At 38.4% G+C, this 101,775-nt stretch overlaps 6 protein-coding genes across 9 annotated transcripts; 3 read left to right on the top strand and 3 right to left on the bottom strand.

Annotated features, from left to right (window-relative positions):
- The first annotated feature begins 275 nt into the window (after positions 1-275).
- On the top strand, positions 276-12,655 carry LOC130907567 (protein yippee-like 5). Of its 2 annotated transcripts, none has more exons than XM_057822818.1 (3): positions 276-705; positions 931-1,082; positions 7,638-12,655. In XM_057822818.1, exons 2-3 carry the CDS (start codon positions 942-944, stop codon positions 7,857-7,859), a joined length of 363 nt encoding a protein of 120 aa, XP_057678801.1. In that variant the 5' UTR covers positions 276-705; positions 931-941; the 3' UTR covers positions 7,860-12,655. The 2 variants fall into 2 exon arrangements, with proteins under 2 accessions (XP_057678801.1, XP_057678800.1); XM_057822817.1 differs by having other exon boundaries at positions 557-705; positions 927-1,082.
- A 724-nt stretch (positions 12,656-13,379) lies between these two features.
- slc35a1 (solute carrier family 35 member A1) lies at positions 13,380-20,570 on the top strand. The gene is made up of 8 exons (XM_057822816.1): positions 13,380-13,546; positions 13,713-13,893; positions 16,629-16,788; positions 16,915-17,067; positions 17,179-17,245; positions 17,319-17,495; positions 17,567-17,701; positions 19,619-20,570. The coding sequence occupies exons 1-8, from the start codon at positions 13,537-13,539 to the stop codon at positions 19,732-19,734; spliced, it is 999 nt and encodes a 332-aa protein (XP_057678799.1). The 5' UTR covers positions 13,380-13,536; the 3' UTR covers positions 19,735-20,570.
- Positions 19,851-39,978, bottom strand: rars2 (arginyl-tRNA synthetase 2, mitochondrial). 2 transcript variants are annotated; one of them, XM_057822815.1, is made up of 20 exons: positions 39,821-39,978; positions 39,603-39,676; positions 39,414-39,516; positions 34,624-34,707; positions 34,439-34,539; positions 34,310-34,365; positions 34,153-34,236; positions 33,970-34,046; positions 31,899-32,057; positions 31,726-31,832; positions 31,473-31,565; positions 29,490-29,550; positions 28,974-29,020; positions 27,513-27,637; positions 25,005-25,072; positions 24,819-24,928; positions 23,102-23,197; positions 22,943-23,017; positions 22,802-22,865; positions 19,851-22,706 (listed from the first exon to the last, which is right to left on the bottom strand). In XM_057822815.1, the coding sequence occupies exons 1-20, from the start codon at positions 39,854-39,856 to the stop codon at positions 22,620-22,622; spliced, it is 1,707 nt and encodes a 568-aa protein (XP_057678798.1). In that variant the 5' UTR covers positions 39,857-39,978; the 3' UTR covers positions 19,851-22,619. The 2 variants fall into 2 exon arrangements, with proteins under 2 accessions (XP_057678798.1, XP_057678797.1); XM_057822814.1 differs by having other exon boundaries at positions 19,854-22,706; positions 28,974-29,050.
- Positions 39,979-42,251: 2,273 nt separating this feature from the next.
- Positions 42,252-50,418, bottom strand: akirin2 (akirin 2). The gene is made up of 5 exons (XM_057823456.1): positions 49,898-50,418; positions 49,592-49,723; positions 43,288-43,437; positions 43,127-43,198; positions 42,252-42,973 (listed from the first exon to the last, which is right to left on the bottom strand). Exons 1-5 carry the CDS (start codon positions 50,067-50,069, stop codon positions 42,963-42,965), a joined length of 537 nt encoding a protein of 178 aa, XP_057679439.1. The 5' UTR covers positions 50,070-50,418; the 3' UTR covers positions 42,252-42,962.
- A 4,542-nt stretch (positions 50,419-54,960) lies between these two features.
- Positions 54,961-62,622, bottom strand: cnr1 (cannabinoid receptor 1). 2 transcript variants are annotated; one of them, XM_057823455.1, is made up of 2 exons: positions 62,380-62,622; positions 54,961-59,610 (listed from the first exon to the last, which is right to left on the bottom strand). In XM_057823455.1, exon 2 carries the CDS (start codon positions 59,568-59,570, stop codon positions 58,167-58,169), a length of 1,404 nt encoding a protein of 467 aa, XP_057679438.1. In that variant the 5' UTR covers positions 59,571-59,610; positions 62,380-62,622; the 3' UTR covers positions 54,961-58,166. The 2 variants fall into 2 exon arrangements, with proteins under 2 accessions (XP_057679438.1, XP_057679437.1); XM_057823454.1 differs by having other exon boundaries at positions 62,375-62,621.
- A 15,330-nt stretch (positions 62,623-77,952) lies between these two features.
- On the top strand, positions 77,953-79,380 carry LOC130907865 (tigger transposable element-derived protein 1-like). The gene is made up of 3 exons (XM_057823357.1): positions 77,953-78,772; positions 78,870-78,954; positions 79,032-79,380. The coding sequence occupies exons 1-2, from the start codon at positions 78,168-78,170 to the stop codon at positions 78,946-78,948; spliced, it is 684 nt and encodes a 227-aa protein (XP_057679340.1). The 5' UTR covers positions 77,953-78,167; the 3' UTR covers positions 78,949-78,954; positions 79,032-79,380.
- Positions 79,381-101,775: the final 22,395 nt, after the last annotated feature.

The raw sequence follows: 101,775 nt of genomic DNA, 5'->3' as shown, positions 1-101,775 counted from the left end.
TTTCGGCCACCGGGGGGGGCTGGCCCCCCTGCCCCCCCTTAAACTCCGCTTACGCTCAGATTCCTATTCTCCGTGTCTAAGCAGCTGAACTGGACAGGTTAAAAGTTAAATAAATAAAAAAAATAAATAAGAATGTAGACATGAAATTTAATTTTCCAAAGTGAAAATTAACTGCAAAAATTTTTTTTGTAGTAAATTTGATAAGTGAATAAATTTCAATGGGAATTTGCTTGCTAGCTTAGCTATATCGGTTTTGAATTTGAACAAAAGGCTTCATCATTAAATTCCGAAAGGTTCGGTGAATACACATGCAAACTCATGGGGTTCTGGTCTAATTAAGAGTTGCATCAATGGTTCATGGCATGCACTGTATGTACCCGATGGAGTTCAAAATAAAAGCTCGCGCGTTCTAAATAACAATATGTTTGGATGTCTAAAAGTCTGTCTTCCTTGGAATCGATTTTTTATCGTGTTAACCACCCTTTAATGAATAATAAGTGCGATTTAACCGGTGTGAAACCAAGCTAAACGACACTTGATCCCCCTGTTCATTTCCTTTGAAAGGACCGGAAGTGTTGAAGACTTGGTTTTCTCGTTGTCAACAAACGCCCTTCGTGACTGCTCTTCCCGTTGACGTCGGCTGTGTTGACATCAACCACCAAACGCTGGGTCACGATTAAAAGAGATTTTTAAGATTACGCAAAGGTATATATTCTATAACACTCATTCCTTACCTTGCATCGGCACAAGGTCAGAAATGTTCATTCATGTACCAGTTTGTCGTTGTTTGTACGCTTAACTGTATGTGCAGTCATTGACATTCATGCATTTCAAATCAGCAAAGGAAAACAAAAAACGGCATGTTTATTGCGTCATTCATGTATCGGCGTATTTTACATAATGTTATACTTGTTTTGTTACATTAGGCAGCTTTTAGCACAATGGGACGTATCTTCTTGGACCACATTGGTGGCACTCGCCTGTTCTCCTGTGCCAATTGTGACACCATTCTGACCAACAGAGCAGAGCTGATCTCCACTCGCTTCACTGGAGCTACTGGCAGGGCCTTTTTGTTCAACAAGGTACCAGTATGTACATGTCACATCTCTCGTAGACTCAAGACATGAGGAACCCCATAGGCATGGTTGTCAGATGCCAGTCATAAATCCCAACAAGTTCAATAAAAAACAGCCTAAATTACACATTTTTCCATTATAGAAGTCAATCTATATTTTGATCAAGGACGTAGGTTCATTCTCAACATTGGTACATTGCAACATAACAGGCATATACGCTTTTTGCTGGGAACGGGATATTTATAAGACCAAACAGATTATTAAGGCAAGGCAAATTTACATTTATAAAGCACAATTCAACCCAAGGCAATTCAAAGTGCTTTACATTACATGAAGATCATAAAAATCACATTAAATCAACAGAAAAAACAAAGACAATTGAAACAGGAAATAAAATTATACATAAACATCGCATTTGATCACAAATAGAATAAAAAAAAAATAATAATAATAATAATAATGATAATAATTGAAATCATCAATGGAGATAAAGCACAAGAGGAATAGAGAGCAAATAGATGGACATGCTGTGCTAAACAAGAGCGTTTTTAGCCCGGGGGTCTGGTCCACATTTCTCACGAATATGAACCTAATTAAATAATAAGCGAAATGATCAAAGCAAAATAAACCTGTAATTATTTATACTAGCTTTTATGTGTATTGGTTCACATGATACAACGTTTGATTCAAACCTTTGTTTTCAAAAACTACTAAAGAAACTAGGATTGCAGCTATCGATTATTTTAGTAATCGATTAATCGATGAATATTTAGTTTGAATAATCAAGTAATCGGATAAGAAACATAAAAATTAAAATACCTGAAACGGTATTTAAAAAAATAATAATAAAGGAGGATCTATATACAGCAAAAAAAACAATTGGTTAATTACATAGTAGAAGTCCGCTAGCTTAAATTCTATAAAAATCTTTTTTTTTTTTTTTTTACATTGGTCTTAACAAATGATTCAGACACATATTCCCCCCAAAAAAGGCTAAATATACCTATAAACTGAAATATGAATACGTTAAAAAAAAAAAAAAAAAACTTTAGCGCAAACAAAAACTTAGGTTGGTCTTAACAGGAGCACCTGTATTCAGCCATGTGAAATGAGGCAGACTAGAGGGCAGTGGATCCACCCAAATCAATACAGCTAAATGCAAACACTTTCAAAACAATGCATTACAAGGCCACTTAGATTAAACAAATACTCGAAGCAGAAAATTTTTTATTCAAATCTTGTTTTCTAATCGAATACTCGAGTTAATCGATTAATCGTTGCAGGACTAAAGTCCAAAGTGCAAGTCCCTTTATTCCAAAAAAAGGGAGCTATCCAAGAATGGTTCCACTTCTGGGGGACACTGGAGCTCCCCTAGACTCAAACTAAAGTATTGTAATATAAAAGTGATTTGGGAAAAATTCATGCAAAAAAGGGATATCCAAGGATCGATCTACATCTGAGGCATCCTTGACTACCCCAAGACTCGAACCAAAGTACTCTCATGAAATTCTGATGTGTGGTTTCATTTCACAGATTTTTTTTCATGTCAGTGTCCCCCCGAAGTGGATCCATTCTTGGGACTTGCACTCTGAAGCCACCGCGTTGCATTACCGTAATGCGCATAATGCAAACAATGATCCAAATGAGGGACTGCTAGCTTGACTTCGCGGTCCCTTGTGGAGACTGGCCTGACCACAGTAGTTTTGCAGGTTAACAAGTTCACACAGATTAATGCTGTGCTAACTCTGATGCAGGTCGGCCTTTTAGTAGCAACATTAGTGGTGTTTTCCTCACCTCCACAACATTGACATCTTTTTACATTACTTACAGTGGCTTGTGCTGCCCCCCCAAAAAAACTTCGAATATCCCTCCCCTTCGAAAGGGGTGGAGGACGCGGCATGTTGTGTGAGTGTGCATCTGAGTGGCGGGAGGAGGGGGTGGGAGAGGTCAAGTCATCAGCCAATCAAATGTGCGTTTGAGCGTGGGACCGGCACATTCAGCAAGTGAGAAGGGATAAATGTAAGTCTGAACGTAATGAAAATAATTCACCTAATAATGGTAGGGTCTATTCTATTTTTACAACATATGGGAAGACCATCTAAATGACCCATATAACTGAACGTGTTGTGTAATGCAAGTAAGGTGGTTGTTGTTGGGGACAATTTGAGCATCCTGAAAAGTTGGTAGTGTTTTGTCCCTACCGTCCCTATGCAAACCTAGGCCCTTGATTTTGATATTATAACTAGAAAAACAATCAACAGTAGGGGACATATTGTAGAGCACAGGTGTCAAACCGATTCCAGAAAGGGCCTAGTGGGTGCTGGATTTTGTTCCAACCGATAACGGGCAGAGAGTTTAACCAATGAACTTCCTGCTGAAACAAGCAGCACCTGACAAAGTTGAACTGATTACACATGTTAAAGATCTAATTGGTGAAAAGGTGTCCTCTTCATTGGTTGGAAAGCAAACCTGCACCCACTAGGCCCTTTCTGGAATCGGTTTGACAGCTGTGTTGTAGAGTAGTCATTGCTGTTTTGCCGATAAGCATCATGGAAGATGTAGTTCTTCATAGAAATTGTTAAAACTTGTATTTTAATTTCAATAAACAAAATAATTTATTGTTAACAATATAATGATTAATTATTCAACGTAAAAAAAACATGTCAATAGAGATCCCTCTCAAAGGTGTCAGACAATATTTTCCAGAGCAGAATCGTAGTGCATTCTGTGTAAAATATTTCTATTGAGAATGGTGTCAAAAGCAGAAGTATCTCCACTTGTCACGAGGAAACAAACACACCACAATACACAACAATACAAAACGACAGTGTATGTAATGCATTTTAATGGTTTGTCATTTTTAGAATTATTTTTGCTGAATATGACTGTGTACTTACAAATCAGAAATGGAATGCAGTTCACAGCTCCATAATTGTATATAATTAGAAGGTGTACCATCAATGAACTGGTTTATTTTCATAGAAAAGGCACACTTGATTATAAGGTGCATTTCTGCATTTTCCATTTATTCTTCATCTTTTAACATTGTAATTATTGTATTATTACCGTAATTTTCGCACTATAAGGCGCACCTGACTATGAGCCACAGCCTTCAAATTTGGCAAGAAAATGGCATTTGTTCATAGATAAGCCGCACTGGACTATAAACCGCAGCTATCCTCACTGTATATTAGGATATTTACACCAAAAGATATTAACCGGTAACACTTTATTTGACAGAGGTATCATACAACTGTCATAGGACCAAATGAACCACCATGAAGCTTCAAGAAGCTTCATTTGGCCATCACTGCTCCCTTTGAGGAGACAGTCAACCTCTGCTGCCAACACTGTTGTCGTCAACATGCCTCCTAGCATGCAGTGCAGCGCTACATATGTAAATACCAATCAAAATCCATGTTCTGTGCTAATTAATTCTTCAGTTACTGTTCCAATTGTTTCATTAATTGCTAGTTATGGTATTTGGTAACACTTTGACAGTGGTGCCATAAGATTGCCATTAGACAATCTTAATTATGACATGACACTGTCATGAGCACTAATGAATGCTTATAACAGATGTCATTCATTGTTATCCAGCAAATTATCTCACTTTTAAATAGATGCAAAATATCCAAGCTGGACATAAATGGAAGCGCTGCACTGCATGCTAGGAGGCATGTTGGACGACAACAGTGTTGGCAGCAGAGGTTGACTGTCTCCCCAAAGGGAGCAGTAATGGCTAAATGAAGCTTCTTGAAGCTTCATGGTGGTTCATTTGGTCTTATGACAGGCGTATGATACCTCTGTCAAATAAAGTGCAACCTATTAACACAAATAAATCAACAAATAAGCCGCACTGGACTATAAGCCACAGGATTCAAATTGAAGGAAAAAAGTAGCTTCTTATAGTCCGAAAATTACGGTAATCCATTTGCGTATTGTTTTATTCATGGGTTTGATTAATGTTGAATGTGTGTCTTAAGCTCTCAACCGGAGCAGTATCGTAAAGTTATTCTCCCAACAAAATATGTTCAAGGTCATTAAAGACAGCCAGAATTTGTACATAAGGCACACTGTCAATTATGGGGGAAAATAAAGGATTTTAGGTGTGCCCTATAACATGAAAAATATTGTACTCTGTTAACAACTAAAGAACTAATGCTAACAAAACAGGACATCTGAAATGCAAATGTAAAAAAAAAAAATGCAAATACTCTTCAATTCTGTTTTTTTATAGGGAGTTTTGGAGGGTGCGACAAAGAGAAAGGCCAAAAGGTTTGAATCAGTTATAATGACATGAATCCGCCAAAAGATGGCAGTGACGGACTGTTTTAGATATGTATTTAAACTGTTTTGTGATTGCATATAACAGGGGTCAACGGACACTGTGGGAATGTGGGTGCAGATTTGGTTTGTCGATTGTTGGAATTTAGAATGAAAATCTGCACTTAATCTGGTCCTTTGTCGAATAGCTTGGACACCCTTGGCATATCAGATTAGACGTAGACAAAGTGGCATCACTCTCTCACAGGCTCAAAATTGAGGTAATTTAAACACATACAGTGGGGCAAATAAGTATTTAGTCAACCACCAATTGTGCAAGTTCTCCTACTTGAAAAGATTAGAGAGGCCTGTAATTGTCAACATGGGTAAACCTCAACCATGAAACACAGAATGTGTGTGTGGGGGGGGGGGGGGGGGGGACAGAAAATCACATTGTTTGATTTTTAAAGAATTTATCTCCAAATTACAGTGGAAAATAAGTATTTGGTCACCTACAAACAAGCAAGATTTCTGGCTGTCAAAGAGGTCTAACTCCACTATGGCCAAGACCAAAGAGCTGTCGAAGGACACCAGAGACAAAATTGTAGACCTGCACCAGGCTGGGAAGACTGAATCTGCAATAGGTAAAACGCTTGGTGTAAAGACATCAACTGTGGGAGCAATTATTAGAAAATGGAAGACATACAAGACCACTGATAATCTCCCTCGATCTGGGGCTCCATGCAAGATCTTACCCCGTGGCGTCAAAATGATAACAAGAACGCTGAGCAGAAATCCCAGAACCACACGGGGGGACCTAGTGAATGACCTACAGAGAGCTGGGACCACAGTAACAAAGGCTACTATCAGTAACACAATGCGCCGCCAGGGACTCAAATCCTGCACTGCCTGCGGAAGAAAGTACACGTCCAGGCCATCTGCGGTTCACTAAAGAGCATTTGGATGATCCAGAAGAGGACTGGGAGAATGTGTTATGGTCAGATGAAACCAAAATAGAACTTTTTGGTAGAAACATAGGTTCACATGTTTGGAGGAGAAAGAATACTGAATTGCATCCGAAGAACACCATACCCACTGTGAAGCATGGGGGTGGAAACATCATGCTTTGGGGCTGTTTTTCTGCAAAGGGACCAGGACAACTGATCTGTGCAAAGGAAAGAATGAATGGGGCCATGTATCGAGAGATTTTGAGTGAAAATCTCCTTCCATCAGCAAGGGCATTGAAGATGAGACGTGGCTGGGTCTTTCAGCATGACAATGATTCCAAACACACAGCCAGGGCAACAAAGGAGTGGCTTCATAAGAAGCATTTTAAGGTCCTGGAGTGGCCTAGCCAGTCTCCAGATCTCAACCCCATAGAAAATCTGTTGAGGGAGTTGAAAGTCCTTGTTGCCCAACGACAGCCCCAAAATATCACTGCTCTAGAGGGGATATGCATGGAGGAATGGGCCAAAATACCAGCAACAGTGTGTGAAAAGCTTGTGAAGAGTTACAGAAAACGTTTGGCCTCCATTATTGCCAACAAAGGGTACATAACAAAGTATTGAGATGAACTTTTGGTATTGACCAAATACTTATTTTCCACCATGATTTGCAAATAAATTCTTTAAAAATCAAACAATGGGATTTTCTGGGGGGTTTTCCCACATTCTGTCTCTCATGGTTGAGGTTTACCCATGTTGACAATTACTGGCCTCTCTAATATTTTCAAGTGGGAGAACTTGCACAATTAGTGGTTGACTAAATACTTATTTGCCCCACTGTAACTACAGTATCTGGTGAGTTATGCCAGTCAAGGTGTGAGTATATTTCAAGTTCAATAATATTTCAAAAGCCACTGCTAAGAGCTGTTTTATAGAACCATGCCACTGTTTCGATGCCACAAAAGAACAAATATCACCATCAATCATTGTTGTGCTCGATGTTTAATATCACAAATGGCTCGTTTTAATTTTTTTAAAGACACCCCTAAACTTGGTAGAGCTCTGCTATGTATTTTTAAAGGCCGGAATGTGAAAAGAATACATTTTTTGTCCAGATCAAAGAAGAGGAGAGTCCATTCTTTTATTTGATGCATTTGGTGTAGTACACATAATAACACGACAATATACAAAATGCTCAAAAACAGTGAACAATTACTGGGGTTGGCTGAACTAGATATGACTGGCAGTGAATGATTTTTAACATTTTTATATTCTGTTGCTCACATATTTTTAGTCATACAAAAAATATGCAGGAACAAATTAAATTCAATATTTTCTGCTCTCTCCAAAGGTTGTTAATCTACAGCACAGTGAGGTTCAAGACAGGGTTATGCTGACGGGACGACACATGGTGCGTGACGTCAGCTGTAAAAACTGTAATAGTAAACTGGGTTGGATGTATGAGTTCGCCACGGAGGAAAGCCAGCGCTACAAGGAGGGCCGAGTCATCCTGGAAAGAGCGCTGGTGAGGGAGAGCGAGGGTTTTGAGCACGTTCCCGCAGACAACTCCTGAACGAGCTCAGGGTGGTTTCTGTACAGCTAAGTCAGCTCTGCTCTAACAGCAAAGCACTGACCTGCATGCCGAGAGTGTCACAACAACCGCAACGTAGTAACAGTTTGAAGCAACAGAGGAATTCGAACTTAAAGAGGCAGACATGAAAGTGTGACAACAGCATCGCTTCCAATTTGCTTTCTGGTTCAACAGACTGATGTTCAACCTGTTTTGACATTATTAAAGAAACTGGTTCAGAAGAAACTAGTTTTAAACAGTGATGTCCACTGGTGTTTTAGAGCCTACTTGTATGCTTTAGCCAGTACAAATGTGTATTTTTGCTGTTTAATATTAATGATCTATGGAGCAATGAGTACGTCTCGGCAGAGCAGGGTCAAAGTCTCTTGGATTTTCTCAGATACAACAATTTCCTCCTTAGTACAAAGGGAGGGGATGAGCAAATAACTCGTTTGCCAAATAAGTTTTTTTTTTTTTTTTTGTGAGTGCGTTTCAGTTCTTGGCATGAAAGTGTTTTGCAGTTTCGAGAGAAAGTCGACTTTGCGAAGTAATTTTCCATCAGTTTATTTCCACCTTATGATTAATCATGTTACTCTTCAAATTGATGCCTTGTATTAAACGTTATTTGAATATTGTACATAGACTATTGAGAATAAAGACTGCTGAAATAATGTGATTTTGTTGTATGTTGTACAGTACTGTACCTGTTTCTGTGGCATGTGATCATTCCATTATCGGACTAAGTAGCGGTTTTGAACAGTAATGTAATTTTTTTTTTTTTTTTTTAATCAGCAGTGTTTTTGCTTGAGTACATTTTACTTGTACCTTTGGCGGAAAATACATAGAATGCGTTTATCTACATATCAACTATTTAAAGCAGCACTTGGTAACTTTTCAGTTCTGATTGATTTTAGCAATGCTGGTTTTGCTTTAATGAGGAATGCGTTTCCCATGAGGAGCAGCCCACACCCGCACAGTGTCGTAAAGTCAATCAAAAATCAATCTCCAGGTCGCCTGCAGATGGATTAAACAGCACTTGTTTCCCGCAGCTGTGTGACAGATTAATAGTAATAAGGTAATGAATCTGGTTGTGCCTAAACAATAGCATGTGACGGTTAGCAACCGTCCAGTTTAATGTGGTTAACTCCACCCCCGGCGTCATGCCAGTAGATAGTTGCCGAACAGAACAAGTCACGGTTTCAAAACCGCAAAAATTTTCCGTTATGCCATCCCTACAGTATTAGCTATTTTTTTATGTCCCAAAAATGCAGGGAGGAAAAAAGGGCCAACCGACATGTAAAACGTTTGCGTAGAGTGGCTGCTGAGAAGGCAATACCTCCAATATGATTTCGCATTTATACAAAATTGAAGGTCAGTAAACACTATCATGAATATTTCCCATCAGCTACAAGATTTAATTCCAGCGTGTTTAATGTGTCTAGCGGTGTTAACACGTTTTTTTTTTCTCTGTGAAATGGAAAATGAATGAATGAACTGTGTTGAGAAAGAGAGTGTGTCTATAATGTAAACATGATACGAGTCATACACTTTTTATGGAAAATAATTCAATTACCGGTACTTTTATTCTAATGGTAATAATGTTGAGCTGTGACTGTGGGTTTACACTCACTTTAAGGACTGCATTTGTTTTAATCATATTTAGAATATTTCAGTTACCGTAATTTTTGGACTATAAGCCGCTACTTTTTTCTCTTATTTTGAACCCTGCAGCTTATAGTCCAGCGCGGCTTATGTGTTGACTTACTGGATTAAGAGGTAAAACTTTATTATGACATGATGAACCGAAAAGAAAATAAGAATATATCATCATGGGCATTAATGAATGCTTATGACAGAGGTCATTAAATGTCATCCGGCAAATTATGTCATCGACTCCATTTACGTCTGGCATCTTTTAGATCCATTCAAAAGTGAGATATTTTGCCGGATGACACAAAATGACATCTGTCATAAGTATTCATTAATGCTCATGGCAGTGTCATGTCATAATTATGATGGTCTAATGACCTGTCAATTAAAATGTAAAGTAATTAAAGAAATAATTGGCACGGAACATGATTTTTAGATGTTATTTACATCTGTAGTGGTGCAGTGCATCCTAGGAGGCATGTTGGAAAACAACTGTTGAAAGCAGGTGGCAGCAGAGGTTGACTTTCTCCTTCAAGGGAGCAGTGATGGCCAAATGAAGCTTCTTGAAGCACTGAAGCTTTGCAGCCAATTAGTTCAAAGCTTCATGGTGGTTCATTTGGTCTTATGACAGTCTTATGATGCCGCTGTCAAATAAAGTGTAAGCGGTTAAAATCTTTTAGTGTAAATATACCATAAAACAGTGAGGATAGCTGCGGCTTGTTTTATTTTATGTTCCAATTTGCTACAACTGTGTTTTGCAAAAATAGAAATCCTGTTCAATAGAAAAAAGTTAAAAAAATAAAATAAAATTTAAACCCAGAAATCGCTAAGTAACACATTTTAAAACTAATTGCAATACCGTGATACCGTGAAATTTTTGCTTAAGGTTATCATACCGTCAGAATGTCATACCAGCATATGCCTACATGCCAGCGAGTGAAAGCCGGGCAAATGTTTGTGAAATGAACTTTCATTCATTCGCTGCCACCCTCCCACTTCAAACGGATTGAACGTCTATGGCCGTCAGTGGCAGCCATTGCCAGGCAATGAGCTAATTTTGGGCTATTTAAGGTCATTTATCTGTTGATTTTCAGTTACTTCCTGTTGATTTTGGGGTATTTTGACAGGTCACTTCCTGTTTATCTTGAGTTACAGAACAGGAAGTGACCTGGGAATCACCCAAATGCAGTGACTCAAACTCAACAGGAATTGACCCATAAATGCCCTGAAAATCGGACAGAATGACTGTGAATGCTCTGGTTTCGAATGAACAAACGTTCCCAGTCTAAATGGATTGGGCGTAGTGCACCGTCAATGCAGCCTTAGAGTTAACTGAGACATTATTATGGTGGAAGATTTTAGTTGCAACTTGTTGGTTCCTTTTTATTTTTTTAGACATTGACACCTTTTTAAAACGAGATCTCGATTCTTGTCAGGAGCATATTAATAACCTTTTCTGATACAAAGTATCACGATATAGTAAGGGTGTAACGGTACATGTATTTGTATTGAACCGGTACGGGGTGCTCGGTTCGGAACGGAGGGTACCGAACGAGTTTCTGACGTAATGTAACCCTTACTTTTAGAGGCTGTGAGTCGATCGGGTTACAGTTTCTTTGTGTAGATTATATTTACTCCGTCTTCTCTGCTATAATGAAGACCAACACGGAAGGACAGTATAACCCAGAAACGTCAAAGGCGCGACAACGTGGCCGCCGCCAGAACGCAGTGAAACGCAGGCCTTAAAAGTCAATCAGCCAACGCACACCAGTCGCAGTGCAGCCTTGTGTTAGACGCGTCCCAGAAGCGGCTCAACGCGACGCACGCGAAAAGAACGGCAGAGTTTATTTTATTTGACACGAGACGTGGCCCTTCTGCGTCAATCCTACTAGCTAGGATCGGGCAGACCGGAAGTCACTTGTGTAAAAATACGGTGGATCCGGTCGATTTTCAAACTAATATGCAATCGTAACCCACTTTTTGAGTCCATCAGATCTCTTGAGTGGTAGATCGGGCAGTTGACTTGTCTTTGTTGATTTACTGCTGTCTTCTCTGCTATAATAATAACCAACACGGCCCCGTGTTCAATACAAAACCCTCCTACCACAACAAAACAAGTAGGAACTAATATTTACATAGGAACTAAAGTTATACAACATAAAATATACAATATAAATGAATACTACATCACATTTGTAAAATATAAACACATAATAAAATAAATAATAGCCCATTTAAATAAATTGAAATGAGCTAAAACACCTGTAATTAAATAATAATACACAGATCCTGCTTACATAATTGAATTTATTAATTTCTGTGTGGCGCTTTCACTTGAGAAAATCCACCAATAAAGCTCTTGAAAACCGTTCATAAGAAAAAAAAAGATTCATTGAGGCATTTCATTTGTAAAATACATGTTAAAATTAGGGCTGTCAAAATTATCGCGTTAACGCGCGGTAATTATTTTTTTTAATTAATCACGTTAAAATATTTGACGCAATTAACGCACATGTCCCGCTCAGAAAGTATTCTGCCTTTTGGTAAGTTTTACAGCAAGACTTTTTGTGCTGTCCAACAGCGAACTCTTGTGGTCGCTTTGCGACATGGTTTATTGTTTTCTTTCCAGTTCATTATGGCTGCACGACGTCTCGGGCTGATAATGTTGTGCTTATATGATCCTTGGACAAGATTTGTCCATAAGTATGGTTGTTGTAAAGAATGTACATATTATGTTAGTAAGCGAAATGTTGTATTTTTTGTATGAGACGCTTTTTGTTTATGTTTAGTGAACCTGTATAGCGTGCTAAGCTAACGTTGTTGCTAATGCAATGCTTGTGTACTTTTTTTTTTTGTAGTTTTACGACGGTCTAAAGAGGACAATGGTTTGAGGCCATTTTATTAATAAATCAGATGAAAAAGGAAGAAGTCTAATTATTAAGGTGCCGTTCACTAGCTGTCTAGCTTTGGAAAAAGTAGACGCTTCGGAGTGAGGACAGCATAGACAGATTTAAATGACAGTAGAGTGAAATGCCCACTACAGTCCTTTTGTACCGTATGTTGAATGTATATATCCATCTTGTGTCTTATCTTTCCATTCCAACAATTTATTTTACAGAATATATATATAATTTACAGAAAAATATGGCATATTTTATAGATGGTTTGAATTGCGATTAATTGCGATTAATTACGATTAATTAATTTTTAAGCTGTAATTAACTCGATTAAAAATTTTAATCGTTTGACAGCCCTAGTTAAAATCTTTGTCATTGGGACTGCTTTTCACTTTAGCACAGGACTTCTTTTTTCTTTCTTTCTTTCAGAAAGAAAGCTCAAAGCTTACCAATACGCGGGGTCTGAAAGGCAAATTGTTGTTGGGTTATTATCTTTAAATACCCGCTACTTTTTGAGCAGAATTCTAGCTTTGTATAGGCTAATGTTCCTATTCTTAAAAGCACAACAGTGTGTAATAAACAACTAGCACATTTATATTTTACATTTTGTTTTCTTACTGTACCGAAAATGAACTGAACCGTGACCTCAAAACCGAGGTACATACCAAACCGAGATTTTTGTGCACCGTTACACCCCTACAATATAGCACCATTTCGATATTTTGTCACACCCCTACTCCCCTGGCCCCTACGCGTATGCCCCCCAAGATATAAAAGAGGCGTCATTCAACTAGTTGTAAATCGACATATTATCACAAATGTTATGAAAATATTTTATAAAGGTTAAAAAGTTACTTTGTGTTGCTATAAAGCCACCATGAGTTGACAGGAAAGATAAATAATTCTTTTTGAGTGAAAAAAAAAAAAAAAAGTTTAAGAGCATTGAAGTCCCCTTGTTTTAGACGTGAGGGTGAGGTGATGACATCATATGTGAGGAGGAAGTGCTTGGACGGCTTGCCCCTGGTCAGGCACAGCCACAAACGTTGTGCATTCCCTTCTCTGGCGTTTTGCTTTTTGACGGCTGGAAAATGATTTAATTCGGTTACCCGGGTGAACACCACACCATAGCAACAATGAGCAGCGGTAAGTACCTTTCCTTAGTTAGCCGGCTAATGCTAGCTGTCGTCGACGTGGTGTATTACTATTAAGGGGAATTTCAACAAGGCTTCAGTCGCTAATTGCACTTTATAAACTATGTTTTCAACTAATGAGCGCAATAACGATGTTTCAACTTATACTCTATCTTTAGAGAGGGTGAGCCTGCCGTTCAAGCTCTATTGCCTGACGGTGATGACCCTGGTAGCGGCCACTTATAATGTGGTTGTACGCTACACGAGGATCGCTTCGGCCGAAATAATGTACTTCTCCACCACCGCCGTGTGCATGACCGAAGTCATCAAACTCATACTAAGCATTGGCATGCTGGCAAGGTAAGTCTGTACTGCACACATGTTGTTCAGTCACGTAAAATGGCACATTTGAACATAAACATGATGAATACAGTGATCCCTCGTTTTTCGCGGTTGATGGGGACCAGAACCCGCCTTGATAAGTGAAAAACCGCGAATTAGCCCCCCCCCCCCACCCCCATTCATTTATGTGTGTGTGTTCAATGTATTTGTTCAGATTTACCATTGGAAAAAGATACAGTGGTACCTCTACTAGAGGAGTTCCAAAAAATCGATTATTACCATACCTGTCAAGTTGTACGGTTTTGGCATAATTTGTACAAGATTTAGCATTGGAAAGAGATACAGTGGTACTTCTACTAGAGGAGTTCTAAAAAATCGATTATTACCACACCTTTCAAGTTGTACGGTTTTAGCGTAATTTGTACAAGTGAGCACTGATTTTTAAATGTGTACATTCAAAATCGTTATGTTTTTCATGCATTACGTTTTTTTCTCCGTTCGGATTTTTTCACCGTTTCGGCAACGAGACAATGTGCGTTACTATGTGTTACTACATTAGTGGAAAGACACGAGAAAAGTCAGAGACACTGAGAGAGGAGTGTTTGTTGTGACGCTGTAGCAAACGCGATGCTAGGCTTGGTGGGTCTTATATTTCCTGACTGTAGCCGACAGCCTACAATCTACGCCTAGATATCACAAGCATATAGAACTACGAAAGACACTCGGCGGCGTTAGTAAACAGCCGCCATTTTAAAGCAGTAGACTTCTCAGAAATGCTCTGTTGTAGTGAGCCTTCCTAGCGAACCTATGTAACTTTTTATCCAAAACACTCCTAAATCGGCAAAATCTTGACTTGAATCTATCTTTAAATGATGAAAAAGTTTTAAAACTTTCAAATGTCGAAAGTAGAAGGGAACTAATGCAAAAACGTGAGCAATTTTAACAACCTTAACAGTTAATTCACATTAAATGTCTTCCAAACATAGCAGAGGTTACTATGGTTTTTTTTGGGGAGGGGGGGGGGGACGTGAAAGGTAACACCAGTTACTTTGTCTGTAACTAATTACTCTTACATTCAGGTAACTGAGTTACTAACTCAATTACTTTTTGGAGAGGTAATTTGTAACTGTAATTCATTACTTTTTAATAGTAAGATTAACAACACTGGTCATAAAGATGAAGTCTGCAGAATGAAAAGTGACGAAAGCGGAGATTTTATTCTGCCAATTTGTTGCCGAACACAATTTGCCTGCAACTATTGCTGATCCCTTCTCAGAATTAGCAGGAAATAGTCCCTGACTCAAAGATTGCACCGGTTAGTTAATTTTATCAATTGACCTTTTTAATTTATAATTGGACACACTAACAAACTACCTTCAAGTCAAACTGAATTGCGAGCTGAAGTGCAGCCATCAAAAGACAGAGTTTTATTTTTCTTTCATATTGCACTCTATATACAATGCTGTAAGATTAGTCACCGATTTGTAAGGGCATACGTCACTATTTGTAAGATTTCCAACGGCCTCTGGTTGACAGGTATGCGTGTATTGCATGCATCGCGATTCAGTTACGATTCATAAAGGTTTCCCACATAACTTTATGACAGCCGCTCGTAGCGGAACGAAATTCAAGACACGTCTGCCGGCCGGACACCTTTAACAGACACGCACAACGTTATAATGGATGCTGCATGTAAGTGAGTGAGACATTTACTCCTTTTCAAAAGACTGGAAAATAAATTTGTGTATGAGACTGGCAAGAAAAGAAGCACGACCCAGTGGTCGCGCTTCTGTGCGACCGCATTTTTTTTTTTAGAGCGAGAGGGGAAGAGAGATGGTTCGTTGCTCATGGTCTTTCAGATGTCCAGCTGTAGTTTCAAGTCATGTCAATTGAAAGATGTCCTGAGTGTGTTGCTAAGACCCATGTGTGTCCGTAAAAGGGGAGTACACGACCCTCTTGTACTGTTTGGCCTTTGTTATTTTTGAGATGTTAATAGTTAGCGCTAAGCTAATTCGCTAACGTGTATTTCATATGCAGAACGCGTAAAACCATGATTAGGTACAGCGGTAACACTACAAACATGTGAAATAGTACAGAAATCTGTGGTAACAAAGTATATTGGTTAAAAGAATTCTTATTTCTAAGGACATTTTGTTTCCAGAAAATGTGGAATTCATTCCACCTGTGTAAATTTTATTGTATTGTTAAAGAAATAACTACTCCCTTTAAAATGGTTAATGTTTTTGCACTTTCTTGTAAAAATAAATAAATTAAACAGCAGCTTAACGGCAGCTTTTTGTTGTATGGGCATGTTTCCATCGTTCATGTTGAATCATTAGGATATTTTAAATAAATAATGGACTCAAATTTGTTCGTCTACTTTTTTAATTAGTGATGTACGATACGTCAATAATCGTGATAACTGTGATCATGGTCAATGGTCAGCTATTTTCAAACAGCCAAAAATGGCAAAGAGGGCGTGCCAAACCTCATGATTTGATTTCGATGGGTAAAGTTTCATCCAAACATCGCCCAGAAGTTGCAATAGCAACTAAATTCAGTGTCTTTATTGGTTTAGAGACACGAAGGCGTCATGTCCTTCAGCAGCATGCTTGGGTCTGAAATTGTTAAGTTACAATAAATTAGCTTACGAACAGAGGTTCCTACATGGATACAATCCTGCAACGCACGCTAATCAGTTATGTTGTCATATGCTGTTGTTATACCCAATCCTTGTTCTATGTGTTCTTAAGAGAATCGGGAACGCCGTCAAAGCTGCTGGCTGACATAAAAGAGCAGGTGTTGTGCAACCCTGGAGGGTTGCTGAAGCTTAGTGTACCCTCTGTGGTTTATGCCGTGCAGAACAACATGGCGTTTGTTGCACTGAGCAACCTTGATGCTGCAGTTTATCAGGTAAGTTCAAGCTTCTGGTGATTCAGTCCAACCTAATGTAGACTTTGGTTTAGTAATTTACCACCTGCCCAAAAAAATACACACTTTGAAATAATAATAGATCTGATGCGGTGTTTTTGTGTGCAGGTGATCTATCAGCTGAAGATCCCATGCACGGCGTTGTGCATGGTCATTATGCTAAACCGGTCCCTCGGCAAGAAACAGTGGTTCTCCATCTGCACGCTCTGCGTGGGAGTCATCCTAGTACAGTTTAAGCCCGTCGAGGCCACCAAAGTCAAAGTAGGTCTCCAACGTGATTCTTCACACTTTGGGTGCCCTAAACTAAACACGCACTGTATAGTGGTAATGAGTGATTTTGAACATAGGTTGTAACAACTTTTTTGTTTCCAGGTTGAGCAAAACCCTTTTCTTGGGTTCATGGCCATCGTTGTCGCTGTGTTCTGCTCTGGGTTCGCAGGTAGCCAACGTGTACCTACTTGGCTTTTTTAGTCTGCATATCAGTTTTAAGCGCGTGCCTAAATTTGCTTTAGGTGTGTACTTCGAGAAGGTGCTGAAGAGTTCCGACACGTCCCTGTGGGTGAGAAACATCCAGATGTATTTGTCGGGTATCGCCTGCACTCTGATGGGCGTGCTGTTGAACGATGGAGATAAGGTCATCGAGCATGGCTTCTTTTACGGTTACACTCCTTGGGTGTGGTTCGTTGTATGTAAGTAAAATAACAGCAGAAGCTGCGGTCGCATTCTCAGCCCCGTCTGACGTCACCTCTTTCTGTGTCAGTCATGGGCAGCGTGGGAGGCCTGTACACATCCATTGTGGTCAAGTACACGGACAACATCATGAAGGGTTTTTCCGCAGCGGCAGCCATTGTTCTCTCCACCGTGGCTTCGTTCTTCTTGTTTGGATTGCATATAAGTAAGATAATGTGATTGCTTTGTGATAAGAAGTTTGCGTGATCCAACAGGCTGTTCAGTATTGGCAAACACTTTTGGTCGTAAGACATGCAGGTGTGTTACATTGACCGTGTCTCTGTGAGAGATTACCAACATTTTAGTGTCCTCACTCCTCATGCAGTATTAGAATGTTATACAAAAACACAGATTTTTCCAGCTATTCAACTCAAAAAAGTATAACTTCTCATTTGTGTATTTCCTTAAATGCATAGATTTAAGAAATCAAATATTTGTAAATCACATTATGTAACAAAAAAAAGCAACACATTTGCCTGTCAGTACAGTGGTATGAAAAAGTATCTGAACCTTTCTGCATATAATCACCATCAAATGTGATCTGATTTTTGTCAAAATCACACAGATGTGAAAATAGTGTCTGTTTGAACTAAAACCACCCAACATTTATAGGTTTTCATATTTTATTGAGAATAGCATGCAAACAATGACAGAAGGGGGGGGGGAAATAAGTGAGTAAACCCTCTGCCTAAGGAGACTTAAAGAGCAAATGAAACCAATTTTTACCAAACAATTTAAGTCAAGTGTGTGCCCAGTCACTGATGAGTGGTTTAAAGCAGCCTTGCACACTACCATCAAGGATTGTTTATTTGTATGAAGCTGGGAAAGGATACAAAACCATCTCTAAAAGTATGGATGTTCATCAATCGACAGTCAGAGAAGTTGTCTACAAATGGAGATAGTTTGGCACTTTCTTTTCTCCCAAGGAGTGGCCATCCACCAAAGATGACGCCAAGAGTTCAGCGCAGAATACTCAGAGGGGTAAAAAGAACCCTAGAGTGTCTGTTAAACACGTACAGAAATCACTGGCACAGTCCAATATTTCTGTGCACACATTAACTATATGTAAAACTATGGCCAAGAGTAGTGTTCATGGGAGGACTAAACAGAGGAAGCCACTGCTGTCTAAAGAAACATTGCTCATTTAATGTTCGCAAAAAGGCTCTTGGACACTCCACAGAGGTTTCGGCTAAATATTTTGTGGACTGATGAACCCAAAGTTGAATTGTTTGGGAGTAACACACAACGTCATTTGTGACGGAAAAATGGAAAAGCTCACCAACATCAACACCTTATCCCCACCATAAAGCATGGTGGAGGGAGCGTCATGATTTGGGGCTGTTTTTCTGCCTCAGGGCCTTGACAACTTGCAATCATTAAAAGAAGAATAAATCCAAAAGTTTATCAGGATGTTTTGCAGGAAAACCTACAGAAAACCTTCTGTCAGAGAAGTTGAAGCTAAAAAGAGGATGGATGCTGCAACAATATAATAATAAAAACACAAAAGTAAATCAACTTCAGAATGGTTTCAAGAGAACAAAATACACGTTCTGGAGTGGCCAAGTCAAAGTCCAGACTTGAACCCCATTGAGATGCTGTGGTATGACCTAAAGACAGCGATTCATGCCAGATATCCCAGGAATCTAACTAAACTACAGCAGTTTTGTAGAGAAGAATGGTCCAAGATTAGTCCTGATTGATGTGCCAGACTGATCTGCAGCTACAGGAAGCATCTGGTTGAAGTTATTACTGCCAAATTGGGGGCCACAAAATATTAAATGTGATGGTTCACATACTTGTTTTTCCCCCTTCTGTCATTGTTTGCTTACTATCATTAAAATATGAAAACCTATAAATGTTTCGGTGGTTTTAGTTAAAGCAGCATTTTTTTTCATCTGTGTGATTTTGAAAAAGAGATCACATTTGTTGATTTTATGCAGACATGTGAAAAAATTTCAAAAGGTTCAGATACTTTTTCATACAACTGTATATAACAAGTTAGCATGAATTAAATACATGATCTAAATTAGTTCCATTATAGCACTTGAAGATCTTTTATACTAGCTTTTACTTTCTCCCGCAGCGTCCACATTCTTGTGCGGAGCCATCCTGGTCTGCGCATCCATCTACCTGTATGGCCTTCCAGTCAGCAAGGAATGTGCAGACACGGAGTCCAAACAGAAACCAATCACGGTGTGAGTCTAGTGACTCCGATTCCAGATACCAGAGGTCTCTGGTCCCCCCAAAACTTGGACTAAGGGGGAGGAAGGCTACCCCACCCTTAATCACGGACTTTTTAATTCAATTATGTGGGTTCTGTCTGCACCAAGTGTAAATAAAACACTGCAGCCCCACTTATCTAATCAAAGGGGGGCAGGGGGGTCATTGTAAAGACTGAACAAAACCTGTGAAGATTTTGTTGAAGTGGAGACGCTGTTCAGTTAAAACCTCAACGGTTGCACTGCTTAAAACACGTTCAGGACCAATATCTGCATTTGTCATTGATTTATTTACTAAAGGGTCAAATACTGTATTCATTGAGCAATGGTGATGAGTGTTGTTTTTCTTTGATGGACAAAATGGCTTCACAGCCCAAGTTAAATACATCAATTGTGAATGTATTAGAATTCTTTTCATACTTGAAATGACATGACGTTGTACATAGCTACAAATGTCACTTTTTATTTACAAGTCATTTTGTGTTAACTGAAGATTCAAATGTACACATTTGGAATTGTACTTGTCAAGCAGCGCTTATGTCCCTGCTGCTGTCATTACAAATGAATCAAAACTTAATTTAAATGATTTTTTAAAATAATAAACTCTTAAAAGTAGGGATATCATTTTTTTTTTCCGTCCGTTTTGAAGATCTGACAATCTGTGTGTATCCCAGCGTACTCTTACATATGTGAGTGTATTAACTGTTTTGTTTTACATTTTTCACAACTTTTATTGTTATTGTTCAATAATATAATAGTAACGTGTATTACATGTTTTGATGCATTTTTATGCTTTATAAAAGATTTATGTCTGAATTGTGGGGGACTTGGAATGGATTAAGGCGTTTACATGGAAAACGTGTCTCTACTAATGGAATTTTCAGTTTACGAAACTACTTCCAGAACTAATTTTGTAAGTAGAGGTAACACCGTATTTACCTAAAAAAAATACTAAATAATAGTAAATATAACTACTTTTTTACTCGACGTGGTCAGTTCTAATTACCAGCGATAAGTAAGGGATCACTGTACATGAGCATAGTGTAGCACCAGTGTTGTTTTTGGCAGCCCTTTTAATTTTCGTCGTCGTCAGTCTTTTGGACGAAAATACATATTAGTCTTATTTTAGTCATTTCAAAATGTGTCTTCATCTAGTTTTCATCAACGTTTACTCGCTATTTTCGTCTGTACAATTCAACGGTTTCACTACAAATATACGTAAATGAAAACTCGAATGAACATTGACAGATGGGCACATATTGTATCATCTACATGCATCCACAAATCTATCATGGGTAATAAACCCTCAGAAGGAAAACTACATTATTTTCAATTATAACCACCTGGACGCCACGAACTGTATGCAAAAAAACTTGTCCGAGAGTTTAAGAGGATGTTCGCCATTAATAATAGCCTAAAGCTAACGCGAATGTGAATGCTATGCTAACGCTACAAGTTACCAGACACTTGCTACGATCCAGGCTAACCACCCATCAAATATGATACACTGTGAATATGTGACGGAAACTATGGTACATTTTCGTCTCGTCAGACGAAAACTGGCATTCGTATTGTTGCTTTAGTCTCCCAAGACACGTTTTTAGCTCGTCATCGTCATGAAAAATTGTTCGTCGACGAAATATTTTCATTATAGTCATCGTTGAACAAAAACAACATTGTATACACACACACACATTGTATATTTGGTTTGTTTACATTTCTAGTCAAACAGTTAAATTATTGTATTGTTGCGAGTGGGAATTATCTTTGGCATGATGAATAATTTTTCCGAATATCAAGAAAAATAGCTTTGAAAACATTTCATAATATGAATTTTCCATGTATCCAATCTTTCGAATCTCCTGGTACTACTGTAATTTTTATAAGCCTTTTAAAAAAAGTACCTGGTAGACTTGAATCGCATGGATTGATATATACCTGAGAGGTCAATTTTCTGATCCAAAAACTTGTCAATGAACTAAAAGCAGGGGTGCCCAAGTCCGTTCCTCGAGAGCCCCTATCCCACTTGTTTTCCATGTCTCCCTCTTGAACACACCTGAATCAAATGATCAGCTCATCAGCAAGCTCTGCAGGAGCCTGATAATGATCCTGATTATTTGAGTCAGGTGTGTTGGAGGAGGAAGAAATGGAAAACAAGCTGGATAGGGGCTCTCGAGGACTGGACTTGGGCAGCCCTGAACTAAAGGGACCTTGAAGTAAAAGACGGTTGCTCAAAGTATTTAGGTATGCAAATGGACAATTTCCCTAGACTTAGAGAAAATGTTAAAGAAATTTCTGAGTGAAGCCATTTTGTTACATCAGTTATACTGACGCACATTCACACCGATAGACTGGGTATGATTGGTATGATAATAGGTATTAATGTCACAAGAAGAGGCAGGCATTTTGGGATAGTCGCATTTGATTAGCTTAAATAGTACCAGCATTGATTAAGTGTCAGGTGGCCACTTGCTGGAAATACTGGCAATTTTGTTTTTCTTGACTATTTCACATCAGAAAATTTCTTTTTTTCCTCCATTTTATTAATATACTTTCTACTGGGACGTACATGACATAGGTGTCTGTCCTTTAAGGACATCCAAATGTAAAATGGTTCCATACTGCAGACATGATCACTCTTGGATGACGCTATCTTCCCGTTTGCTTCAAGTGACAGTTACTACAACTAATTTTCTTTTGGCAATCTCCTCGTAGAACATGATGTTTTTTTTGTTTTGTTTTTTTAAGCTTTGGAGCCATTAAAAATGTAAAACAAATAGATCTCTAAAAAGCCCATCCTTTTTCAACTGACTACGATCCTCTGAAAAGATCTGATTTCAGGGCCATCCCTTGTTAAAATGACATTCACATTTTGTCAACAGGGATAATGCCAAGAATTTTCATCCCACTGGCCAGAACTGAGCAGGTCCCGCTGAAAAGTCTCATCCTTGCCTGTGAGCATTTAGAAAATCCCCCCAAAATGACTTTTGTTAAGGGCACAATATTTTAAAATAAATCAACTTTGAATTTACTTTAGTATCTTTTACCTGAGCTACTTGCTGTGGACTCCCTTTAACAGGCAGCTCTCTGTGCGCCGAGGCAGTCAGGTGGCTGCAAGACACAGCCCATTTGATAATCCGCTTATTAAATATCCTGCTCGCTCACACCCAAACATCCTTGTTCCTCACCACAATTTCAACAGGAAGTTCAGCAGGTGTTTAGGTTGCAGATCCTGGGCCGACTGGTACAACACTTCGTCGTACCTGCCGGGAGACAAAAGGTGATGTTTTGATTGGAAAACGCAGAGTAAGACACCAGGAACGAGAGGGCTTATATGTTGAATTTACCGGAGGAGGTGCTGAAGAATGGAGATGCCTGACTGCTCGGTTAGAAAGGACGGATCGAATGTGGCTGCGTCTATGTCGTCGTTTTTCCGTATTAAACTGCAAAGATTAGTCAATTTATTCCAGATACATTTGCTGCCATTGTCAGCGCTAGACATCCAATCCAATTTGACTAGGGAGCTCCCAGCCAAGATGGATTGGACGTTTAGTGCCGTCAATGGCAGTGAAACATGATCACACATTGCCAAATTGAGATTTTGTTTTTACAAAGTGTCTGCACGGCTTTCCATTTCATCTTCTTATCTTTTACAGACATTCTCTAGTTTGAAAATGTTTGCACACTGGCGTCTACTTTTAAGGGCTTATGACAGCAAAAAGCATGTTTATTTCGTATTTCATGTGGTATTTTATGCTCCTGAATGAAATTGACCGCTTGAATGTGTGTGGAAGCGATCAATTTATACAATCAATTTTTTGAAACCCGCGCCATGAAAATGAGTGAATTCCAGGATTGAGGAGGAATGCGAATGTAACATCACCCAGGTCAGCATCTCACAATCCAGCACTGCTTTATAGCATGCAGATGGACTGCAGCTTCAGCTGATTTTGCGGATTAATTTGTCTATTTTTTGCATCACACCAGCCAAATGTGCGGCAGAGTTTTGTTGCTGCACCAGGGAGAGGAGTGTGAGCCTTTTTGAGATTCAAAAAGTTCCCGTTCACCGCGGAGAATGGCCAAAACAAGTCCGACAACTGTGGGACCATTGGACTTACGAGGAAGTGAGTAAACATCGTGTTTTGTATTATGTCAAATACTGGGATCATGGCACACGTTTTAATAAGGAGGTGGCTTGCATTTTGTGGGTGACAATGCTTCTTGTCCACCAAGAAGGCCACTCGTTCGACGACCAGCGGCTTGTCGCACACCCCTCTCGGTCCTCTTCGCGTGCCCGCCTGGAGAGCGCTATACTGGGCTTATGCTCGTGCAGTTCTCCGTATCGTCCAGACTTCCAGCCCCCTCTGCCCTCTTCTTGTACCCGGCAATAGACCACTATCCTCGGGTTGGGCTCGGGCAGCTACGCGCTCCTCTGACGTCGGCCTGTTTGTCCGGCGGTCATTCTACAGCTGCTTCCCCGGCAAATGTGCTCTCCTGCCTACAGCAGGGGAATGACGAGCTGTAACTTGCTTGCCGCCGGAGGGGTGCCAATCGGTGAAGACAATCGACAACCTTCCCGCGGTGTGATATGATCCGGGGTAGTTTTGCGTGATTTTTTGCTTCGAAAAGCGAGTATAAGACTTTGAAACGCCGCTCGGTTCGGGTTAGCATGTTGGCTAGGTGACAAGCCTCCTGGTTTGTTTACGCTCTCCGAAGCGGGGGCTGCTGTGTGAAATGATCCGGGCTAGTTTTGTGTGATTTTTTTGCTTCGAAGACTTTGAAACAACACTCGGTTCGGGTTAGCATGTCGGCTAGCTCAAAATATGATTGTAATTCACATAATAATGCTATTTAAGATTTTTTTAAAGCTGTCACAGGCACTTTAAACATGTGTATGTGTATTCATACTGAGGTCAACCAGGCGCAGAAATCAACACAACATAAATACAGTATAATAATTCAGAAAGATGGTCTTCACATCCCATGAAATCATCTTTAGTGACGCAAAATTTCTAATTGCTTAATATATTTTCCTCTCCACTTCTCAATCCCATAAAAACCCACCTGCAGAGGCGTGCGTGAGTGTACTGGAGGAAAACGCCTGTGTCTCCCTGAGCCTGCAGCACCTTGTCCCAGGCAAACTTATAGTCCCCCTGCAGCGGACCTTTAAAATCCTAAAATACATTTTGAAAAAAATAAAGCTCACCCACCAGTATAAAGGTTCAAAACGTGGGTTATTGTGTTGCCCACCTGGACTATTAACGCACTGATTCCCACTTTCTGTGCTGTGTCCTCTGCGTTGTCCATTTCTTTTGTCACTGCAAAACGTCAACATGAGAGCATTAAAGTCTCGATTTAAATTTAAATAAAGGATTATTTTAGCGCTGCAACGATTAACTCAACTAATTCGATTAGGAAAAACGCTCCAAATCAAATTTTGCTGCTTCGAGGATTTTTTGAACAGAGTGGCGTTGTAATGGTTTGTTTTGCAAGTGTTTGCATTTAGTTGTATTGATTTGGGTGGATGCACTGCCCTCTAGTGGCAACAGGGAATATGGTATAACTCATTTAACATGGTTAAATCCAGCTGCACCCTGTTAAGACTAACATAAGGTAAGTTTTTGTTTGAGCTCATGTATTTTATATGCATTGGTAATTTAGTTTATAGGTATAATTAGCAGTTGTTTGTTGGAATATGTGTTTGAACGATTTGTTAAGAGCATTTTTAAAACCATTTTAAAATTTTATAGCATTTAAGCTAGCGGACTTTTGCTATGCAAGTTAGCCACTTGTTCTTTTGTTGTACTTAGATCCTCATTTATCATTATTTCTTATACAGTTTGAGGCTAAGCTCAGGTATTTTTAAGGCAATTCTGCATAGTTTGAAGAAACACTCGAGAATTTTATTTTGTGCTCGCATTTAATCCTCTTTTGAAAGTGGAATCTTAGCAAGCCATTGTTGTACATCTCCTAAAAGTTATTCTGCAACACATTAAATGTTCCTAATCTGATTACTCGATTATTCGAACTAACTAGTTGATGATAGATTAATCGATTACTAAAATAATCGATAGCTTCAGCCCTAGAAATAGTTTTTCAGGTCACAAGTAAGTCTCAAGTCTGCCCTCAAGACCCGAGTCAAGTCCCAAGTCATGGTTAACAAGTCTCAAGCCAATTCGCAAATCCCACACTTTGAGTTTAGAGTTATTTCAAGTAATTTTAACTAAGTAGAAATACTATAATAAATTTACACAGAAATGCATGCTTTTATCATCTGAAGAGTGTGATCAAAACAGCACAAAAGGTCATTGGCTGCCCCCTTCCTCCCTTGTCCACCATTTACAACTCTCGGTGCCTAGGAAAGGCAAGAAGCATCATAAAAGACTATACACACCTCAGCTTCCACCTCTAAACTTGTTGCCATCCGGCAGGCACTACAGAACTATAACAGCCAAAACAAACAGTAATAACTAAGAAATGACATGTCACTGTCTTTGCACTGCTAATGCCACAACATTGTCACAAGCATGTCACTAAGTTCTATGTTCTCAGACATCTGTCTCAATCTGGGTGCTGCATAATCTGGTTACTGCATATATTTGCAGTTACATTATAGCATTTTTCTACTGCTACATCAATATCGTTGCACAAAATATATCAAGTCAGCTATCTGCCTCCAAGTCTGAGTACTGTAAATTGCCATATATGCACTGTATATTACCACTACATCAGAACTTCATGTGAGTCACTTATTCGCTTTACTCCCAACTGTGTACCCTGTAATCTGTGGTGTGTGTTTTTTTATTAGTCTTATTTTACTTTTGTTCGATGCGGTGCATGTTAAGGTTTGAATCTCGTACTCTGTTCAATGACGATAAAGGCTTTCTATACTATTCTATTGATCATTCAATTGATAAAAACAAGTGCCACTGAACAACAAAACGAGTGCCAACATTGCACTTATACTGTACTTTTAAACAGTACAGTTTAACTCTTATTCTGCAAGAATATTCTTCAGTTTACCTATTTCTTCTAATCTAACCAAAATTACAGTAATAGAATCAAATGTACCAAAACCCGTGCCTTCATGCAAAAGACGGTGACCATCAAAGGAGGAGTCAGAAAGTGAACCCGCAATGGATGCAACAGAATGAAATAGCTGAAGTTAGAAGTTTTTGATTCTTCGTCTATGATCTTCAACCCGCATGTTTTCCACACTGCAATTAGTTTTTCTATGATCTCATATTTTTTTTACGCATACGACACTACTACTACGCTTAGGGTTCTGTAATTTGATTGGATGCCGTCTTATCAGAACAACGTGGATCTAATGGATCTAGATTGGTCGGTGCTGTGACAGCTCACACACAGACATTCATGGAAACATTTTAATCTTTGTGTTTTGGCGGGAAAAGCAAGTCTTTTCAAATCAAAGGGCTCAAGTCCAAGTGAAGTCACGAGTTATTGTTGTAAGGTCCAAGTCGAGTTTTAACAGTTTCTCAAGTCAGTTCTAAAGGCTTCAAATTCATGACTCGAGTCCGAGTCATACAACTCGAGTCCACACCTCTGCCAGCTATAATGTCAATGTGTAAATTAACATATTATAAGAAAAAAATTTAAATGACAAAATTTAAAGTGTCCATCACTTGACAATCATCAGCAGAGGCTACTATGGAGATACAGTGTATTGTTATTCACACTACAGTACGGGAACACGCGCTCAGGTCATACAATATTACGAATAAAGGAGGGTTGTACTTTTTGATTGCTTCATGTTGTGCAGCATCCTTGCTCGGGCCTCGTTCAGAATGTCCTCTAAGAAGACCACCTCGCCACTCCTAGTCTTCATGCCCCGCACCAGGCCGAAGGGCACATGATGACACCTGCGCAACCACTTTACATTAGACTTAATTTACGTTGGAATGTCCTTTATTTAATCAACTAAGACGGCAAGTCCCAGTAAGATTTTTCATGGGTAGTTTATATTTACTTTTGCTATTTACTATATTTACATTTGTAGTCCCTGGGACATAATAGCGTTGGGATTTTGCTTGAGTCATGTTATTTATCTTAGCAGCATATCAATTGTGGTCACTCATTGAAATCAATCGTTGTAATTTCTCATACAAATACGTTTACTGTAGTGTGGAGTTGTCATGTTATTGTTTTTTTTGTGAGACACTTCAATGTCTTCTTTTAGTCGAAAACCGAGGAGACAGTTCATATACCGTAATTTTCGGACTATAAGCTGCTATTTTTTCCCCTCATTTTGAATCCTGCAGCTAATCATCCAGTACGGCTTATTTGTTGATTTATTTGGGTTAATAGGTAACACTTTATTTGCCAGCGGCGTCATAAGACTGCCATAAGACAGTCATAATTATGACAAGACACTATCATGGGCATTAATGAACGCATATGACAGATCTCATCAAGTGTCATCCGGCAAATTATGTCACCAACTCTATTTATGTCCTGCTTGGATCTTTTACATCCATTCAAAAGTGAAACAATTTCCGGGATGACCCAAAATGAGATCTGTCATAAGCATTGATTAATGCTCTTGGTAGTGTCATGTCATAATTAGGATGGTCCAATGACAGTCGTATAGCGCCACTGTCAAATAAAGTGTTACCAGATACCATAACTAGCAATTAATGAAACAACTGGAACAGTAACTGAAGAAATAATTATCACAGAACGTGAATTTAGATTGTTATTTACATATTTAGCGCTGCAATGTATGCTAGGAGGCATGTTGGACGAAAACAGCGTTGACAGCCGGTGGCAACAGAGGTTGACCGTCTCCCCAAGTGGAGCAGTGATGGCCCAACGAAGCTTCTTGAAGCAATGAAGCTTTGTAGTCAATTGGTTCAAAGCTTCATGGTTATTCATTTGGTCCTATGCCAGTTTCATGATGGCGCTGTCAAATTAAGGGTTACCGATTAATCTCTTTTGGTGTAACTATCCCATAATAGAGTGAGGGCAGCTGCGGCTTATAGTCTGATGCGGTTTATCTACGAAAAAATGCCATTTTCGTGTCAAATTTGGTGGGTAGCGGCTTATAATCAGGTACGCCTAATAGTCCGAAAATTATGGTCATCCAAAAGACTTTTGTGGGTACTGTAACTCTGCACTCTATTGATAATAGTAACAGTTCACAGACCACATGTAGCTTGTCATGTGTGTGTGTTTAGTTCAGATTGTAGTTGTAGGTACCTGTCAGCCCAGGAATGTCCCATTGCTTGCAGGATCTGGAACAACTGCTGGAAGTGATGTGTTTGACTTTTATCTGTCTTCATAAAAGATTTTTTTTTTTAAAAATACTGTAAGAGGAAATGTAACCTGATAAGAGGTATTTGTTTGGCATTCATAAACATTACAGGCTGCTGTTGCACAAGAGCAATGACTGCTTGTAGGCGGACTAATACACATTCGTTGTGTTTGACAGGCATCAGTAGGCAAACAGAAAGGGCCTCATCCAAGGCTATGAAACAAACAAAATTTTAAGACTGCAGAGGAGGAAGTGTAAATTCCAAAGTCGAACATGTTCTGTTTCATGTTGCCAGCTAACTTCGTAGTTCTTCTAATTGAAATTCGTTTTCCTCAAAGGAAATAATGTCAAGTGAATCCTTTTATTACAGAGCATAAGTATATACAATTTTGAGTAGCTTTACAATCACTGTTTTGTCAGATTGTTTAAGTCTTTAAGAACATGGAACGTTGTGTTCTTACCACATAAATCATCTCATCAAAATGATACTTTTCTCTGCGGTCAATGGCAGCTGCAATGTCCCTGAAACACAAAGCAAACGTTAACTGGCCACGTATTCACTTAAAGCACGAGACATTGTGATACATCTCAATAAATTCCACAGACAACACGATATCTGGAAGCCTGAACATTCATATGATTCCAAGCATTCAACAGTGAGATGTTTCTAATCATGTTTATGGACTGTAGGAAATTGGGGTTTGTTTCTACAATTAGCATACAAAGAGATAGCACCTTAAATCAGAAGTTCAGAATTTTTGACATTAGACTTAGTTTTCAAGTTACCGGGGGTTTAATTAGTCGGTGGAGTTCATTTCAACAAATGCTGTGCAATTTGTAAGTTATTTGTTAGTTTCAGGGCTCCGGAGTGGCTAAGCTAGCGCGAGTCAATGGTGCCTGCTTACCATGCCAATAAAAAATGATACCGATCTACAAACAGATTCAACATAGTCAAATATAAATTCCAAATGCAGATCATTGTTCCAAAACACCCATGCGGCCAAAACAATGTCAAACCAAACTGCCGTAATTCACTTCATTCTGCAGCACTGTATTTTTAGATGCTTAACATGACCACTATAGAGAAGAGTGCTTTGGCCATTCGTGCTCACGATGCATTTGAGGAAGGTAGGAAGTCAGCCCTATTCCAGTCAGATGGTCCCAGTTGAGACCTCAAAGCGTTCTAAGCGAATGTAAACAGCAAATATGGCTGCTGATTGCAACAAGTTGATTTTTATTTTGGCGATCAAAAGACATCATAAGCGATCAAACAGTGGAGGCGTACTAATGATATTTTTCCATTTCAGAGGTTGAAACTTTGACTTCCCACCTTAATCGAATGTAGCATCAGTCTGCAGATGACTGACGGCTGGCAACATGGAAAAATGTGCATTTAGAGGTTGTGGAAACAGACAGAAGAAATGGGCAAAGCAAAGTTTCCACAAATTTCCTATGAAGAACGAGGAAAAATATTGGTTACTTTGTGCTGGCTATGACATAAAAATCAGCAGTAAAAAAACAAAACAATGTGATATCACTATTCTGCTCCTCTGCAGAGCTGCTGGATTACAAATATGGCTGTTCATACTGCAATTATTGACATGCAATGGTAAGTTTTAATAACTTTATCCTGAAACCATAGCCAACACTATTGATTGTATGGATCATCGATAATTTTCATGTGTGCATATGTTGTTTTTTAATTGGCATGCTAAATCAGCCCAATTGACTAACGCTAGCTTAGCCACTCCAGAGCCCTGAAACTAACAAATAACAAACAAACTACATGGAATTCATTGAAATCAACTCTACCGACTAATTAAACCCTCGCTAACTTGAAGATTAAGCCTGATGTAAAAAATTCTGAACTTCCCCTTTAAACACAAGCAGTTCTAGCGGAACATTTTTTTTTTAATTGAAGTGAAAAGGCAAATTTTCTTCTTTTTTTTTTATGTGTATTGAAGGAGAAAAGAAGTAGCCAACATTTCATTGTAGAAGGCAAAATGGTAGTTGTCAGACATTTTTTTAAATGCTAATAATTGTATTATTTAAGCCGATCAAATGTATTTCAGATTAACTGTATTGTGAACGACTATTGTAGAAACAATCTTTAATGAACCCATGAAGTGGGTTTCGTCTGAGTCTCAGACAGAGAAGATAAAGACAGACAGATTGCACGGCTACAAAAAAAATTATAAAGAGTTTATAGCTGTCTGGAGAGTATCCGCATTTATTAGCCGTATGCACATGGAGCGAAAATTAAAATGGCTGCACTTGCAAGTGGTATCATTATATATATTTTTTTTGTTTAAAGCATAATTTTCTCCATTATCAGATGTCTTAGAAATGCGTAATTCGCATATTCAAATATTTTGTGCAAACGTAGTTCACATTAAGATCATTTATACTAGATGTTTTGTATTGCTTTAATGACTTATAGTAACCTGGTGATATAAAGACTTGTCCCATCACTGCGGAGGATAGTACAGATGTTGCTCTGGTCTTCTGCTGAGAGATCCACAACACTTGTCCCCATCCTGGAAAGCACAATTTTTTGACTAACTGTAATGTCTGAACATTCCTACAACTGTTTTTTTTTCCACACTTGGAAGTTCATTGGTGTGTTCAAGACAGAAAACTGGGAATTATTTCAAATTGAGAAAAAAGTATGTTTAATTATCCAACGGTAGCACATACTTAGTAGTCTTCAACAGGCCTTTGTTCTGCAGCTGAGATACCACCTCCTGGACCCCTTCCTGGTGAAAAGACTCCCCTGAGTAGACATCAAAGTGGACCCCTAAGCGCTGAAAGTAAAAAAACATCATTATGAAGTTTGGGTTACACGTAGCAGCACTTCATGCTGGTTTTACCTCGTAAACGTGCCGATACTCGCACACGGTGATGTCCCTAAACTGTTGCCATAGTGACATAGCCTGACTGTCATGCTGCTCCAGCTTCCGAAAGAAGTCCCTGGCTGCCAGCATCGTGTCCTCATTGCATTCCGCTTCCTTGTTTACCTTCACGTACACCTGCAGAACATGTATAAACCATTTAATATATAAGTGTGAGAGGTAAAAGTGATTAATTATGCATCAAAAATTACATCAATGAAAAGGGAAAAATTAGCTGTCATATAATAACTATTTTGTAGCACAAATTTATAGTATACTGTACTTGTGAATTATTTTTATTAATGTAAAATGCCGGTGTTGTTGATAAAACATTTCTATGTAGTTGTGCAATATTTCTATCAGGAAGACGTTCTGATTTTCACATTTACAGTGCTGGCCAAAAGTATTGGCACCCCTGCAATTCTGTCAGATAATGCTTAATTTCTTCCAGAAAATGATTGTAATTACAAATGCTTTGGTAGTAATATCTTCATTTATTTTGCTTGCAATGAAAAAACACATAAGAGAATGAAAGAAAAAAAAAATCATTATCATTTTACACAAAACTCCAAAAATGGGCCGAACAAAAGTATTGGCACCCTTAGCCTAATACTTGTTAGCAAACCTTTTAGACAAAATAATTGCGAACAACCGCTTCCGGTATCCATCAATGAGTTTCTTACAATGCTCTGGTGGAATTTTAGACGATTCTTCTTTGGCCAACTGCTCCAGGTCTCTGAGATTTGAAGGGTGCCTTCTCCAAACTGCCATTTTCAGATCTCTCCACGGGTGTTCCATGGGATTCAGGCCTCGACTCATTGCTGGCCACTTAAGAAGTCTTCAGTGCTTTCTCTCAAACCATTTTCTAGTGCTTTTTGAAGTGTGTTTTGGGTCATTGTCCTGCTGGAAGACCCATGACCTCTGGGGGAGACCCAGCTTTCTCACACTGGGTCCTACAATATGCTGCAAAATTTGTTGGTAGTCTTCAGACTTCATAATGCCATGCACACCAAGCAGTCCAGTGCCAGAGGCAGCAAAGCAACCACAAAACATCAGGGAACCTCCTCCATGTTTGACTGTGGGGACCGTGTTTTCTTTGAAGGCCTCTTTTTTTCCCTGTAAACTCTATGTTGATGCCTTTTCCCAAAACGCTCTACTTTTGTCTCATCTGATCAGAGAACATTCTTCCAAAATGTTTTTGGCTTTCTTATGTAAGATTTGGCTAACTCCAGCCTGTTTTTTTTTATGTCACTGGGTCAGAAGTGGGGTCTTCCTGGGTATTCTACCATAGAATCCCTTTTCATTAAGACGCCGACGGATAGTACGGGTTGACACTGTTGTACCCTCGGACTGCAGGACAGCTTGAACTTGTTTGGATGTTAGTCGAGGTTCTTTATCCACCATCCGCACAATCTTTCGTTGAAATCTCTCATCAGTTTTTCTTTTCTTTTCTATCCAAATCTAGGGAGGTTATCCACAGTGCCATGTGCTTTACACTTATTGATGACGCTGCACACGGTAGACACAGGAACATTCAGGTCTTTGGAGATGGAGTTGTAGCCTCGAGATTGCCCATGCTTCCTCACAATTTTTAATTCTCAAGTCCTCAGACAGTTCTTTGGTCTTCTTTCTTTTCTCCATGCTCAATGTGGTACACACAAGGACGCAGGACAGAGGTTGAGTCAACTTCAATCCATTTTAACTGGCTTCACGTGTGATTTAGTTATTGCCACCACGTTATGTGTTTTTTCAGGGGGTGCCAATGCTTTTGTCCGTCACATTTTTGGAGTTTTGTGTAAAATGATAGTGATTTTTTTTCCCCCATTCTCTTTTGTGTTTTTTCATTGCAAGCAAAATAAATGAAGATATTACTACCAAAGCATTTGTAATTGCAGTCATTTTCTGTGAGAAATTGAACATTATCTGACAGAATTGCAGGGGTGCCAATACTTTTGGCCAGCACTGTACCAGTACAAAAGTAGGCAGCAATGAATTTTTACACTACGAAAACACAAAATGCTGCTTGCAAGTCATGCAAATGCAGATTCACCTCAAACAAATGCTGTAAAGGATTTTCTTTCAACTGCTCCTGGCTGCCAAACTGGCTGAAACCAGCTCCTAGCAAACCTGTCAAAGTGACAGACCATGTAAAGTGAATACACAGATTTGTTTCACTCAAGCACTTCAAGGATGTTATCAAACCAAAAAATGTGTTCAACACCTAATCACTCACCAAACTGCATTCCCCAGTCACCAAGATAGTTCATTCTAATAACTTTATTCCCAAGAGACTCCTTCAAGTTGGCGATGAAGTTACCTGCAGAAAATTCTATGTTTACCTCCTCTGGTGTTTTATATTATAAGGTTTAACATCACTACTAAAACCTCACCTATAATTGTAGATCTTAAGTGTCCTGCATGAAACTTTTTCGCAATATTTGGAGAGCTACAACATATAAACGTATCAATGCTTGTTGAAAAGCTAAAAGACATGGTAGGTTTCTCATTGGAAAACATACCTGTACTCAACTAACGTTGTTCCAGTCTTAAGGGAATTAAAAAGTTCACTATTAAGCTCGATTTTGCCATGGTGCCCCGTTCCAAACGGTTCCAGGATTTTCTAGAACAGAAAAGAACAGATGTGGTAGAGAAGAAACAGCAGATGACAACCTAGTCAATAATATTGCTGAATAATATTACAAACCTTGGCAAGGAGTTTACGATCGATTTTAAAGTTGATGACAGCACTTCCTGCTGAAATGTCTTCCACCACGCTGTCCCGCTTCAGCTGAAAATATACTTTACATATTAAGTGCACAGGAAACGCTGATCAGACGTGCATTTCACTTAACTTATTGAAACTACCATATTGGCCCGAAGATAAGACGGTGTTTTTTTGCATTGAAATAAGACTGAAAAAGATAGGGTCGTCTTATATTCGCGGTCTAGACGTTATACCCATTCACAACGCTAGATGGCGCCAGATATCATTGAAGCGATGTTCTGTCATGAGAGATCTCAGCTACTCTCAAGTTTAACTAGTTTGCATAATTTTATTGCAATGTTTTTCCTTATTCAGATTTGTTTCAAGACTGCAGCTACAGTTAGACTTCATTTTGATGGTTAATGCAGTTATTGCAATTTTGTTGTTTTATCACAATAGATTGGTTTATTTAAATTTCAAAAACCAGAAGCCATTCATTTACGAATGTGATTGCACTTTAGTTTACATATTTAAAGGTTCAGATATCAAGAATTGAATGAGGCAAAATAACATGCTTCTTCTCTCAAATATGTTGTTATAATAATTTGTTCCAGATGTACTGTAATTATTTTCTGTATAAAAATTTGGTGTTCAAAAAGTCTTTTTTCAAACTTCTAACGTCTTCTAATCAGGACCGTCTTATATTCGGGCCAATACGGTAATAAGTTTATGCATTTACGCTCTTCATTTCATTCCATTTTTTCTCATTAGGGAACTTTGAATATTCACTATTTATTATCTAAAGAGGTGGGTAGTTTAACCAAAGATTGTACTCAAGTAAGAGTAGTGTTACTTCAAAATAATATTACTCAAGTAAAAGCAGTCATCCAAAAAATGTACTCAAATACAAGTAAAAAAGTATTTGTTTAAAAGAATACTCAAGTAATGAGTAACATTGTGAGTAACTGCTTCCAAATTTGTTTGATTTTTTTTCCCCAGCACAAAGTTATCTATATGAACTGTTGTTACAATGATACCGTACAATAACCGCATTAAAGCGGAAGTTCTGGATTTTTGACATTAGGTTTAATTTTCAAGTTAGCAGGGGTTTAGTTAATTGGTGGAGTTGATTTTAACAAATTGTGTTTCGTTTGCAAGTTATTTGTTAGTTTTAGGGCTCCGGAGTGGCTAAGCTAGCGCGAAGAAATGGCACCATTATAGCATGCAAATAAAAAAATGATACAGATCTACGAACAGATCCAAAATAGTCAAATAAATTCAAAACACCCATGCGGCCAAAACAATGTCACAGCAAACTGCCATAATTTCTTTCTTTCTGCAGGACTATTGTTTTTAGATGTGTAATACGACCACAATAAAGAGGAGTGCTTCGGCCACTCGTGCTCACGATGCATTCGAGGAAGGTCGGAAGTCAGCCCTATTCCGCTCAGATGGTACCAGTTACCTCATCAAAGCATTCCAAGCGAATGTAAACAGAAAAGATGGCTGATCGCCTCAAGTTGTTTTTTATTTTGACCTTCAAAAGACATTTTGACCTTCAGCAAACCCGACTTCTCATAAGCGATCAAATAGTGGAGGCGTACTAATGATATTTTTCCATATCAGAGGTTGGAAACTCTGACTTCCCACCTTCCTTGAATGCAGCATCAGTCTGCTGAGTTAACTGATGGCCGGGAACATGGCGAAATGTGCATTTAGAGGCTGTGGAAAAATACAGAAGAAACGGGCAGAGGAAAGTTTCCACAAATTCCCTATAAAAAAATGATGAAAAATATAAAATGGTCACTTGCTGCTGGCTACGACATAAGGAATCAGTGGTGGAAAAAAAAAAAAAAAGTGTTATCACTCCGCCCTGCTCCTCTGCAGAGCTTCTGGATTATAAATGTTGCTGTTCATACCGCAATCATTGACATGCAATGGTAAGTTTTAACAACTTTATCCTGAAAACATAGCCCAAACTATTGATTGCATGGGTAATCGATGATTTTCATGTGTGCATAGTAGAGGTGTGCAAAATTTCCGATTCTTAGATTATTCGCGATTCGGCCGTGGAAGATTCGAGAACGATTCACAAACATCCAAATTCCGATTATTGAAATATGCCAAGTAAAGCGGAAGTACAACACACTCAGCGCGCCGCACGGTCTTCGAGGCGCAACAAGGAAGAACGCAGCGAGAGTAGCTGAACATCATGCTTCTCATTACCCGGCCCCTCGGGTAATGCCAATGCTCAACTCACGGCTCTAGCTCAACTCATGCCACGAGATAAAAAAAAACACAACAACATACCTGACTGCTGCCGAAAAGCTGCTACAAAGTACGTCATCCACATAATGTAATGGTAGATATCATTTATATAGGACTAGATGCACCATTGATTCGGTAGCGTGAGCAGCACATCTACAAAAAGCTAGATGCAGCCGTTAGTAAATGGCCGCCATCTTAAAGCAGTACACTTCCCTGCAAGGCTGTTGTAGCGAACCTTCCAAGCAAACCTAATTAACTTTTTATCTAAAATACTCCTAAATCGGTAAAATATTGACTTGAATCTATCTTTAAAATAGTTTTAAAACTTTCACATGTCGAAAGTAGACAAAAGGGAAATTATGGAATAACGGGAGCAATTTTAACAACTTTAACAGTTGATTCACAACATTAAATTAATTGAATGTAGTTTAAAGCTGCTGTTACAGAATAGGGACTGGAGTTTTTTTATTTACTGTTATTTTTGTATATTTGTTTACTGCTATATGTTAACTTGATACTGAAATAGTAGTTTGGTTTAGCCTGAGAGGATTTTTGAACTAATGTACAAAACCTTTAATTTAAAAAAAAAAAAAAAAAAAAAAAGGAGGGGGGGGTGCATCAATAATCGTTTTATAATCGAATCGGAGCCTCTGAATCGTAATCGTAACCGAATCGTTAGGTGCCCAAAGATTCCCAGCTCTAGTGCATAGGGTATGTTGTTTTTTTATTGGCACGCTATAATGGTGCCATTAGCCACGTTTACATGGAGCCAAATATTCCAATTGCAATCGGTTTAGATGTTCAAACCGAATAAATGTGTTCCATATAAACACCTCATTCGGAATGAACAGGCCCAAACCGAATGGAATTTCATTCCGTTTCACAGGGGTGGAATATTCCTTTTCCCAAACCGATTAGAAGTAAAATTATATCATGTAAACAGGGAAGCCGAATGGTGTCTGGTTGCGTTCTTTCTGCACATGCTCCGTACTGACGTGATGACGTCACTTGGTGACGTAAGTAACGTCACTTGCAACATGGCTTCCAAGCACACGCACAGCGCACCTAATTGGAGTCCGGCGGAAAGTTTATATCCATGAATCCCTCCTCCAGCCCACACAACTTTTTAAATGAACGGCGTGTCATTCTGAAGTGTTGTTTCCACTCGAAAAGTTAAAACAGCAGCTGATCTGACGATCGATCTCCATGTTTTGCAACGTGACGCTTTGTTTTGATTAATCTGCGCATGTCAGACGGCAGTTGTCAAACGTCCTTTCGGAATAAAGGCAGACACATGTAAACGCTGGATCGGAATAGATGAAGTCACATGTAAACAGCTGATCTGAAATTTCCATTCGGAATTATTTGAATCGGTATGAATAAAAGTCAGCATGTAAACGTGGCTAGTGACTCGCGCGTCAACGAAACAGAATTTATTGAAATCAGCTCCACCAACTAACTAAATGCATGCTAACTCGAAGATTAGGCCTAATGTACAAAAATCCTGAACTTCCGCTTTAAACCAAAGAAATAAAAAAAATAAATATCGGCCATGCCTTTTTTTAATATATATACTGTATATTTTTTAATTAAATCGTTTTCTAATTGTATTTAACGTTACATACATAATATGTTACACTCATCCAGAGTCTTTAATTTAGGCTTAAGGTAGGATTATCAAATTTATCCCGATAATGGCGGTATTAGTTTTTTAAAAAATGTATCACGTTAAAATATTTAACGCAATTCATGCATGCGTTGCACGACCCACTCACGCATTGTCGCGCTCAATCTATAATGGGGCCGTCTTACCTATAAAGAGAGATTAAAGACAGCGTAAAATGAGTAGAAAGAATTTTACCAGCCTTTGGAACCTTTTTTTAATTGGCTAAAGCCTTACAATCCCTTTCCCTACGATTAGTAATATCATGGGAAGCAATTTGGGGAAGCAAGGTATCACTTGATCTTTTTCTTAACACCTTAAGTTATATCCCAACGCAGAGAAGATATATGAATTGGTAGCACTACGCACAGTCATGGTTCCACTTCCCATTATGCATTTGGGCAGGGCTACAGTATCATTTACTGAAAGCTCAACAAATACACTAGATGGCAATATTTAGTCACAATATACAAAGTCACAAGTCTTTCTATCCGTGGATCCCTCTCACAGAAAGAATGTTAATAATGTAAATGCCATCTTGAGGATTTATTGAAATAACAAACAACAACATACAGTACTTATGTATATATTATATTATATTATATTATATATGAATGTATATATTCGTCCGAGTTTTATTCATTTTTTTCTTAATGCATTGCCAAAATGTATATGATCGGGAAAAATTATCGGGAATGATTGGAATTGAATCGGGAGCAAAAAAAAGCAATCGGATCGGGAAATATCGGGATCGGCAGATACTCAAACTAAAACGATCGTGATCAGATCGGGAGCAAAAAAACATGATCGGAACAACCCTAATAATAATAGCTAAATTTCAATCTCTGTACAAGCTTACCTGATTGGCCAAGTGTTCTGTCTGTGCCTGGATTTCTCCACTCACTGGTAAAACACCATTAGTTCTTAAAACACTAATAGAGAGCCTCAAATCAGCAGTCTCTCTGGGGGAAAAAAATTCACAAATTTTGGATGTAAAAGGTCAAACTTTACCTGTGACACAATGACTGTCGATGGGGGAAAAACTTACTGTTTATTAAATACTGGGACAGCTGACAAAGCAGGCATGAAGACGTCATCAGACTGCTGCAACGTCTTACCCAACTACACAGAAGGAATATTGAAGAAATAAAATTATGTATTTAGGAATCAGGCATTCACTTAAGGACTCTAATGCTTTAAATTTAGCTCAATACAGTGTGTGTGTTTTTTTTTTTTTTTTTTTTTTTTTTTTTTTAACTCCATTACCTTAGCCGCAATTCTTCGTCTAAAGAAACAAGCCATAATCCTAGTACGTGATGTATGCTAGGGTTAAACATATTTTATATACAACATTCATAATACTAATGTGCACATGATGCCCCACGTCTGTCATTGGCGCTTCTGAATGGTCGAGGAAACTTCCTGTTTAGCTAAAATGTTTCCGGTATTTTGTCCAATCACAGGCAGCGCTTCTGTGACATCATTAACGGCAAATAGCTAGTTTGATTGTTTAACAGTCTCCTCCCGATGGAGTCTTGTTTGGTTTAGTTACAGATGTCACATTTATCTTTATATGGCTAGATGTCTAAAGGCGGAGTCGGAAGCGTGAGTACCTAGCGTCCATCTTGCGTCGGGGTGGGCTTAACTGCAGCAGACTTTTTTTTCCTCATCTAAAAATAAACTTAATTCGCTGGAATATTGGCGGCGTTACAAGTTCATTCATTCATTCATTTTCCATGCCGCTTTTTCTCACGAGGGTCGCGAAAGTGCTGGAGCCAATTTGTTTGGTTTATAACGAACCGAATCAACGTAGCTAAGATATGCTTCAGGCTTGCTTGTGAGAAAATGTTATATGTTCAACAAAGCAGGAATTTTACTGCATTTCTCACGACTGCCCAAACTGTTTAAACTTTGGTCGCAAATTGAACAATGTAGTTATTTCAAAGTACACACTCCACTGACCATGTGTATCGAATGTCACCGACGCAAAATGGCCAACGAGGGACAACACCAGCCCCATTGGATCACAGTGCGCAACAGACATCTAGCTTTATATAGATGTTTTAGCTACGAGTTGACGCAATTAACTAGACACTGCCATTGATGAATATACACTTATTTTATATATGGCGGGGCGGAAAACACTCAGGTGACTTTAAGTTCCACTCTGAGACCCCCAATTTGGCCAACTTTCAAAATTGTCCGATATGCATGTGTGATACATCATTGGAATCAATTTTCTGGGGGAAGAAAAATTTTGAACAGGAGGGCATTTAAAAAAAAAAGAAAAAAATTAAACAGTAAAACCCTAACTGGAGGCAAGAGAATGCGAGAGCAGAATTAAAGACGCCACAATTTTAACGTGTGAATATTATCGCGTAATTACCTTGTTTCGATCCAAAAACTCCATGTAGCATGTATAACCGAGTGTGAAGACACAGCTGTGAATGGCCACAGCCGGATTTTTGGGGGATTTTATGGATGAAACACGGTGATATAACAAGGGTCGCGAGGCAGAAATCGCAGACAACAAGGAGTGGTCGAGATGTTCTTTTTCATATATTTACCCTTTTAAATGTTATTTTTCAATTTTTCTTTGTTTGGATCGAATATTTATTATCTAAAATATTGGGGAAAATACAATTAAGCGATGGTTATGAGGTAGATATCCATGACTTTTTTTACAGACGCCAATTTTTTCATTGTTACGTAATTTGTTTAAAAGTTTAAAATATGCGAGTGAATAATTTTTTAAAGTTTTTTTTTTTTTTTTTAAACTAAATATTAGACATCAATTAATGATTCTAAGCTAAAAATGACAGACATTTCGAATAATAAATACGATTACTTACGGTCTTTACCGGCTAGGTCTTCAAAAAAAATGTATTCACTTGCATATTTTAAACTTTTAAACAAATTACGTCACATTGAAAAAAATGGCATCTGTAAAAAAAGTCACGGATATCTACCTCATATCTATCGCTTAATTGTATTTTTTTTTTTTTGTTACTGTCGCACTTTCTCTGATATGTTAGATGAATAATCGATCCAAAGAAAAATTGGGGGAAAAAAACAAGTTTAAAAGGGTATATATACATATGAAAAAGAACATCTCAACCACTCCTTGTTGTCTGCGATTTCTGCATCACGACCCTTGTTATATTACCATGTTTCACCCATAAAATCCTCCAAAAATTCCATCTGTGGCCATTCACAGCTGTGTCTTGACACTCTGTGATACATGCTACATTGGAGTTTTTGGATCGGAACAAGGTAAGTAGGCGACAATATCTCTGTAAAGTCACGGCGTCTGTAATTATGCTCTTGCGTGCTCTCACCTCCAGATAGGGTTTTGCTGTTTAAATTTTTTTTTTTTTTTAAATGCCCTCCTGTTCAAAAATTTTTATTCCCCCATAAAATTGAGATTTTAAGCTTTCCAATGATGTATCACACATGCATATCGGACAATTTTGAAATTTGGCAAAATTGGGGGTCTCTGAGCGGAACTTCAAGTCACTTGAGTGTTTTCGGCCATTATATATAAATATATAAGATTTGTTTTTCATTAATGTTAAAATGTGAATTGGGTAAATACTGTCCACATCTCACAAGAAACAAAACAAGAAATAGCAGACATGTTTTACTTTGCTACGTGACAAAATAATATGTACTCTTGATTTATGAGGAAAAATGCCATTTTATTTTTTCCAACAGGACAAAGGTGAAGACCAAATAAATGCGTTTGTCTTTCTGTGTGCACAAGGTGGGCCTTAAAATGGCATTGTAGTCAAACAAATCCATACATTTCAAAGGTGTGTTACAACCAGGTAATCAACGCAAAGTGAAAAAAAATTAGCAGTGGAAACATGTTTATTAGTTTTCCCAAGTTTAAACCCCTTTTTACTACAACAAGCGAAACATGTTTTTGTAATAGGAATAAAATTCAAACTTAAAAATGTATAAAATAAAAATACAGTGTATACAAATGTATAGAAGCAATAAATGCCAAAACGGTGCAAAACAAAATCAGTTTTCCCTTCAAGTCTGGTCTGAAAACTACTTTGAACAGCTTTGAATCCCTTTTCCAAAATTTACAAACAAAACTTACGTAAAAGAAGGACAATTGAATTGAAAAGGCCAGAGTTTGAGGCAGTCAACCTCGTCTATCTGAAGGCATCCAGAGAAGAAAGCCAAGTAAATGTTGCGAGGCCACAGGTGAAAGTTACAGAGGGTCTGAGGAATTGTCAACAGCAGAGAATGCTTCCCAAACTGCTGGAGCAAGCAGCAAAAAATGTGAAAGTTGCAGACTAGTCCATCTAGTCCACTGGGAGGTGATATTGGCACAGGTAGGATATAGTCCAAGCAGACCACTGAGGTTCCAGTAGATTGGATTATTTTCCGCATCCACTCAAGAAACATCTGCAAGGGGGAAGAGTATGTTTCAACCTAAATTATCCAATATGTAACTGGTGTCTATTACTTTTCCATGGGTTTTTAAAGCATAAAGGCAATGTGCTATAAATGCAAATGCAATTTCATACAGGCATAATTGTTTGGAAGAATTACACTCACAGCTAGCAGGCTGCTCTCCAAACCTCCGCATCAGCTGATCATGTGTGAACTTTACAAAGGCATCGTATTGCTCTGTTTGGGGTGAAAAAAATAGGCAATTTTGAGTATGTGTACATGGAAATTAGATAACTCACTGTGATGAAACAATCTGGTCCTCGTACCTGCTAATTTTTTGGTCAGGATCTCGTCGTACTCCTCCCGGATTTTGTCCTCGTTGTCCTTAAGTAGTCTTTCACAGATCATCCCCACCTGTCGAAGGGAAAATAGGGGCTGCTCTTTTCTAGTGGGAGATGAAGAGCCTGAGCATGAACCTGTTGGGGGAAGAAATCAGACCATTAATGCAGGAATAAAAGACTCCACTCAAACACATGCAGATACATGGTGAGAGATGTCTAAGGAAAATGGGTGTGCAGTGTGCACAATAGGGCTGCCACACTTAATTGACAACTGTTTGACTATTAAGTTAGTCGACATCTATTTTGATTGTCAATCGCTGAGGCATTTTTGACCTTATATATACAGTGGGGCAAATAAGTATTTAGTCAACCACTAATTGTGCAAGTTCTCCCACTTGAAAATATTAGAGAGGCCTGTAATTGTCAACATGGGTAAACCTCAACCATGAAAGAAGGAATGTGAAAAAAATAACAGAAAATCACATCATTTGATTTTTTAAGAATTTATTTGAAAATCATGGTGGAAAATAAGTATTTGGTCCATACCAAAAGTTCATCTCAATACTTTGTTATGTACCCTTTGTTGGCAATAACGGAGGCCAAACGTTTTCTGTAACTCTTCACCAGCTTTTCACACACTGTTGTTTGTATTTTGGCCCATTCCTCCATGCAGATCTCCTCTAGTGCAGTGAGGTTTTGGGGCTGTCGTTGGGCAACACTGACTTTCAACTCCCTCCACAGATTTTCTATGGGGTCTGGAGACTGGCTAGGTTACTCCAGGACCTTGAAATGCTTCTTACGAAGCCACTCCTTTGTTGCCCTGGCTGTGTGTTTGGGATCATTGTCATGCTGAAAGACCCAGCCACGTCTCATCTTCAATGCTCTTGCTGATGGAAGGAGATTTTCACTCACAATCTCTAGATACATGGCCCCATTCATTCTTTCCTTTACACAGATCAGTCGTCCTGGTCCCTTTGCAGAAAAACAGCCCCAAAGCATGATGTTTCCACCCCCATGCTTCACAGTAGGTATGGTGTTCTTCGGATGCAATTCAGTATTCTTTCTCCTCCAAACACGAGAACCTGTGTTTCTACCAAAAAGTTGTAATTTGGTTTCATCTGACCATAACACATTCTCCCAGTCCTCTTCTGGATCATCCAAATGCTCTCTAGCGAACCAGAGACGGGCCTGGACGTGTACTGGCTTCAGCAGGGGGACACATCTGGCAGTGCAGGATTTGAGTCCCTGGCGGCGCATTGTGTTACTGATAGTAGCCTTTGTTACTGTAGTCCCAGCTCTCTGTAGGTCATTCACTAGGTCCCCCCATGTGGTTCTGGGATTTTTGCTCACCGTTCTTGTTATCATTTTGACGCCACGGGATGAGATCTTGCATGAAGCCCCAGATCGAGGGACATTATCAGTGGTCTTGTATGTCTTCCATTTTCTAACAATTGCTCCCACAGTTGATTTCTTTACACCAAGCGTTTTACCTATTGCAGATTCAGTCTTCCCAGCCCGGTGTAGGTGTACAATTTTGTCTCTGGTGTCCTCCGACAGCTCTTTGGTCTTGGCAATAGTGGAGTTTGGAGTGTGACTGACTGAAGTTGTGGACAGGTGTCTTTTATACCGATGAGTTAAAACAGGTGCCATTAACAGGTAACGAGTGGAGCCTCGTTAGACCTCGTTAGAAGAAGTTAGACCTCTTTGACGGCCAGAAATCTTGCTTGTTTGTAGGTGACCAAATACTTATTTTCCACTCTAATTTGGAAATAGATTCTTTAAAAATCAAACAATGTGATTTTCAGTTTTTTTTCCCACATTCTGTCTCTCATGGTTGAGATTTACTCATGTTGACAATTACAGGCCTCTCTAATCTTCTCAAGTAGGAGAACTTGCACAATTGGTGGTTGACTAAATACTTCTTTGCCCCACTGTAAATATATATATTTTTAAATTTCTGTACAGTGTGTTTTGTGTGGTGATTTATCACATCATTTGATTTGAGACAAGTGGCTGTTTTGTGTGTTTTGTGTCACTGATCAGCATTATATCATTTCTATCACTGTATTTAGGCCTCTCACGATAACAAATTTTAATAAGCGATACATCGTTTCAAATGATTGCTGGGGTTCGTGCTTTTTTCCCATTTGCAAACCCTCTGCAAATGAAAGCACGAATCCACGCTGGCACAACCTGACTCCCACTTGCCAAAGCACGACTGCAAATTGGCAAAAGCACAAACCCTAATTGTCACAACATGAATGCAAATGGCTCACAAGGCGAATGCAAGAAAGCACAACACGACTGCAAGAGACGACCCGGAAGTTTAAAAAAAAAAAAAAAAGGGACGACACTGTATATTGCTATGTGCGCTTTGTGACCATCTCTACAGACCTCAATGAACTCGAAAGTCTTTATATAAAAATGATGTCAATCGTTTGTGCTGTGAAAAAAAAAAAAGTTGTCCATGCTGCCTTTGAGTGAAGACGTCATAACTCCGTGGCTGACTGAGCGTATCAACTCTCTCAATAACATGGGGGTGTCAACAACTACCACAAACGAATTTGGGTCCATTTTGCAGTAAATACATTTCAATTTCTAGTGATGACATCACTCACAGCCCCTCATTTATTGCAAAATGGACCCGAAGTGGTCCCATTTGTTTCTAATACGTTCGTGCTAGTTGTTTGGACACCCCTGTTATTGAGAGTTGCTATGATACGTCAGCCACGGGAGTTATGACATCCTTACTCGAAATGAATATATCATTATCTATAAAATGACACTAACGACAATTTTTTACAGCACAAACAATTGACACAATTTTTAATAAAAAAAGGGAGGCTGATTGACTTCAGACTAGGGCTGTCCCAAACGACTAATTTCCTCCCGATCAGTCAACCGACTATTTTTACAATTAATCGACTAATCTATTTTATTTTATTATTATTTTTTTTTTACTAATAATGAAATTTTTGTTGAAGCTTATTCATTCACAAAAACATTTTGTAACACCTAAATTCTTTATTAACGTATAAATAAATAACAAATATCAATAATAAATCACAAACAATGAGGTCAAATGCTTCTGGCATTAACTAGTGCAAAAAAAAAAATGTAATCAGAAACACTGTGGCGTCACCTTTTTAACAGGAGTCAAAATAATTCTACTCTTTTTGTGGTATGTCTATATTGTTCTAAATGTTAAAATGAATTGCAATGGGCCTCATGTCCTGGACAATCATTTTCAGAATGTTTTGTGTGAGTTCAGATGCTCTTTCTAGTGTGCATTCCGCATTTTTTTGGGAAGGGGAAAAACTGTTCAACTTTTGTTTGTTTTAACCTGAAAATAGATAAAGCAGAGGGCACACTGAAATATTACCAAAATTATTTTGAATGAAAGGCACACATAGAGTAACAAAAATGAAATATATAGTTTAAATTTTATAGTATACTACAATATGTATATACACAATAATACTTCATAATATGAAGTAACTAACATTAGTGCAGTCATGGATTAGAGTAAGCAGGCCAGTGATGTGTTTCCATATATATATATTATGTATATACAGGATATATATATATTTTTTTTTCCCCAAGTAGGAGCTTCCATGATCCTAATAAATACAATCTGCATGCCGTGCACAGAGATGTCGAGATTTACAGCTTTCGGGAGCAGCAGCAGAGTAGATTAAAAACGTGAAGTACGTGGCGGAAAAACAATGATGCACGTTGATACAACGCACATAAATGCAACTGTAAATGCAATAATAAATGCAAAACTTCAATTAAAAAAAATTGTTTGAAAGTTGTATTGACTTACAATCCGTTAGCTTGTTGTTTCTTGTTTTCCAAAATTACACCTTGGTGAAGGCGCTTCAAGTTAGGGCTGGGCGATATGGCCTTAAGTACGTATCACGATAAATTGAGCAGATTTACCTCGGTAATGATAAATGACGATAAATTTGCCCAAGCGGACTGTTATATAATTTGAACATTTGAATCAATGCATGGAATACAAATTAACCGTTTCTCGTTAAATTTATTTACCAGGTTTCAATTTAACAATTGCACATGCAGTCTAAACATTAAGTATTAAAAAAAATCTTGTAAACAATAAGAATTCTAGTGTGAACATTTATAACAGCTTGTATGACTTGAAAAATTTACAACATTATAAAAATCAATATGATGACTGTGCAAACAAGTAATTCTAACACAAATGACTTGCAGCTTTAACAGTACACTTCAGACAACTTATTGGTAATGGCTGCTGTGACATAATTATTCAACGCAAGTGTTTACGTCAAGGTTTCAGTTTATTTTTTCTCCAGAACATTTTTTAATACATGCACCCCCCACACAGACACAACCAGATTAAAGCTGTATTGCTCTGATGCCAATGAAACATTTAAGATTTTATGATAGCAGAATAAAGCAAACACATACAGAAAAATAGCTGTGGCCATTAAACTGTCATATTATATATAGGCTTCACTGTTGTATTATATTTTATGCTGAGTGCTTTACCATCATGAAAGCTTTCAGAGAAATCACACAGAGATACCAAATAACGCGACATAATGATTGCTACGTGAAGTCCGTGCCCAGTCCACTCATTAATTTCAGCCGTTTTGACAAGGTTAGAGCCGCTATCCGACTCCATCACGTTCATTTGTACCGTTAGCCGCAAGCGTTAGCCTGCGGCTTGGCTACCAGAAAAAAAGCACTGAAAGCATCCTCTCCTGAAATCGTGAGAACCAGGGAGGACAGCGGGTGAAAGCCCGTCTGGAAGCCGCCAAGAGTTTACTTAATGTTGAGTGAAAGTTTGGCGAAGCTAAATTAAGCCCGACTCCATCCCGTTTACTTGTAGTGTTAGCCGCTAGCGTTAGCCTACCGGCCTTCTGTTTGTTTGGCTTCCTGAAAACCACATGACTCCATACGTAAGCACACTGTCTGCTTTCTTAAAGGGTAATGAATACAGCCGAACAACACAGAGTCAAAGCGGGAAGAAAGACTATTTTCTTGTTTTTTTAAATTACCGAATTCACCGACATGGTCAAAATTACGTTGGTCATCATGAAGAATTTCGGTAACGGTAAATTTTCGGTTTACCGTCCTGCTCTACTTCAAGTGTTGGGTGCTACCGTGGTATGCGACCTCAGCTTGGCAAAGAGTACACACAGTGGCACCCTCCATATTTTCCTTGAAATAATTCCAGGCTCTGGCCATTTTGGTCCGCTTTTTTGGCTTTATGCCGCTTTCACCGCTTGCAACGCGAGCGCCCGCCATTCTAAACTTTATCCGCATGTAATTTTTTTCTAACCCGTCATTACCCGTCGACGGTATGTTTTAATGTCGACGCATTCACATAATCGATGACATCGACGACGTCAACTAGTCAGGACAGCTCTACTTCAGATTAACCTATTAAAGAGTTGTAATAAATATCTCAGACGATAGCAGGACAAAAAAATCTTTTTATAGCACAAACCATTGACATCATTTTTATATAAATTTGCATCTGACAGGGTGGCCAACTTCACAGAGGTCTGTAGAAATGGTCACAAAGCACATATAGCAATATACAAAGTGTCATCCTTTTGTTCTTTTTCTAACTTCCGGGTCGTCCTTTTGCAATCGTACTGTAGCTTCTTGCAGCTGTGCTGTGGCTACTTGTATTCGTCTTGACTTTACAAGTGATGTTTCTGAGTCTAGGAATTTCAGGCACTTCTGGAGCTATTATTTTCTATTAGTGTGATTCAGTAAACATGTTTTAGGCATTTCAATGAAGTTCAGAGTTTGCATTTTACCCGTCAATTTTGACACTTCTACCGCAACTGAACATCGGCTCTGAAAAACTGTTATCGGCGCCTCTAACTACTAATAATCGGTATCGGTCCTGAATAACCCATATCGGTCAGTCTCTAGCACGTCACCATCTCTCTCACAGCACTAGTATCAAATATGTGCCAATGCGATTGTGGCATTCCCTCACTGTTTCACTTGTTTACCCCGTCCAAAAGATCTGCTTTTTTATTTAATTTCCGCTGTGCTGCTTGCCCAATGACAAGAAATGAATTCAATGCGAGATTGAAATGATCAAAACATGCACGCCAGTGTTACACCCAAACAACACAAATGCCTTAGAAATCCCTGCTGTAAATCTACACAACTGTGAAAGCAGAGAATTATATGAGGTCTACAAAAAAAAAAAACATCAGTATGTACTGTGACAAATTGTAATTGGTGCACTTGCCAGGAAGTGATCAAAATAAAATGTTACCTGAACTAGAGGATCCACTAGGGATGTTGTGCATGTCCAGAGGAGAGAAGCTATCTACTTGCTGGAAAGTACTGTCCAAGTTTCGTCGTTTCAGCCGCTTGTACTCCTGCTTGATGTTTTGAAGGATTTGTTCTGCAAATAGTAGTTAATTTACAATCAATTCACAACAAATAAAGGTTTCAACATGCCAAAATGTGGGTTAATCGTCACAAGCATTGCACAGGATGTATTCACGGCCTGTATCTTCTTGAAGATTCAAATAAAAACCTTCTAAGGTAGAACAATATAAATATGTAAGGGAGCAACCTGTGGTGAGTCTGGACGACACTTGTCCGAACGGGGAAGGCTCCAGACGGAGGTACTTCTGCGGTGAAGTGACGGGAGACCGGATCGGGGTGCACCTCCTCCTCTTGGGAGAAGCTTGGGTCATTAATGGATCAAAATCCAGAGTCCTTTTCAAAGTAGCTCCACACGCCATCACGCAAGTTCCAAAATCTCGACAAGAGAGAAGTAGCTATGATGTTCCCGTTATCTGGAGATCTGGGTGTGAAACACGACGGCTAGCTTTCGTTCTCCGGCTAGAGTTCTGGAGCGATTCCGGCCAATGAGAAAATGGGACTTTCTCGACTTTCGCTTCTTTCCGTCGACCGATGTCACGCAGTTGTGGTCGACAAACGTGTTGTGAACCAAAGCGGCCACGACAACACGTCTTAGCTGTGGCGTATCGTCAGATGAACGCAGATTTTTCGACGCTCTACAAGCCAAAGACAACGGTTAAGCGTTGGCCGACTTTGATTCGTTAAGTTTCAGTGTGTGCGCATGTGTATTAAAATACCACACTTGCCGGGAATTGTAGTTTTTATGACAATTGAGCCATCGTGTTGAAGTCACTTGAAAACTACATTTCCCGAAAACTCAACCATTTTTCAAACTCCGTTTGTCAAGAAACAATCCTCGACGAAAGGTTACCGAACGATTTCAATGTGTTTAAATTAAACAATAAATATGATTAAATAAAAACAATACAAACAAATAATACAAATATAATATCTTCTTAAAAATATGTCAAATAATAATTCTAATTATGGTGATAATTATGGTGATGAAGTTTGACGAATGTTTTTTTTTTTGTTTTTTTTTTAATTAAGCGTAACTTTTATCTTCTTTTTTTTTTTTTTTCCCCAAATTATTATTAATTAAATTATCAATTAAAAACTACGTTTACTGCTACAGTTCGTCGCAAGTAGCTATATGAAGTTTTGTCTTTGAAAGAGCTATGCAGAGGTGGGTAGTTAGCCATAAATTGTACTCAAGTAACAGTAGCGTTACTTCAAAATAATATTACTCAACTACAAGTAAAAGTAGTCATCCAAACATTCATTCATTCATTCATTTTCCATGCCGCTTCTTCCTCACGAGGGTCGCGGAGGTGCTGGAGCCTATCCCAGCGAACTATGGGCAGTAGGCAGGGGACACCCTGAACTGGTTGCCAGCCAATCACAAACAATTTACTCAAATACAAGTAAAAAAGTATTCGATGAAAATAACTGCTCAAGTACTGAGTAATGAACAATTGCATATTTTTTCTCAGCTACATGGTCATTTATATGAACTATTATTATTATACGTTAATCCAGGGGTCCCCAAACTACGGCCCGCCTCCATATTTGGTCTGGCCCCCTGAATAATAAGCGGAGACCAATAGTGTATTTATTTCCTGGCTTTTTTCTGTGAAGAACCCAGAGAGGGTTATTTGGTTATTATCTATTTAATTAATAGTGTTATTATTATATTATATTATATTATATTATATTATATTATATTATATTATATTATATTATATTATTTACTTTTGTTCCGTGAAGAATCCAGAAAGGATTATTTGATTGTGGCTTTCTGAAAAACAATACATTTTTACATTTAGGCACTCCTGGAATCATCACACCTTTTCTGTTACAAACTGACCCCGGCCCCTCATCAGAGAAGGAAAAAGTTATGTGGCTCTCATAGGAAAAAGTTTGGGGACCCCTGCTTTAATCTGTTAGATGTCCATATTAGTCCAAAAATATATCAGAATCATTGAACTCTGACTAAAAATAGAAATGATAATCACGTCGTGACTGTCCTCTAATGGGTAAACACATTTTCCTCCATGAAACTAGTACTATGGGTTCCAAATAAAAACTAGGGGAGAGTTCGAAAACTGCAATTTTGATTATTTTTTTCTACCTGAAATGCTTTGTTTTTGTCGGCGCTTTAAAGACGCCAGTTTGAAGTTAGAACACTGGTGTGATCATAGGACTTGAATGCAAGCGTGTGTGTGGTGCAAATGGTATAGACAACTTTCCTGAGCGAAATATGGCGGCGCCATCTTGGAAAATGTCTGCTCCGAACTTCCGGTTTAGAAAGAACAACATGAATTGCGGTTGAAGTAAGCAGTGTGTTGACAAAATTAAAGCTGCAAAAGCAAAGCAGAGGAACCCGGGGAATCAACAAAAATTGATTCAGCATGACATAGATGACACTCTTAGACTTTCTGCACTGTGTGTGATCTCCTGGAAGCGCCTGTATATATGGTTGGAGGTGCAATGTTTTCATCAGCAACCAGCTAGTAGCTACAATGCGACGGTGTGGCTCTACCTCGCCATGCGCCTTAAATCGAAACCAGCTGCAGACAAGAAGTTAAGAATATGATTTAAACCTAAGGATATTCCTAAAAGATTGTATGATTGATACGCCGGCCACATGAGTGACCAAAATAGGTGAAATTACAAGTAATATTACATTTGCCGAATGCAGGAGGGCTAACACGGATTTTGTTATTACAAGGAAATATTACAAGGGGTGTACATATAAACAAAATAGTATGTCATTCTTTTTTATTTCAGATATTGATCGCAATAAAACATTCGGACAACATGATTCTATATCTTGTTTGATTTAAAATGATTGGTGCATGTGCAAAACAGGTCAATAAATCACAATATATAAAATTATTAGAAAAATGTTAATGAAGGTGGAGCATAAATCAAGCCTTCCATCATCAAAGAAGAACGCATGTAGTCTCGATAAATGTCCATCAATGTACAATAAGTGTTGAAGTAAGGCACATAAACTTGTCGTCCCTTGCCTAACAGCGTTTTCCACCTGTAAAAAAACGAACAAAAAACTTATGCGTTGACATAATTGAGCCATCTACACGTACTGATTAGCATCATGCTAGCAGCCACAGCAGTGCAGTAGTTTTAGTAAGTAATATGAAAGATCATTATAATTACAATCACCATCGTAATAACAATATCAAAAGCAACAAGTCATTTCATGAGCAAGATTTTAGCTTTAGTATTTTTTGAGCACCGGTCACATGAAAATGCAGGAATAGGAAGTGCATACCTTTCATAACACAGCGGCAACATGGCTACAAAAACACCCGGTCTTTGTGGTGGCATGAGCTTGGTTTTACATCTGCCTTGATGAACATGTTGTCTTCCCCTGTGGTAATGAAGACAGTTGGATACAATATTTCCCAATGGTCTTTTTTAAGGGATTTTGATGAGTAATGTTACTCCAGCTCCACTGTTGTTTTGGATGGAGAAATTCTAAAATAGAAGTTGCGAGCGGATATAAGGAAGCAAAGCGGAAGTACTTTGGAAACTTGTCTATAAAGGAGTCATATGATCATTCTTGCCGCGTCTGATTGAGGAGACTGGGTGGTGCTAGAAAAAGTAAAGTCAAGAGAGAAAAAAAAGGTAGCGACTCTTGTGCAGCCCAAAGTAGCAGAGTAAAAGTAGCGTTCCTTCGTCACAAATCTATTCAAGTGAAAGTAAAAAGTTACTGTTTTGTAAAACTACTCTTAGAGGTACATTTTTCTCCAAAAGTTACTCAGGTAAATGTAACTCTTACTACCCACCTCACGAGCTAGGGGACGGGTTTGAGTGCCCCTGCTGACAAAAAATGCGAGATGTTACTGCTTACTGCCGAGGTGCTCTTGAGCAAGTTATTGTTCCCTCCTGACTTACACTGGTGCGCTAATTACTCAAATACATATAAATTCATACAGTTTTCATTAGTTAGTCAATTAGTATTAAGGCTGCAGCGATCAATTATTTTAGTAGTCGATTAATCTATCAATTTCTTAGTTCGAATAATCGACTAATCGGATTAGGATTTATTGCGTTGCAGAATAAATTTTAGGAGATGTAAAACAAAGGCTTGCTAAAATTGCACTTTCAAATGGGCATTAAATTCAAATTTAAAATACCTGATCTTAGCCGCTAGCTTAAGTGGCATGAAATGTTAGGTTTTTTTTTCTAATTTTTAATAAAAATTTTTTTTTTTTTTTTTACAAAGCTCTTAACAAATTGTTAAAACACATATTGCCACAAAAAACGACTAAATACACCTATAAACTAAATTATGAATGCATTAAAAAAAAAAACATTGGCTCAAACAAAAACATACCTCATGTTGGTCGTAACAGGGAGCAGCTGGATTCAGCCATGTTACATGAGATATGTCATATTCACTGTTGCCACTAGAGGGCGGTGTATCCAACCAAATAAAAAAAAACCTAAATGCAAACACTGTCAAAACAAACCATTACAAAGCCACTCTAATTAAACGAATACTCGAAGCTGCAAAATTTTATTTGAAGCTTTTTTCTAATTGAATTACTCGAGTTAATCGATTAATCGTTGCAGCACTAATTAGTATAACAGTAATAACTAGATAACAATTGCATTAAAGGCTGAAACACTTTATTAACAAACTGTCAATACATTATATGGAAATTCAAACAGGACAATCCATCAAATTGAACAAGGGTAAGAAAAACTGTGTGAATGTAAAAAATGTTGCGGTCACAAACACACAAGAGTGCTTTCGAACTGTTCAAATGTTTCATATAGGTCCAAGTTCAAGGGTACAAATCTTGGCTTTGTTATTCTACTGTGTGTTTCTTTTTCCTTTTCCCCCAAGTCATTTGGCAGGTATTAAACCATGAAATGAAAAATTGACTTTTCGCAGGTTGGAATATTTAGTTTATACCCGATAATCCTTTTGACATCTGTGCAGACAGATGTTCAAATTTTCCCAAGTCTTCTAAGTTAAGAAATGAACAGAGGAGAACAGATGCTGCTGTCATGTGACGTCTATCGTGTAATTTGTCCCTGTGGGGATTATGAGAAAAAGAACTGACGCTATCCAATGTGATAATTATTTTCTTGAAGACGGCTGGTGATAGAAACTCCTAAATTTCCATTAGGGGGCGCTAAAACATAATATATTGGATGATAGGAAACTGATTTGAGAAAAATTGGGGAAGTAGTCAACCATCCATTTTTTATGGCTTATCTCTTTCAGGGTGTTGGAATATGAATAATTATTCACACAAAACATGACAATCATCTGCGACTTTATTGAAACAGTAATACTAAAAACACTTGACTGGTTGTGACTTTTTTTTTTTTTTTTTTTTCCATTTTAAGGAGTCTTTATTTTGTCCCGACTGTACAGAAAGTCACTTGACAGATTTTTTTTTTTTTTTTTTTTTTTTTAAATATATATAGCTTCACCATTCAAGAATACAAGACGCAGCAGAAGCATTCACTGGTACACAGCTCTCATGGATAGCGTCACACCAATTTAAAAAAAAAAAGAAGAATGTTTGTGCTGTAAAATTCTTAGTTGAAAAAGCACGACTATTTATTTGGGGGAAATGTTCTGAAATTCTTCTGTATGTGCGTACATTTCCTTCATCCATTTCTTTATTTGTACACGTAAAATGAATAGCAGACGATATTTCAATTACGTTAAGAGTACTTCACTACAGGCCTGTGCATGGGAGGCTCCTATGCCTAAAAAAAATTAAATTAAACAACCTAACTGCAAAAGAACCTACACCCTGCTTCAACAGTAGTACTAAATACAACTCACTGTAATGATTCATTAAAGGCTTTGGGTTGGAACTATATCACCAAGTCACAAGGCATCACAGACATACATTCTAGTAAAAGCAGACACAAAATGACCGCAGCTTGCACAGTTGTGACCCGCACACTGTGTCCTTTTGTTGTTCAAACCTTCTGCCTCAAGCTTTGCAGCTTAGTGTTTAGATTTGAACTAGAGATGGGTATTATATAATAATTTGATTGATCATTGATTGTGCAGAAGTGATCGTTGATTGACAGCAATTGAGATTACTGTGTACACAACGCACCGCTTGGCAACAGCCAGTAGAGGTGCTGTTGATTCATTCTTAATTAGTTTGAGGTCCAATTGGTCAGATCCCATAAAAGTACATGTTAAATTATCTTCATTTTTCTTCATAGTCAAATGCCCATCCCTAATTGCAACACTATTTTAGCATTATACACTGTACAGTTGATGAATGTGATATTCTACACTCTCTAACGGCTAGCAAGTAAACAAATGGTTACATTTATAGGATGGTGATGATCACCATTTGTTTAGTTTTTTAAGTACTTAATCAAAAAAGCTGCGTTGACATGTTTCTCGAGTTAGAAGTGCTTTTAGTTTTCACACTGAACGAATTGTTACGTTTCACTTGCTACTTGCACACTTGCCACTCACTCACTGAGTGTTGTCAGAAGATCTATAAAAAAAAGTGACTCGTTCTACTAATAAGAGAAAATGTCTGTACATGAAAGCCTGTGAGATTGTAAAGGCCGTTTCAGACTAGCGGCAGCCTAGTGTGAAGGGTTCAACGGCAACCCATTCATTGTGTATGTGGGAGGGGACTTCTCGGCACCGGCGGTCATTTTGGATGGAGTGGAAAGTCTTGAGTGAATTTATAAAGAAATAGAGACTTTTTCGCATCCAATAGCGGAGATGCAGGCATACTTATATTTGCCTGGCACGGCCAGACTGTTCTCCCTGTGTTTTTCAAACACTGAGAGAATAGTCTGGGACTCAGCCCATTAACGGCCTCTTGAGCAAGTACAAAATCAATCGACAAATCAGATTCGTTTATTTGCGTGACGTGTTCTTAACGAGCAACGTCACTCTTCCGCGTCGGAAGTCGTCTCCACAACAACACAGATGGCGAACAGGCGAGCCGAGAATATGTTCCAATCCACGGTAAAATCAGTTTTAAATGACCAAAAACACATCGACACAAGTCATAGACAACAGTCTGTCTCGCGCTAGCCATGTTGAACAAACTCCGCTCTCCTCGTATGTTTACTTCCGCGCGCAAGTCCCTCGTCCCGCCCGTCGCTGATTGGTCCACTCCACTGTCTGTTTGCTGTGGCTTGCTCCGCCCTGGAAATTTTATCTGCTTAATAGTGGCCAGACTCAATAGCTGGAACAGCGGTGAGTCTGGAGTACCAGGCTATACTATATATCTGTGCTATCAGGCTGTTTCGGCGGACGGATACAGGCAAATCAAGGCAGACGAAACCTTGATAAGATTTTGCGAGGTCTGGGACGCTCAAAAAATGACTCTCATACTTTTCCTTGATAAGCTAAATGGTACGTCAAAGTGCATTTGTGTGGAAATGTAGTTCACGAACAACCCAAAAAAACTATTCACCTTCTCACCGGCTATACTAGAACTCCTAACATGGCTATTATAATGCCCCCTACTCCATGAATAGGAAAAGTCACGGTTTTCTTGTGCAACAATGAAAAATAAATGCATTGGTGCTTGGGACAATAGTAAATATGCTTTCCGCTTTTCACTTCCTGACAGCTTCTACGTCAGGCAACGTAGCTTCTCCCGTTTTGCGCTTGCCGTGCTGCTCTTCACACTGGGCTGACGCTAGTGTGAAAACGCCTTAAAGGCGAGACAGAGCCAGACAGAAGGAGAGAGGTTTCGTATATTCATGGTGCAAATGGCACACAGTCAGATGTGTGGAATTCAAAATGTCAGTAGCCCCTTGTTCCCAACATGAAGATACATTATTTTCAAAACCTGAAGTCACAGTACAAAAATATAAAATGCATTCATTAATTGGACTCTCATGAAAGTCAGTAGCAGAATTCCTTCCCATCTAATGGACCTTGTAATACCATTTGGCACTTGGGCACACTTTGTGCTCACACAATAATAATGGTGCAGCTCAATGTGATATTTGGCCACTCTGTCGATGTTACGAGCATGAAATGTTGGTAACAAAAACGGGCTACTTTGGTTCAAACATCATGTAATTAATCTAGTTTAGGTTCAAACGTCATGGTATTAACCCATATTTATGTATGTTGTCGCAGTTATACAGTAAAACTGGTTTCCGGGTTTGGTCACGTCACATTCGTCTCTCTGCGCAAGAGCTGTTGTGATGTTATTTTTATTCAACAGCAAAAGCAGTGTTGGACAAAGTGGTGGCCGCCTGAGGCGCATGAAAATTGAACTTTTTTTTTTTTCATTAAGTCGACCCCGCAATGAGTATTTCTGCCAAATTTCATGCTCGTGTCATCAAAGGAAAGACAGTTTGGCTTCTCTGTTCCACTTTAATGTAAGCTAACTAAAATGTCTTTTCCTCCAAATCAGTTTTTTTTTTATGTTGAATGGCAGAAACATAACATTTACCCACTTTCCTCCACTTCTGACAGCCAATTAGACAGCTTCCGCAGAAGTCTCTGTGGACACGGACATTGTTACTTTGGCTATTTTCACAGTGGTCTTCACGCAGCTCTCAGCAGCCCTGTTGGCTGAGATGTTGGCGTTGCGGTTCTGGCAGTCCGACTCCAGGCTGTTGTCCAGTTGCTGACCGCTGCCCCTGCAGGCGTGGCACGAGCTGAGGAAGGCGTGTCTTAGGTCCTTGCTCCTCAGGGCGTAGATAATGGGGTTGACGGTGGAGTTGAGCAGGCAGAGCATGCTACAGAACGCGAACACCGTCTTGATGTCGTCGTCCATCCTCCAGAAGAGGTCATAGACCATGATGGCCAGCACAGGACCCCAGCAGATGACCAGCACAGCCAGGATGAGCACCAGGGTCTTGGCCAGGCGGATGTCCATGCGGGCCTGCTCAGGGCGCGTGGTCTGCACCTTGGTGCCGTCTGCAGAGTACACCACCAGGCTCTTCTGCGAAGTGCGGCTCAGCATGCGCACGGCGTGGTGGTGTGCTTTCCACAGGATGTAGATGTAGGCGTAGATGATGAAAAGAACCAGCACGCTGGTCACCCCGATCCAGAAGAGCAGGTAGTTCTCGTCGATCAGGGGAAATATGTCGGAACACACGGACTTGAGGCGTTTGCAGTTCCAGCCCAGCAGAGGTAGCACGGCAATGACGATGGAGATGGTCCACATCATGCAAAAGGCGATGACCGCCTTGGTCCGGGTCACGATGCGCCTATAGGCCAAAGGTCGGTGGATGGAGATGTATCGGTCGATGGCGGTGAGGAAGAGGCTGCCCACTGAGGCGGTGAACGACGCTGTGACGCCGCCCAGCTTGAAGAGGAACACGTTGGGGCTGTCCTTCCGGTGGAATACATGGAAGTCCAAGAAGCTGTAGACAAAAATGACGCTTCCCAGTAAGTCGGCCACGGCCAGGCTGCCAATGAAGTGGTAGGAGGGCCTGCAGCGGAGGGTGCGCGACTGCAAGATCACGCAAAGCACCACCAGGTTCTCCAAGACTGTGAAGGTACCCAGGGTGAGTGACATGACAGCCACGGCCAGCTGTTGGCTGGGCGTCAGGATCATGAAGCACTCCATGTCCATGAAGTTCTCCCCACATTGAATGTTGTTGCCCTCATCCCGGAACGTGCTCCGGTTGGATAAGAGCTCCGTGGCGTTGGTCGGGTAGAAGCCCCTGAGGATCAGCTCCTCGTCTGGGGGGATCTTGTCGGGGAAGGCATTGCTGCGGAAGGAGGACAGGGGCTTCTGGACGGAGAAGACACCCTTGAAATCCACATCGCTGACAGGCTCGTCGTAGTTGGCGTCATTGGAGCCGAGGTATTGTAAACCAGAGGTGATAGTCCGGAAGGTGGTGTCGGCCACAGCGTCCAACACGGACTTCATGTTGCTGTGTGAGACGAGAGGACTGCGAGCCTACACCGACCTGCAAAAGGACGACACACGTCTGAGGCATGGTCGGAATGAAACAATGGCACAATATTCTATGGACCAGCACTATATGTAGCCTAACATCGCTTGGGAATCTTGAGACTATATGAAGCAAACCCTTAGGCTAGGTTCATACCGCAGGTCTTAATGCACAAATCCGATTTTTTCGTGTTTTTCCAACTCCAGTGAGACATTAATTTGACGGTCTGAACAGGATAGATCGCATAAAAAGTGGACCATTTCAAAAACGGTCTGGGTCACTTTTGTATGTGATTAAAATCCGATCTGGGCCAGAGTTTTCCAAAATGTGGCTGCGGTTTGAACTGTTAAGTCTCCCAAATTCACGCGGCAATTACGTCAGCAAAGAGCGAGAGGCACGGAGGACGGCAGCGATGTAGCTGTACATTAGCGTTAGCGCCTAGCTTGAACTTGGCTTTTTGGGAAGAGGCGAAGGGGTGGGTTCAAGCCTGAGAATGCTCGTTTTTCTTTCTGTATGGTATATGAGCAGTACTGTATTTCAATATTGCTTACATGGCCGAGAGTCTGCGCAAACTGACCATGTGTGTGTGCATGCAAGCACGACTCACGCACATACGGTGCATGCGTTCTATCAATCCATATAAACTTTGAATATAAGACTAAACAAGGATTATTTATGTCTGTTATATGTGTTCTCTTTTTGGAAATCAAAATATGATCACCCTAGAATGATGCAGAGCCAGCATGTGTAGTCATTTGTTTTTATGTTTTGATGCTTCTGCGCATGCGGGTCAGTTTGCTCAGTGCGTGTCAGACTGCGAGTTAGTTCGCATGCGTAATACTTGAACGTGTTTAATGGACAAAAGCAGGCTAAAAGGGAATGCCAAAAAAAACATGACAAAAAGTTGTAATTGTGCATTAAGACCTACGGTATGAACCTAGCCTTAGACACAAAGTCTACAAATAATGCACTGCAAAAACTAAACAACCACAGAGACCAATTTATTGGCCGCCATTGATGGGGGTAGACATCTAATACATTTTAACTGAGTGGACTAGCAATGAATAATGCAAATATCCAAAATCAAGGTCTTCACCAAGATTCTTATCAGGTCGTTTTTGTATTTGAACATCACTTTCTTCGACCTTTGCCCTGTCTTTAAAATATGAACTACTGTTTATGAGTAATATTGGTTTAAAATGCACTCTAAAAAGATTTTGGTTGAACCTCAATATGTGTTAAAGGAGACGAACTACCACTTGTCATAATTTGAAGGGTGGGAAAAGGGTTTATTCAACTTTTTGCGACATCCCAAGTGGTATTTGATCACTTTTTGACACTATTAAAACTCAACTATTAAATGTACACACTTTGGTTATTTTATCAGATCAGTAAAGGACTGACAACCACTTTCATAATTTTGCCTAAAAAAATCTTTGAATGACACAATTTTTGTGGTAAAATTCAATCCAAGTGGAACTTGGTGGCTTTTAAAGGCAAATTGAGTGTTTTTCCTTTTTTAAAATAACTTGGATTAAATAATCTTTCCGTTATATCATTAAATTCCTGTTTGTTTCTCAAGCTCGATTTTAACGATGAGCATCACAGCACCACAGAACCTCTCCCTAAATAAACTACACCCACAAAAAATACATCATTAGAATGATACATCTCTGACTTTTATGCAGGTTTATGAGCAGATGGCTAATGTTTTGCCCGGTAGGTGTAGTTCAGCAGAGCTTTTTAGACCCAAGGAACCACCTTACATTAATACTAAAGATGAGCTTAATATTTAAAGATATACTAGTACTTGATGTTACTTGACATTGTATAGATTCACATATTTAACTATACAAAATATTAAACACACCTTGCAATATGAATACTCCACCCACAATTAACATATTGCTCAATTAATACCTCACGAATGTCTCCTTTGAAGCATATAGTGTACCTAATATTTTGCCTGATGTGTTTACAACAGGTAGGATGCAGCAGGGGAAGAATAATATTTAACTTATTTGAATTAAAATTTAATCTATTTAAATTAATTGATATGATTGATGAACTGATTTTTTTCCCCAATGTTGACGCTCATCATCATCATGTCGCTCCATGTGTTCTGGCTCAATTGCCTTTTACGAACGGGCATAAAACTTGCATACATACACGATTTTTATGCAGATGTACCTAATATTTTGACAGGATGTGAATATACAATAAGGAATCTGCAGCAATGCTTTTGACAACCAAGAAACAACACTAATTGGTTTTAATACAATTATTCAGTTGTCATGTTTGGAAAAAAAAACATTTGGGTGCCCCTGTGTTCATGGATGCTCCTCTTCATATTTTAATCCTGTTGGAGAAATTTAAGGAATTCATATTTTTTCACTTTTATTTGCAAGTTTCATTACAGAAACGTATTTGATTGATGATGATCATCTTTTTTGATGATGATGCTCCTCATCAAGCCCGTACTACAGTATATATTTTCCTATTTCTGTATCCGTGTTTAGAGGACATAACAGTGCATTAAACAAAAAAGTTTAAAACAAAAACAGACATGTCTATACATCTAGTAAATTTGCATAAATTATCCATGCAAAAATAGGAACAAAATTAATCACCATAGCACTAATTTTTCATGTAATTATAGTTATGAAATGGTGAAATCACAATGTATTTTAACATGGAAAAACACTAATCCGTCAAAATGAACGAAACTAGTGTAAAAGATGTGAATAAGAAGCTCTTCAAAAATACAAATGATGGTTACCTTACATAATTCCCACCAGTGCGCAGATCCGCCCTTTATCTTTGTGCGTTAATCCAAGCCAGAAGCGCAACATCCAACCTCCCCTCAATTTACGTAAAACAGCAAAACAAAGTGTGATTTATTAAAAATCAACCATCATTTAGTGGAAATTCTGCAGACAAGTGCTAGTTTTTGCGTGCGCGCCAAAGTGTTTGATCTGTAGGAGGATGCGAGCGTGGCTCCTCCAGACGCTCTGTGCTCTCCACACTCCTCACACTTTTTATAAGGCGTCGCTCCCTCAAAGCCACGTCACGTGCTTTCATCCACTTTTACAGCTGGCCGGCTCCACGATGCACAGTCAGCCTGCGCGCGCGCACACACGCACCGAAATCTTGTTTGAATTCCCAATGCTCCCTTCCTTCTCTGCAGACCACCGAGCTCAAAGAAGCATGAAGAACAGTAAAATCAGATTATGAAGCCTGTCTTGAACGAAATTTGGGATATTTTTTTAGGAACAATGCAAAATATTTGACCCAAACTAGCTATTAAAGACCCCAAATTGATTAATTTCCCTAGTGGGCTAATTACAGGAATACATTAGTCAATGAAAACGAGAAACATATGGCGGAAAACACTAAGGTGACTTGAAGTTCCGCTCTGAGACCCCCAATTTGGCCAAATTTCAAAATTGTCCGATATGCATGTGTGATACATCATTGGAAAGCTTAAAACCTGTATTTTCTGGAGGAAGAAAAAATTTGAACAGGAGGGTATTTTTGAAAAAAAAAAAAAAAAAATGTAAACAGCAAAACCCTAACTGAGGCGAGAGCACGCGATAGCAGAATTAAAGATGCCACGATTTTAACGAGATATTATCGCGTACTTACTTTGTTTCGACCCAAAAACTCTATGTAGCATGTATCACCGAGTGTCAAGACACAGCTGTGAATGGCCACAGTCGGATTTTTATTTTATTTTATGGGTGAAACATGGTGATATAACAAAGGTCGCGATGCAGAAATCGCAGACAACAAGAAGTGGTTGAGATTTTCTTTTTCATATAGTTACCCTTTTAAACGTTATTTTTCATTTTTTCTTTGTTTGGATCGATTATTTATCATCTAACATATCGGGGAAAATGCGACAGTAACGAAAAAAATACAATTAAGCGATAGTTATGAGGTAGATATCTGTGACTTTTTTACAGACACCAAATTTTTCAGTGTGACGTAATTTGTTTAAAATATGAGAGTGAATAATTTTTTTAAGTCGTTTTTTTTTTTTTTTTTTTTTTTTTACTAAATATGAGAAATCAATTAATGATTCTAAGCTAAAAATGACAGACATTTTGAAAAATAAATATAATTACTTACCTTCTTTTATGGCTAGGTTGAAACAAACGCGTTTGCGCGATGTCTGTAAACAGGGGTTTTCAGGGTAAAACGGGTCAATTCAAAATCGTTTGGAGGCTTAGTGCGCCATGAATCTGCTATGGCAGCATATAGACATATTGTTCTATCAAACACAAAAGTTATTTTGGCTTAAAATACAGGAGTTTATTTTAAAGAGGGGTGCAAGAGCAGAAACTGCTTTTTCAGTCTTGTCTGTGTTTTCCGCCAAATCCATTTAACAAATTTAGATTCATCTGACTCAACCATAAAAGGCACACATTTAAACAGGAGCCATATGAATTGGTACCTCTACATACAAAGGTAATTCGTTCCAGGACTTTGTAAATTGAAATGGTCGTATGTCGAGCAGGATTTTCCCATAAGAATACATTATAATTACAGTAATTCGTTCCACAGCCTGAAAACCTACACTAAATCCTTAACAAATACTGCTGGTACGATTACAAATGACAATTACACATAGCAAAACAAATAAATTATAACTCTTTAATGCCTGCAATATGAAGCAATTGTCAGAGAATCACAAAGTTTGAAAAAAAAAAAAAAAGGTCCTAATGAAACCTTTTTCTCAAATTTGTAAAAAAGAAAAAAAAATTAATATGTGGAATAAGCGCTCTAATATCTATAACCCTTGCTAAATCCTGTTTTTTTTCTCATGGAACCTGCAGATGCATTAGTTGACTTGCATTCCATTTTTTTTTTTTTTTTGAGGAAAGATATTTCAAAATTCTGAATTAGTCTCAAAAGCATGAAATAAGTGTATCAAATGTGATACATTTGGCAAGAAAGGGATAAATATAAATTATAAAAACATGATTTAAAAAAACCCAAAACTTTAATATTGTAACGAATCAGGTTCTAATGTGGGGGATGTGTTTGAGTGTTGTACCTGAACGCACCGCCTGGCAAACGTGATAGTGAGATAGGTGCAGTAGACATTTTACTTTCAATGTTACAGTGGTACGAAGAAGTATTTGAACCTTTTGGAGTTTCTCACATTTCTGCAAAAAATCTCCATCAAATGTGATCTGATCTTTGTCAAAATCACACAAATGAAAAAACAGAGTCTGCTTTAACTAAAACGACCCAAACATTTATACGTTTTCATATTTTAATAGGGATAGTATACAAACAATGACAGAAGGGGGAAAAAGTGAACCATCACATTTACGATTTTGTGGCCCCCACCTTTTGCCAGCAATAACTTCAACCAGACGCTTCCTGTAGCTGCAGATCAGTCTTGCACATTGATCAGGACTATTCTTGGCCCATTCTTCTCGACAGAACTGCTGTAGTTCAGTGAGATTCCTGGGATGTCTGGCATGAATCGCTGTCTTTAGGTCATGCCACAGCATCTCAATGGGGTTCAAGTGTGGAATTTGACTTGGCCACTCAAGAACATGAATTTTGTTCTTCTGAAACCATTCTGAAGTTGATTTACTTTTGTGTTTTGGAACATTGTCTTGTTGCAGCATCCATCCTCTTTTAAGCTTCAATTGTCTGACAGATGGCCTCAGGTTTTCAGGCCTTAGGTCATAACATTATCAGGATGTTTTGCAAAACATCCTGATAAACCTTTGAGTGCATTGTTCCATTAAGGATTGCAAGTTGTCTAGGCTCTGAGGTAGCAAAACAGCCCAAATCATGATGCTCCCTCCACCATGCTTCACGGTGGGGATGAGATGTTGATGTTGGTGAGCGGTTTCATTTTTCCTCCACACATGATGTTGTGTGTTACTCCCAAACAATTTAAATTTGGTTCCATCAGTCCACAAAATATTTTGCCAAAACTTCAAAACAAGTTCCTTTATGCAAACATTAAACGACCAACAATGTTTTTTAGACAGCAGTGACTTCCTCCGTGGAGTCCACTCATGAACACCATTCTTGGCCATAGTTTTACATATAGATATTGGAATGTGCCAGTGATTTCTGTAAGTCTTTAGCACACAGTCTTGGGTTCTTTTTTACCTCTCTGAGTATTCTGTGCTGAACTCTTGGCGTCATCTTTGGTGGACAGCCACTCTTTGGGAGAGAAGCAAAAGTGCCAAACTCTCTCCGTTTGTAGACAACTTCTATGACTGTCGATTGATGAACCTGCGCTTTTAGAGATGGTTTTGTATCCTTTCCCAGCGTTATACAAATCAACAATCCTTGATCACAGGTCTTCAGACAGCTCTTTTGACCGAGCCATGATGCACATCAGACAATGCTTCTCATCAAGACAATTCTTACCAGGTGTGTGATTTATAGTGGGCAGGGAAGCTTTAAACCACCAAGTGATTGGGCACACACCTGACAAAAAAAGGGCAATGCAACATAAAATGGATCAAATCTTTAAGAGCAACGAAAGAGTTGAGGAGGCTTACTTATCATATTTAGTTTTATTTGCTCTGATGGGGAGGTTCAGAACATCTTTGCTGTCAATGTGCATTTTGGACTTATATTTGTTCATTTATGTTAGGCTACTTATTCATTTCCTTACGATTTAAAAAAGCCAATGTTTGCGCGATCTTCAAAATATATTCTATTTGACTCTGCATAGTATAAGTCATTTGTACTTATTTTTCTGAATGTATGTTACTTATATCTTTATTATTTTAAAAAAAAATTGTTTACATTAACTTCAATTTTAATGTACATCCAATGTTAATAAGTAGTTAAAATTGAGATTTGGCATTTAGTATGTGAGGAAATGAGGGGAAATAAAAATTAGGAGGTGGAGGTTTGGGTTATTGCTGTTTTTGTTAACTTTTATTTTGCAAATCATTGAAAACATACAATTTTTAATGAAAATCAGTTTTTGTATGTGTTATAGAAATAACTGTGCTAAAACAGTTTTCTCTGCATTTCAGTAGTTGAAGAGGTTTGACCCCCCCACCCCCAAAAATGAAAGAAAAATAAATAAATAAAAGAATAAAATTTCTGGCTCCGTGGCGACCTTCACGTCGGGGAGTTCCGGCAAGAAATTCTTGCCGCTTTCACCCCTGGTTATAATTCGATTAATTTATTCCACAGCCCAAAAACCTACGCTAAATTCTTAATAGATACTGCTGGTACAATTACAAATAGAAATTACACATAGCAAAACAAATAAATTATAAATACAAATAATAATATTGTAACGAATCAGATTCTAATATGGTGGTTGTGTTTTGCATGCTGTTCCTGAATGCACCGTGTGACTGACAAGAGAGAGAGAGAAGTACGGTAGAGTGGGAAGCTTTTACTTTTGTCATGTTGTTATTGGCGTCGGCTCCGGCGAACAGTATCCGTGTTGTGTTGCACAAGTTCTGACATAAATGATTAAACTCCTGACGAAGCTGGTGACTTTTTTGCCGATGCTACAATAAAAATAATTGTCACCTCAACTTATAAAGACTGGCGGACAGAGGTCGACGACCGTCGAGATGGTAGACATATTCCGGCTGTATTGTCAAGTCAGTTCACTGACACGCATGACATGCACATATTTTTCTGTAATTTCATTCTTGATTTCAAAGGTAAGCACCTTTTTTCACCAACTGTGCTAAAAACAAATCTTCCGTGCGTCCGTCTTGTGGAAAACAATGAAATTGTGACGCTGTCATAAGTCGTAATATTTCGAGAATGTTGTCATATGTCGAGAAAAATGTCGAGAAAAATGAGAGTCAAAAATTAGAAATCATATTATGGATTTCCTTATTGTTCCTTTGATGAGCTTCCCAAACGGCAAAAAATATTTTATATTTGAAAAGCGGCATGGAAAATGAATGAAATGAATGAATGAATATAATAGGCTAAGTACCCTCATTTCCCCCTCGTTTTTTCTTCAAGCGAAAGCCCCTAAAGGCGCTCCAATGTTGTACACCTACTTGACAGTCAAGGTGTGTGTCTGTTGTTCCTTGAATAATTAACTAAATCTCCACCAACAAACATTCATCAACTCAGATGCTGTTAAGCTGGAACCCGTCAAATCGATGTCTTTTTTTTTTTTGTAATTACAACTTTGACTTACCTGCTGAGTTTGCATAATTAAGAGAAAAGTTTCATCAATGTCACGATGAGTTTGAATAGTTTGGAGCAGGGTGAGTGTGTCTGCATTGTGTAAATTGACCAATTAACCACAAAGTGGCATTGTGCATCTCAAATTATATATTCTCCTGTATATCTGGCAAACATCACAAAGACATTTAACCTTTTTTGGGGGGTCAGAAAGCTTGATTAGCTATTTGTGAAGCAGGGAAGTAAGGCCTTTGCTGTACTTCATGAAAAAAAGACGTACATGTACATTCAGGTATGCACAAGTGTTCACAGAATTTCATCTGATTTATTTTTAATGAGTGCAATATGCCAAAAAATGCACATATGCAGGTAAATATGCCATATACGCAATGGTGAAAGTGGGCCGGAACGGTCCGGAACGCTGTTATGGTAAAAGATTCAGGGCCGAAACGGAGCGGAATGGTGCTTTGATCCCGAAAATATGACTGTCAAAACCCTATGTTAAAGACTTAAAGACTAGAGGCACATCGACATATTTACGTAAAATAAATGCTAACTGCCCGGTTCTTTGCTCTTTTAACCATGAATAGAGACTGTTTTACGTCCATATCTACAAAGAATTCAGGGATATAAGCCTTTATCCACAATAATTATCAACATAAAAAGCTCTTTGTGGTGATAAGGCAGCGCCACAGTAGGCAAGGCAAATTTATTTATATAGCACAATTCAACACAAGGCAATTCAAAGTGCTTTACATCACATGAAGATCATAAAAATCACATTTAAATCAACACAACGTAGAAACGAAGACAAAAGATCGCATTTAATCACAGAATAAAAATAAATAAATAAAATAAAAATAAAACAAAAACTACTACTACTAATAATAATTGAAATCAGCAATGGAGATAAAAACAAGAGGAATAGAAAGCAGGTAGATTGAAATATATAGACAGTTATAGATATGCAGTGCTAAACAAAAGCGTTTTTAGCCCTGATTTAAAAGAGCTAACAGTTTGAGCATACTTCAGACGTTCGGGTAACTTGTTCCAGAGGTGAGGAGCATAATAACTAAATGCTGCCTCACCCTGCTTGGTTCTTGTTCTTGGAACATGCAGAAGACCGGTTCCAGACGACCTTAGGGTCTAGATGTCTCATAGGACTCTAACAAGTCAAGCATGTATTTTGGTCCAAGGCCATTAAGTGTTTTGTAGACGAGCAGTAGTATTTTATAGTCTATCCTTTGACTTACTGGAAGCCAGTGTAGCGATTTCAAAACTGGTGTAATGTGGTCCAGCTTCCTTGTATTTGTGAGGACTCTGGCTGCAGCATTCTGTACCAGCTGCAACTTCCTGACTGATTTTTTATCAAGACCTGTAAATATACCGTTGCAATAGTCCAATCTGCTGAAAATGAATGCATGCATAAGTTTTTCCATGTCTTGTTGAGTCAGAAGCCCCTTAATTCTGGTTATATTTTTTAGGTGGTAATAAGCGGATTTAGTGACGGACTTTAAATGGCTATCAAATTTTAGGTCTGAGTCAACAATTACGTCAAGGTTTCTGACTTGATTTGTAGCTGTAAGTGACATTGTGCTATGTTGGCTGCTTATCTTTGACCTTTCCTTTTTTGGCCCAAAAATGATCACCTCTGTCTTCTGCACATTTAACTGGAGAAAATTCTGGCACATCCATTCATTGATTTGATGAATGCATTTACTCAGGGAGACTAAGGGACTATAATCATGTGGGGACACAGAAATGTACAGTTGTGTGTCATCTGCATAGGCGTGATAGGAGATGTCATACTTTTCCATTATCTGAGCTAACGGAAGCATATAGATGTTAAATAAGAGTGGTCCAAGAATTGACCCTTGAGGGACTCCACACGTGAATTTGGTTCGTTCTGACTGATGGTTTCCGATTGACACAAAGAAATCCCTATCATGTAAATAGGATGTGAACCACTGAAGAATAGTGTCAGTAAGCCCTACCCACTGTTCCAATCTGCTGAGTAGTATGTTGTGATCAACCGTGTCAAATGCGGCGCTGAGATCCAATAGTAGCAGTAGCTTAAAGACTAGCAGCACATTCGACATATCTACGTAAAATAAATGCTAACTGCCCGGTTTTTTCTTCGTTTTAACCAAGAATCGAGACTGTCTTACATCCACATCTACAAAGAATTCAGGGATTTACGCATTTATTCACAAGAATTTTCAAGTAAAAAGCTCTTCGTGTTGATAAGGCGGCACCATAGTGGCTTAAGGACTAGGAGCGCATTCGACATATTTACGTAAATTCTAACTGCACGTTTTTTTTTTTTTTTTTTGCTTTTAACCAAGAATCGAGACTGTTTTAGGTCCATATCTACAAAGAATTCAGGAATTGAAGCATTTATTCACAAGAATTTTCAATGTAAAAAGCTCTTTGTCTGTGTTTCCACTCGGCCAGCTTTGACGGAGATAGGCCCCCTATCAATCGGCCCCACACCCCGTGTCCCGTCAATATGTTATGAAGTCTATGATCAGCAATTCTTTTCCAGAGATAAAGAAAAACAAGATCCGACATTGATATGTGAATATTTCTTAATAAAGAACTGAATATTTAATGGGGTTTCCTAATTTATTTTACACGACTGTACATAAACTGTCAATTTAGGTCTATAGAAATTTACAGCATGATGTGCAACATAGAACAGTGTCAGAACTTGATGTTTGAGTGAAAAGTGTCGATATTTTTTTAGTTTACTAATCTAAAATGTGGTCATTCCCTGTCTCCTCTAAACTTTGCGTTTTTTGTGCGTGTTGTTGTTCTTCTGTCAACTTAATTGCCAAGGTGAAACATAGTATTGCACTTGAGGTTTAAATGCTGTTACAAGAAATGCTTCACCTACCAATAGTATCGCAACCATTTTTTCCAGGACTTGTAAATGTCATTTGAACATGAAAAAAAATCAAGTTAAAGCACACGTTAAATATGTCCCCCCCAAAAAAACCATGAAGCTGATGTTCAGACTGCTCCAGAAAGAAAATGCAGTCACAATGAAATTAGTGGGAATTGTGCACTTGTTGTCGTCAAGGAGCCCCAATGCTTTTCTATTAATGACGGCTGGAAATGTGATGCTAGCAACAAGAATAATTGGTAATATCCAAACGGTGAACTAAAATAATGTACGAGCTGGTATCTTAAACAAAATGCTACTTCTTATGTTTCAGATGAGTGAAAAGGGCTTTCACCACTATGAATCAGTCGCACATGGGAATAAGAGCCAGGACGTCTTTAGACTTTCAAATTGTGGATCTTTCTGACTCACTCTTTTTCTCACATCTAATGTGTAAGTGAAGCACACACGCGTCAACATTCTCATCCATTTGATTGACAACCCCAGTCCCAGTGAGAACAATTTCTCCAGCACCTTTGTTAACGGTGATGCCTTTTGTCATTTATGAGCACCGGAGCATACATAGAAGCATCCCACCCTAATTAATGTAATTGTCATTTCTGTGATGGAGGGTCATGGTTGCTAATATCGATGATAATAACTATAATGACGTGCTCCGGGGTTGAACTGTTAACATCAACAAAAAGAAATGATCATGGGGTTTGTATTCATGTTTGTCTGACCGCATCCTGGAGCAGGAAAGATGAAGTATGTTGACAGGACCAGAGTGGTTTTGGCCAGAGGGAATACTTTTTCCTTGTTCTATAAGTGAAAAATATCATGGTGTACCATATGTTTGATTGTTTCTTTTTTTATCCTTGGTCGGTTAGAATTTATGGACAGGAATTTATCAATTTTCCCGTAGGGCAAGGGGAGGGTCTTCTACTGTATCTGTGCCACACTTTCAACAAGTTATATGGATAATATCAGTGTAGTTTTTTTTGCAAGTGGTGTTGAAAATGATCAGAAATAAAAAAAAAAAACAATGTTACATTAGAGCATTGATATTATGCTATTATTCTTCTAAAATTAAATTTAAATCCCTTTTTGTCCATTCTTTGTTTGCCACCAACAGAGTACACGACAAGTAAACAGAAGCCAAAAGAACCAAGCAGTGAGGTGAAATAAGCAACATAGGCAGATTTTGTTGCCTTTGTAGCGAAGCTGCAGTATTAAACCTTTTTTATAGAAATTGTGTTTTTTATGTCTGAATTTAAAACTTGTTGGAACTCTAAAGATGTTGAGAGTGATTTGTGAACTCCAGCTGCAACATTAAACCCCTTCACATAATGCCTTGTCCTTAACATTAGGTTATTTTATCAGCTTTCTGTCTTAATTAAGAAAGATTAAAGTCTTATATGAAAGGTAAGAATGTCATAAAGCTAAATGTGTGAAGCGCATCTACAGCAAGAATACAGTAATTTACGCCTCTGTCATTAAAATAGTACATTTTCTATTGTTTTTATGTGTGTGTTTAGCAGTATACTAGCAGTATGGCCCGGCGTTGCTCGGGCTTGTGTAACATGAACGCAATACAACCAAATGGCAGATGAATCACACTTTCTTTAGAGAAGCAGTCTACTAATAGTAAAAGACACGATAAAGGAGTTAATGTGAAATCACTTCTCCATCACTGTGTACAGCATTGTGGCAGGCAATGTGGAGAAGAATGATAGACAGTTTTAACGTTTCACATTTGCTGTTCTTGTACCCCATACATACCACGATAGCACGACTCCAAGGTACAGCGCCTCTTATTGATCAGAAAACACCAGGACATAAAAACAGCAACCACTACTCTCAGTCATGGTTGCCACATCTAACCATTAACCATTGCGGGCGTAACATACAATAAAGTTGCTACAGTATGCATATCCGGCCGAAATGAATCCCTTAGTAATATTTCGTAAAATTGTACATTTTTTTAAATCTAGCGTCTTGTTGTGGAGTACACAGAACCACAACGTATCATTACAGCACATTTAAATTTGTACATGAAAGCCAACTCTGACATTGTAATCACAAGAAATGCGTCTTTTGCCCAAAAGACAGCGCTGTTGCCTCCACGAGGAGGTTTTCAATGCTAATATTTAGAGCTTCGAATTAATTTTCCGCAGTAAATTGAGGCTGACAGAGATCAAAGACATCTAAAAACACTCCCAGAAACATAAAGTACAACTATTAAAATTTTGTCAAAATCCGCCAGCTGTTTCGGAGTCCATAGGGAACGAACACACACACAGAAAAAGTTTCATTTATAGATAAATCTAGATTAGATTAGATTAGATTAGATTAAGTGGCCGTTTACATGGTGATGCTCCAAGAATACGATAAATTTGATTTCTGAATTTACATGGTTCCATCTTGGTTCCGTTTCCATTCGAACGATGTCGTAATTCTGCACAAAAACCATGTAGTATTCATGCCAGGCCGTAGGGGGCAGTACAGTTTGATGATGCACTTCCTTGACAACAACCTCCACAGCCCGGAAGACAAGATACACATCCACTTGAAGCAATGGCATCCACGTTTTTTTCTTTTGCTTCAAAGGGCAAAAAAAATGCAAAGATAAAATATAACTGAATTAAAAAATATTATAAAAACAGTAAAGTAAAGCCACCACGTTTACTGATTTGAATGTTTACTAGCAGCGACTGCGCATCCCCACATTAATGTGTGCGAGTGCTGACATCATCAGAGCTTGAATGTTCCTTTCATATGGTTGCGAAGCAATCCCTGCAATTGAATCGTTCCGCTTTGGAGGCCAGAATAAAAAAAATTGCATCTTCGCCTTCCGTTTCCGCCGTCACTATGTAAAAGTGAGGCCATTTTGCAACACAATCGTTGCGTCTTGGTGTCGCAGCGTCATCATGTAAACTGCCCATGAGATTAGATGTTGGACTTCCACTCAGCAAAACCAATGAAATAGCATGCTGACTGGTCTGTGTAAAAATATTTTAATTGAATATATACTAGTATATAATAATATATTGACTTTGAATATCTAAAGGATTTTAGAGCATTGGACAATGACAGAGTTGACACATTGGCAACATCCAACTAATCTAGTATATTCCATATACAGGTAGTCCCCGGGTTACGACCAACCCGATGACGTGATTCCGACTTTACGACGCCTGCGTCTAGTCTTTTTTTTTTTTTTTAATGTTGACTTTTGTTTTTTGATGCATGCGCTTATTTTGGCGTAGGAAGCGTAGAACAGGAAGCGAATGCATGTACAGACGTGCCCACCCACGCTCACACAGAGCAGCCGAGTGACAGAGGAGACAGACTGTGCGCACGTTTGTTGCTTGAGAAGCGACGGCTATATATAACCCCTTTTGTACTGTTTATTGTGCGTTTTCAGTTGTGGTCGAATACTTGGGGCGAGTTTATGTGATTGTTTTGATGATGTGTGGACGCTAAATGATACATGCTAATCGTTTGTTATTGCTGTAACAGTAGCTACTTGTAAAAGCACATTTGAATTGCTGTTATTGAAGACGAGACTGATTTAATTTCATTTTATTTTAGTTTCACTCTGCAAGATGTCATTCAAGGCCATCCACAACCTTGCCCCATCCTACCTGTCCGACCTCCTCCATACTACAATCCCTCCCTTGCCCTTAGGTCCTCCACCTCTATACACTTGTCTGTCCCCCCCGGTCGCTTCAGCACCATGGGGAGCAGAGCATTCAGCTGCTCTGCTCCCCGGCTTTGGAATTCACTACCACCCGACCTCAGGAACACAGACTCACTCCCCCTTTTTCAATCGAAACTCAAAACTCACCTGTTCAGACTCGCATACCCATAATAATCCCTGATTTCTTTGTGTTTTATTGTTCTGCTAATTATTTTCATTGATTAGTATTTTATTGTTTTGAACGTTTTATACTTAATTATTTTTACTGTTTTTAGTATTTAATTTGTCTAATTGTTTAAAATGATTGCACGGCGACCTTGAGTGCCAGAAAGGCGCCTTCAAATAAAATGTATTATTATTATTATTATTATTATTATGAGCAGCTGAATAAAGTCAGCAAACCACATAGACTTCTGACATCATCATTTCGTAGTTTAGCTAACTGTCTAGCTAGGACTTAGCTCCAACGTCTTGGTGAGGACAGTACAATGACATATAATAAATGTTTTTGGATAGTTTTTTTTTTAGCTTTAGAGGGTGTTTTGAGGTATTTAAAGGGTTAATTCCGATTTACATGGAAATCCGGGTTACATTGCCAGCGCAGGAACAGAACTCGTTCGTAAACCGGGGACTACACGAAGGACCACAATTGAGAATACACAATAAACAGTACAAAAGAGGTTATATACAGCCATCGCCTCTGGATGCTCTACAAGTAACAAATGTGCACGCAGGCTGTCACCTCTGTCACTTGGCTGATCTTTGTGCGTGTGTGGGGTCTGTACATGCACTCGCTTCCTGTTCTACGCTTCCTGCGCCAAAATAAAAGCATGAAAAAACAACAAGACTCAGTCAAAATCGCGTAAGTCGGGTCCGTCGTAACCCGTGGACTACCTGTATTCTATATCCACTACTATAACTCTTAATTAGGGCTGTCAAACGATTAAAACTTTTTAATAGAGTTAATTACAGCTTAAAAATTAATTAATCGTAATTAATCGCAATTCAGACCATCTATGAAATATGCCATATTTTTCTGTAAATTATTCTTGGAATGGAAAGATAAGACACAAGACAGATATATAACATTCAACATACGGTACATAAGTGCTGTATTTGTTTATTATAACAATAAATCAACAAGATGGCATTAACATTATTAACATTATGTTAAAGTGATCCATGGATAGAAAGACTTGTAGTTCTTAAAAGATAAATGTTAGTACAAGTTATAGAAATTTTATATTAAAACCCCTCTTAATGTTTTCGTTTTGATAAAATTTGTAAAATTTTCAATCATAAAATACACTACTAGCTCGCCATTGTTGATGTCAATAATTACACAATGCTCATGTGGTGCTGAAATAGCCTGGTACACCAGCCTCACCGCTGTTCCAGCTATTGAGTCTGGCCACCATTCAGCAGATACAATTTCCAGGGCGGAGCAAGCCACAGCAAACAGACAGCGGAGTGGACCAATCAGCGATGGGCGGACGTGATGTTAGTAAAGCGACGAGGGCAGGACGAGGGACTTGCGCGCGGAAGTAAACATACGAGGAGAGCGGAGTTTATTCAGCATGGCTAGCGCGAGACAGACTGTTGTCATGGACTTGTGTCGATGTGTTTTTGGTCATTTAAAACTGATTTTACCATAGATTGGAACATCTTCTCGGCTCTCCTGTTCGCCATCTGTGTTGTTGTGGAGACGACTTCCAACGCAGAAGAGTGACATTGCTCGTTAAGAACGCGTCACGCAAATAAACGAATCTGATTGGACGGTTGATTTTGTTCGGGCTCGAGAGGCCGTTAATGGGCTGGGTTCCAGACTATTCTTGCAGTGTTTGAAAAATACAGGGAGAACAGTCTGGCCGTGCCAGGCAAGTGCTGAAACCCATAAAATCAGTCGCACCCAAGCGCCAACAGAGGGCGAAAAAACACCAAAAAACACAAGAAACAAGTGGACATTACACTGTGCTGTCATTTTAATCTGTTTGAGCGGGGCATGTGCGTTAAATGCGTCAAATATTTTAACGTGATTAATTTAAAAAATTAATTACCGCCCGTTAATGCGATAATTTTGACAGCCCTACTATTAATTTTGAAAATTACACAATTACACAATTGTAAACAGTAATTCTGCAGTGATCAATGTTTCTTGCAGAATGACAAAATGCTGGAACTAAAAACATCAGAGCGATTCAGAAGTACTTGCAGTTAAAAATCTGTATAAAATGAAGAACACACATTGTAAGAGTCTTATCATTTTACTGGTATAAGTGCAAAAATTTGGCCGCTTTAAATAAAATGATATTGCTACATCTTCATGGTGACTGAGTGATTCCGATGAGGACAATGTAATATATAGCCCACATGTGTGACAAACGAGAATGTCACAATATAAGATGTGTGAGGCGCTTCTGCAACATGAATCACAATTGTGTTCTGCATTGGGCATTGTTGAGCTTGCATTTGATTGTTTTTATGTCTGAATTAAATGTGGTCATCCTCTTGTGTAAGACAATTAAGAGTGATTACAAAAAAATCCCAGTGTACCGGAATGGACTGCGTGCCATTATATATGCAAGAATACCACCTGCTACTGAACACTGTCGACATAAAAAGTTACATTTAATAGAAGATTTGGATCCATTTGGCCACACGCTGCATTTTGCGTTACCCCGAATGTGGTGACAGTTTCCACTGATTCCTTTGGCATGCTAACCTGTTAGTGAGCAATGAGCGGTGGCTCAGGCAAAAGCTTCTGGCCATCTGGCTTTCAGCTGTGCTACATAACATTTTGTCCTCCTCTGAGTCACTCTGGATACATTTATCAGAGGATGGAGAGAATAAAAGGGAAAAAAAGAACAATGCTGCCAATTTCTGATGATATGAATACACAAAACTTGCCTGGTTTTGAGGAATGGAGGAAGTTTAGGGCACTAATTAATGGAATCTAACCAAGAGGCGCAGTAGGTTGATGCATGACGTGGTAAGTGCTTCCTTCCTTGCCTCTGGCCTCACATTAACGTGATGCTGAATGAGGCACGCGCTTGTGCAGTTTTCCATATTTCCTTCAGGTTGGCTAAGCCTTTTTGTAGTCACAGAGAGCACTGAGACGCCTGGAGAGAAATACAATCAACACAGGCAGCCGTAGATTGCGTTAATCTTTAATCCTATTGGTATTTCTCTGATCAAAAGATTAGTATATGTTTTTTTGTAAATAGGCTAAACTAGTGATTAAGGCTTTTACCTTATGCACATGTCAAATTTCTCTGGGAATAGGACAAATATACTTCTGGTAGAAGCAGCTTTTAAGCATCTTACGGAGTCATAATTGCGTGCTTATTTCTAACGAAGACGGTGCTAAAACATGCATTTCTAAGAACAGCGTGACTTAAATTCGTAACGCGTGCGTGTCCACATTGCAACAGCTGCCCCGTAAATTCTTACTCCGCCTTGATGAACTGCTATTAGGATACTTGATAGAGAGATTAAATTAGAGGGGCTTCTGCATAAATACCATCAGAACGAGAATTTGCCATTGCACAGGGGCAAAACAAGATTGAAAGCTATAACATTAAAATGCAACTATTAAAGGGCAACTGAAGACCTTTCCGGATTTTGGTGTAATTTTACAAATACAGTGGTACCTCTACATACGATCACTTCGACACACGATCTTTTCGACATCCGACGTAAAATTTGAGCCGCCATTTGTTTCTACATCCGACGAGTTGCTCGAAATACGACGATTTACGGCAGCGTCGTGATTGAATTGGTTTCGCTGAATACCGCAGCACGGCGGGTTTTCTTTAAAAAAAAAAAATCAACATGGGTCCCAAGGTCGTTGGTAAAAGTGAGGGGAAAAGGAAAAAGGAGATGCTTACAATTGAAATTAAGAAAGAGATGATTGAAAAATATGAGCAGGGTGCACGCGTTAGCGAGTTGGCTCGACAATATGGCCGGAATATGTCAACAATTTCGACGGTCATCAAGCAGGCGGAAGCTATAAAGAAGGTAAACGCCTCCAAAGGGACTACTATCCTGTCGAAACGTCGTGGCGTTATTTTGGAGGAGATGGAACGCCTTTTACTCATTTGGATTAAGGATAAAGAGATCGCTGGTGATTCAGTCACTGAAGCAATAATCTGTCAGAAAGCGTGCGCTGTTTATAATGACTTAAAGACCGCACCTGAAGGGAACGCGGAAGTGGAGAGCCATCTCGCCGCCGAGGAAGAATTCAAGGCTTCTCACGGTTGGTTCGAAAAGTTCAAGAAACGGACCGGTATTCATTCTGTTGTTCGTCACGGGGAGGCTGCAAGTTGTGACGCCGAGACTGGCAAGGAATTTGTTCAGCATTTTGAAAACATCGTGGAGGAAGGAGGCTACGTGGAGCTGTCTCGGCCGCCTCCGTTCGCCATGCACCCTAAGTTAAGGTGACAATAAAAGAAACCTTTTTTTTTTTTTTTTTTTTTTAAATGTTTTTTAAACTAATTTTCGTTTTACATGTGTCTAATGTGTTTGTTAAAGTAGAACGTGGCTCGCCGCATCCTCCCTCGGCTCGCCGTATTCCCTCCTCCTGCAACACCCGCTGTCTCGTTCACCACTCTAAATCAAGGTGAAAAAAAAAGGCTAATTTTTTTTTTAAACGAATTTTCGTTTTACATGTGTCTAATTTAATGTGTTAAATTACAGCACGGGCTCGCCGTGTCCTCCTGCAACATGCGCTGTCTGCTTCGTCTCCATTCACCGCTTTTACGTTAAGGTGACAATAAAAATGCTTTTTTCAAACCACTGATTGTTGTTATTATTATTATTATTACGACTTTTATTCATAATTTATTTGTTTTGCTTTGTTTAATTGCTATTTGTAATAGTACCAGCAGTATTTATAATGGATTAGGTTGGGTTTTTGGGCTGTGGAACGAATTAATTGAATTACAATGTATTCCTATGGGAAAAGCCTGCTCGACATACGACCATTTCGACTTACAATCAAGGTCCTGGAACGGATTAACTTCGTATGTAGAGGTACCACTGTATAAACTTTGGACGAGTTCGTCAAAACAACCATGACATTATCAACACGTAATTGCAAGGATAATTTGCGTTTTTTTTTTTTTTTAAAGTTTTTTTTGCACTCCGTTAATGGTCCCTTCGCAAACCCGGAAGTGTGACATAGCAAACAGAAGACTACCCACAGCTAGCATAGCAGCAACAACAATGTCAGTGATATTTCCACCAAAGGTAACCATTCAGGATCGCTCTTTCGTGACGCTACCGATGGCAAAGGCTCCCAGGAAAGATGAACTACAATTAATCCCTACATGTTTTAACCTGAGGCGTCAGATGACGGCGATTTACTTGACACAGCAAATGGCGTCATGACGCCAATTGACAGCTCGACACTTCACGAACGAGAGAGTGAGTGGTAAGCCTAAATCCAGCATCGTGATTTTTTTATTAGAGAGAATGCGATTACATGGTTGTATATTTTTCCACGCTCTCCACATAGCTAAAACTGGATATTAGGTAATGGGACAGCTCCTACTGATCTAAATATGGTAAAGCTAGCCCAAATGTGGCTAAATGAATGATATGCTATTGATTTCTCAAATAAATGACAAAACGATTTTATTTTCCAGGTGTTGCTGTAAACCGTCAAGTAATTACCCTTCCAAGAGTATGCCTATGTCGTCAGGAGATCCCAGACGTGAGAGCCAAAAATCTGAAAAAAAAAAATATATATATATATATATATATATACAATATGTACAGTGGTACCTCGACATACGATCCTTTCGACATTCGATGCAAAATTTGACTAGTCATTTGTCTCGACATACTGTACGTCGCAATTTTCATTGTTTTGTCTCAAGACGGCAGCACGGCGAATTTTCTTTCAAGAGAAATCCACGTGGGTCCCAAGAAGGTTTGTGCAGGTGGTGAAAAAAGGAAAAAGGTGACGCTTACCATTTAAATTAAGATGGAAATGATTGTCCTCCTCAGACCTCCGTTCGCCAGTTTTTATACATTAGTATGAAAAAGTATCTGAACCTTTTGGAATTTCTCACATTACTGCATAAAATTACCATCCAATGTCATCTGATCTTTGTCAAAATCACACGGATGTAAAAACAGTGTCTGCTTTAACTAAAACCACAACAACATTTATAGGTTTCCATATTTTAATGAGGATAGCATGCAAACAATGACAGAAGGGGAAAAAATGAGTACCGTAAGTGAACCCTCTGCCAAGGAGACTTAAAGAGCAATTGAAACCAATTTGTGCTAAACAATTTAAGTCAGTTGTGTGCCCAATCAATCATGATTGCGTTAAAGCTGCCCTGCCCACTATAAAACACACAACTGGTAAGAATTGTCTTGATGAGAAGCATTGTCAGATGTCCATCATGGCTCGGTCAAAAGAGCTGTCTGAAGACCTGCGATCAGGGATTGTTGAATTGTATAAAGCTGGGAAAGGATACAAAACCATCTCTAAAAGTCTGGATGTTCATCAATCAACAGTCAGAAAAGTTGTCTACAAATGGAGAGAGTTTGGCACTGTTGCTTCTCTCCAAAGGAGTGGCCGACCACTAAAGTTGATGCCAAGAGTTCAGCGCAGAATGTTAAGAGAGGTAAAAAAAGAACCATAGAATGTCTGCAAAAGACTTACAGAAATCACTGGCACAGTCCAATATCTCTGTGCAAAAATCAGCTATATGTAAAACTATGACCAAGAATGGTGTTCATGGGAGGACTCCACAGAGGAAGCCACTGCTGTCAAAAAAAACATTGTTACCCGTTTAATGTTCGCAAAAAGGCACTTGGACACTCCACAGAAGTTTTGGCAAAATATTTTGTGGACTGAGTTGAATTGTTTGGGAGTACCACACAACATAATGTGTGGAGGAAAAATGGAACATCTCACCAACATCAACACCTCATCCCCACCATGAAGCATGGTGGAAGGAGCATCATGATTTGGGGCTGTTTTGCTACTTCAGGGCCTGGACAACTTGCAATCATTAATCGAAGAATGAATTCAAATGTTTATCTGGATGTTTTGCAGGAAAACCTGAGGCAGCCTGTCAGAGAGTTTAAGCTAAAAAGAGGATGAATGCTGCATCAAGACAATGATCCAAAACACAGAAGTAAGTCAATTTCAGAATGGTTTCAGAAGAACAAATTACAGGTTCGGAAGTGGCTAAGTCAAAGTCTAGACTTAAACCCCATTGAGATGATGTGGCATGACCTAAAGACAGCGATTCATGCCAGACATCCCAGGAATCTGACTGAACTACAACAGTTTTGTAGAGAAGAATGGGCCAAGATTAGTCCTGATCGATGTGCCAGACTGATCTGCAGCTACAGGAAGCGTCTGGTTGAAGTTATTGCTGCCAAAGGGGGGGTCACAAAATGTTAAATGTAATGGTTTACTTACTTATTTTCCCCTTCTGTCATTGTTTGCATACTATCCTCATTAAAATATGAAAACCTATAAATGTTTGTGTGGTTTTAATTAAAGCAGACACTGCTTTTACATCTGTGTGATTTCGATAAAGATCAGATCACATGAGAAATTCCAAAAAGTTGGTACTTTTTCATACCACTGTAAGTTAAGGTGACGATAATTATTATTATTGTGACATCGGCAAGGAAGTCGCCATGTCCTTCAGGTTTTTAATGATTTATTTTACAACTTGTGCAACACAAAACCCCTACTGTCTAGCATAGCCGACGCCAACAACAACAGAATATGAAAAGTGAAAGTAAAAACTAACACACCTCTCTCACTCTCCTGTCAGTCTGTTCAGGAACAGCATGCAAAACACAACCCCCACAGAAGAACCCAATTCGTTAGATTATTATTATTATTGTTATTGCTGTTGTTGTTATTACGATTTGTATTTATAATTTATTTATTTTGGTATTTGTAATTGCTATTTGTAATTGTACTTGCAGTATTTATGGAGGATTTAGCGTAGGTTTTTGGACTGCGGAACAACATAATCGAATTATAATGTATTGTTATGGGGAAATCCCGCTTGACATATGACCATTTCGACTTACAACCCAGGTCTTGGAACAAATTAAATTCGTATGTAGCGGTACCACTGTGTAGTGTTTGTTGTGTGCATATTCCCGAGTATACATTTTAAAAATGCATCAGTCTAAGTGCAGTAATGGCTAGCAAAGTGTCAGTTCATATTTGCATGCAAAATGTTAGTCATTCCACTGAAACCAGACACTTGGGTCAAAAATGGAAAAATTAGATTCTCAACTGCCTAAATTGTGTTTTTAGCAAGCTTGAAATCCAATTAGAATTGGTGATGAAATCACATTTTGCTCCTTCAGAAGTGAAGACAAAAAAAAAAAAAAAAAAAAATAACATGACAAATCTGCTGAATGTCTGCCATTAAAAAGACCTTAACGAACATCCTTCATTCAAATAGACTTCTGACCCTAATTTTGTAATCATTTATGGAAAATTGGCACCACTGCACTTCCCCCTGTGGGTATTACCTTTAGCATTTTATATCTGTAATATGGGAAATGCTTCTCAAAAACAAGCAACTGAGGTGTTTTATCACCCCCCCCCCCACACACACACACTCTTATGATGTGCTTACTGCTTAAAATCACAAATGTGCACTGATCAAAACTTCAGAATGTAAAACTTTTTCTGATGTGAGAGTCATAGACTCCACCATCAGTTGACAAGACAGCTCTCACAGACATTGCGCCACGCCTTCCAGTGGGTGGTCGACCCAGGCAACGTTGAGTGATGAACACACGCTGTGTTCTAACACAGATTTAGGTGGAAAAAGGACGAAGATTTTACTGCATATAAGCAGGCAGGAGTGTCCCAAGAGTGATTCGGTTGAGGATTCAAGGTGATTATTATATTAAATAGTACCATCCATGCACTTTGAAACGTGGTGAAAAAAAATCAATGAAAAGAAATCAATGGATAAAATTAGTGTAGCTTTGGTTTGAAATATTTACGTAAAATGAACGATAACTGCCCGTTTTTTTGGGGGTTTTTTTTGCTTTTAACCAAGAATCTAGACTGTTTTACGTTCGTATCTATAGGAATTGCACGATTTAAGCATTTATTTACAAGAATTTTCAATTTAAAATGCTCTTTGTTTTGTGACGGCCTCCATGTTGGATTTTGTAAAAGAATTTAAATTGCTATATCTGGCAAAAACCTATATGATATGTTAAATATTGCTATCTATCCTGAAAATATAGGTGATTATCTCTGCGTTTGGTAATTTTTGTGCATCTAGCATAAAATCTGAGAATTTTATAGCAATTATAAGCTATGTTTTACTTATATAAATAATTAATCAGGATTTTCTTATGGAACGACTTTGAAATTTTTTATGCCGCTGCTCATGGAGACTCATATATGCATAAGGGAGGTGCCTGTTTTGGTTTTAGGTTGCTTGTGGCTTTGGTTTTTAAAATATTTGATTTTTAAGTTTTCTAAAATAGGCCTGCTACGGACCGGCCCTGAGCCTATGGTGAGAGTATACTCATTTAAAAATGATATATTTTTAAAATGTGTATATGGTTTTGATAAATTACACCTACTGGTTTCGGTGAAACAGCTCACAAATGGAAATAGTTTCCGAATAAAAGTTGTTTCTAGTCTATTTTTCTTCGTCTTGATGCTCTCCCAGCGACATCTTGTTTGTAAAGTATTTGTTCCAAGGTGACATAATCCTACTACATTTACATGTACAGTAGATGTATAAAGAAAGATGAACATCATTTGTTTCAGTTAGCTGGATAAGAGATTGCAATCCACACAAGAAAGTCTGTCCTGACTTTCAATGTGAAAAATACAAGTCTGCAATTGCAATAGAAACAGAATAAATGTGTCTGCTTCTGGGAATTGACATGTTGAACACTATCTTTTACGTGATAACTATTTGTTTCTCTATTTACTGCATTATTTTCACTTAAAAAATATCCCTCCATCGGAGATTGAGGTTTCTACAAGCATTTTCAAGATGAATAATGTGAGTTTCCATTTGTACGTGATTTCCTGTCATCCATCTTGTCCAATATGAGCTCAGCTAAACAGCCCGAGTTTAAGAATTGCCAACAGACCAGCCCATAACACATTACTCCATCTCCCAACACCTTCATCGGTCACTAAATACCCCAAGTGGCAGCAGACGGCAATCAATTCCATTGATCTTTTGGCGGGCAATCAGATACAAATAAGCTTGGATTGACTTTCCTGTTGAGGCTGCATGAATCACTTCATCAGTCCACTAGTTCATGTGGTCGTCACACTCCATGTAATCTTTTGGTGATTAACTCACCAACTGAACACCAATTGTCAGCAGAGGTGAGTAGTAACCCGTTACATTTACTCCGTTACATTTACTTGAGTAACATTTAGAGAAAAAATTACTTCTAAAAGTAGTTTTACTAAGCCATACTTTTTACTTTTACTTGAGTAAATTTGTGAAGAAAAACGCTACTCTTAATCAGGCACTTTGGGCTACACAAGAGTTATTACATTTTTCCTTATTTTTTGCCAGCGATACCAAGAGTTGCTCTACGAATTTCACCAAGGAGACGTTGCAAAAATAATCACATGACTCCATTATACCAATCAGACGCAAGCTTGCCGTTCTATGATCACACCAGCCTGTTCAATCACGTGGCGTCTTTAAAGCATCGTGGAAAATGATGGGTTGCCCTCAACATGACTCGAAAGCGCGGATTTAAACCTCTCTCCCAGTTTTTATTTGGCGCCGACTGACCACGGAGATATACTTTTAATTTCATAATAGCAACTACAGTATAAAAATGGCCTCAGTCCATCGCGGATTTTTTGTCAATTAAAAATCAATTAAAAAATATATATATATATATATATATATATGTATATAGAAATGAGCTGTACCGAGCCGATAGCTTAGTCTCACTCGCTCCCTCCCTCCCTGCTCTTTGTTCGCAAGGCAGGCAGCGCGAGTGCCTGCACTGGAGTTGCTTATTAACGATGATGACAGATGTTTGTGTTTGATCTTGCCAGAGTCATTGGCTTCAAAAGTGCCGCATGCGTCAATCATCGTTAAACTTGTTAAACAGTTGCTGTGGAAATAGGCTCTGTGTGCGCATTGCCCAGGCGGGGGATAAGGAAGCGCGCGGTGGAATGAATGTGTGTGTGTTTGTGTGTGGCGACGTTCAAGGCAGCGGGACGTGTTGTGTTCGCGGCAATAAATGCCACATGTTAAAAGTGATCCTGAGCAGTTTGTATTTTCCACATGTCACTCCAAGAGTCACAGCCAAGGAATGTAACAGAAGCATTTAATAAAGCCAAGCATTTTTCTATTACAGTACTTTATTCTTGTTTATAAATATTTCGGTGGGACAGTAACTTGTTTGAAACTTATAATTATTACATTTGAAGTTCTTAAAAAACATTTATAATTTGTATAAATTTGTATTTAAATATTTATTTTATTTATATATTCATTATATTTATTAATTATTATCTTTATTCCATATTTCTTTTAATCATACTTTGGGAAAAAAAGTTAAAAAAAAAACATGTCATATGTATCTCTTTCCAATACTAAATCTGAATAAATACATTGAACACAGAACATTTTTTTGGGGTTGCACTATTTAGGTGCGGTGGGTTCTAGTACTCATTAACTGCGAAAAGTGAGGGGTCACTGTATTTTATCCACTAGAGGGCACTCATGCTTTTTGGACAGATAAAGTTTCATTTCTGTCTTTTTTTCCTTTCTCAGCGAAATTCAATGATTTTTTGTTTTGTTTTGTATTTCTTTAGCTTAATGTGGTTATGTAATGGGTTGTTGTATAGTATCATAATAATAACAGTTCATTCACCTTTGTGTTGAGAAAAAAAATACCATTGTCTAAAAAGAAAATCAAATAAAAATGTAAGCAGTTACTCATAATGTTACTCATTACTTGAGTATTGGTTTTACCAAATACTTTTTAACTTGAATATATTTTTTGGATGACTACTTTTACTTGGGTAATATTATTTTAAAGTAACACTTACTTGAGTAAAATTGTTGGCTACTCTACCCACCTCTGACTGTCAGTCATCCCAGACAGAATTGTGCGACTGATGTGCAAACCACTTGGCTACATACCATCTTATTCGATTTTAAAAACTGCACTGTTGGCCAACCACAAGCCCATCATTACCAGGTAAGTTCATCCTTAATAAGAAGACATCGTGAATTTTCAGCTCCCACAAATCACAATGTAGGATCTGTTTTAGTTTTCAGTGAATGCGTTCCTGCAACCAATTTAAATCTGGCCCATCAAATGAACTTCTGGGTCACCGTACGTCTTCTTGAACCCACAGGAAAGCAGGTCATTTCGTCTCCGAGAGGAACGTCATATGCTGTCTCTGAGCGCATGTTATTTCTCTGCTTTTTTTGTTTTTTGCTTGTTTTTCTTCTTCTGTGTTCACAGAGGAGAAGACATCCATTTCTATTTTCAATACGCACCATGTCCTCTGAGAGGAAGTCCTCTCCTCAGTCTACGGTAACATTGTGTTCTCCTTGCAAACAAGCTGAAATGCTTCAGCACTCTTGCTTCAAGGTCTTATTTTGCATTAAAGCAATCCTGGCCATTCATGTGAAACTTGCATTAACGGCTGGTTTGTAGCAACAAATGGGTAAATAGTCCATCTCGCAAGACTGATATGACTGATAAGTATAGTGGCATTTTGAGAGACATTTTGGGAAACAATTCAATTTTAAAGTGAAGTTTACTTGCTCCGAGCAAACAAAATGTTTACACTGCACGATTAATGTTAAAGCAGGATGTTGACACTCAAGGTGCCTATCTGATTTTAGGACAGAGGCAGGAACACACTGCACTTGTTGCTGGGAAATTACGGCGGACATATATTACATCCATTCACACTTAGATTTACCACCAATAGTTAAGTCGTCAATGTATCTTAAAGGGACAGACAAGGTTTTGATCAACTGATTTCCAGTAGAAAATAGAATACATAGAACGTACTTTTTTAGATGTAAATTAGTGGAGAAAAACGAAAAATAATAGCCGTTAGTGGAAGTAGGCAAAATAGCCATTGTCAGACATTTTTAAAGGCCAGTACTATTTTAATTGGATAGAATGGATGGATGGATATAGACAAATTTCCTGAGCGAAACATGGGCGATGCCATCTTTGATCATTTCTGCTCCGAACTTCCGGGTTAGACAGAGCAACATGAAGTGCTGTTGAAGTAAGCAGTGTGTTGACAAAGTTAAAACTGCAAAATCACACCACAGGAACCTACGGAATCTCCAAAATGGATTCAGCACGAAGTAGATGAGACTGAGACTTTCTGTGCTGTGTGTGAACTCCTAGAGGCACCAATATATATGGTTGGAAGCGGAATGTTTTGATCTGCGACCAGCTAGTAGCTACAATGCCACAGTGTCAATCGAAACCAGCTGCAGACAATAAGTTAAAGGTGTGCTTTATACCTAAAGATCTTCCTAAAAGATTGTATGTTTGTTCTTATCACTTTGTTGATCATTCGTTGACAAAATTATAACAAAGTGTGAAGCCTGTGTTAACATGAGGTGTAGATTGATACGCCGGCCACTTGAGTGACCAAAATCAGCTCCAGCTTCACTGTTGTTTTGGATGGAGAAAGCGTATAACGGAAGTCGTGAGCAGAAATGCGAAAGTAAAGCGGTATTTCCTCAGAAACTTGTCTATATAGCACTTTTCTGGACACTCAGAGAGACTTTACATTGCATTATTCTTTCACTACTCGCACTCGATAGTGGTCAGCCACCATTGTAGCCACAGCTGCCCTGGGACAGTCTGACAGAAGCGAGGCAGCTAACTTGCACCATCGGACCGTCTGACCAGCATGAACCACTTGTTCTCACATTATTTTCACACAAGCAAGTAGGGTGAGGCATAAGCGGATGTTAAGGGGGGGGCAGGCGGGCCAGGCCCCCTCCGCTGGCCGAAAAGTGTCATTGCATGTAATCGACTTTCCTATATACAGTATGTAAAAGTTGTAAAGCAATAAAAATGCAACAAAAATGAATGTAATGAACAAAAAAAAATATTTTTGTAATGGGTCAAAATTATTTTTCGAGCACCTTAGACTGTCATTTGCGTTGCATATAATTTTTTTAAAAATTGAAAAAAAAAAATTTTTTTTTTTTTTCTTTGATTGAAAATATATATATGTTTTGATTGAAGCTACTTTTTTTGGATTGAATGATTTAGATACAAATGTCCTAATCATGATATGGCCCAAACAAAAAAATCATTGCTTCAATCAAAGAAAACTTTTTCAATGAAAAATTAAGTGTTCAAATGCAAAATTTTCCATCTCAAATATTTTTTCACATTCAAAAACTTTTTCTATGATTGAATTTTTTTGAATGAAGTGGTTTTCTTTTCGAAAAACTATATTTTTTTGAAGCAACTTATTTTTAGATTGAATAATAAAGACAAAAATGTCCAAGCCAAAATGTGGCCCAAACACAAATCAACATTACTTCAATCAAAAAAGTTGCTTCAATCAAAATAAATAAATAAATAAATAAATAACTTTTTGGTTGAAAATATATATTTTGATTGAAGCAACTTTTTTATTGAAGCAACGTTTTTTTTTTATATTTCTCCATAATTGTCAACTTATTATCATATATATTCTTGAAAGTTAATTTTATTGCTGACACTGCGTTTTGGGGTCATCAACATGTTGTGCCCCCCCTGCCCCAAAAGTCAAACTCCGCCTATGGGGTGAGGTATCATGCCCAAGAATACAATGTCAATGGGCACAGGTGGGAGCTGGAATCGATCCTCAATCATGCTCAAACAACCAGTCAACCACCTATTTTATGGTATCGGATCATGACAACACTTGTTTTGGTGTTTATGTGGGTGTGAGAGAGAGTTTGTTGTCTATGAGTTATGGCTGATTGTGAGTGAGGTAAATGTTTTTTTTTGCTTTTATGGCGCTTTTTAATTTCAGGTGGGTTCAAGCTTTTGATTAAATATGTATGACTTTTGTTTGACGAAACAATTTTAACACCAGCACATGTCGTTTCTTCTCCACTTTGGATGAAAACCAACACCTCAGAGTTTAAAATCACTCAGGGGGCAGAGGGCACCCCCCTGTTCGGAGGGGCGCAGATGGTGAGGCTGTCCTGCTGTCGGACATCTCCTGTGAGGTGCTAGACCAGGATGGCCGACCTTGCAACGAGGCCCGGATGTGCAAAAGGGCTCGCTGTTCCATCTGGGCTTGACTTCATTAAGTCACATATCTCACAATAGCAACAAGGGAGACACAATGTTATTGTCGACAGTTATAGGATGCTATAAAACTGTATAGTCAGCTGCCATTTTATTTGAAAAACAAGCCCTTGGGTAAGAGACAAACCAGGAAAAGTACTGTACTTTTTTTTGATTGTGTCCAATGTGCTTCTTATGCACTTTTTTTTGTAATTTATCTTCAGACAATAACGTTATGCATTGCAAAAAAACGTAAATCATTTCTGATGCATTACATTTAACGGCATTGAACATTGTAGTAGCAATGTAAAATTCCAAATGGATCGTTTGTTTGTTCCTGGCACGTCTGCTTGGTGAACCTCTGAAATAATTTGCATAGATATGCCATCTGACAAAAGGGGCACTCGAAGGGTACGTACAAAGTCACTGTAAGGGATCAGAGGCCCCTTGAAAAAAAGATCGCTTTCCTGCCACTTCAATGCCACAGATTAAAAAACAATTTTCTAGTGCCCTTAAATTTGATCATCAAATTTATCACCCTTACCTTTCCCTGGAAAGAGAACTACTTGTGAGTTGTATTAAAGCTATTGTCTTGTTTGCAACCAGTGTTGTCACAGATTACTTGAAAAAGTAATTTAATTACTGATTACGCCAAAAAAAGTAATGTAGCTACTTTACTGATCAACTTTATCATCAAAGTAACTGAGTTACTTTAAAAGTAATTGATCAGTTACTTTTTACCAATTTTTCTCCCTTTGCCGCGTCAACATAAGAATGACAACAGAAAAATGTGATCGCATGTAATTGACTTTCCGATAGGGTTGTTCCGATCATGTTTTTTTGCTCCCGATCTGATCCCGATCGTTTTAGTTTGAGTATCTGCCGATCCCGATATTTCCCGATCTGATTGCTTTTTTTTTTTTTTTGCTCCCGATTCAATTCCAATCATTCCCGATAATTTTTCCCGATCATATACATTTTGGCAATGCATTAAGAAAAAAATGAATAAAACTCGGATGAATATATACATTCAACATACTGTACATAAGTACTGTATTTGTTTATTATGACAATAAATCCTCAAGATGGCATTTACATTATTAACATTCTTTCTGTGAGAGGGATCCACAGATAGAAAGACTTGTAATTCTTAAAGGATAAATGTGACTTTGTATATTGTGACCAAATATTGCCATCTAGTGTATTTGTTGAGCTTTCAGTAAATGATACTGTAGCCATTTAACTGTTCTGCCCAAATGCATGATGGGGAGTGCAACCATGACTGTGCGTAGTGGAACCAATTGATATATCTTCTCTGCGTTGGGAAATAACATAGGGTGTTAAGAAAAAGATCAATTACTACCTTTCATCCTCACATTGCTTCCCACGATATTTCTAATCGTAGGGAGAGGGATTGTAAGGCTTTAGCCAATTAAAAAGACGCTCCAAAGGCTGCCAAAATTCACTCTACTCATTTTACGCTGCCTTTTAGCTCTATATATAGGTAAAACGGCGCCATTACAGATTGAACGTGACAATGCGTGAGTGGGTCGTGCTGCGCATGCGTTAATTGCGTTAAATATTTTAACGTGATAAATTTAAAAAAAAAAATATATATATATATATACAGTATATAATTACTGCCGTTAACGGGATAAATTTGATAACCCTACCTTAAGCCTAAACTAAAGACTCTGGATGAGTGTAACATATTATGTCTGTAACATTAAATACAATTAGAAAACGATTTAATTAAAAAATATATATATATATTAAAAAAAGGCATGTCCGATATTTTTTTTCCAATTCCGATACTTTGAAAATGACGTGATCGGACCCGATTGATCGGGACATTTTCCGATAAATGAATTTTTTAAATTTTGTATTTATTTAATCTTTATTTTATCAGGCAGTCTCATCAATTTAAAGGGGAAGATCAGAATTTTTCACATAATACTTAACCTTCGAGTTAGCGGGGGTTTAATTCGTTGATGGAGTTGATTTCAACCATTGACTTGCGCTAGCTTAGCCACTCCCGAGCCCTGAAACTAACAAATAACTGACAAACTGCATGGAATTAGTTGAAATCAACTCTATCGACCAATTAAACCCCCGCTAACTCGAAGATTTAGGTTTAGGGTTTAGGAGTTAACAGCATATCAGTGCCAATGTAAAACAAAGCAAATTGACTAAATAAACACAAATGTGGGGGCAGGCGTAGATGCATGTGCACAACCCGGAAGTATGCCGTACACACCTATCTTCAATCTGACCAAAAAAAGCGGCGGGAACTAAGCACTTTACACTCAATTGGACTTGCTGTTACGATCCGCGAAGGCGAAATACAAGATTGGACCCAAGAACAGACAACAACTGAGAGGATGCGTACAAGGGTTTATTGATACAACCAAAACAAAACACGCGATTGCGGAAAAAGGGGGAATAACAAAAGGGGTCTGCGACAAGAGGTTGGCGAGGATCAAATAACACGAAACTAGGCAGTGGGCAGCGAGCCAATAAGACAACAAAAATAACCACACTCAATACAAGGTAGAGGAATCAACAAACGAAAAAACAGCTGACAAACAAGCTGGCGAATCCAAGGAGCCTCGAAAGCACAAGTGTCGAATGGCGTATACTAATGTTGATTAGCTTGAATTAGCTGCAGGGGCGATGTCCACATGGAACACGTCACCGTGCATAAATGTGCAACACAAATATGATGTGAATAGGGGTGTCAAAATTATCGCGTTAACGAGCGGTAATTAATTTTTTTAATGAATCCCGTTAAAATATTTGACGCAATTAATGCACAAATGCCCCGCTCAAACAGAAAGGACAGCAAAAAGGACTGCAAAGTGAAAGGTGTACTTGTTGTGTTTTTCGGAGTTTTGCCGCCCTCTGCTGGCGCTTGTGTGCGACTGATTTTATAGACTTCAGCACCCAATGAGCATTGTGTAAGTAATTATTGACATCAACAATGGCGGGCTACTAGTTTATTTTTTGATTGAAAATTTTACAAATTTTATTAAAACGAAAACATTAAGAGGGGTTTTAGTATAAAATGTCTATAACTTGTACTAGTTATTATCTTTTATTTTCTATAAATTTTTATAAATATTTATGTATTTTATTTATTTATATATTTATAGATTTTATTTATTATTTTTTATTTATCTTTTAAAAACTACAAGTCTTTCTATCCATGGATCGCTTTAACAGAATGTTAATAATGGTAATGCCCTCTTGTTGATTTATTGTTATAACAAAGAAATACAGTACTTATGTACCGTATGTTGAATGTATACATCCATCTCGGTCTTATCTTTCCATTCCAACAATAATTTACAGAAAAATATGGCATATTTTATAGATGGTTTGAATTGCGATTAATTGCGATTAATTACGATTAATTAATTTTTGAGCTGTAATTAACTCGATTAAAAATTTTAATCGTTTGACACCCCTAGATGTAAACAATGTTTGCCAAATTGGAGCGATGACTACCCACCTTTGCAACGGCAAAGCTACGAAACGGCCGAGCATGTAGGGGGTCCAACCTATCGCTGGAACCCTCCAGAATGCTGGAAAAATATTCACGTTCATTCATGGCCGTACACAGCTCAACATTCACTCGCACATCTCAATAGAGTGCTCCACTCGTTTCGAATGTGCACCTGCGTTGGCACACGCCTTTCTCAGTCCCAAAACACAGCGCATGTGACTCGAGACCAAAACAGGAAGTAACTGTGAGCGGTTACCATAGAAACGAACACATAGTGGACACCTTTCTAGCATTTTTTTATTCAAAATGCTCTTCGTACATGACTACAATATTCTTCATTCTCATACATTATGAGACAATAACAAAATGGTACCGCACAGACACTAAGGAAAATAACTTTAATCGGATTACTGGTTTGGAAAAATGAATGTGCTAGATTACTTATTCCTACAGAAAGTAATCAGATTACAGTGACACATTACTTAGTAACACGTTAGTGACAACACTGTTTGCTACACTGAGATTTCAGTTTTTTGGCTATTTCTAACTTTACAGAGAGCCGTCATTTTTCATTCAGTCTACTCTCAGCGCCTCTCGAGCAATCCTCTTATGTCAAAGTGGGGAGGATAGATTACCTCCAAAACAGCTAATATGGGTGTTAAGGCAAATTATTTTCTGAATTGCTGCTCTGTATTAATATTAAAATGCAAGGTGAAACAATTGGATACTAAAACCTTCTTACAGGGATATTAACACTTACTGTAGATTGTCATAAATGGTTGCTCTTAATATAAATGTTATTCTTTTAGTAACTACCACAACACATATCCTGTGAATGCTATGCTTCACCTATACCTAGGCTGGCATTGAATGAGTACATGGGAAAATTAATGCAAGTTGACTTTCAATTAATTGTATACAAATAGTATCAGGTGGGCCTGTCCACCCATCAAGCACAAATTTTGAGAATAAAAACTAAATCTGCCTTCATCTACAAATGCGTGATCAATCCATTCTTCTGTATCATCTAAAAGTGTTGCTAATTTAGATAAGAACCACCCACAGGCAGTGGTAGAATGTAACTAAGTAAAAGTACTTCCTTACTGTACTTAAGTACATTTTTGTGTAAATGTACTTTACTAGAGTACCAATATGAAGTGGTACTTTTTACTTTTAATTCACTACATTTTACAGCAGGTATCTGTAATTCGTTTTCATGCCTCCGGTGCAATCGATAAGTCCCATGTAACTAAGTGACGGTATGCACTTGATAGTTGCTTGCAATCAGTCATGAAGCTAAGTTTTGGAGTTTTTGAGCTTTTTAAGATTCTGTTTAAGTGCAGTAAATTTTACGTATATGGCGGAAAACACTCAGGTGACTTGAAGCTCCGCTCTGAGACCCTCATTTTGGCCAAATTTAAAAATTGTCCGATATGCATGTGTGATACATCATTGGAAAGCTCAAAATCTCAACTAAGATTCAAGATCTGCCGTTGTCAAGTACTTCCAGAATACGCCGGAAGAACAATCAAGTCAAACCTCAAAGTTAACAACTAAAAAAATATATAATTTGGCAGCTTGGTAATGAAATGCTGGAATGAAAATACAATCAAATGTTTATGGGTGCTGCTTTATGAGGTGGTGGGGAGATGGAATATTAGTCAGCGGTGGCAAGCACCATTAACTTGCAGCCTGGACGCGGAGGGGTAAACATCTGTCCAAAAAGCAATTAAAGAGTTTCCAATAACATCACAAAAATCTAGTAGTCCTGTTGCACATCGGTTGAAAAAAAGGTCACTCGGTTGAAAAACTTGCCATAGTTGGCACCTCCATAGAAAAAGAAGGAATAGTTTGCATTTTCCAAAGACAATTGCCCACTTAAAGCATAAATCACTTAAACTAAAGTGTGACTTCAATTTGGTGTCATTCTTTTCCCTTTGAGTATTTGGATTGAAAAAATGTCAGAGTCTACTAAAGCCCCTTTCACACAATCCTGAAAACTGTTTAAATCCCGGGATTTAAACGGGTAGCTAGTATGTGTGAAAGCAATTTCCCGTGTCGACTGACACAGAGATTCAGCGGACATTTACCAGGTCGCCTCTTCGTGTAATGTCCGAGACTAACCCGGGATACGTCACAGCGCGAAGGCTGATGACGTAAATACATACAGTAATCAGATTTTAAGGGAGGGCCCCTGGTGGCCGAAACGTGTCATTGCAAGAAACTGACTTTCCTATACATACAGTGGTACCTCTACATACAAAGTTAATTCGTTCCAGGACCTTGTTTGTAAGTCGAAATGGTCGTATGTCGAGCAGGATTTTCCCATAGGAATACATTATAAATCCATTAATTTGTTCCACAGCCCAAAAACCTACACTAAATCCTTAATAAATACTGCTGGTACTATTACAAATGGCAATTAAACATAGCAAAACAAATAAGTTATGAATAAAAATCACAATAATATAATAATAATAATTAATAATGATTCCTGTAAATAATGTAACGAATCGGATTCTAATGTGGCGGACACTTTTTGTTGTACTTGAACGCACCGCGGGGCTGACGTCACAGTGAGATAGGTCAGTGCGGTAGAGATAATACTTTTGTTTTTTTGAGCGCACAGACCCCTGCAGAGGGAAATGGGCATTTTGTGTTGAATAAGTTCTTAAATAAATGCTAAAAACGTGACAAAGCTGGCGATTTCCTTGGTGATGTTACCACAATAATAATTGTCACCTTAACTTATAAAGGCGAACGGTGGTCGGAAGAGGACTGTGGAGCTGTATTGTTGAGCCAGCTCACGGATGCGCACCCCACGCTCATATTTTTCAATAATTTGCATCTTCATTTCAAAGGTAAGCATCACTTTTTTCCTTGTTTCACCAACTGTACCAACTTTTTGGAAACCTGTGTTGATTTCTCATACAAGAAAATCCGCCGTGCGTTCGTTTGCGGTGCTGTCATGTCGTCGTATTTCGAGCATGTCGTCGGATGTAGAAACAAATGGCGAGTCAAATTTTATGTTGGATGTCGAAAAGATCCTGTGTCGAAGCGATCGTACAAACGTATGTCGAGGTACCACTGTGCTATTATATAAAAGTTGTAAAGCAATAAAACTGCAACAAAAACGAATAAAATAAATTTTTAAAAATATTTGTTGTAATGGGTCAGAATTATTTTTCGAACAGTGACTAGCACCTTAGATGGTCATTTGCTTTGCATGTAATTTAAAACAACAACAAAAAAATTAGGGTAGTGCAATTTTATTTTTCAAATGATTTTTTTCTTTGATTTAAAATATATAAATATTTTTTTGATTGATGCAACTTTTTCGGGGATTGAATGATTTAGACACAAATGTCCTACCCATAATATGGCCCAAACACAAAAAGGATTGCTTTAATCAAAGAAAATGTTTTCAATGAAAAATTAAGTGTTCAAATGCAAATTTTTCAAATCTCAAATATTTTTCCACATTCAAAAACTTTTTCTCTGATTGAAATTTTTCTTTTTTTGATTGAAGTGATTTTTGTTTTTGAAAATATATATTTTTTGAAGCAACTTATTTTTTGATTGAATAATAAAGACAAAAACATCCTAGCCAAAATGTGACCCAAACACAAACAAACATTATTTCAATCAAAAAAGTTGCTCCAATCAAAAAAAAAAAAAAAAACAATCAAAGAAAAATAGCTTTCACATGCATATTTTTTAGTTTCAAATATATTTTTGCATTCAAACACATTTTTTTTGATTGCAGCAATTTTTTTTATTGAAAATATATATTTTGATTGAAGCAACTTTTTTGTTGTTGTTGTTGAATAATAAAGACACAAATCTACCTTCATATGGTTCCGCCCAGGGGATAAAAATTTTAACTGGGGTAACTACATTGGCACGACACCGGCGGCCGTACCATATTCAATGGATGACGATCTTGCCGAAAAGTGTTGCCTAGAGTAAAGTAAAGAGTAAAGTATTGCAGCCTGATTTAGAATTCCCTTATAGAATTATGGGAAGCAAAAACGCTCATTGTCAACTTATTATTATAAATATTTTTGTTTATTAAGTTTTATTGCTTACACTGCGTTTCGGAGTCATTCGGGTTATGTAATTGTGCCATCCTACACGTACTGATTAGCAACAGGCTAGCAGCATATAGCATGTGTTGCAGCCACAGTAGTTGTCATAGATAATATTATACATCATCATAATTACAATCATCATCGTAAAAACAATATCAAAGACAACAGGTCGTTTTATGCGCACGATTTTAGCTTTGGTATTTTTTGAGCACTGGACATGTGAAAATGCAGGGAAAGGAAGAACATACAGTACCTCCCATAACACCAGTGGCAACATGGCTACACAACACCCGTTCTTTGTGGTGGCACGGGCTTGGTTCCACATCTGCCTTCATGAGCATGTTCATACCTGTCAAGTTGTACAGTTTCAGCGTAATTTGTACAAGTGAGCAATGATTTTTAAATGTGTACGCCGTACATTCAAAATCTGTACGTTTTTCGTGCATTACGTTTTTTTTCTCCGTTCGGATTTTGTCACCGTTTCCGCAACGAGACAATGTGTTGATTGAATGACGCGAGAAAAGTCAGGGACACAGAGAGAGAAGAGCGGGAGTGGGAAGGAGGGAAGAGTATTGTGACGCTGTTTCAAACGCGATGCTAGGCTAGGTGGTTCCAATATTTCCTGACTTTAGCCGACAGCCTACAATCTACGCCCACTTGATTCTACACTAGATATCACATGCATATAGAACTACATGCAAAATGAAAGAATCTGAGGCGTTGATAAACAGCCGCCATTTTAAAGCAGTAGACTTCTCAGAAAGTCTCTGTTGTAGTGAACCTTCTTATCGAACCTAAGACACTTTTCATCTAAAATACTCCTAAATTGGCAAAATCTTGACTTGACTCTATCTTAAAATGATGAAACGGCTTTAAAACTTTCACAAGTCGAAAGTAGACAGAAGGGAAATTATGGAATAAATGGACCAATTCTAACAACTTTAACGGTTGATTCACAACATTAAATGACTTCCAAACAGCAAAGGTTACTTACTTTTTTTTTTTCTTTTTAAATAGAAAAAAAAACCATGAAAGGTAACACCAGTTACTTTGCCAAGTAACTAATTACTCTTACATTCATGTAACTGAGTTATTAACTCAATTACTTTTTGGGAAAAGTAATTTGTAACTGCAATTAATTATTTTTTTAAAAGTAAAATTAACAACACTGGTCATAAAGATGAAGTCTGCAGAATGAAAAGCGAAGGAAGCTGAGATTTTATCCTGCCAATTTGTTGCCGAACACAATTTGCTTGCAACTATTGCTAATCACTTCTCAGAATTAGCAAAAGAAATGTTAATTTCATCAATTGACCTTTTTAATATACAGTATAATTGGACACACTATCGAACTACCTTCGAGTCAAACTGAATTGTGAGCTGAAGTGCCATGAAGTGCAGCCATCAAAAGACATGATAGAAATTGCCAAAGTGCTACATACATTATAACAAAAGTCACTGTTAAATTTTAGTAATCAGGATGTAGCTGAAGATATTGTTTGTTCTTTGATATCACCAGGTTATATGTGACACTATTACCAATAAATTTATATTATTTTAAAAATTGAGTTTTATTCTTGTTTCATATTGCACGCTATCTAAAACGTTGTAAGATTAGTCACCAGTTTGTAAGGGCATACGTCACTATTTGTAAGATTGGCAACGGCCTCGGTTTGACAGGTATGCATGTTGTCCTCCCATGTTGTGATGATGGCAGATGGATGCGGCATTTCCCAATTGTCTTAGAGGGATTTTGATGAATAATGTTTTTCCAGCTCCACTGTTGTTATGGATGGAGAAAGTGTAAAACGGAAGTCGCAAGCAGAAATGCGGAAGTAAAGCGGAAGTACCTTGCAAACTTCTCTAGAGTTAAAAATGAGCTCAGTCTTGGATTCTACCAAGGGCGTAGGTTCAGTCTCAACATTGGTAGGGACGAAATGGCATAACTTGCATGTACACTTTTTGCTGGGGATGGGACATTCATAATGATGAATGCAAAATAAATCTGTATTGACTTATACTAACTTTTATGTGTATTGGTTCAGCCTACACCGTTCAATTCAAACCTTTGTTTTCAAAAACTACTAAAGAAACATTTTGAAAACTTCCAGATAAAATGTCCGGATTTTATAAGCAAATTTAAACTGCATTGTTTGAACATAACTTAAATTATACTAACATACAAAATGAATACATGCTTGTTAATAATCTCTTGACTATCCAGGAATTGAAAAAAAAAACCATTTTTTTAAAAAATCATAAAACATTGTCTAAATAAAGAAACAAATATAACAGAAAAAACTTCTTTTTCAAATGACTAAAATAATTAAAAATTGAGCTGTCCTCCAGCTAAAACACTACTGCTTTTTTTCCCACAAGCACACCCAAACTCAACAAAAAAATGAAAGTTCCCTTGTAAGCTGGTTTAAGACCACATAAATTTTAAAAAAGTCCAATTGGGAAGAAGGGGGAAAACCTCTGTTCACTACATTCCTAACAGTTAATTTGACGTTAACAGTAGAAAACATATACAGGTGGACACTTCTATCTTCCTACTCGAGTTTCTCAGGTTAGCAAGTTCACACAGTTTAATGTTATGCTAACTCTGATGCAGGTTAGACTTTCAGTAGCAAAATTTGTGGTGTGTTCCCTACTTCCACAACATTGACGTGGCTGCTGCTGGCTGAAAAAAAAACCTAACCCTAATATCTATAACATATAATGTGTGTGTGTGTTTGGAGGTGTGTGTGGGGGGGGGGGGGGGTCAAATCATCAGTCAATCAAATGTGCGTTTCGGAAGGGGGGGCGGTGGACCGCCACATTCAGCAAGTGAAAAGAGGTACGTGTAAGTCTGAACATAATGAAAATAATTCACTTAATAATAGTTGGGTCAATTACAATAATTAAAACATATGGGAAGAGAGTGTAAATGACTTACATAACTGAAGTCATTATATAACGCAAATAAGGTTGCTTAAAAGTTGGTAGGGACCAGAGGTTGCGCTAAACTTTTTCGTTGTCTGTCATTTTGACTGACAGGGTCATAAAAATCCGGTCATAATCTATTTTTACCTGTCACTTAAATTTTTAAAATGTTAATAATGACATATTCAATAGTATTTAGTTTTCATTCATCTTTAATTAATATTCTGTCCGAACAAGCTTAACAGAGAATCCACACCGCGCCATCACACATCAAGCAGCTGTGCGTTATTAGCGCCTAGCTTGCCTTGAACACGGCTTTTTAGGAAGGGTCGGACTTCACAAGTCATTAAAAAAAAAAAAAAAAAAAGGGGGTTGAGGATAAGCCTGAGAATGATCGGTTTTCTCTCTGCTCCATATAAGCAATATTTCAACATTGCTTACACGGCCGAGAGTCGGGGCAAACTGCTCGTATGTGTGTGTGACATGCACGAACAGTGCGTGCATGCTATTGATCCATATACTTTGAATATAAACCTGTACAGGGATTATTTATGCCTGTTATTTGTGTCCTCTTTTTAATAAGCAAAATATGATATCCCTGGAATGACGGGTGACAGCCAGCATGTGTGATTGTATGGTCATTTGTTTTGGTGCTTCTGCGTATGCGGGTCGTCTTGCTCAGCGCATGTCGGACTGTGAATTAGTGCGCAGATATGACAAAAAATCAGATTTGTGCATTAAGACCTGTAGTATGAACGTAGCCATAGGCTTGTTGCTGTTAAAAAGAGGACACAAATAACAGGCATATATAATCCCCGTTTAGGCTTATTTTCAAAGTATATGGATCGATAGCATGCACGCACTGTTCGTGCATGTCTCACACACACATACGGGCAGTTTGCCCTGACTCTCGGCCGTGTAAGCGATGTTGAAATATTGCTTATATGGAGCAGAGAAAAAACCGATCATTCTCAGGCTTATCCTCAAACCTATTTTAATTTTTTTTTATGACTGTTGTCAAGTCCGACCCTTCCTAAAAAGCCGTGTTCAAGGCAAGCTAGGCGCTAATAACGCACTGCTGCATCGCTACCGTAGCTACAGTACCGTCTCTCGCTTTTTGATGACGTAATTGCTGCATTAAATCCGATTTGCGGGACCGGACAGTACAGACCACCGCGACAGTCTGGAAAAATGTGGCCCAGATCGGATTTGAAATGGTCCCGTTCTATGCGACTTGTCACGTTCAGACCGTCAAGTTAATGCCTCACTCGAGTCGGAAAAACACGAAAAAATCGGATTCGTGCATTAAGACCTGTAGTATGAACGTAGCCTTAGTTCGGACGCTCAGTTGCCTTGACATTTTTCCGAGTAAGGTCATGCATCAAGAGAGACAATAGCTAATTAATATGCTCACTCGCCACCCTGTGGTCTGGGGTGTAAATTGCAACCTGTCAAAATGACGGATGGACTTCAGTTTTTTCCGTCACAGTTTTAAAAAAACGGTCAACGACGGAAAATATTCGGTTAACGCGACCCCTGGTAGGGACAATTTGAGCATCCTGAAAAGTTGGTAGTGTTTTGTCCCTACCGTCCCTATGCAAACTTACGCCCTTGGATTCTAGACCCA

The sequence above is a fragment of the Corythoichthys intestinalis genome, chromosome 19 (genome assembly GCF_030265065.1).
Source record: "Corythoichthys intestinalis isolate RoL2023-P3 chromosome 19, ASM3026506v1, whole genome shotgun sequence".
Taxonomy (NCBI): domain Eukaryota; kingdom Metazoa; phylum Chordata; class Actinopteri; order Syngnathiformes; family Syngnathidae; genus Corythoichthys; species Corythoichthys intestinalis.
The sequence above is the reverse complement of the archived record's forward strand: the minus strand, read 5'-3'. Positions and strand labels throughout refer to the sequence as shown.

Excerpts from the sequence above, each read along its gene's own strand:
- akirin2 (XM_057823456.1), bottom strand. The coding sequence starts at position 50,069 with ATGGCGTGTGGAGCTACTTTGAAAAGGACTCTGGATTTTGATCCATTA. Across the intron at positions 49,724-49,897 it reads GTCGTCCAGACTCACCACAG|AACAAATCCTTCAAAACATC; the intron begins GTTGCTCCCTTA and ends TACTATTTGCAG. Across the intron at positions 43,199-43,287 it reads CCTGACCAAAAAATTAGCAG|AGCAATACGATGCCTTTGTA; the intron begins GTACGAGGACCA and ends CACCCCAAACAG.
- rars2 (XM_057822814.1), bottom strand. The coding sequence starts at position 39,856 with ATGGCTTGTTTCTTTAGACGAAGAATTGCGGCTAAG. Across the intron at positions 39,677-39,820 it reads GACGAAGAATTGCGGCTAAG|TTGGGTAAGACGTTGCAGCA; the intron begins GTAATGGAGTTA and ends CCTTCTGTGTAG. Across the intron at positions 29,051-29,489 it reads TTGATGAGATGATTTATGTG|ACAGATAAAAGTCAAACACA; the intron begins GTAAGAACACAA and ends TCTTTTATGAAG.
- LOC130907567 (XM_057822818.1), top strand. The coding sequence starts at position 942 with ATGGGACGTATCTTCTTGGACCACATTGGTGGCACTCGCCTGTTCTCC. Across the intron at positions 1,083-7,637 it reads GGGCCTTTTTGTTCAACAAG|GTTGTTAATCTACAGCACAG; the intron begins GTACCAGTATGT and ends CTCTCTCCAAAG.
- cnr1 (XM_057823455.1), bottom strand. The coding sequence starts at position 59,570 with ATGAAGTCCGTGTTGGACGCTGTGGCCGACACCACCTTCCGGACTATC.
- slc35a1 (XM_057822816.1), top strand. Across the intron at positions 17,246-17,318 it reads GTTCTGCTCTGGGTTCGCAG|GTGTGTACTTCGAGAAGGTG; the intron begins GTAGCCAACGTG and ends AATTTGCTTTAG. Across the intron at positions 17,496-17,566 it reads TTGGGTGTGGTTCGTTGTAT|TCATGGGCAGCGTGGGAGGC; the intron begins GTAAGTAAAATA and ends TTTCTGTGTCAG.
- LOC130907865 (XM_057823357.1), top strand. The coding sequence starts at position 78,168 with ATGGGTCCCAAGGTCGTTGGTAAAAGTGAGGGGAAAAGGAAAAAGGAG. Across the intron at positions 78,773-78,869 it reads GCCATGCACCCTAAGTTAAG|AACGTGGCTCGCCGCATCCT; the intron begins GTGACAATAAAA and ends TTGTTAAAGTAG.